The following is a 144,179-nucleotide window of genomic DNA, read 5'->3' on the forward strand; positions in this document are numbered from 1 at the left end:
CTTAAAATAATTTTATCAAATTTAGCTGCCATTCTTAATTTTAAAAAACTGAAATGGAAAGAAACTAACTGAATATAAGAAAGGATGATTTCACAGCAACAAATAATACTCATTCTAAATAGTGAAAATCTATATTCTAAGGTTAGGAACAAGATAGGGATTCCTCCTGTTACCATTATTTTCAGCTCACCAACAACTTTATCTATGATCTTCCATGTTTTATTTTTATCATTAACACTTAAAACTATATAATACCCTGCATATTTTACTTATTTTCCTGCATTATTGTCTATGTCATATTGACCTTCAGAATGTAAATTCTAGGAGTCTGTTTTATTTTCTGCTATACCCTCCAAGCCTTAAAGAATGGCTGGCACAAAAATTAAGTTAGTATAATTAAATAAATTAATAAATAAGTAATTTATTTCATCTTATTTTTGAGATAATAACTAGTGCAATAAGTTAAGAAAATTGGGTTATAAAAGACAAAATTGTTGTGAAGACTGCATATATCAAGAAAACCTAGGGACTCAAAATAAAATTTAAAAAGCTATTAGAACTAATGAGCTATTTGATAGGAGTTGGATTTTTTATTCCAGAAATTTAAATCTGAAGGGATATTAAAATCTCCACAGTAGTATATAAAACTAGAGTTGAGTCACTCTTCTAATAGTAACCTAAAAAATTATCATGGGATCTTGCTTAAAAAATTATCATGGGATCTTGCTTCTAAAATCCCTGGAGCTCCTTTAATTCACATTTCTCAATTTATATAATCCAGTAATAAGTTAAAATTTTTTTTTTTTTGGCTTGAGTTAATCAAAGGCAGTTTTTGTCACTTGAGATCAACATATCCTACCTGGTACAATATTTAAAACTTGATTTTTATGTCTTTTTAAATTTAAAAACCAATAATAGGAACAGTTTTTTGGCAAATCTGACCAAAAAATCACAGAGAAAGCACAGAGAGTAATCAGAGGAAATAAAACAAGAGCATCACAGTAAAAACAGCGTCAATCTCAGTACAATAATTGACTGAACTTCTTAGAGAAGCAGATGTTCTGGCTAATTTAATTTTCTTATTAATTGACAAATTAAAAAGAAGTTCTTAACATTTGAGAAAATTTTCATGAAATGTATTTCTTCATTTTGTTATTTTAATAAGCAACATAAAGCACATAATATACAGTTTCTTTGGGATTCCAGCATTATGTTTCAATTTTACCACATTCTGACCAATATGGAATATTGTCATACCACTATTCTATTTTTTAATCTATGTTTTTATGTATTGTTCTTTCATAATCTTAGTAATTGAGGTATTCGTATTTTAAAAAATCAGTTATTACAAATGCTTTATTAAAATCACTAATACTGGGGTGCATGGTGGCTCAGTCTGTTAAGCAAGCATCTGCCTTGCCTCAGGTCATCATCCCAGGTTCTGGGATCCCTGCTCCTTGGGGACCCTGCTTTCCCCTCTCCCTCTGCCTGCTGCTCTGCCTGCTTGTATTCTCTCTCTCTCTGTCAAATAAATAAATAAAATATTTTTTAAAAAAATGTTTAAACCTTTAGAAAAAAATAAATAAAATAAAATCATTAATACTTATGGCAATCTTCCCATTACTTGTTGTTTATCTTTTTTTTTTTTAAGATTTTATTTATTTATTTGACAGACACAGCACAAGCAGGCAGAGTGGCAGGCAGAGGAAGAGAGAGAAGTGGAGACAGAAGCAGGCTCCCGTGGAGCAAGGAACCAGATGTGGCACTTGATCCCAGGACCCTGGGATCATGACCTGAGTGGAAGGCAGCCACTTAACTGACTGAGCCACCCAGGTGTCCCTATTGTTTGTCTTTTAATACTCTGATTTTTTTTTTAAACAAGAGGTTTTTTTTTTTAAAAAGTATTTTTATATAGTCAAATGTATATTCCCTGATGGTTCCTTCACGTTTATGGTTTGCTATCTGATTATCCAGATATTGTGCTGTATTTTATTCTAGATAGTTGTAATATCTTCTGAGCTTTAACTTTGATACACATGGAATTTATTTTCATTTTTGGGGTAAACTGATTATTTTAAAATAGAAAACACTTTATAGACTAATCCTTCCATTGCTGAAACATAACATTATGTTTATCGCATATTAAGTTAAATCCTCATGACTAAAGAGTTTGTTTATGGACTGTCTGTTCTCTTTCACTGATTTGTCCATATATTTTTGCATCTGTAATGTACTAATTTTCTTAGTTTTTATTGTTCATCACTTTTCTAAATAAAACTAAGAATAATTTTTGCATGTCTATTGCCAAAAGTGAATAAATCACTGTTGTATTTTGGTTGAAATGGAACTAAAATTATAGATTGGGGAAAATGGGCAGACATTTTTATAAGATTTACTTGAACATGTATCATCATACAATATTCCAAGTATAAGAAATTGAATAAGATATAATCCCTAATTTTGAGAAAGTTACAGTCAATAAAATTTGCTGAATGTTTAGAGGGAAGTATCTTTTGGAATAATGAGAATATAAGGAACTGATGCATGGACCAAATGGATCTTGGGAAGATTCTCGGAACAGATGACGTTTGAGATGACCAAATTATTAAGTGTAAATGTTACCTAAGTCAATGTTGGGGATTAAGTAGAACAGAGTCAATCTAAAACAGAATAGTTTTAAATGAGTTAAATCACTGAACTAATTATAATACTTGAAAATAAAATTGACTTCATGGTTTTTAGTGTGAAAGTAAAACATAAAATATACCTAATTAATCTAGTGTCTTTTTTATTTAAATGCCAGAAAAGGTGGCATGGAATTTAAACAGTGTATGTATACAAACATTCATACTTTTCTACCTTCCTCTTTCTTTTTATGAAAATAGAAAGAATATAAAAAGAATATGAGTTCACCTTTGGGATGTCATTATTTTAGAAAATATAAATAAGTAATCACAAAGCTTACTATGGGACAGTCCCTGAATGTAATGACTTCACATCAGGTCCAAGTGTCTTAGAGAACAAAGGCCACCAATAGATGATAGGAGGTTGACTTATTAAGTGCCAGGTTATGCCTATAGATATGCCTGAAATAATATTTAAAACCTGTCAAACTTTAAGCCCAGTTACACTTATGCTTTAACCTGACCATTGTACTTCTATAGAGCAGAACTGTTCAGAGGTTATTAATCTTGCTTATTGTAGTTGACCAGATTTAAAACATTCCCCTATTGAAAATGCAGATGACAGTTGGCTTACTGATGGCAATAGTTTCATAAAAAAGGGAATAAAAAGAGCTGGGTATGCTATAGTATTCACTGCTGCTTTGCAATTGCCAAAGTCTTAAAAATTATTTATACTGACTCCAAATATGTCTTCCTAGTCCTACATGCCATGGAGCAATTTGGAAGGAGAGGGGATTATTATCAAGCCATAACTTCCCAATCAAACGTGGGCCTGAAAGTATGACTCTTCTTGAAACTATACACTTACCTAAGGAGATAGCTGTAATTCACTTCAAAGGACATCTAAGGATATGACCTTAGAATCTAAAGGAAACAATTCAGTAAACCGTGCAGTCAAGCAGGCAGCACAAAATAAACAAATACTAAGTCTTTTACCAGTCTTAACTCCAATAAAGTCCCTAAGTTTAGTCTATTCAGACCAAGAAATTCACATAGCCCAGGATGGGAATGGAATGAGGATATTAGAAAATGCACAGGACTGGCTTGTTATAATGAGGGAGAAATTTTTATAACTAAAAATAACCAGTGGAAGGTAATACAGGGTTTACACCAAGCTACTGATTTGGGTAAAAAGATCGTAGAGGTGACAAAAACTTTGCTAAGAGAAATTTTCCCTAGATTTAGGCTCCCTTGGTCCCTACTAAGTGACAATGGACTGACTTTTATTAAACAAATTCAAAAGGTGGTTCCTCTAAAACTGAATAGTCCTTGCTATCTTTTTTTTTTTTTTTTTAAGATTTATTTATTTATTTATTTGACAGACAGAGACCACAAGTAGGCAGAGAAGCAGACAGAGAGAGGAGAAAGCAGGCTCCCCGCTGAGCAGAGAGCCCTATGCAGGGCTCAATCCCAGGACCCTGGAATCATGACCTGAGCCGAGGGCAGAGGCTTAACCCACTGAGCCACCCAGGCACCCCTAGCCCTTGCTATCTTAACTACAGTTAAAGGAAACCCCAAATTAGATGACTGTCTCCTAATGGGACACAAGGGTTGTGTTGCTCTAACTTGTGTCCATGGCTTCCCCCAGGCTGGATATGCCACTTGACTCGGTTTTGCCTGAATGCACAGACACATTATTACTATTATTTTAAAAGATTTTATATATTCATTTGTCAGAGAGAGAGAGAAAGAGAGAGCGCACAAGCAGGGAGAGCAGAAGGTAGAGGGAGAAACAGGCTCCCCACTGAGCAAGGAGCCCGATACAGGACTCTGGGATCATGACCTGAGCTGAAGGCAGTCACTTAACTGACTAAGCCACCCATAGTGATGTATTACTAAAACCAATTCCAACCTAGCCGACTTTCCAAATTTTAAATGATGGTGGACGCATTCTGTGTCTCATTGGTATGACCACCTGACATCTACCTTTGTTCCATCTTTCATACTGGATGGTGTTGTTTGGCATATGGAAGCTTTAATAAGTACACGGTCAAACCCTAAATGACAGCCAAAATAGCATTTCTCTACTAAATACTGAAGTAACACAAATGCGTACAGCAGTTTTACAAAACAGAATGATATTAAATGTTTTAACTGCTGCACAAGGTGGAAGTTGTGTTGTCATAAAAACAAAATGCTGTGTGTATGTTCCAGATTACCGTAAAGGTATTTCTGGCTTTCTAACTGACATGGGTACTCAAACTGGTACTTCAAAAGATCCTTCTCTCTCCTTTAATGATTAGTTAAACTCCTGGACTAGAAGAGGAATTTTGTCACCTATCAAAGGACTCTTACTTGGGCTCCTGTTTCTTTTTTGTTATACTAATTATGTTTTGCTGTTTTCTTCTCCTCTCTCCACTTGGTGCTGAGACTCCTTCCCTGCCATAACTTCAAGCCAAAAGATGATCCTTTTCACTTGAGGAGCTCCACACATGCAGTGTCCCTTGGATTCAGCTGCCTCTGCTTTCCATAACTCATATATATGTAAGCCCCCAACTGACCAATATTGACCCATAGGTAGGGACATCTATACGCCCCTATTCAGCAAGAAGTTACAGAAGATGAGCGCTTCCACCCTCAGCAACCTTAAAGATTTCAGGGCCAAAATTGTTCAGGGGGGAAATGACATGAATTTCCTTACTATCTACAGCCCACTGATAGTTTGAAACAGGCAGAGTGACATTCTTCTAGGGACGCAACTGCCCGGATGATAATATTTTGCTAAGGGCAAAAGGCAATCTTAGCCTGACCCCCAGGACCCTGTAAGTCTACTTTAACATATAAAAATTCCTTTGGAAGCTTCCTTTATGTCTACCCCCTCCAACATACATGTTGGCAATCATCCCCCAAGCATATGACCCACTGATATATATCTGAAGGGTCACATGGCTAAGGTTTTATTAGACAGTAATAAATGACCCTTTCCCAACAATAGCTAGCCCCTCAAGGTCCTGGAAACCCAGCTTCCAAAACACCTGGGGCTTACACTATCCCTAACTCCCTCCCAACCTGAAAGTGTATAATGGGTCACTCCTCATGACCCCAGTGCAGCTCTTTCTGCCCACGATCCTGTCCCTATGCTTTAATAAAACCACCTTTTTGCACCAAAGACGTCTCAAGAATATTTTTCTTGGCTGTCGGCTTTGAACCCTAACATCTCTCTATATCATTGTATGTTCAAATCACTTAACTAGAACTAGTTTGCTAGGTGTAAGGCCACAGATACCTTTTCAGTAATTCAACATCCCACATAACTCAGATATAGGGAGAAAATTTGCTAGTTAAGCAGAAAAGCATCTGGTGCTCTTAACAATTAAATTGCTACTGCAAATTATTGTGACTATAGAGAATATTGGGCTGTTATTAATTTTGGTAAACTGACAAATCAGTGTTCCTAGCCTGTAAATATGAGAGGTTAGAACCTGGATTATGCTAATGGCCACCTTATGTGGCCTCTTATTGACTATATTCTGGGCATGGAATGTATAATACAGTTTTATAACAACAGTAATGATGGAGAAAACTCTCTCAAGGCCTGATACACAAGAGAAGTTATTTTAGATTTCTTTCTAAGTCAAAATGACTGTATATAAACTTTGTTCAAACTAAAGCCTGATTTATGGCCCTCCATCATGCATTGTATGTCCAACTGTTTTGTGAACGAGTAGCCTAAAAGAAGCCCATTTGTCCTTCAGATAATTGATCAATGCTCCTACTCACTGAATTCCTTTGTGATAAAACTTGCGATTTCTCCCTATATGCTAATCTGTAATCCTTTGAGCTTCTACAAAATGTAAAAAAAATATATAACCCTGTAGAAACTGTTCGTTGTCCAAAACACTTTATTTCCTGGTAAGAGTGTGTTTCCTGGGCAGCTGTCCTAACGTGGGCTTGAATAAAGCTCCCTTTTTTACTTTTAGCTGAAAGGTCTGTTCAATTTCCATCAACAGCAACAACAACAAAAAATAATTTTACTTATATTTTCCTCACTTAACTAACATGTTTTTGGCCAAGTTTGTCAGACTCTTTATGACAACAAGGCCTGGGGAAAACTTAGAGGACTTTAGGATATGTCAGACGTGGACAAACAGTAAGTGCATGAGATTGAATGTTAGCCTTTGGTTTCCCATAGTGAATGGCAACTGAAAATATAGTGAAGACAAATCTCCTTTAATGTCTCTAAATTAAGCTATCTCCCACATTTTTTCTACCAGGAATAAATAGGTTCATGGATTTCATCTACTGAGAGTTCATCTGGGAGTTGTCAGGAAATGAAAAAGAAAAGTGGAAGTATTATATAAGTTTCTAGAACAATAATAGTCATTCAATATCTACCACAGTGGCCGTTGACTTAAAAAAAAAAGAAAACTAAAATGAAATAAATATACAGTAGTATCCGACTTGAGTGTAGGAAAAAAATTAAGACAATGAATTTATTAACCTTTGGACACATGAAGGTGGAGATGAATTGGTCATGGTAATTAGCAGAATAACTAATTTATTCTAAATGGAATTATCTCAGTTAGAGGTAACACAAGAGCATTATGCATATTAGTTGAATATCCTTGCTGTGGTTTCCAGATTTTACAGACTAAATACATAAAATACATACATAGTCAAGAAAACTTTTGGAAAAATAATGAAGAAAATGTAGGGAAAAGACAGAGAAAGTCAAAATGGAAGCTAAGAGAGGTGAGAGAAAAAAATCATTTTTCAACCTACCTAAAAATTATAACTTGGGACTTCATTGAACTGGCACATTATCTTCCAATTTGCAGGAAAAACTATTTGATCTTACGTTTCCATTTAGGTGATTAAGGACAAAGTTGTAAACGTTAAATAAGTAATGATTTATTGCAAAGGAAGTATGTTTAAAAGGTAGGCTAATGTCTATCAACAGAATAAAAGGGAACTAAAGAATTAAATTCCTCTTTTCAATTCTTTAATGAGAATTAGCTTAAGACCCTATACTTAGGTTTTTTTCTTATTCTGATATCTAATATAATGTTAACAACGAACTGAATTCTCCACTTTTCAGATCCCTGCTTAATGTGACCTTTACAAATTCCTTTCTCCCTTTTCTTCATTTGAATCTTTGTCTTCTAAATCCTTGGCTCATTATGTAATGGTAAGATCCTGTCCCCTGTGATGACTTCATTATTTTTACCTCATAGCTCACTGGAACCTTCTCAGTATAAGAAAGTGTTAACTAAATATAGATTTCTTCTGTATAGTACATGTGAAATTCAAATATACATCTCATATTTAAACAACATGATTTGCACAGGGATGCTAATGGACTTGATGAAGATAGGGCAAAGTGGAAATGGAATGCCATGTCATCATTATAGTAATTTTTCAGCCATCTTTTCATTAGTAAAAATAATGCCTCGTGCTTTCTAATTTATAAACACATTTTCATGTACTATTTCAATTTAACTTTCCATTTCTGTGATTTAGACACATTTTTCAGGTGAATGAAACTTGGAGAGGTTGAGTCACTTCAGCTTTACAAAGAGCTGGGCCTGAAAATCCAGCACTGCTGAGCTGATTAACAAACTGTAACTACTCTTGGATGTTTATTTTCAAAACTATTTGAAAGGAGCATGCAAAAACTTAGGTGAGAAAATTAAAAAGAAAAATTCAGTGAACTCTCTGCCCATATTTCGATGTCTGACCAAATGACACCTGTGGCTGAAACAATGTCATTTGTTTATCAAACTCTATTTTTTTTCCACCCTGGGTACACAGAGTATATCTCCAAGCCTCCCCTCTTCTAGAAGGTGGGACCATGTATGACTAAATTCTGGCCAAAACAATATGAAAAATTTGGAAATGACATATACTGCTTCTATGTGTGATACCTAAGAATGCATCCATGTGTTTCTCTCTTTCTCTCTCTCTTTTTTTAATCTGTTTGCCAGATGCAATGGATTTACCCAAGATCTTCAAGACCTGGGGACAGTGGAAACTGTACATGAAAGAAGCCTGATGCTCTGGGTGACTTCATGGAGCAGAGGCCTCACTGCCTTCCTATATCAATTGTGAAGTCAGCAAGAAGTAGACCTTTAATCTGTGAAACCGCTGAAATTTGGCACTTGTTTCTTATAGCAGTTACTCTACTCTGTGCATAAGAACAGTTGCAAAATATTTTGTTTTGACTTGAGTTGAAGTGAAGTTCTCACATCTCCTGTCTGCTTCTGCTTTGGGTCATTACTTCCAGGAAAGCAATCTGAAGAGACTAATAGTGTCTCAGCACATAGAGAGCAACCCGGCTCCTCTCTTTAGTGTAGCACTTACAGAGTAAATAAAAGTAGTTTAGAGTAAATTTAAATTGAAAAACCATATAATTCATACCACGGACTTCCCTATATTTGTAACTTTTTGAACATCATCTTGTATAATTTTTATAGCAACACGGTGAACTGGATATTATTATCTTAATTTTATGGATGAGAACTCTTGAGGCACAGAGACATTAAGTAATTTGCCCAATCTGTCACATATAGATTGAATAGACCTAACATTCAAATTTAATTCTGAAGGGCTCCAAAGCTTCTCAAAATGGATTGCAGCAAGGTCCGTCTTTCTCTTAATACTCCCTTTAGGCACTATCACCGCCCCCCCCACCAAAGAGGAAGAAGAGCCTCATATCACATCATAACTTTATCTTCTGGGCTTATAATGTGACCCTCTTCAGAAAGCATAATAGAGGACAGTTAGCTGTATGGAAAAGAGAATATAATAGTTCTCATTGATATTTGGGGCATCTGAGTTTACAGTAACACTTAAAAGACCAGCGTATCCTTAATTTACCTTACCATTCAGAAATAGAAAAATTATTTCTTTCCGATTTTTGCATCAGTTCTGGTGGCTGTTCTAGCAGGATAAAATTGCCTTGAAAGCAGTCAATCATGATCTTGTCCTTATCATGGACATTTCTCACAACTGAACAACATATGGTTAATTCAGTGAGTGTCAGATTGCTGACGGAATTTTTTCTTGTCCAGTATTCATGTATTCGGCTGGCTGACAAAACACTTTATTGAGTTTGCAGAGTACAATTATAGTTTAACATTCCACAACAAATATATATAAAAATATGATTTCCATTGAAATTCAGAAAATATACACTGCTAAAATTAAAGTGGACCAACTGTCTAGCTTTTCCATTTTTAAGTCTAATTGAATCTCAAAATTATGTTTTCCATAGAAAAATACCCAAGTAAGGTAATATTGCAAATGATGCAATTGTTAATTTAGCAGACTTCAAATAAAAAAATTACCAAAGAGAAGCCAAATTTTCAAAATTAATAGCCTCTTTTACTACCAATTGTTGATTTTAATTATTTCTATTTTGTCTCCACTTATTGATTTTTCTAAGATTCTTGCAAAAATAGAAAATCTTATTTACTTATCTGGATATTATGAAAATGGGGCTTTACTATATGTTCTGTAATATAAAATGAAAGGTATTATTTTCATAAGGAGAAATCATGTGTGTGAGATATGATAAGTTACAGAGTCTAAAATACTATTAATATACTAGGATCAAAATGATACACTAGGTGAATTCTGTATCTTATCCTGTTTCAATTTCTTGGAGTTCATAGTAAAAATATTTTTCAAATATCCATGATTGTACTGGAAAACAAGAAGGATATCCATTTTTGGTCTAGAAACTATGGGAAAATTTAAAAGATCCCAAGGAGATTGCACTCAGTAGAAGAAAGCTCACCTGAAGCAAAGGACACATTATGTTAGGAAGTAAAGGAAGAAATGAAAAACAAATAAACCAGAAACTTGTTAAGAAAAGAAAATAAATAGGAATATTAATATTAGACCAAATAGAATTTAAGGTAAGCAGCATTAAAGAGGGGAAGGGATATGGCATACTAATGAAATCTAATATAGGAATTTTAACAGTATAGAGCAATAAATGTTCTTTACGTACCAATAAGCAAAATTGAGAAATACATAAGGTAAAATTGATCAATACACAAAAAATTTAATGAATCCATAATCATAGGTAGAATCTTTAATACCTACCTTTAGAAACTTTTGATTTGTTGAATCAGGGATATAAAAATTAGTCAGGAAATAGTATGGAGGGTCTTTAAAAGTTAAAAATAGAACAACCCTACAATCCAGAAATTGTACTACTAGATATTTAACCAAAGGATACAAAAATACTGATTCGAAGAGGTACATGGACCCTGATGTTTATAGCACCATCATCAACAATAGCCAAACTATGGAAACAACCCAAGTGTCCATCGACTGATTAAGGGATAAAGAAGATGTGGTATATACAGGTTAGGGTTAGGGTTCGGGTTATACACACACACACACATAACACACACACACACACACACACACACACAGAGGAAGATTCTACTCAGCTATCAAAAAGAATGAAATCTTGCCATTTGCAATGATGTTGATGGGCTAGAATGTATTATGCTAAGTGAAACAAGCCAGTCAAATACAAATACCATATGACTGCACTCATATGTAGAATTTAAGAAACAAAACAGATGAACATAGGGGTAGGAGGGAAAAAGAGAGAGGGAGGCAAACCTTAAGAGACTCCTAACTACAGAGAACAAACTGAGGGTTACTGGAGGGGAGATTGGTGGGGAATGGGCTAGATGGGTGTTGGATATTATGGAGGGCCCTTGTTGTGATGAGCACTGGATATTATATGCAACTAGTGAATCACTAAATTCTATGCCTGAAACCAATATTGCATTATATGTTAACTAACAAGAATTTATTTAAACATTTTTATAAAAGATTTATTTATTTGAGAGACAGAGTACATGCACATATGAGTCAGGGTAGAAGCAGAGGGCCAGAATCTTCAAGCAGACTCCTTGCTGAGTTTGGAACTCAATCTCACAACCCTAATATAACCTGAGCTGAAACCAAGAGGCACTTATCAACCTACCGGGCCACCCAGGTACCCCTAACTAACTTGAATTTAAATGAAAACTTGAAACAGAAAATGAAGAAAAAATTAAGGGTTTAAGTAAAGTATAATATATGTTAATTCTAGATTCACCACAAAGAAAAAGGATACAATATCAATTTAGTAGAAATACATAGAATTTTACAGAAGTTTGTATTCAGTAGATGATTTAAGCACAAAAGGGACACTGAAAGAAAAGAGAAAACAACTATGTACTAAGTTGTAAAACAAATCTCAAAAAAGCCACCAAACACTGATATCACAGAGGCCATATTCATTGAAGATGCAAAATAAGAAATTAACAAAAAAAATCAGCTCTCTTCCAAACCCCCTCCAAATCTACAAACCTATTAATTAAAGAAAATGCTCTTAAACAATTCTTTGTTAAGAAAAAAAAATAAACTGTTTTTTTTTTTTAAAGATTTTATTTATTTATTTGACAGACAGAGATCACAAGTAGGCAGAGAGGCAGACGGGGGTGAGAGGGGAAGCAGGCTCCCTGCTGAGCAGAAAGCCCGATGTGGGGCTCAATCCCAGGACTTTGAGATCATAACCTGAGCCGAAGGCATAGGCTTTAACCCACTGAGCCACCTAGGTGCCCCCAAATAAACTATTTTTAAAGAATGAAATCACTATTTAACAAAATGTATACTGGGTATCCATGACAGAATTCAGAAAAAGATTTATGAGCCTAAATGCATTATTAGAAAACAATAAAGATTAAAAATAAGTAATAAATACAGAACAAAAATAACATAAACTTTAAAAAAAGAAGTCAGGAAATTAAAGTATATATTAATAAAATAACAAGAAGCAAAAAGAAATTCTAAAGTTGATCAACAGAAATAAAAAACAAGATTTTTGGAGAGATAAATATAAAAAATAGCTAGAAGTATGATCATTAAAGAAAAGGGAGAAACCCATTAGGAACTCAAATGGACAAAGTTACTGAATAAAGTTTAAAATATTGTAAGAGACTGTACAAAATTTATGCCATAAATTTTTAAAACTATGAAAAGTGCATATGCTTGTAGGAGAATGTGAATTTCCAAGTGTGTTCAAGAGGAATTGGAACAACTGAATTAAACCTTTAACCTTACAAGAAATTGAAGCAGCAGTAAGCCCAGATAATTTTAGCCAAGATAGTGAGTTCTGGTAAGATTTTAAAAATAAACAATCTCTCATCTTCTGGAAAGAGTTCCAGAACAAAGAAAATAAGGTAGAGCTACCTAACTCACTTAACCTAGTATAGGCAATAGCTACCAAAAGTGAGCAATGCTAGCAAACACCACACACACACACCCCGCCCCCCCCCACAATATGCCATTTATACTTATAAAATAAATAAAAACAATATAAAATATTAACAAGTCAAATTAAGCAGCGTTTTCAAAAGAAGGCATGACTAGGTAGTGTTTCTTCAGGGTGAAGTATATTTCCATATTAGAATATCTATTAACTTAATAATAGTAAAATGTTATTTGTTTATCTCAATGAGAAATGATAAACATTTAATAGAAATAACTATCCATTCATAATAAAAGCATTTAACAAAACAGGTCTAGAATAGAACATTTGTAATTTAATAAAGTACCAGATATGTATGTGAACACCTTATCACAATGGTGAAACTTTAAAAATATTTCAAATTACAGGTTATAGTAAGATGAAGATTCTATTATTGCTTTTCTTCAACATTATGTTGGAGGCCCTAGCTACTGCAATAATGAAAATAAAGTGTTACATACATTGAAAAGGAAGAAACAACTCTGTCATTCATATGTGATCCTCAGTTTCAAAATAATCAGGGAGCACAACTGACAACAGCTAAGAAGCAAGTGGAATGGCTTGATATAAGATCAATATGCAAAAATCAATGGCTTTCCCACAAACCAGTAGTAAGCAATTAGAAAATATAGCAGCATGTAGTGAATACCACTCATAAAACCACAAAAACTATAACATCCCAAAAAAACAAACCTAAAGAAAAATGTGCATGTGAATAGAGATAATTACAAAATTTTGGTTAACAAACTATAAAAAGACATAATATATATGCTCAAGAATGAGAACACAATATTAAAAAGGCATCTAAAAATCAGTAATACCAGTGAAATGCCCACCAAAATGTCAGTAAGACTTTCATGGAATTTGAAAAATTGATTTTAAAATAAATATAGCAGTTGAGAGTTCCATATCCAGTGATACAAGCCTTAAATGCCCAGAATGACCCCTAGAATTCTTCATTGCTTAATTCTTAATGCTGAAAACAGCTAAAAACAATGAAAAATGCTTATATATGTATATATCCAAAGAGTTAGTAAGATTAAAGCATTTCAACCACAAATATAAGAGAAGGTATGGCAAATCTCATTTTCCCAAAATAAGTATAATAATTTATTCCATCCCACAGATCTTCTGCAATGTGACCTCATGCTGTGAGAATCCCAAGCCACACCTCAAGGCTATATATAGGTCCTCCTGTCAACAGCTCCAGCTAAGTGCAATGCAGCTTTCAAAACATCTTGATCCAGGTACCAGACATTTGTGTAGAAGGGCTTAGAGACAATTCCAATTACCAGCCATTTGCATCCTTCCTTAGCAGCTTAGTCTTCCCAGCTGAGACCTCAAAAATCATGGAACAGACAAGCACTTCCTGTTGAGGCCTAATTTGATCGTAATAAAATTATTGTCATTCTGTACCACTGGATTTATGGTGGGGTGTTATGCAGTAACAGTTAACTGCATCATTTGTATTTCAGCAAGTAGCAGGAATATCGAAATAGCTTTTTCTTAGAATCTATATGTCAAAGGTAGAAACTTCAGTGATTTTCACAGCCTTTAGGAGTCAGGGCCCACCCAGGGTGGGAAATCTGATAGGAAACTCTCAAACATTGAGTTGGGAACCTCAGTGTAAGAAGGAAGCAAAGTTAAATAGACTCATGCCTCTATCCTCAAAGAACTATTATTGTTGTTTCTAAGCAGAGAAAAGAAAAAAAAAAATCCCTGAGAAGTTGTAGCCACAAGCTAGACTTTACATGTGTGTGCAGTCAAAAGTTGAGATTTTTATGCTTCAATTAATTTTTTTTTAAAGATTTCGCTTATTTGAGAGAGAGGGAAAGAGAGAGGACAAGTTGGGGGGAGGAGGAGAAGAAAAAGGAGAGGGAGAAGCAGACTTTTTGCTAAGTGAGGAGCCATATGTGGGGCTTGATCCAAGGACCCTGAGATCATGACTGAAGCCCACAGCAGATTCTTAACCAAGTGAGCCACCCAGAAGCCCCTCAATTAAGTTTTAAATGATTCTACATTTTTACTGCCCTAATTTGCTTACTGTGGTGATACAAATCCTCTCTGAAAAGACTGCACCTTTCTCCTACAACCAAAAGGCACTGATTAATTTTGAAATAAAATTGAGAAACTCAAGACTTCTGTTCTTCATTATAATTAAGTAATGGAGATCAGATCTAACTTTTACCTGAAACAAAAAATTCAAGTATATATGTCAAACAATGGTTTCAAACACTGGACATTAGGCAGCACAGGACACTGATCCCTGGGGGGGAGGAAAAAATTTGAAGTCAGGTATCTCAATGCCCCTGTTTATAGCTTGGACATTTCCTAGGCCACAGGGCAGGGAGAGAAGATGCAGGTGGAGGGGATGCTGGTACCCCTCAGATGAGATGATGGAGTTGGGTATCTGGTGAGGCCAAGGCAGCTACAGTTCACAGGAAGAAAACCCAGACCTCAGAAACTGCAGAGTGGGAGTTCTACAGAGACATAAAAGTTACCTCTCCAAATTTCAGCTGAGTACTGATCAGTGAGTGTGGGTGAAGAAACAACCTGAGTTTGAGAAAAAACTACCTGGAAGAGGCAGAGGCGACAACCTATAGGGCTAACACTGAGCAATTAATAGTTCATGTTCTACCAGCCAAAGTGGAAATACATCATAATTCAAAGGGCACTGGTTAGAATGAGCACAAGTGTTTTGGGTCAGTAGTGGGGAAAGATTAATAGACTACAGGCTGCTCTGCTTCTGCCTTGTTAAGCTTAAAAGCAAGCCTGAAAAAGACTAGATTGTTTCTAAGTAACAACTGCATTCCAGAAAACAGCTCAAGAATATTTTAGGAACACAAAAATTTCTAGCATCCAATAAGGTAAAGTTCAAAATGTTTGGCATTCAATTAAAAAATTTGCCAGGTATTCCAATAAATAGGAAAATATGACTCATACAATGAAAAAAAAAATCAGTCAATAGTAACAAATCCAGAAGGGACACAGATGATAAAGTTAGTAGAAAAGAATGATGAAAGTTCTTATAATTATCTTCTAAATAATAAAGAAAGTAGAGGAAAGGAGGAATCTGTGAGGGAAAGGAATGAATGATACAGAAAAAGTTATCAAATTAAACTTCTAGATAGAGTAAGAAATTTCTGATATGAAAAATACATTGGATTGGATTAACAACAAAAAAATAAATGACTTGAATATAATGGAAAGGAGCAATACAAACTATTTAAAGTATATGAGAGAGAGAAAAATACAGAAAAATATAAACAGGTCAAGTAACCTAATGTGTATGTGTTTTGGGTCCTTGAAGGCGACGAAGAGTGGGAGGATAGAAAAAATATTTGAAGCAAAAATGACTGAAAATTTTCCAAATTTAACAAAAATAATTAAAAAAACATATAGGTCCAAGAAACTCAACAAACCACAAACAAAAGAAACACGAAGAAATCTACATTGTAACATAAAATGAAATTGCTTAAAGGGACTGATAAAGGGAAAATCTTAAAAGCAATCAAAGAGAAAAGAATCATAACTTATAGAAGAACAGATATAAAATGATAGCGGATAGCGGACTTCTTACTGTAATAACACAAGGAAGAAGAAAGTGGGGTAGTATCCTTGAAATACTGAAATGAAAACCACCAACCTGGACTTCTATACCCACCAACAATGCCTTAAAATGTGAAGACAAAATAAAGACTTACTCCATCATACAAAAGAAATCATCACTAGAGGCACCATAAGAAATGTTCAAGGAAGTCCTTCAAGCAGAAAGAAAATAATATGCAGTGGAAACATGCATCCACAAAAGGAGTAAACAACACCACAAATTATAAATGTGTAGGTAAAGATAAAAGACCTTTTTTCATGTTTTAAAATTATTTCTAAAGGAAAATTAGTAAAGAAAAATAATAACATAGGGCTGCTCTCATAACATATATAGAAGTAAAGTGCATAAGAGCAAACCACTTGGAGCAATGCATGTTATACAACCAGGTATCCTTGGTCAGTTGCTGATAAGCACCCACTGAAATTATACAATACATATGTCATAGCTCATACATGCATATGCATTTTGTTCTTGCTAAAACAGTAGTAACACAGCACAAAACTAACTCAACTGTTCTTATTTCACTTCTTTTTTTTTTTAAAGATCTTATTTATTTGACAGAGACAGACATAGCGAGAGAGAGGAAACACAAGCTTCCTGCCGAGCAGGGAGCCCTACGTGGGGCTCAATCCCAGGACCCTGGGATCATGACTTGAGCCAAAGGCAGACACTTCACTACTAAACCACCCAGACACACCTGTTTCACTTCTTTATATGTGAACATTCTACCAATGCACTATTAGTATTGCCATTGACTTTCATAACATACTTACCTTGTATTTTGTGTCATGCTGAACTCCCACACATCATAATCCACTAGAATTCTGTGCTCACAGGGCATCCTGAACTCTACATGCAATGGGATGCCAAGATGGTGGCAAACTTGTGTACTGTGTACATCTCCTCTGTTCATGCACATCCTCTGTTATCCAATAAGACTCCCTTTACAAAAGACAAATTCAAAGATAAAATTATTAAGAATCTCGTGATGGCAACAGTATAGCATTAACCAAACACAGGGCCCTTCTGAGCCTGGGGTCCTTTGGACTCATATAGTTCTCACGCCATGAAGCTGACCTTGAGTGATACATTTTAGAGCTCAATAAAAATTAAGGGGAAATACTGGGTTTTGCTAGAGTTTTCGGATTGCTTGGACTACCACTTGTTGGGACAGGCCTTATCCATTCTCTTAGTTCATTTCCTTGTCTCTTTGGCCCAGGTACAGAAGATGGTGGTGTTACTCTCCTGTTTGGGGTCATTATCATGTGGCCTGGTGCCAAAAGATGAAGAAAGTTTTTGGTTCCCAATGACCCACTGAAGCCCTATGCATGGCCAACTGTTTATCTGGGCCAGTAGCCAGGGCTTTGGCTGCACCTGGTAGGATAGTGGGAAAGCCCCTGGGGTTAACGTCAATACTGAAAATTATCTAATTCATTACACCAATAGGAAAAGTTGAAAAACATGATCATTTCAAATATGCAGAAATATATTTGATAAAGCCAATATTTACCTAGGATTTTTTTTTTTTTAATCTTTAAAAGCTAGATGTAAAAGCAACTTCCTTATCCTGGTGAGAATGCCATAAAAAAGTTCACAGCTAAGAAATACTTAATGATAAAATTGATGTAAAAATATTGGGGTTCAGAGTGAATGGTCAAAAAAGAATTCTTGAGGTGTTTTCAGTGCAAAAAGGTGGTTTTATGAAAGCATGGGGACAGGATGCGTAGGCAGAAAGAAATGCACCAGGGTTGTGAGGAGTGGCCTGTGTTGTATACTTTCTAGTTAGGAGGAGGTTAGGGATAGGGTAAGTCTCCAAGGAATCTGGAAACAAAGTTTCCAGGACCTTGAGGGGCTAGCTGTTGTTAGAAAAAGGTCATTTACTACTGTCTAATGAAACCTTAGTCATGAGATCCTTCAGATAAATATCAGCTTGGAGAATGATTGCTAACATATATCTTAGGGGATACAAACAAAGGAAGCTTCCAAAGAAATTTGTATATGTTAAAGGAGACTTAAAGGATCCTGGAGGCTGGCCTAATGTTAAGCTAGAGTATTAGCATTGAGGCAGTTGATTTGCTAGAGCAAGGTCACTCTGCCTGTCTCAAGGATTTGTCAATCGGCTATAAGTCGTAAGGAAATTTATTTTTTTTCTTTTCCCTTTGCTCCCCACATCAAAATGTTTAAAGATTTCCTTAGAATACAGAGAAGATAAGAATGCCAACCATCATCACTTCTATTCAACATTGTAGCATGATAAAGAACTAATAAATACTGAAAAGAAGAAAGTCATTGTGTACCAAATGATTATGTAAAAAATAAAATGATGCAGACAATTTTAAAAAGTTTAGCAAAATTTTAAGACAAAATAAAAATTCAAATATCAATGTGAACTTCTGCTTCCTGCCATGACAGAATAATCAGTGCTAAACTAGTCCTTCTACCTTACAGCTGGACAAAATATAGGAAGCAATATTTTTCAGGCATTGGGCAAGAGTTAGCACATGTCTGTGATTCCTTAAAGAAGGGAAACACTGGACATGAGCCCCAGGTTCACTGCAGTTCTCTGTCTGAAGCCAATTTTCTGATCACAGCATAAGGAGTTGAAGCACAAGCAAAGCACATCAGTTTCACAGATCAGTAGAGGCAGATGTTAGTGTCTGAGGTTGTCAAAACAGCTGGAATCGGCAGGGCAGGATATTGGAGAGCAGAAAGATGCACATTAGGAAGGATCCAAAAGTCTGTTTGGGGGTTTCCTACAAAGTCTTTGGCCAAGGAATAGGCTGGGCTTATGTAACAAAAGACATTGTAAGCCTTACCAAAGACCAGCGGCTATGAGACTGGGAAAAGAATAAAGCTATTACAGATTAATGAGAGCTAAGAGATGAAATTTCAGCCCAAGTAGAATGAAGAAACCTCAGAAATACTTCAGAAATAAAACTGAGACAGCAGAACAACCCCAACTTAGGTACAAGGGCCATATCCTGAAGTAAGAACGATTCTGGATCTATGCAAACAGAGCTTAAAACCAAGCCTAAACAAGAACAGGAGGGTAAATAGAGTTTGGAATTTGAGGATAGCCAATGCAAAGGGTCTTGGGAATCATTTTGGAATTTTCACTATGTGAATTTCCACCTTCACATAGTATAAAACCAAGCTTAGACAAACGCAAGGTGATTGGATATAACTGAACCTGCTGTTAATAAAAAACAAACAAACAAACAAAAAACCACTTTTCAGAGGAATTTAACATCCTATAGACCCCTACATTGTATCATCAACAATGTTCAGTATTCAATAAAAAGTCACCAGATATGCAAAGAAACAGGAAAATATGACCAACAGCAAAGAAAATAGTGGTCAATAAAAACTGATCCTGAGAAGGCCTAGATGTTTTAATTATTAGGTAAAGTGTTTGAAACAAATATTATAAACATGTTCAAGAACTTAAAGGGAAATGCAGCTTTAATGAATGAAGGGTTAAGGAATCTTGGTAGGTAGAAATAGAACAAATAGAAATATAACAAACATTTAAATGGGTATTCTAAAAATTCTGTAGTAACTGATTAAAAAAGTAACTGAATAAGCTTAAGGGCATATTAAAAACAACAGAAGTGGGGGCACCTGGGTGGCTCAGTGGGTTAAGCACATGCCTTCGGCTCAGGTCATGGTCTCTGCTTCAGAGGGAGCCTGCTTCACCTTCTCTCTCTGCCTGCCTCTCTGCCTACTTGTGATCTCTCTCTGTCAAATAAATAAATAAAATCTTAAAAAAAAAAATCACACACATACAACGAGAACAAGGAGTAAAGTTTTAAACATCACCAGAGCCCCAGTGATCTCGATGATACATTATCATTCATGTAACTGGGATTAAAGAATGAAAGAGGAGATGGTAACTACTCTTATCAGGTGAGCACTGCATACTGTATATAATTGTCAAATCGCTATGAGACCAATATAATATTGTCTATCAACTGTACATCAATAAAAGATAAAAATAAGAATGAAAAAAGAATTACAATGGGCCAGAGAAGTTAATTGAAAAATTATAGCCAAAAACTTCCCAAATAATACAAAGCCTTTGCTTATAAATCCCAGTTCAGCAAAATCAAAGTAAGATAAATACAAAGGGAAGCACATGTACACATCTAGACACACAATAGTCACAAGGCTGAAAAACAAGGATAGCATCTTGAAAGCAGTCAGAGGTAGGGGACAAGAGACAGATTGCAAACAGGTACAGTAAGATAAATAATCACCTCACAAAAGGAACCTGGTGGCAAGAGGACAACTGAATGACATATTTAAAGTGCTCAAAGAAAAATTACTTTTAACCTGAATTCTAAGTAATATTCAAAAAGGAGAGAAGAGATAGACATTTTCAGATAAACAAAAACTGAGAAAAAATATCACCAATACACCTGAACTACTAAAAAATACTAATTCTTAATACCATTTATTGAGGAGACTTCTTTCCCCATTGCATATTCTTGACTCCTTTGTTGTAAATTAATTGACCTAATACACATGGTGTTTTTATGTCTGGATCTTTATGCTGTTCCTTTGATCTATGTGTCTGTTTTTATAATAATTGTTTTAATTATTATAGCTTTGTAATATAGTTTGAATTCAGGGAGCATGATGCTTTCAGCTTTGTTTTTCTTTCTCAAGACTGCTTTGGCTAAATGTAAATTGGTGTAGTCACTATGGAAAACACCATGCAACGTTCCTCCAAAACCTAAAAATAGAACTACCATACGATCCAGCAATTCCACTTTTGGGTATTTATCTGAAGAAAATGAAAACACGAATTCAAAAAGATGTATAAACCCCAATATTCAGTGCAGCATTATTTATAATAATCAAGATATAGAAACAACCTAAGTGTCCATTGATGAAGGGATAAAGAAATTGTGGTGTGTATATATATATATATACACACCACAATTATATATATATATAATGTGTATATATATACATATATAATGTGCATATATATACATATATATGTGCATATATAACGGATTATATTATATATAAAATACATAGTGGAATATTACTCAACCTTAAAAAAGAATGAAATGTTGCCATTTGTGAAAGCATGAATGGACCTTAAGGGCATTATGCTAAGTGAAATAAGTCGGAGAAAGACAAATACCATATTATCTCTCTTATATCTGAAATCTAAAAAGAAAAAAGAACAAAGGAAAACAAAACAAACACCCCCTGCTCCCAAAACAAAACAACACAAAATCAAGCTTATAGATACAGAGAACAGATTGGTGGTTGCCAGAGGCAGGGTCGGGGGTAGGAAAAAATGTGCTCTAATTGCATTTTTGATCCAGCATCTATACCTATACCTATATCTCTATCTAAAAATTGGATTTTCTCTTTTATTTATTCATTACCATTTTTGAAGATCTACCTAGGAGCTTCCCAACAGTGAGCTAAGCACTATACAGTATTGAAGAATGGATGAATCTTACAGTGTTAGATTAGGAAAGATGGATGCTAATTAAAAAATAAAAGTATACAATAAGCTTTAATGGCTTTGTAAAGCAATTGTTAAAAATTTAATCTCTCTGAGCCTCAATTTCTTTATTTCTGAAGATGATGCAGGATAGGATAGTAAATGTAACTTCAGATTAATGTTGCAAGAAATAATTGAAATGTGTAGACATGTTTGTTGAGTCCAAAGAAAATGTTCAAAAGTAAAAATGAATATATGCATATGTATGAGTTTATTTGTATTCATTTTTATTTCAAGTATATGCATATATATATGTGTGCAATAACAGAATCATTTATAATCTCATATTTTGTGTGAAAGGAAAATTGAAAGTTGTAGAGGATAGAAAAAACTACTAATTCTATAATACAAAGGGAATTGATATTATTGGTGACATAGGAAAGAAAAGTGCTAGAGATGGTAAATACATGAGTAAATACAAAAGACAATTCTCTTTGTTTTCTTTTAAAAAAACTAACTATTTAGGTCAAAAGCAAATACATTTTAAGTTGAGGTTTTATAACGCATTTAAAAGAAACATATAACAATAATACAAAAGATGAAGTGGGGGCAGATGAATGGAATTATAATGTCATAAGATTCTGGCATCTGTGAAGTGTGATGTATGAATGGGAAGTGTAAAGTAATGTGTATGAAATGTGCAACTGTGAACTCCAGCTCTGGGGTGCTTGGAGGAGAGGAGAAAACTAGGGACAGTCTGAAGGAGAGGGATAGAGGGATCACTCTTAAATATATAATATTGTATGGCTATAATACTGATGAATCTTAGCAATAATTTAAGGATACATATTATTAATTATAGAATTATAGAACACTACATCAAACAATTGCAGAAAACACATTCTGCTCAAGTACACTGGGAACAATCATTGAGATAAACCATATGCCCAGCTATAAAATAAGTTTTTATAGTAATTTTATTCAGTAATTTTCAGAGGTTTGAAATCTTAGAGTATGTTCTTTAACAACAATGGAATTAAATTAAATGTCAATAATAAATAAGATATTTGGAAAACCCCCAAATACTTGGACTCAAACAACACATTCAAAATAAATAACCCGATGATAAAACTCACAGAAATTTAAAAATATTTTCACATGAATGCTAATTAAAAGACAACATGTCAAAATTTATGGGCTATTACTAAAGCAGTCTTTAGAAGTAATTTCCTAGCTTTAAATGCCTACAATTTTAAAGGATAACAATTTAAATCAATGATCTTACTTTCTACTAAGTATATAGAAGAATAAAATTAAGTTGGTAGAAAAAAGAAATAATGAAGAAAAACAGAAATTGTTGAAATAGGAAGCAAATATGAGAAAGTTAACAAAGTTGAAATTTGGTTTTCTGGAAAGGTTAATACATTTGAATCTCACAAATACGTCTGTTAGGAGGGCAAAATAGTACAATATCTTGGGGAAAAAATTTAGTATTATATTTTCATTTAGAATGTGCCATGCTTTACAAATCTGTGATGCTACTCATAGTCATAAACCAAAGAAAAAGTCTTGTAAAATCTACACCAGGAAACTTACATAAGAAGGTTTATAACCACCTTATTTATTATAGAACAAACCCGGAAAGAGTCCCAAAGCCCTAGCAGCTATACGTTTGAAATTATATCCTCAAAATCTTTGTAATATATGATCATCTTTCTTCCATGCACATGAAATAATTCGTGTATCATCTGAAGAATATTTTGAGATATAATTTTATTTCAGATTTCAGAGACAACCTTGCACTGAAGTAATCAAAAATCAAACACAGAATTATGTATTTAATAATGTATGTCAGTTCTTCCCAGGGAGATCATTCTATATATGTGCTATATAGCTATAATTTCAAAATTATACAAATTAATGAAAAAAATTTTTTTGATTATTTTCTGAATTTTGCAATGGAAGTTTTTCCTTAAGAAAAGCATACCCATTTTCAAGGTTTTATTAAGTGGTTTCAATATAGTACTTGGGCTAAAACCAAGATTTTCAGGCACAGACTTTGGGGATCACAGGGATTTTTTTTTTTTAATATATTTTTTAAAGATTTTATTTATTTATTTGACAGACAGAGATCACAAATAGGCAGAGAGGCAGACAGAGGAGGTGGGGGGAAGCAGGCTCCCTGCTGAGCAGAGAGCCCGGTGCAGGGCTCCATCCCAGGACCCTGAGATCATGACCTGAGCTGAAGGCAGAGGCTTTAACCCACTGAGCCACCCAGGCGCCCAATCACAGGGATTTCTTAAAAGAATTCACATGAAAAATAATTTCTTTACATGTTTTAAACAAAATTCACCTTAAATGTCTCCTTATATTCTAAGATGACTGAACAGAAAGAATAATATGCATATTTGACCTATTACACAGCCATTTTCCAGCTACCGAGAGAGCTAATTCGGATATTTAAACTTAAAAATTTAAGGCAAAGAACTGCTGAAAAATATTAAATAATTTGACATTATATTTCTTATTTTAATATACCCAATGAATTTCATATATTTTGACAGAATCATAATTTCTGCAAATGATCCAAATTGGTACCCCCAAGTTTCAAGCTATATGCATATTCATCTAGACCAAAGTGTTAGCACATATAATTATTAGATTCTAATTTATATTTCAACTTATCACAAATTTAAATGTAGCATGTCTGTCATTACGTGGTAAAGAACTCTGAGAAACAAACTGAGGGTTTTGGAGGAGAGGAGCGTAGGGGGTTGGGTGAGCCTGGTGGTGGGTATTAAGGAAGGCACATATTGCATGGAGCACTGAGTGTGGTGCATAAACAATGAATCTTGGAACACTGAAAAAAAATTATAAAATAAAACTAAAAAAAAAAGAATATTCATTCATCTGGATGCTTTAATTTTACATTAGTCACTGACTTCTTGTTCAATATCCCTAAGATACATTTTATTTCATATTAGGTTAGTTTGTACTTCACAATTTCTTCTAATGTATATTGGTGTCTATGGGGAAATTTCAAATTATATATGTTCCAAGTATTGGAGCAGAAGCACAAGTTAAAAAATAAACAACTGAAGCATGGATAACATGAGACTCTCCTACTCCAAAGTGGAGAAGTTAACCAGAAGATTATTTTTTGGAGTTTAACTGTTTGGATAAATACTTGCAAAACTACTTTGCAATAATCTTATTCATATAGGGTAAGTTGGCTAGTGCTCATTTTATAAAATAGTACAGTGCTTGCAGAACAACTCACCAGGACAAGCTATTTCAAAAGAAAGTGTTCAAGATAAGAAATTCAGTGGCAGAGATTCATTATTTATTGTTCTAACCTTATTTCCTCATTGCAGACTGAGTTTTGATATGTATTCTTACGTATATGTAGCACAGTATTTTCTACTGGGTGTTTAACTAGATACCAAGGTGTAGAGTTCCATAAATTTGAATGTATGCTTCAAACATCTGGAGCTATACATATGGGAAATATACAGCTGTGTTTATTTCAATGATTACACATTTACATGCATACAATACATTTATTTAAATGTATAATCTCTTATATATGTGAGAATATTTAAACAAATGCATTTGCTGTACTTACTTGAATATGCAATTGAAAAAGGATTCAAATAAATAATTCACCACTTTTATTTAAATCTTACAGTATTTATTTATATAACACACTTATTAATATACAATCATAGCTCTTTCTTTTTAGTCTAAAACCAAATATTTTTAAAAGATTAAAGAAACATAATGGTGATCATGAGTCATACAAATCAAGAAATTTTGTGGAGAGGTGTTTATAGTTAGTGAGCTTTCAGAAGAATTTGAAAATTCAGCAGGACAAGAGAATAAAATCATTCGCAATTGGAATGTGCCTTTTATCCCAACAATTTTATCATAGTATAGTGGACATTTTTAATTGAATCTCAAAGCACTTGTCCAGAAATACTGTTTTGTTTTTTCTGTTATTATTACTACTGTATTGGACAAGATAAACACTTCTGGGTATTGGTTTAATATAGAAGGGAAAAAGGGTTGCACTATTTTAAAACCACACGCATACAAATCTGGTTAAGAGTATTAAGATAATCTCATTTAACTCTACCTTTATTTCTAGGAGAGGAACTGGAGACCAGCAAATGATTTAGGAGAAAATAAAATAAAATTACATTTTGGATTCAATTCCTGGTCCTGATATCCTGAGAGATTTCAGAGACCTTGTAGTTAGTCTATTTTTACTTGTCTCAGTCCTTCTTTATTCTGTGTGCTATATCCCTTCTCAAGGGCTTTTTTTTTTTTTTGGAAACTACGATGGGCTGGCCTACAGGAAAATGTTTTATACTAGAGCAAGGGAAAAATTGAAAAATTAAATTGGAAATCGCGTAATTTTAAAAAAGAATTTTAAATTGAATTTGCCACAGAAAAAAATAATGACTACGGGCACTTTTTCATTTGTTGAATGATTGAATAAATGTAACCTATCTGAGCCTCAGTTTCATCGTTCATAGGCCTTGGATAATAACAGCTCTGTTGGGTGTTGAGAGGAGTACGGGATTATAAGGTATAAATCATTCAACTGCCAAATGCTTTCCAAAAATAGTATTTTAGTAATTCATTCCTATTTAGTAGACGTGAAAACTGAATACCTGGACATACCTCCAAAGTTTATTGTTGCTCATGATTCAGGAATCACTTTTCCTAGATTAATTAATCTGTGAAAAACTTCCATCATCAAACAACATTGTTTTCAGAGATAGTTCACGCTTCCTCCAAGGTATGCTCCCCGGGGAGTGGGGATGGGGAATGTACACACATTCTCACATTAGTGAGAAGCCTTCAACAATCAAAAGAACGTACTTCTCGTGTTTTATATTTCTCAAACGAATTATAGTCCTTATTTCTAATTTCTGGGGTCACCTCGTAAATCAAGTATTGGAGTTTGGGACTCCACGCTGGAGGAAGAAGAGGCCGCAGGGCCGGCTCCTCGGCGTCCAGGACCCGCGCACAGGCGGGAGAGAGACTGACCAATCGGAGGGCGGGCTGGGGACTGGTCGCGTCCCTTTCCGCCGAGCCCCGCCTCTTTTCGTACCGCCAGTTGGGATTAGGGGTGTGCGGCCGGCTCGTCCCGCCCCTGCCTCTGAGTGACAGGACCGTGGACAGCAACATTTCCAGCTAGACACGAAGTTTGTCGGCCCTTGCCTTGGCTGAGCTGAGGTGTGTGTGTCCGGCGAGGGCGAGGGCGAGGGCGAGGGGGCTGGGGAGGCCCTGCCAGGGAAGCTCGGGGTCAGGGACTGAAAGCGGGCGCACGGCCTTAGCGAGCCCCCAAAGCGTTTAGGAGATGGTCGTTCCGCCCCTGAGAGCGGCACTTGGGCGGGCCGTGTGGAGGGAGGCTCTGGAAGAGGGGGCACCCGAAGCCCGGGAAACCCAGTAGGTACGGTAATAACTTAAGGACCCCTTCTGGAGAACAGGACGCTCGCGGTGGGGGTGGGGATGTCGGGTCTGGTGTTGGGGTGCGGGGTGGGCGTGGCCGCCGTTGTTGCTAAGGAACGCGCAGTTCCCGCCCTGCCAGCGTGTCAGGCTGGGGCGCTGGGCCCTGGAAATTTTAGTCCCGCCCACCTCCCGAGACCGACCTCTCACTTGGCTAGGGATTGGCTCCCTTGTGCTGTCAGTTAATTCGCGTTCGTTTATTTTACTGTCCCCCTCTCCGGGTCTGTAGTTCTCTGGCGTCCCTCCCCAGTATTACCCTTTGCAGTACTTTCCCCCGCCTTTCCTTCTTAATAAGCATCTGCAGACCAAAACAGGCAGCGTGAGGTGGCTTTATTTGCACGGAGGAGGGGGGCGCTGGAGTGGGATGGGGAGAGGATCTTTGCTTGGTTCTTGGTGAATCCCTGAACCCACGAAGTGTTGGTGTCCATGTGGATGGCTAGGGAAAGGTGGATAGGAGATCTGGTCTCTTCTACCTAGAATTCTTTTTCTCACTGGTGCCCGTTTGAGCATAATGAGCCGCTCAGGAAGTTGAGGCTATTCATTTTTGGACAGGCCTCAATACATGATCTCTGTCTCTTCTGTGGAGAGTGGGTAATATTAAGCGTGTAAAGCCCCTTAGCTTCACTGACCCACCTCCAATGATTAACTGTAAGATGGTAACCACAGAAAACCACTTCAGATCTCTTTGGTCGTACCAGTTGGCCCCAAATGATTCAGCAGAACAAACATTCCAGAGAGAAAACACAAAAGGAGCTAAAAATCTGCTTTTACTTCCTTCTGCTAGGTTTACTGTATAAATTCCCAAGAAGGAAGCTTGTACTGCTTGATAACAGTGGGGAGAACCTTGACCTATAGTCAGAAAACAGGCAGGGTTAGGAAATTCTGTCCTTGGGCAATAACTTTCATAACTTTTCTCATCTATAAAGTGGGGCTTCTGTGCCCTTTGTTCCTAAAGAGTAAGAAGGGATAATTGATTATGAAAGTATTATTAATGATCTACACAGATATAAAATGTTATTGATTACATTTTATCTTTTTGTCTCTATAATCTTAATTTGTAAACACAGAAATATGATTATTCAGCTTAAAGTATTTTCAGACTTCCTTTGTGACTTCTTTTATCATTGGAACTACTCTGGGTCTGTAGTTCCTTCCTTTATGTTAATGATTCTGTGATAGTTCTGGTTACATAGCACCTTAAATGTTTTGTGTGACATCCCTCTACCCCCTTACTTGACATCATTGGTTTTTCAAAGTATACACATAGCCTGAAAGGATTGGGAAAGATTACCTTCTAATCCAAAGAGGAATGACTTCTTTGGCGCCATATACCACTTTGAGAAGCCTAGGAAAGCTATTGACTCTCCCCTTAGAGAAAGACACAGTTGGAAGCCTAAGTGGTCCTGGATTAAGATCCTATTTTGGATCAACTTCTTGAGGGATAAGGAAATTACTCTCCCCTTGCCTCATCTCAAAGAGAGACTGAGTATATAGTTGGGAAAAGAATTGGGTCTTTTTCTTTTCTTCCACAATACATTTACCATAGTTTATTTTAATTCAGAATCTTAAGCCAATCCTTTTTTTTTTTTAAATATTTAATAAACAGGAACTACCAATAGATTGTTGCTGTCATTTCAAAACCATGTAAGCTGTAATTTTTTCAAATACCTTTTGATCATTCTCTTAAAGGATATTCTTATACTTACACCAGTGGAAAGAGAAATTATTGTCAAATATTTTGAGAAAATGTGAAATGGTATTTTTGAGATTAACATTAAATACATAAACTTTCTCTTCTATCAAAGTCCATTTTGGACAAAGAAAAAGTGATTATGTTTAGCATATGTCACTTGAATACCATAACCTGACTCCTAGACTCTTTTCTACAACTTAAGTGAGTCATCTTTTATACTATTTTAATTTCTTGTGGCTAAAAAATATTGTGGTTGGTTCCACTGTGGCTCTTTTCTTGATTTGTATATTTAAATAAAGGGCTATAAATGAGGTTATTTTGTTTGCTGAATTTTCTTATCGAGGTTTATCAATAAAGTGGACATCTGTAGTAGATATTATCATTAGGGAAAACACTGAAAAAAGAAAATATATATTGCTTTTGTAATAAACATAAGAGTATGTAGGAGCACTTGTTTTCTTTATTAGCATTTATAATTTCATTTGAATTGTTTAGTATTTGATTATCCTTTCTTAACTCCATTTCTGGTAGAGAAGCTGGTGTAAAGACAAATGGATTCGAGAAAGCATTCTAATGAAATTAAAGTTTTTAGGGCCTCAATAAATAATAGCTTTTTTTCTCTCTTTAGTTTGTAAACAGGTGGAGTTTACAATATCAGCTTCATTACTAAATAGCTGATTGGGCATAATAATTTCGGTAGGAAAACAGAAATGAATACTAGTACTTCCTGTCCCTTTCTACCTCCGCTTCTTTTCTCTGAACCTAGACTTCAGTGAGAGAAAACTTCAGTTTGCAGAAAAGATGCACTTACCCAGAATTACTGATAGGCATGATCCAGGGAGGAGAGTGAAGTAAAAGAAGGAAAACCTCTAGTATTTACAGATTTGCAGTAGTTACTATCTACCCATTGGAGTAATATGGACCAGTGGATTTCAGCCATCAATCAGGTAACTCTCCTTTTGGGAAGCCGCAAGTAAGGAGTGGGATCTGAGGCCAGGACTGTTAACCTAGTGTTCTGATTTTCTACCCTGGGTGATCCCTTCAGGTCATTTGAAATACGCAGAGGTGTTTTTAAATTATTACTATGTGTTTAAAAGCTACTGGCTTTTGGGACCCTGTGTAATATAGAGGTACAGCTCAATGAAGAATTTTCCTCCCCTCCTCCAATGCCAGAAACACCTCCTTTGAGAACCACTGTTCCAGTGAAGTTCCGCCGCATGGAAACATGAGGCAAGGCCAGATTTCTCCCTAGTCTTTGTTCCTCTGTATTCATATTTTTCATATCAATAGATTTGGCTCTAAGTGTGAAGGTTTTAATAAAAATATTGCTTAGAAATTGTCCTTTTTTGATACTCTCCCAGAATGTCTAAAACAATATTAATGGAAAATAGTGATGCATATTTTATAGTATTTTATATCCTCAAGACATATCTAACTGAACAAATAAGGATCATAGATTCCTAGAGCTAAATCTTTCCACACCTCTTACATCCATACCTGTTAAGTATCTTTGCAACAACAGAGTGAAATAGGTATATAGTTTCATGAAGAAGAAAAAATGATTTCTTAGCTTCTTAATTTGGGAATGTTAAACAATAGAAAGATAAATACTCTGTACTCAGAGGTTTAACAAATTCTGTTTCGTTGAATCAGAAGGTGGAGACAGTTGCATAAGTGAGAGGAGCTTATCAGTTTCATGGTTTTCAAGCCACTGAACATGGAGAATGACAACAGGATTAAAAAGATGCTTAGTTCTTCTATAGAAGTATTAGGTAGTGGGTGCCTGGGTGGCTCAGTTGGTTAAGCGACTGCCTTCAGCTCAGGTCATGATCCCAGAGTCCTGGAATCAAGTCCTGTGTCGGGCTTCCACCTCCATGCGCAGTCTGCTTCTCTGTCTGACCTTCTCCCTTCTCGTGCTCTCTCTCATTCTCTCTCAAATAAATAAAGAAAATGTTTTTTAAAAAAAGGAGTATTATGTAGTGATATAGTTGCAAAATTAGCAGACTAATTAGACTGATCAACTTAAAATTTTGGCAAAGAAAAAAGGAAGATGGTTAAACCCAAAAAACATTTTATCATAGATACTAAAAATACTCGAATATTCTAGGATATAGAATAATAAATTATATGGATACCTGTGACAAAATCCTACTTGTGGATTATAGTTTATAACTACACTAGGTAGAAGGTACACTGGACTGAAAGGTTTTGGCTTAGCTCCAGCAGTAGATACATTATTTTGGGTGGAGTGGAGGGTGGTTTATAATGTTTCAGGCATCAAGTTCCTTATAACTTAATATATACAGTTGAAGATTTATGATGTTCTTCCATTTTTATGAAGAATGTGCTTGAACATTATAATACATTCTCATTATTCACAGTGGTTCAGTATAGCACTGAATCTCTCTGGGCAGGGGCATATCAGATTTTTTAAGGATGGAAAGGTATAATTTAAAAAAGAACCAGTTTCTGATTCCATTTTGTCCTTTCCTAGGTGTCCATTCTCTGCCTCCTCTTCTTTCCTCAGCATCTCCACCCCACCCCCCCATACATACATACATACATTTGGAAAAGACTTGACTAGGTAGAAATGATCTGTATAGTCTCATTCAATGCCAAAATATTCTGGATAGGTTTAGCATTTGAAATGAATAGAGTAGAATCAAAAAACCCCACAAATCCAAGGAAAAGTTAATCATAAGATTCAGTGAAATACCTGTGAAAATCAAGAATTTTAAGCTACAGAAGAACATTTGAGGAAATTCTTTGACATCTAATACAAGAATTCATGGCCTTCATGGATAGGAGAACTCCATATAAAAAGGACAGACAATGATTAAGCGACAGTAGAAAGGTAAAAAGGTAAAACGAAAAGATGAGGAAGAAACTAAAAATAAGAAGTGTATTAATTTATATTCTTGCTTTAACAAGCTGCCACAAACGTAGTGACTTTAAAAACCACAAATTCATTATCTTATAGATCTCTGTAGTTCAGAAGTCTGACATAGTTCTCAATGGGCTGAAATCAAGGTATCACTAGGGCTGCATTCCTTTCTGGAGGCTCTGGGAGGGGATCTATTTACTCGGAAAAAATATATACTTAAACCATTCATCAGCTGACTATGATCCATGGGCTACACAAATCTGGCTCACTGCTTGTTTTTTATGACCCGTGAACTAAGAATAGTTTTTGCTTTTAAATGGTTGGAAAAAACAAACAATATTTTGTGGTGTAAACATGAATTTTAAATTTGTTTACAAATAAAGTTTTATTGGGACACACCTACACATATGTTTACATAGTGTATGTGGTGCTTAAACAGCAGTGTTGAGTAGTTGCAGCAGATAAGCAAATGTGTGGGTTGCTTTGCATTGCTCAGAGCACTACAAATTGCTGCGACACAGTTATAATTTGATTTTCCCTCAACCTTCAAAGCCTAAAAATTTATGATCTGGCGTTTTATAGGAAAAGCTTGCAACTCTTGCCCTAAACTATAAACTTTTAGTGTATAAGATTAGAATTTTCTTTTTATTTCAAGGTACCCAAATTTACTCAGTAATTGCCTTGCAGTGTTCTACTCGCCCCCCCCACCCCACTTTTCTTGGTCTTATAGGGACTGGAGTTAAAAATAAGTCTATTATTTTTTTTTTAAGTTTTTATTTACTTATTTGACAGAGAGAGAGAGCACAAGTAGGCAGAGAGGCAGGCAGAGTGAGAGGAAGAAACAGGCTCCCTGCCGAGCAGAGAGCCCAATGCGGGGCTTGATCCCAGGACCCTGAGATCATGACCTGAGCCGAAAGCAGAGGCTTAATCCACTGAGCCACCCGGGTGCCCCAAGTCTATTATTCTTTATATTTAATCATACAAAATATTTTTTTTTCATCTCTGTGCCATAAATGAAACATACTCATGTAAAGATTTTAGAATTTCATTTCCAAAGACATTCAGTTAATTATTGCAGTATTGTAAGAAATAGTAATACTTTATGTATACCAAAAATCTGTGTACTTATAGAGATAAGCATGTACTGTATTAAGTTACGTATCAATTAGTTAATCAGCAAAGATCTGTTTGGCAGACATAGGTGAATTATATAGGGGGAGTGGCTTTGAAAGAGGTTTTGAAGGATGCCTGTGAATTTAAGGTAGGTAAGGCTGGGGCTAAAGTAACATCAAGGCAAAGAGAACAAGATTTGTAAAGCTACTAAGCTGTCAATAGGATCACATAGATGGGAAATGAAAGAAATTCTGTGGCTTGAACACAGAAAAGTGGCTGGAGTAGAGGCAATAAAGACCTGCTGGCCCAGGCGGAGATGGCTGTTTTATATGCCATACAAAGCAATTTTCATCTTATAGGCAGTGAGGATCCATTTTAGATTTTTATACTGTAAAGCCCATGTGATTGGATCAGTATTTTGGAATAATGGTTCTTAAATTTTCAAATATAGCACTCCCTAAATTTTTTTAATGCTATAAATATACCGTCATGGAAGTTGCATTGGGTTATACCCTCGCATGTCCTATTTGTAACAACATTTTCCTTGAGGGAGGATATATAGATAATCCTCTAATTATCGTAGGAACTTAAATGGTACATAAACTTTTGTGAGCAGGCTGTTAAATAAACTGAAATAATTTTAGGATTTCAAAAGATTAAGAAGTTACCTATAATGTAAAAAAAATAATCTGTCTGGCCTCTCCTGGGTACACAGAACTACTTAGAGACCAAACACAATATATATGTTTGCACACTGCACCAGTTTTATATATGGCTTATAAAAACTTTATAAAAACTTGAGATAGACATTTAGTTATGGACCCCTTTAACACATCTGGATTTTCTTTTCTTAGATATTTAAAAAAACAATGTTTAATGCTTAGTGTTTCTTCAAATAAAATTAGTGCATTTTGAATGCCTGTAAAGAATTGGACTAAAACTGTATCTCACTTTAAACATTGATTTAGATATAGAATAAAAATAGTATTCCAGGTAATATTTTCTCACATTTATATATGGACTTTTATATTTGCCACATTATTTTCATAAAAATGATCTCATTTCATTCTTACAATAATCTCTGTTATATATGAGTTCTTTACTCCATTTTATATATTTGAAGTCTATATCTCAGAGGCATGATCTGAACATACTCTTCATTGTAGAGGAAAGTGAGTATGCTCTATGATTAGATAGATTTGCATTCAAATCTGTGCCCTATTCTTTGTTAACTGTGTGTGCTTAGAAAAGTCACTTAATCATTAGGAAACTCAGCTTTCCCAGTTGGAGTTAATTGTACTTTTCCCACAGCAATGTTATGAGAATTTCTTTCTGATAATACATGTGACATGTAAAGCACAGTAAATGGAAACTGCTGATATGATTAATGTTGTTAATATTAATCATCATCATTAATAAGGGTCCAACACCCATTATTCACATTTTCAAAACCCAAAACTTCTTAAAAAAAAAGGTTTTGCAAAATAAATTTTCCCCCAAGTATTACATAAACTCAGTTGAGACAAAAGTGTATTTAAAATGACATGGAACTATTTATGTAGTGTTTACTTTTCTAGTCATTGTCAATAGTGATGAGATTTTGCTATGAAGTATTAATATGCTGTTCCTACATTCCTCTAAGATTGTTTTGTAATTACAGTAAATGAGACATATTACCTCTCTGTAATCTAAAAACCTTTAAGACACAACTGGCCCAAACATTTTAGATAAGGACTACAGATATATATTATTATGATTCATTTATTTTAATAAACTTATTGAGATGTAGTTCACAACCATTAAATTTATTATTTTAAAATGTACAATTCAGAAGTTTTGTAGCATATTTACAAAGCTGGACAACCATCACCAACTATGTAATTTTAGAATATTTTCATAACCTCAAGAAAGAAGCCCTGTACCCATTATCAGTCATGTCCCATCTCTTCTGCTCTCACTCCCAGCCTTACCTAACTGTTAATCTGTTTTCTGTCTCTATAGATTTTCTCATTCTGGACATTTCATATAAAGAGAACAACAGGAATGATGAATTAACTGAACTTTTGTGACTGGCTTCTTTCATTTAGAATAATGTTTTCAAGGTTCACCCATGGTGTCACACGTATCAATATTTCATTCCTTTTTTGATGGAATAATACTCTATTGAATGGTTATATCACATTTTATTTATCTGTTTTTTGGCTAGAAGAATATGCTGCTATGAACATTCATGTGCAAATTTTTATGTGGACATGTGTTTTCATTTCTCTTGGGTAAATACCTAGGAGTGGAAATGCTGGGTCATATGGTTACTCTATGGTTTTGGGGGGAACTGCCAAACTATTTTGAAGATGGCTGTGCACCATTTTACTTTTCCACCAACAGGGTATGAAGATTCTAGTTTCTCTACATCCTCACTAACACGTCTTATTGTTTGACTAGTGAAGTGGTATCTCATTGTGGTTTTGATTTGAATTTCCCTAGTGACGAATGAAATCTACTGTCTTTTCATGTGCTTATTGGCAATTTGTTTTTATTCTTTGGAGAAATCTCTATTTAAGTCCTTTGCCTTCTAAAATTTGGATTATTTGCATTTTTACTGTTGAATTGTAAGAGTTCTTCATTCTGGGTATAAAACCCATATCAGATATGTGATTTGCAAATATTTTCTCCTATTCTCTGGGTTGTCTTTTCACTTCCTTGGTCATGTACTTTGGAGCACAAAGGTTTTTCTTAATTCTGATGAAGTCCAATATACCTATTTTTTCTTTTGTTGCTTGTATGTTTGGTGTTATATCTAAGAAACTATTGCCTCACCCAAGGTTATGAAGTTTTACTCCTCTATTTTCTTCTAAGCCTTTTATAATTTCAGTATTTACCTCTAGGTCTGTGATTCATTTAAGTTAAATTTTGTGTATGGTAAAACAGGACTTTGATGTAGGAAAGATGGGTTCAGAGCCAACGGCCAAGAAAGAATTCTTGAGACGTCTTTGGTCTAAAAAGGTGGTTTCATTAAAGCACAGGGAGAAGGAACTGTGTTTTCAGAAATAGCTGCACTGAGGTCATGAAGAGTGGCTGATTATATACCAACTTTCAAGTTGGGAGGGGTTAGGGATAATGTTAAGTCTCTAAGGAATTTTGGATTTCCAGGACCTTGAGGGGACTAGCTGTTGTTGGGAAGAGGTCATTTATTATTGTCTGTCAGTGGGTCATAAGCTTGGGGGATGATTGCCAACATGCATCTTGGAGGGGGAGACAGTGATAGAGAGAAAAGATGTTTCCAAAGGGATTTTTATATGTTAAAGTAGCCTTACAGGATCCTGAGGGTCAGATTAAGATTGCCTTTAGCCCTTAGCAAAGTATGAACATCGAGGCAGTTGAGTCCCTAGAGGAATGTCATTCTGCCTGTTTCAAGGACTTGGCAGTGGGCTGTAGGTAGTAAGGAAATTTAGTTTTTCTTTTTGCCTTTGTTTCCCATGTCAGACTTCAATTTTATTCTTTTGCAGCACCATTTTTAAAAGACTATGCTTTTTGTATTATCATGCTTGAGCTGGATTATTATCACTATTTAAAAACAGCCTGAAGGTTGCAAGCTATTTTTAATGATATGATTAGAATTCGTGAAGCTTGTGTTCTCAAATGCTGGGGGTTAAATTTTGAGTTGGTGTTATTATTATGAGACAATGGTTTGGAACCATTTAAACTTGATACTCTTATCTATGTAAGAGCAATTGCAATATAAAACTAGAGATAAGTTCAGTGCCTGGCACATAATAGGTATTCAGTAAATATTTGTCGAACAAAAATAATAAATCATCTATTATTTGATTGCTTCCTTTCTTGCTTTTTAATGGGCATTTAGTTTAGAAAGTAACATATTTAAGCAATTATGGTTAAATAAATAAAATTATTTTTATAGGTTGACCCCGTACAAATTACTAGCAGAGAACAAATTCAAATTGATCTCTTTATATTCCTATTCAATTCTAAAATATAGTGAATACATCTCTAACTACTTTTTAGATAATTACTATACAATGAACCATTCTTAAAGTATGATCTGCAGAAATAATGTTACTATTTATTACAGTGGAAAGGGGGTCTTTAATTAAATAAATTTTAGACACATTGGGTCAAGTAAATTTAAATAGGCTTCTCTATTACAGGATTTCTCAGAGCTTTGTTTTTGAAGGTATGCTTTGTGAAAAAAGAGCATGATATGCAACATTTTCCGAGTATATTTGACCAGAGAAACTTAATTCAAGTGAATGTGTAACAGACTTAGCAAACCAAGAAACACCTCTTAGAAAATGCTACCACAGTGATTTTATTTTGTAGGTATTAGGGCACTAGAGGTCATCCATTTATAATGTTTCCATATACTCTACTTTGAATTCCAGTAAGAAAAAGCAACCAAGAGCATTGTTATTGGTATCTGGAATTGAATTTGCCAGGAATGCAAGCGCAGCTTCCTCAGTAAAGATCTTGCCTTTGGAAACATCTTACCCCTTGGCAGCTCTCCAGAGTTCAGACTTGGCAGCATCAAGGACACAACACAAGGTGTGTTTATTTGATTTAACATTTGGCAAAAGGTGTTTTGACTTGTGGTTTGTTTTCTTTCACTTTTTTTTTTTTGTTTGTTTTGTTTTGTTTTGGTTTGTTTGCTTCTGGCAATGAACTTGAGTTTGGAATGTAGTTTTTATAGAAGGCAGTATTACAATGGGAGAATGATTTTATTTTTATTTGTTTTGTATTTGGGCAAATCCAAATAAAGAGAGCAAGATCCCTAGAGCTATAAATCTATATCTGATTTTTTAAATCATTTAGTTTTATTGTCTACTAGGATTTGTTTCTACTTTAAACACTTGATCTCTCTCTCTCTCTTTTTGTACTCAATCTCTCTTATGTTTGATACACTATGATACTTTGGTACATTACTATATTTTGGTAGTTATATATGGATTATAATCAATGTCTCTGTATAGTAAGTAATAAGCAGATTGAGATCATCATAAAATGTCATTCAGTGTCATTTTTAACCTTTCTTGATTAATTGGTATATCTGTGTTTCACCTGTTTTGTGGGAAGAGGAAATATGTTATACAATCAAAGAAAATGGGCCCCCATTATATCTCTGACCTTATCCTCTGCTATCCTCTTCCATTTCTTCCTCCACGCAGAACTTTTCAATGGCTCTCTGTTTCATTCAAGATAAAAGTTAAAAGCTCTTAAACTGGCCTCTGCAAGAGATGGTTCCTTGTTACTGCTCTAATTTCATCTCTAATCACTCACTTGCCCAACCATACTGGCTCCTTTGTTGTTCTTTGAACATGCCAGGCATGTTCCCCTTCAGGATTTTTATACAATTCTCTCTACTGAATGCTCTTCCCTAGATATCTGTATAGCACATTGTTTACTCTCCTTTGGGTCTTTATTACAAGATCATCTGGTCACCATCCACATATCTCTGCTCTGTATTTTCTACTTAGCATTTATCGCTATATAATAAACTACATATTTTATACTTACTTGTCTTGCTTATTGTCCTTATCCTTCACAGGAAAATCAGTTCCTATGAGGGCAGATGGCTTTTTTTTTTTTTTTTTTTTTGCTTTGGTATTACTCTATCTCTAGCAACTAGAGTAGTTCTTGGTTCTTGATAAGTGAATGAACGAATTACCAGTTAACTTAACAAACGTGGTCAGTGTTTCACTTACCATGAGTGAGACACTGTGCTAATTGGTGACCCTACATGTGGTGTCCAAATGGAGCATCTCTTCATTGGATGGTGGGGCGATGATCAGATAGAAGCTGTGGTGCAGGGGGTGAAAGAGTTCACCTGAGGCAGAACAAAGGAGACAGAAGTTTATTGAATATACCGCAAGGGAGAGAGGTGGGCAGAATGGCAGAGGAGAGGCTGTCTGCAATAAGGTGGTGGGTGGAGGCTGTTTATTTAAAGGGGGAAGGTGATGCGGTATAACCACCTATGGAATTCTCCTTTTTGGTTATCTGTGCCTAATTGTAAGTAGCCTATTGGTCAGTTAGGGCCTATGAATATTTTGAGGTGGGCTCCTGATGGGCCTTTTTCTATATTCCATTGCTCAAACCTGTTTGCCTAAAAGCTGCCTCTGCAGTACAGAGATGAAATACACAGTTCCTGCCCTTATAAGGACTGTTTGAAGGGAGGTGGATGGTCATAGCAGCCATCTTACTACAGTGTTGTGTTGTAATGAGGTATGAATACAAAGCTATCATCATTTGGAGAAACAGCATCTGAGTCAGACTGTGTTGGGCTCTTAGAAGGCTTCCTGAGAAAGTTAACCTATTTTTTTTTTTTTTTTATCAGCCAGAATAGCCTAGGTTATGCTGTAGGAACAAACAAGCCCAATTCACAGTGTCCTAACACAACAAATGTTTATTTCTCACAGAGACTACATGTCTAAAATCTGTTGGTAGGAAAGCTCATATGCTTCCATGATCCAGATGCAGCAAGGGGAAGAGAGTGGCTAATTATGCACTGGCATTTAGAGTTTTATTGGTCAAAAAAAATTTCAAAAGGGGCACTGTGAAGTGCAATATCGTCTCTACCCACAGGGAGAGGAAAACTGGAAGATATGTGAGTAGAATTAATGACTGCTGTTATACTTTTCTACTGTTTTAAAGGAGTATAAGATATCCAGGTAAAGAGAAAGTATTTCAGAGAAAGGAAGAGCCTGGGCAAAGACAGTAAGCTGTTATGTAGTGTGTTAATTTCAGGGAACTGTATGTAATTCAAAGTAGTTAGAGCACAGTGTTGGTGTGGGATAAAGATAGGTTAAAGAGATTGGGGGGAGAATGAGGGTTTGATTACACCAAACTATGGAATTAGAACTCCATCCTGAAGGACATAAGGAAACACTGAAAGATATACTATACTTCAGGGGAATTTTCTTGTTTAAACTTAACTGATGAAAGATTATTCTGGAAGCAGTATGGGGGGTGGTTTGAGGGGAGCAAGAGGAGAGACAGTAAGACCAATTATGATACTAACGCAATAATGCTGTTGAGACTGCAGATGAGTGCAATGACAGAGAAAATGGTAAAGGAGCGGAACAAAAGGTAAAAGGGCAGGAAAAGTATATCCATGGGGGTGGACTCCAGGGCAGAGGGGGAGCCTTGGTGGAAGACAGGACACTTCATCCACTGAGATTATAGTAGAGGTAATGGCATGAACCGTGTTTGTACCTTAGCGTATGTGTGGTTTTATGTGTGTTTAATGTGTGTGAGAGAGTAAGTTAGAATAAGCTAGCAAGTGAGCAGTTCTTACCTAGTGATCTATATATTCTTTGTGACTTGGGAAACCAGCTCATGTGCCTAGAATAGAATGAAGGTGGGTGGAAGACTTCAGGAGAGCCCTACAAATTGTAATGGCTACTGAGTCAAATGGGACATACAGCCAACTTGGGGCAGAGACGTTGCTGGGAAGTGTTATGCACTTGTTAAAAATCAGATTATACACTTTACTATAGAAATTGCTTTGGGAAGCTCGGTTGCTTTTTCTTTAAATTGTTTAGAATTCAGTAATAATTTAAAAATATACACTTGAAAAGGCTTTTGTGTATGCTGCTTCCATTAGAGGGACTCAAGAGATACAATCTAGTTTCAGCCCCTAAATTTTGGTTAATGTGATAACGAGGACCCAATTATTTCATAACAGAAAGAATACAAATTTCTAAAACTAGTGAGGTAGTTATCCAGTGCTTTTATAAAATCATTCTTTTATGATATGCTTTCAAATAAAGTAGTAAATATGACAGTGAAGTTTAATTTTTTAAAGAAGACCGAGAAATGATTGGAATACTTGTGATATTTTTGTTAAAGGTTTTAGAAGACATTGCTTGGAATGTTCTATGATTTAAAGGATATTCTAAAATCATGTTTCTTGTTTCCCATGTATATTAGGACCATGGTTAAAATACTTGGGATGCTGGGATGCCTGGGTGACTCACAGTCAGTTGAGCATCTGACTTTGGCTTGGGTCATGATCTTGGGGTCCTGGTATTGAGCCCCAGAGTGGGCTCCCTGCTTGGCTGGGAGCCTGCTTCTCCTTCTCCCTGTGCCTCTACTCCTGCTTGTGCTCTCTCTCTCTCTCTCTCTCTCTCCCTGTGTCAAATGAATAGGTAGGTAAATCTTCAAAAAAAAAAAAGAAAATATTTAGGATGCTACATTTATTATTACAAATTGAAGTTTTGAGACCTTGATGAAAGAATCAGTTTTATCTAATATCACACTATTTCCCTAGAGAACCATACTGATCTGCTCAATGCATGTGGTGGGAATATAGATACATATGGATATAGATATATAAAATTTTTTTTAGATATATAAATTTTATATATGTAAACTTATACAACTTAGTACAACTCCTGAGGAGAGAATAACAAAGAATTGATGGGAATATTGACCTGAGAAGATTTTTTTCTTAGATTGGAGGGTAATTTGGAACTCTTGACAAAGATTAGAGATAACAGTTATTAGTTTTAAAACTGGGGACTAGTGTTTAAGCCTATTTGTTTGTTTGTTTGTTTGTTTAGAAGCCTGCCATATTCTAAAGTATTTTTGAGTACTTATACTGTAAGCATGAAAGTGGTACTCTCTTACTCTAGAATTTCCAATACTTGCTAACAGTAAGGGGCACCTGGGTGGCTCAGTGGGTTAAAGCCTCTGCCTTCCGCTCAGGTCATGATCTCAGGGTCCTGGGATCAAGCTCCACATCGGGCTCTCTGCTCAGCGGGAAGCCTGCTTCCTCCTCTCTCTCTGCCTGCCTCTCTGCCTACTTGTGATCTCTCTCTGCCAAATAAATAAATAAAATCTTTAAAAAAAAAAAAAAGCACAGGGAGGAGTCAAGATGGCGGAGAAGTAGCAGGCTGAGACGACATCGGGTAGCAGGAGATCAGCTAGATAGCTTATCTAACCATTGTGAACACCTATAAATCCAACGGGAAATCGAAGAGAAGAAGAGCAACAATCCCAGAAACAGAAAATCGATCACTTTCTGAAAGGTAGGACCTGCGGAGAAGTGAATCCAAAGCGACGGGAAGATAGACCCCGGGGGGAGGGGCCGACACCCGGCAAGCGGCGGAGCGACGGAGCACAAAATCGGGACTTTTAAAAGTCGGCTCCACTGGGAGACATCGCTCCAGAGGCTAAACTGGGGGGAAACCCAGGCGGGGTCAGCATAACCCCAGGACCCGCGGGGTCACAGAAGGACTGGGGGTGTCTGAGTGCCGCAGAGCTCGCAGGTATTAGAGCGGGGAAGCCGGCTATAGCGACAGAGCCGAGGAGTGAGCTCTAAGCCCGGGGTTACCTTGTGCCGGTCGCAGGCTGGGTGGGCTCGGAGCGCGGCCGGAGGCCACGGAGACAAAAGCGACCCGGCGCTTTTCTCCACCTCCAACAATTGACTGCTTTCCTCGAGGCGCGACCGCAAGCCAGGGAGGCGGGGCTATTGGGCGCTTTGCTCTGAGAGCGCACTGAGGAGCGGAACCCCAAGCTCTCGGCTCCTCTGGGCCGAGACATTGGGAGGCCGCCATCTTCATTCCCGTCCTCCGGAACTCTACGGAAAGCGCTCAGGGAACAAAAGCTCCCGAAAGCGAACCCAAGCGGATTACTTAGCCCGGCCCCTGGCAAGGGTGGTGCAATTCCGCCTGCGGCAAAGACACTTGAGAATCACTACAACAGGCCCCTCCCCCAGAAGATCAACAAGAAACCATCCAAAACCAACTTCAGTCACCAAGAACAGCGGAATTCCACAGCAGGAGAAAGCAAATCCTACCTGGACAAAATGACAAGGCGGAAAAACTCACCTCAAAAAAAAGAACAAGAGGCCGTACCGAAGGCTGGAGACCTAATCAATACAGACATAGGTAGCATGACAGATCTAGAGTTCAGAATGACAATTCTCAAGGTTCTAGCCGGGCTCGAAAAAGGCATAGAAGATATTAGAGAAACCCTCTCCGGAGAGATAAAAGCCCTTTCTGGAGAAATAAAAGAACTAAAATCTAACCAAGTTGAAATAAAAAAAGCTATTCATGAGGTGCAATCAAAAATGGAAGCTCTCACTGCCAGGATAAATGAGGCAGAAGAAAGAATTAGTGACATAGAAGACCAAATGACAGAGAATAAAGAAGCTGAGCAAAAGAGAGACAAACAACTACTGGAACACGAGGAGAGGATTCGAGAGATAAGTGACACCATAAGACGACACAACATTAGAATAATTGGGATTCCAGAAGAAGAAGAAAGAGAGAGGGGAGCAGAAGGTATATTGGAGACAATTATTGGAGAGAATTTCCCTAATATGGCAAAGGGAACAAACATCAAAATCCAGGAGATGCTAAGAACGCCCCTCAAAATCAATAAAAATAGGTCCACACCTCGTCACCTGATAGTAAAATTTACAAGTCTTAGCGACAAAGAGAAAATCCTGAAAGCAGCCCGGGAAAAGAAGTCTGTAACATACAAGGGTAAAAACATTAGATTGGCAGCGGACCTATCCACAGAGACCTGGCAGGCCAGAAAGAACTGGCATGATATATTCAGAGCACTAAACGAGAAAAACATGCAGCCAAGAATACTATATCCGGCTAGGCTATCATTGAAAATAGAAGGAGAGATAAAGAGCTTCCAGGACAAACAAAAGCTGAAAGAATTTGCAAACACCAAACCAGCTCTACAGGAAATATTGAAAGGGGTCCTCTAAGCAAAGAGAGACCCTAAAAGTAGTAGATCAGAAAGAAACAGAAACAATATACAGTAACAATCACCTTACAGGCAATACAATGGCACTAAATTCATATCTCTCAATAGTTACCCTGAATGTTAATGGGCTAAATGCCCCAATCAAAAGACACAGGGTATCAGAATGGATAAAAAAACAAAACCCATCCATATGCTGCCTACAAGAAACTCATTTTAGACCCGAAGACACCTCCAGATTTAAAGTGAGGGGGTGGAAAACAATGTACCATGCTAATGGACATCAGAAGAAAGCTGGGGTGGCAATCCTTATATCAGATCAATTAGATTTTAAGCCAAAGACTATAATAAGAGATGAGGAAGGACACTATATCATACTCAAAGGGTCTGTCCAACAAGAAGATCTAACAATCTTAAATATCTATGCCCCTAACATGGGAGCAGCCAACTATATAAACCAATTAATAACAAAATCAAAGAAATACATCGACAGTAATACAATAATAGCAGGGGACTTTAACACTCCCCTCACTGAAATGGACAGATCATCTAAGCAAAAGATCAACAAGGAAATAAAGGCCTTAAATGACACACTGGACCAGATGGACATCACAGATATATTCAGAACATTCCATCCCAAAGCAACAGAATATACATTCTTCTCTAGTGCACATGGAACATTCTCCAGAATAGACCACATCCTGGGTCATAAATCAGGTCTCAATCGGTACCAAAAGATCGAGATCATTCCCTGCATATTTTCAGACCACAATGCTCTGAAGCTCGAACTCAATCACAAGAGGAAATTTGGAAAGAACGCAAATACATGGAGACTAAACAGCATCCTTCTAAAAAATGAATGGGTCAACCAGGAAATTAAAGAAGAATTGAAAAAATTCATGGAAACAAATGATAATGAAAACACAACAGTTCAAAATCTGTGGGACACAACAAAGGCAGTCCTGAGAGGAAAATATATAGCAGTGCAAGCCTTTCTCAAGAAACAAGAAAGGTCTCAAATACACAACCTAACCCTACACCTAAAGGAGCTGGAGAGAGAACAACAAAGAAAGCCTAAACCCAGCAGGAGAAGAGAAATCATAAAGATCAGAGCAGAAATCAATGAAATAGAAACTAAAAAAACAATAGAACAAATCAACAAAACTAGGAGCTGGTTCTTTGAAAGAATTAATAAGATTGATAAGCCCCTGGCCAGACTTCTCAAAAAGAAAAGAGAAAGGACGCAAATAAATAAAATCATGAATGAAAGAGGAGAGATCACAACCAACACCAAAGAAATACAAACAATTATAAGAACATACTACGAGCAACTCTATGGCAACAAATTTGACAACCTGGAAGAAATGGATACATTTCTAGAGATGTATAAACTACCACAACTGAACCAGGAAGAAATAGATAACCTGAACAGACCCATAACCAGTAAGGAGATTGAAACAGTCATCAAAAATCTCCAAACAAACAAAAGTCCAGGACCAGACGGCTTCCCAGGGGAATTCTACCAAACATTTAAAGAAGAATTAATTCCTATTCTCCTGAAACTGTTCCAAAAAATAGAAATGGAAGGAAAACTTCCAAACTCATTCTATGAGGCCAGCATCACCTTGATCCCAAAACCAGACAAGGATCCCACCAAAAAAGAGAATTACAGACCAATATCCTTGATGAACACAGATGCGAAAATTCTCACCAAAATACTGGCCAATAGGATCCAACAGTACATTAAAAGGATTATTCACCACGACCAAGTGGGATTTATTCCAGGGCTGCAAGGTTGGTTCAACATCCGCAAATCCATCAATGTGATACAATACATTAATAAAAGAAAGAGTAAGAACCATATGATACTCTCAATAGATGCTGAAAAAGCGTTTGACAAAGTGCAGCATCCCTTCCTGATTAAAACTCTTCAAAGTGTAGGGATAGAAGGCACATACCTCAACATTATCAAAGCCATCTATGAAAAACCCACTGCAAATATCATTCTCAATGGAGAAAAACTGAAAGCTTTTCCGCTAAGGTCAGGAACACGGCAGGGATGTCCGTTATCACCACTGCTGTTCAATATAGTACTAGAAGTCCTAGCCTCAGCAATCAGACAACAAAAAGAAATTAAAGGCATCCAAATCGGCAAAGAAGAAGTCAAACTATCACTCTTTGCAGATGATATGATACTATATGTGGAAAACCCAAAAGGCTCCACTCCAAAACTGCTAGAACTTATACAGGAATTCAGTAAAGTGTCAGGATATAAAGTCAATGCACAGAAATCAGTCGCATTTCTTTACACTAACAACAAGACAGAAGAAAGAGAAATTGAGGAGTCAGTCCCATTTACAATCGTACCCAAAACCATAAGATACCTAGGAATAAATCTAACCAAAGAGGTAAAGAATCTATACTCAGAAAACTATAAAGTACTCATGAAAGAAATTGAGGAAGACACAAAGAAATGGAAAAATATTCCATGCTCATGGATTGGAAGAACAAATATTGTGAAAATGTCTATTTTACCTAAAGCAATCTACACATTTAATGCAATCCCTATCAAAATCCCATCCATTTTTTTTAAAGAAATAGAACAAATAATCCTAAAATTTATATGGAACCAGAAAAGACCTCGAATAGCCAAAGGAATATTGAAAAAGAAAGCCAAAGTCGGTGGTATCACAATTCCAGACTTCAAGCTCTATTACAAAACTGTCATCATCAAGACAGTATGGTACTGGCACAAAAACAGACATATAGACCAATGGAACAGAATAGAGAGCCCAGAAATAGACCCTCAACTCTATGGTCAACTAATCTTCGACAAAGCAGGAAAGAACGTCCAATGGAAAAAAGACAGCCTCTTCAACAAATGGTGCTGGGAAAATTGGACAGCCACATGCAGAAAAATGAAATTGGACTATTTCCTTACACCACACACGAAAATAGACTCAAAGTGGATGAAGGACCTCAATGTGCGAAAGGAATCTATCAAAATCCTTGAGGACAATGCAGGCAGCAACCTCTTTGACCTCCACCGCAGCAACTTCTTCCTAGGAACATCGCCAAAGGCAACAGAAGCAAGGGCAAAAATGAACTATTGGGATTTCATCAAGATCAAAAGCTTTTGCACAGCAAAGGAAACAGTTAACAAAACCAAAAGACAACTGACAGAATGGGAGAAGATATTTGCAAACGACATATCAGATAAAGGGCTCGTATCCAAAATCTATAAAGAGCTTATCAAACTCAGTACCCAAAGAACAAATAATCCAGTCAAGAAATGGGCAGAGGACATGAACAGACATTTCTGCAAGGAAGACATCCAGATGGCCAACAGACACATGAAAAAATGCTCCACATCACTCGGCATCAGGGAAATACAAATCAAAACCACAATGAGATACCACCTCACACCAGTCAGAATGGCTAAAATTAACAAGTCAAGAAATGACAGATGCTGGCGAGGATGCGGAGAGAGGGGAACCCTCCTACACTGTTGGTGGGAATGCAAGCTGGTGCAACCACTCTGGAAAACAGTGTGGAGGTTCCTCAAAAAACTGAAAATAGAGCTACCCTACGACCCAGCAATTGCACTCCTGGGTATATATCCTAAAGATACAAACGTGGTGCTCCGAAGGGGCACGTGCACCCGAATGTTTATAGCAGCAATGTCCACAATAGCCAAACTGTGGAAAGCGCCTAGATGTCCATCAACAGATGAATGGATAAAGAAGATGTGGTATATATACACAATGGAATACTATGCAGCCATCAAAAGACATGAAATCTTGCCATTTGCGACGACGTGGATGGAACTAGAGGGTATCATGCTTAGCGAAATAAGTCAATCGGAGAAATATAACTATCATATGATCTCTTTGATATGAGGAAGTGGAGATGCAAGGTGGGGGGGTTTGGGGGGAGGTAGGAAAAGAAAAAATGAAAAGATGGGATTGGGAGGGAGACAAACCATAAAAGACTCAATCTCAAGAAACAGACTGAGGGTTGCGGGGGGGAAGGGGGATGGGAGAGGGTGGTGGGGAAATGGACATTGGGGAGGGTATGTGCTATGATGAGTGCTGTGAAATGTGTAAACCAGACGATTCACAGACCTGTACCCCTGGGGATAAAAATACATTATATGTTTATTAAAATTAAAAAAAAAAAAAAAAAAAAAAAAGCACATATGTAATTTGGTATCTTAAAAGTAAATCCAAAGATACTTTTGTTGAAGTCACTTAGCTGATAGTAGAAGATAGTTAGGAGACCAAATAGTAGCAAAGAAGTATACAATTTATATGTAATTAAGTTAATACAGAAAGGTATACAATTTATATGTAATTAAGTTAATAGTATATTCTGAGATCATTCTTATACTCTAAGAACCTTAACTATAAAGGAGCTCATTTACTTTTTAAATGAATGTGAAGTCATCAAGTTCAGATTGTTTTTCTTTGTTTGTTTGTTTGTTTGTTTATAAAAGCCATTTGGACTGTGTGGCCCCTCAGCAATGAGTAACTGATTAAACCAGCATGATGTACTGATACTAATAATATTTAATGAACACTTACTATGTGAGAAGCACGATGTTAAGTACTTAATATATTTAGCTATTTAATTTAGTGCTCACAATAGCAGTATGGGATAGGTATTCTTACTGTGCCCATTTAAAAAATGGTGAATGAGCTTAGCTTGGTAAACAACTAAAAAATGATAGAACCAGAACGGAAATGAATTAAAATAGAGAAGAGTTAACCCACCTTTTATCGGTCTCATATTCCTTTAAGAGTTAGAGAATTTGTAGTAATATTTTAAAACTCAAAACATTTTTAACTGTTTATGATAATGAACCATAAAATATGGATGATTTAACTTAATGTAACTGTCTTCTGAAAAATGTTTGCTCAAAAACATGTGTGCCACCGTTTTCTAATTGTTTTGGATTCTTAGTATATAAAAACAAAGATCCCTACTCTTGTGGTACTATGTTCTAGTGGATGGAATTCAGAAAATAAATAATAGACTACATTTAATATGAAAAAGCCTTTTTAATATTTTTAAATAGTTGGTAGATCTAAGGTAAAACAACTTTTCTGTTGCAACACTGATAATCTAATTGTTCACATCATTTGTAGTGCCTACATCAAATCATGAAAAGGATGAAATATTGATATAAAATGGTCATTTATTTTAAATAATTAATTTGAGATTAAATATTACTGACCTTTATTTTGAAGACACCTCTTCCTCTCCTCTCTTCTTATACACTGAAGGTGCAGCATTCCAAGAAAGCAATTAATTGTCATTTGTCATTTGTAAAAGAACTTTGTTTTGTGTAATTAAAGATCTGGGTGGTCTATGGCTAAAATGGAATGAAAGTGAATTAAAAAAAGTCTTTGGACATATTTTTCCTATGAAGGACACAGTTAAGTGTAGTCTTAGTACCTTAAAATAACAGGAAATGCTCATGATTGAAGATTCAATTTTGCTCTTTTTGTTCAGCTATATCAGTGTGTCTTTATATGTGTATGAGAAAAAGAGGGAGGGAGAGAATAAATATGGGAATGAATCATGTCAGGGCTTCCTAGGTGCCTTTGTTACAGAAGCTTTTCAGAATCCTACCACTGTAATTCCAGAAATTGACTAAACGTTTACATATATTGTTAAAATAGAGGACGCTATTTCTCTCTGTTTTGGGTTTCTTCTACTTTCTCTTAAGTGATCTTAGTATTGCTATACAGGATCTTCCTTTATGTATGCATCTCCAGTAGACCACTCGGCACTGCTTTATTTGGTAGGCCATCTTTCATTAATTCTCTTATGAATGGTTTAAGGAGTTAAATAATGGATACGGTTTATGGACTTCATTATTGGAGTAGTAATGATGTGGTACAGTGAAAAATTAAAATGTTCAATCACAAGGTCATTAACAAAGAATGAAAAATAATTAAGGGCAAAAGAAGAAAGACGGTTTTAAGATAAAATCCAAACTCGCATATAAGAACACTGTGTTGAGAAAGACATTGGAAAGATTTTTGCAGAGGATAGAATCTGTATTAAAAGAAAAGTCCAGTTCTGTTAGTAACTAGATTTTTGTATAGAAGAGATAACGAAAGTCTTTGGTACAGGCTGTAAAAAGGTTTTGGAAAAAAGTTGAGGTAACAAAAGTGACAAATGTAGTTAAAAAATGAACAGTAAGGAGTATGATGCATTAAGGAGAAATATGGTCCTATCAGAAATTATGATTATGGCCAATAAATGTGAAAAAGTTTGAGAAGATTTGTTTCTTTATTAATTGCTTTAGATACTTTATTCATAGATTAAGTGTTGCTTACTTTCATGAAATCCCGTTTTCTGATCTGAGCTAACCAGGGCAAGTTAAAAGGCAGGGGCTCAGAGGAGTTCATAGCCTTTTTACTACATTCATTTTTAAGTGCCTTATTTGAAAGAGGATGTCCTAGTTTATGATTTTCATATTTTTTTTCCCTTTTAGAAAGAGGCAGATGGTATGAAAACTGGACTCCCTTATTTAAAGGGAATGTTGATATTTATAACCAAGCTTATCTCCAGCAAGATTTGTTTTTTGCAGCTGTTCCAGGTTGGAAAAAAATATTATATTAAAGCCCTGGCTTGTTTTTCTTTCCATATTTGGGGGGGGGGGTGGAAATCTTCAGAATGTGAAAAAGTGATGTTTGATTTTAAACATGAATGCAATGTAAACTGTGATTTTTTCCTTCTATATGTGAATTTTCTGTTTGTATGCTGTGATGATATTACTCTTTTTGTTTCACTGATCCTTTTCCTAGATACATCACACTTGAAAAATAATTTACTCATAGTTTTCATATCATCAAAGTATTCTAGGAAGTATAGTAGATTTTTATTAAGAGTTAGCTTATTTTATTAAACAAACCATTTTCTAACTTTGTATTTTGGTATTTTAGTCATTTTCTTTCTGCCCAGAGCGTCTTTTTCACTGGGAAATTAAGGGTTTTTTGTTTTGTTTTGTTTTGTTTTAATAGTTATGTTATTTAATATCAGATATATATTTTTCTTTCTAATTTTCTGTTCTTTGCTTCTGTTTTTAATAGAAGCTGCTGGACATTTCTGTGGACGTAGTTTAGTAAGGTTTTTAAAAATAATTTAATTGAAAATTAATTTTATTTTATACTTAAACTTAATACATGAAGCTGTCTATTTGGGCGCATGATAACACTAGAATGAATATCTATGCTTGTACACACATAAAGTCTTTGTACATATTTGTTCTGTATATGCACCCACACATACACGTTTTTTCATAAAGAAGGGTGTTGATTTATTGTGAATATATTGATTTATTGTGAATAAATGTGATTACTGATTTATGTAGAGATAATTTATACATCCTGCTTGTCAAATTAAAGTAAGCCCCACTATTTATCTTTTTGAATATGAAATTTTGTGCAAATTATGATTGTCAGACTTGTATATTTTTTCTTTTTAATAATTGAAACCAACACTTTTATTTAAAAGTTTTTATTGCTTGGGGCACCTGGGTGGCTCAGTTGGTTAAGCATTGGACTCTTGATCTGGGCTCAGCTCATGATCTCAGGATGGTAGGATAGAGCCCTGTACCAGGCTTTGTGCTCAGCATGGAGTCTGCTTGTCCCTTTCCCTCTTCTCCTCTACCCACCACCCCTTGGTCGTTCTCTCTCTCTCAAATAAATAAATAAAGTAAATCTTTAAAAAAAAATTTTATTTCCTGTCTTTCAGCACTTACAATTAAACTATTAACATCATGAAGACTAGCATATTGCTAAATCTTTGAAATAAATCATTATTAGTATAGTTTATTTCCAGAGATTATCTGACTGTTTTTCTGAGTAAAGCCTTTAAACTTCAATCTTTAATTCACAAAATTATCACTCTCTCTCTCTTTAATTACATAGAACATGAATACCTTTAATTGATTTTATCTGTTCAGTTTATTACACATCTTTTATTATTCCCTTAGTCTTTATAATGATACTCAGAGTTAAAAGTGTAAAGTGAAGGATAAGGGAATTCTTTGTTGGTTATCACTTCTCTCTATCTTTTTATAAGAAATGCTTTTCATGTTCATTGCACAAATGTCATTCTTTCCTTGCTTGAGTGTTTGCCTAAGGTAGGTTTAGTAAAAATTTAAATGCAGTTCTCAAAATTAAGAAACAAATCAATATGAAGCACTTAGTGAAAGGTGCTAGCATTCTGTTGCTCTGTCTTCTCACCATGTAACAAAGCAAGTGATTCTATAGAAGGTATGAAACTGTGCAAGTAAGAATCATGCACATTACTGTTCCCTGTTTTCTTGTGATTGCTACATGTTCCCAATGGATAGCTATATGAGTGAGCATTTAAGGACCTGTGACTGGGGTCATCTATATTCATTTTTTACTTCTTTAGCCAAGAGATCCAAAGTATGTTTTTCAAATTATTTAAAAATAATAAAGATGAAAAGATATTTTTTCAATCAGTACCTTACATATCTGAAGACATATAAGTTCAGATACAAAGATCTGGGGCAGAAATAAAATGAACTTTTTTGTTATATGACATAGCTGAAGGAGATGCTGTGTTTAGTAATTTAAATGTAGATGTAATGGAGTATAAAAGAAAATGAAATAAAATATATTTATAAACTATATTAAAATAATTGAATTTTTAATCAGAAAACATTTATATATTTCCTGTACTTGTGGCCTTTTCTTATGAACATCAGTGATCATTATTCTATTTGTTCACAGGGGCAAATAGCAAATTACTGACAATAATCATTCTCTTTTGGAAATATCTTCTAGAGGACCTGATTCAGAGGTAAAATGTTAACTTATCTGAAGGAGGATTTTATCAACACTTTTTGAAAATTAGCCAGTGGGAAAGAGAGAAAACTTGCAGACTACTGATGCCATTTTATAGGAGAATAAAAATTGATTCTAAAATAGAAGCCACTAAGACATATGTTAAAATAGTGACATTTTAACTTATTAATAAGAATATAGTTTAAGAAAGGATTTAACATTCTTTTGTCTTTAAAAATAATTGCTAATAATAGCCTGCATAGCTATGTTTAACTGATTCAATAATTAGATATCAGATGACCCATTTCCAGGTATATATTAATTAATTTTCTATTGCTGCATAGCCAATTACCATGAACTTGGTGACTTAAAGCAACAACAATTTATTAGCTCCCAGTTTTGTAGGTCAGAAGTCCAGTGTGGCCTGGCTGGGTTCTCTGCTCAGGGTCTTACAAACCTGAAATCATACCAGGGTGTTCAAGGCTCTGTGGAAGAATCTACGTCTAAAATCAGATATGTTGTTGGCTGAATCTAGTTTCTTGTGGTTGTAGGACTGAAATCCTCCTTTCCTCTTAGCTTCTTTAAGCCACTCATATGTCTTGCCACATGGCCCTCTCCAGCAGTGGAGAATTTCTCAGGCATCAAATCCCTTTCAGTTTGAATCTCTCTAACTTCTCTGACCTCTAAGCCAAGATTTAAAGTGCTCTTATTATTAGATGAGTCCCAGTTTGAAAATATCCCTATTTTAAGGTCAGCTGATATAGACATTAATTAAATCTGTGAAACTTCTTTTGGTATTTAATTTAACATAATCATAGAAGTTATATTTCATCATATTCACAGATTCTGCCCATACTCAAACTTTGATTTACTCTGTTCTCAAGATCACCTCATTATTTTTGTAGCTAATAGGAGGTCTTTCTTGCTATACGCACTTAACATTTTTGTATTTACATTTGACATACCGCTTCCTACATCTCTGCAACTATTATCATAGCTTTGTTTTTTTTTTTAAAGATTTTATTTATTTATTTGACAGACAGAGATCATAAGTAGGTAGAGAGGCAGACAGAGAGAGAGGAAGGGAAGCAGGCCCCCTGTTGAGCGGAGAGCCCAATGTGGGACTCGATCCCAGGACCCTGGGATCATGACCTGATCCAAAGGCAGAGGCTTTAACCCACTGAGCCACCCAGGCGCCCCATCATAGTTTTTTCTTATCTGCATTTAGAACAGGATAGACATAGGGAATCCACACACTGAGATTCCTATTTTTGAAAAGCAACTGGTGAATTTCTAGGCACAGTTACTCTGGGCCTCTGTTTGATATTCACAACTGTTTTTAAGAAATCACACAGTATCCCAGTTAATCGCAAAAAGCTGTAATATATTTAGGAATTGATGTGACAGAAATATAATAATGAATTATAAGGTCATCAGATTTCAATGTACAGGTTAAGCTTGGGTACAATACTAGGGGGATATAACAAAAAACAAAACAAAACAAACAAACAAACCAAAAAAACCAGTATAAAGAAAGACAAATACAAGGTGGTTACTGGGCTGGCCACAGCTGCATCAGAAACATAGACTTTTGTTTAGTCAAGTGGGAAATCTCCAGACATGCTGTACAGAACCAATTACTGCTGGCTCTTGAACAACATGGGTTTGAACTGTGTATTTAAAATATGTGGATTTTTTTCAATAAATACAGTATTTTTTGTAGCTTTATGATAAGAATACAGTATATAACACATATAACAGAAAATATGTGTTAATTGACTGTTTATACTGTTTATATTATTGGCAAGGCTTCCATTCAACTGTTAACTTTTAGTAGTTAAGTTTGGGGGGAATTAAAAGTTATACATGGATTTTTGACTGTGGGTTGGCATCCCTAACCCCTGTGTTGTTCAAAGGTCAATGTATCTGAACTGAGAAAGAAAGAAATTTCTCTACCTGCATCTTCCTATCTTTTGTTTCCCATTGGTCAAAGCTCATCTCATGGTATGTTATTGTCCTTGTACTTTTCAGATTGTTGTTGGGGAAGTCAAATCTCACAATGTGTACTCTGTGGCTTCATTAGACTCTTGGAAGTGGTGGGAGGAGCCAGGTTTCCTGTGGGTGTAGGATTATGTATGTCTGTGACCATGCAGGTAGTAGTGGAAGCTGTAATTTACCCTTACACCTCGAGGAACTCAAGACAGACAGTGGCATTAGAAGATGAGTTGAAGGTAATGGCTGGTGTTGACCATTGAGCAAGGACTGAGGCTATAGTACACGGTGAATATGGAGAAGTATGTAAGTTGGGTCTAAGGATGATTTATAGCAATTGCATCTGGATAACATCTTTAACAATTCTTTATCATGTAAAGGTGCCTTTGATAGTACCTGAGCCACAGTTTGAACTCATCGAATGTTTGTAAAGTTTCATCTTTAGGTAATGTATTCTCCTCGGTTCTTAGAGTCTCTTCAAAATTTGGATTTTTTTTTTTTCACTGACAGGGAAATAATTCAATCAAAATTAACATAAGAAACAATAGATATCATTCCTTTGGATACTTTTGTTAATTGAGTCTTAGAGTTGTACTGAAGAGCATTGATCGTATGGATGTGTTGCTTTTCAAATGTGAGTATTCAACCAGGTCAGTATTCTTTACTAGTGTAGACAAAAGCCAGTTGTCTGTATTTCACAGTTACAGCAGAATTCAGATTAGAATTATATTACAAATATTACAAAAATATTCTCTTATTGTCATTTATTTTGTTGTCATTGTTAGCAAGATCAGGGTGGGGTGGAGCCCAGGTTCTCTGATAAGCCTAGTTGAACTGTCCAAAGAACCCCAACTAGGATAAAACATAAACAGACACCTAAGCACATCAAAATTAAATTGTTGAAACAGGGATAAAAGAAATCTAAAATAGTCACAGCAGGGGATTTATATGAAGTAAAGAAAAAAAATTAATTTGAAGAATGTTCTTCAATACTATGCCAACTAGAAGACAAAGGAGTGACATCTTTCAAGTACCCACCCCCAAAATAGAATTCTATACCCAGCAAAAATATTCTTCAAACATGAAAGACAAAACAAATACTTCGTATCTAAAAAACAGCTGAGAGAATTTGTTGCCAAAAACTTACACTGCAAGAAATGTTAAAGGAAGTTCTTCAGAAAAAAGGAAAATTAAACATCAATCTATAAATGAATAAAGAGAACTGGAAATAGGAAATATGTTGATAAATATGAAAAACATTTTTCTCATTTTTAAAAATTTAAAAAATATATTTGTTTGTTTAAAGCAAATATATTGGCTATGGCTTATTTATTATACATGTAGATGTAACATGTAACATAATAATGTCCCAAAGGATTGGGGAAGGGAAATGGAAGTTTACTGTAGTAGTAGCAGATTATTTGAAGATAGACTGTGACAAGCAATATATGGACATTATAAATTCTAGAGTGACCACTAAAAATACAAAACAAAAAGGAATAACTACAAATTAAAAGGGAAGATAGAATAGAATACTAAAATATGTTCAATTAATTGCAAAACAGAAAGTAAAGCACAAGGAAAAGAATAGAACAAATAGAAAATAAATTACATGATAGTAGATATAAACACAAACACAATTCCATTAAATAAAGTGATCCTCACACTCCATTTAGATATATATTTATTTATTTATGAATAAATAAAATAACTTATTTATTTATTTGAGAGGGGAAAGGGAGAGAGAAACTCAGACTCTGTGCCAAGTGAGGAGCTTGATGCGGGACTCAAGTTCATGACCCTGAGATAATAAGCTGAGTCAAACCACTCAGTTGCTTAACCAACTGTGCCACCCAGGTCCCCCCTTTACACTCTGTTTAAGCCAAATATTTTCTGACTGGGTAAAAAAGCAAGACCCAACTGTATGCTATGTACAGATTGATCCAATTAAATACCTCTGTGCAAGCAATCTCAGTTGTATGTCTTCCTTGTTTCCACCAGATAACCAAAGAATTTGATATTTTGATGTTTATTATTAAGAAGCATGAAAATATATATTATATATATTGTATATTTTCCCTAAGTAGTATCAGTTATTAATTTGTATGTTTTATTTTTTTATCTATTTGAGAGAGAGAGAGAGAGAGCGGGAGCAGGGAGGTGGGGCAGTGGGAGAGGGAGAAGTAGACTCCCCACTGAGCAGGGAGCCCTACTTGGGGTTCTATCCAAGGACCCTGAGATCATGACTTGAGTCGAAGCGGATCCTTAACTGATTGAGCCACCCAGGCGCCCCTTGAATGTTTTAAAGCCTTATGTAAAAGTATCAACAGGTATATCATTGTCCACAGATTTTTTAAAAAGATTTTATCTATTTATTTATTTTAGAGAGAAAGAGAGAGTGAATGGGAAGTCGGGGGAGCAGAGAGGGAAGGAGAGGTAGGGAGAAAGAATCCCAAGCAGACCCTGTACTGAATGCAGAGCCCCAAGTGGGATAGATCCCACAACCTGAGCCAAAACCAAGAAGGGGGAGCTCAACACACTGAACCATTCAGCCATCCAAGTGCCCTTCATTGCCTACACATTTTAACCTCATTATATTTCACTGATGAATGAATTGTGATGTACATACAGGACTTTGGATTTTTTTTGCCAAGTTTTAAAAATTTTTGCTATCATTAAATAGCTTTTTGAATGTTTTGTTTACATAGAGGATGTTTCACTAGTTCATATAACCAGCAGTAAAATTGTTTCTGACACATACATATTTTAGATTTTATTGGATATTCTGTAGCTCTCCCCAAAATGCTCATTAACTACTGCTCTTATTTTATTGTAATAATCTATTCTCTTAAAAAAGTTCTGTAAGAAGTTGCATATATTTTATATGTATTTATGGTATTTATAGAAGTTTAAAAATTTTTATTGCTATAGTAATTTATGATTTTTGTATATAGACTTTATAAATTGTAACTTTGCTGAGCTCTTATGAAAAAATCTTATACTGATTCTATTAATTTATTTGTGTCATATTATTTGTGAATCATAGTCATAACTTTTTTTTTCTTTCCATTCCTATGTCCTGTCTCCCCTTGTCTCACTATATTACCTGGATTTCTGATTATAGTGATTGTCTTGTTCATGATTTTTCACAATTAAGGATGATCTTTTCTTTTTCTGTTTGCTACCATCAACAACGTAAGAAGGTTCTTTTCTATTGCTATTTCCCTCCTTCTGCTTTGTCTCTGTTTTTCCTCCTTCCCTTCTTTTCTTCTTTGTCTCACTCTTTAAGAATCAATGGATATTGAATATAACTTTTTTCATGTATCTGTTGAGGACTTCCAATTTTTTTCAGCTTAAATCAGTTAACATGGAGAATATTACTAATGTCTTATCTAGTGTTAAACTATCTTTCCATTTTTGCTATTAGCCCAGCTCTATTGTGGTAAACTTTGTTATATGATTATATACACATATTGTATTTATTTTCCAATATTATACTTAGGATTTTTATCTCTCTCTTTATAAGTGAGTTTAACCTATGATTTCTCGTTCTCATAATCTCCTTACCTTGGTGTCATTGTAAGGGTTTGTTAGCCTCATGAAATGAGTTGAGCAGTGTTGTACCTATTTGTATTTTTTGAAATAGCTTATCATTCTATGGGTCTGATATAGCTTGTTTATATGGATTATCTGTCTCTTGAATGGTTAATAGAATTTACCTTTAAAACTATCTAGGGGCACCTGGGTGGCTCAGTGGGTTAATTAAACTTCTGCCTTTGGTTTAGGTCATGATCTCAGATCTCATGATCTCAGGTCCTGGGATCGAGACCGAATCCAGCTCTCCGCTGGGCGGGGAGCCTGCTTCCCCCTTTCTCTCTGCCTGCCTCCTGCCTACTTGTGATCTCTGTCTGTCAAATAAATAAATAAAATCTTTAAATAAAAACAAAAAAAAAAAAACAAAAAAAACCTATCTAGTCTTGTTGCTTTTGTTTTATGTGTATATCTTTTAATTTTTAAGGGTAGATTTTAAACACTGATTGATTCCTTTAAATGAGTTTTATTCTATTCAATTTTATGCTACCTTTACCTTCTTGAACTGGTATTAGTGATATTTTATCTTAATTTTTAAATTTATTTACAAAAAAATTTTTTACAGTATCCTCTTCTTAATAAATAGTAATAGTTGCTGAATGTTTAGCCATGTTCCCTTATATATTTCTAATACTTTTGTATCTTTTTTCCTGTTCTATCACAAGAGTTTGTTCCATGTTTTTATTTTTCAAAAGCTTTTGTCTATGTGGATCATCTCATCTCTCTTGTGTCTTTGTTTCATTGTTTATTGCTTTTAGCTTATTTTATCACTTGTTGTAATTTGGGAGACTTTTTTACTCTCTTTTTTCCCTAGTGTTTTCTTTTTAGTTCTCTTTTTTCAGTCTCTTGTCTATTTAAATTTCTTTCTTCATAAGTATTATGTTAGCTGAATCCTATATGTTTTGTAACCTTTCATTGATGTATAATACATAAATTATAAATACATAATACATAAAGCAACATAGCACAAGAGTGTTAGATGTTCAGTTTTCACAAAGTGAAGACTCATGTAAACAAAACCCTATGAATGTTTTTATTTTATTTTATTTTTTCTTTTCAGTGTTCCAGAATTCATTCTTTATGCACCACACCCAGTGCTCCATGCAATGCATGCTCTCCATAATACCTACCACCAGTCTCACCCACCCTCCCAGCCCCGGTCCCCTCCAAAACCCTCAGTTTGTTTCTCAGAGTCCACAGTCTCTCATGGTTTGTCTCCCCCTCCAATTTCCCCCAACTCACTTCTCTCTATCTCCCAGTGTCTTCCATGTTATTCCTTATGCACCACAAGTAAGTGAAACCATGTGATAATTGACTCTCAGAACCCTATAAATGTTTTAATCTCAATAATCTATAACATTGCTGGAATGTAAAGTCTTTTATTGCTTTTTAACCATTCCAAATCTATATCTTCCATATTTTCACTTTGATAGCTTTTCTTTAATTATTTCTTTTTTGTGAAACTGAATGCTCTTAGGTCAACTATCAAGCAATACTTTAACATCTTTTTAAATGACATGCTTTATAAAAGGCAATACAGGGACACCTGGGATAGCTCAGTCAGTTAAGCCTTGAGCTCTTGGTTTGGGTTCAGGTCATGATCTCATGGGTCATGGGCTAGAGCTCTGTGGTGTGGCTCCACACTCAGCAGGGAGTCTGCCCTGGGGGTTCTTTCCTTCTGCTCCCACACTCATTCTCTCTCTCTCTGGAATAAATAAGTTAATCTTAAAAGAAAAAAAAAAGTATTATGTACTTGATAGAATAGGAATTAAGGAATAAGCAATGGAAGATAGATCCCAGTACAAAGTAGAATTTATGGTTTTCTCATTTGTGTTTTGATTCATATCTGGGGTATTTTTTCTCTATCAGTTGATTGCTATAAAAATATATAAATGTACTTCTAGGGGTATCTGGGTGGCACAGTTGGTAAAGCATCCAGCTCTTGGTTTTGGCTCAGGTCATGATCTCACTGTCATGAGATTGAGCCCCACATCGTTCTCTGCGCTCAGAATGGAGTCTGCTTAAGACTCTCCCTCCCTTTGTCTCCCTCCCCCATCTCTCTCTCTCTAAATCTCTCAAGATTTAAAATAAATCTTTTAAAAAGAATAAATTTACTTTTGCATTTTTGCAAAATGCATACTTGTTTCTATGTAGCAGAATTATATTAGTTAATAACCCAGTGCTTCTCCCCATTAACCTGTTTCCTCAGTTTTTAAACTCAATACTTTTTATTGTATTTCTCTGGCAGTATAATTTGGTGGTTTTAAAAATGAGCAATTTGCATCATTGTTTATAAATACAAGTTTTAATAATACAATCTGTTTGGAAACTACCAGGCTGAGAAATCCTTATATTAGTAAAATGGTAATGATATAATCACATGAGACATCAATATAATGAATGCATTTAATGCAACTTCTATGAAATTGGATGTGTATTAGTTATTTTTATACTTTTGACACTTATTTACTAATAAAGCTTTTTTTTAGTAAGTCATACAGAATTATGAAACTATTAGAAACAAAATAACCATAAAGAGCATTCTGATGGTTGCCTTGAGATGTTTATTTCCTCTTATATACTCAGATAAACTTTACCTCAGTGAACATATCTTTCATTGGTTTTAAAAGATATGTTTAAAAATATGTAGTATTATTATTGGTCCTCTCTAATTTGTTTGTTTCTAAGATTTGTTTCTAGGCATGAAAATGATTATCCTTAACCTGATACATATGATCATGTACACTAGTTTGTCTTAATTTGAAGGAAATTTAGGAATCATTTAAGAAGGGAAATAGCATGGTTTTGTCAAGGCCATGCAATTTTTTTTTTTTTTTTTAAAGAATGGGCTCAACTCAAGTTTTGTATGTTCTGGTCTGGTATATTAACATTGATGTTTCTTAGAAACTATCCATGTTCCAAACTAGAATTTTCTTTTCCAGTTTGCTTTCCCTAAAGTAGTTAGCCAAAGAGAAGGAGAGAGAAAGAAAAATCTAGGTGATTTTTTTTGAAGTTTTTAAAACCTTTCTATTATTGAAATATAGTTGACATACAATGTTATATTAGTTTTACTTGTAAATAGTGATTTGGCAGTTCTATGTAATATACAGTACTCACTATGATAAGTGTAGGTACTGTCTGTCACCATATACTGTTATTATAATGCTACGGGCTATATTCCCTATGCTGTATTTTCCTCCCCATGACTTAATTATTTTATAATCGGATATTTGTATCTCTCAATTTCCTTTATCTATTTTGCCCGTGCTCCCTTTTCTTTGCAAATAACTGATTGTTCTCTTTATCTATGAGTTGGTTTCTGTTTTTTTTTTCTTTCAGTTTTTTGGTTCATTTGTTTTGTTTTTTTTTAGATTCTACATATTAGTGAAGTCATATTTTTGCTCTTAAGTGACTTTTCCCAGGATGGGCTTAAGTGACTTTTCCCAGGATGTTTTTCTTGAATTTGAAAACCTAATTACTTGAAATAGGTAATATACATCGAAATGACTAATAATTAGCATAAGTGATAATTGCCAAAAATAATTGCCACAAACTAAAAGAAAACTTAATAAATGGGAGAAGATATTTGCCAATGACATATCCAATAAAGTGTTAGTATCCAAAATATATAAAGAACTTATACAACTCAACACCCAAAAAACAAGTAAGACGTAAAGAGACATTTCTCCAAAGAAGACATATAGATGGCCAACGGACGTATGAAAAGATGCTTAACATCACTCATAATCAGAGAAATGCCAATCAATACTACAGTGAGATATCACCTCACACCTGTCAGAGTGGCTAAAATAAAAAACACAAGAAACAAGTGTTGGTAAGGATGGGGAGAAATAGGAACCCTCTTGCACTGTTGGTGGGAATGTAAAGTGGTATAGCCACTGTGGAAAACAGTATGGAGATTCCTCAAAAAATTAAAAATAGAACTACCCTATGATTCAGTGATTGTACTACTGGATATTTACCAAAAAAAGTATAAAAACGCTAATTCAAAGGATGGTATGCACCCCTATGTTTATAGCAGCTTTATTTACAATAGCCAAATTATGGAAGCAGCCCAGATGTCCATGAATAGATGAATCAATAAAGAAGAAGTGGTGTGTATATACAAATGGGACATTATTCAGCCATAAAAAAAGAAAGAAATCTTGCCATTTGCAACAATATGGATGGAACTACAGATTATAATGCTAAGAAAAATAAGTCATTCAGGGAAAGAAATACCATATGATTTCACCCATATGTGGAATTTAAGCAACTAAACAAGTGAGCAAAGAAAAAAAAAAGAGAGAGAGAGAAACCAAAAATCAGACTCTGAATTATAAAGCACAAACTGATGATTACCGGAGGAGAAGTAGTTAGGGGCCTGGGTAAAATAGGTGATGGGGATTAAAGAGTACATTTTTGATGAGCACTGACTATTGTAGGGAATTGTTGAATCACTATATTATACACCTAAAATAATATAACACTGTATATTAACTATACTGAAATTAAAAGGCTTAATGAAAAGAAGTGTGAAAACTATCATTTTCCAATTTTAGAATAAGTGATGAAACTATATACATACAAGTAATTGCACAATGTAGATCTTTATAGATCTTGAATATTAGCAATTCAATATATGCAATCTATTTCTTTTTTATGTGTGAATCTTATAGGTACATTGAAACAACACTTTTAGTTGTCTGTTTAGAATTCCATTAATCCTTATCTTCAAAGAACCTTGATTTTATTACACTAGCTAATTCTCCCATATGCACACGTATGCTTATGAGAAGTAGACCCTATGGCCAACTTTAGAGATAAGCCTAGTTGTTTTAAGAGCAGTCTCATTTTTCTTGCCATGGAGTGGAGCACTTGTCTGTAAGGCATAAAGTAATGTGATTGACATCTGTGGGGTATTTGATATTTAAGATTACTATTACTCTCAAGTTGGTCTACATTAGCATAGGTTAGTTACTTATTAGATTTAGTTCAAATGGGCTTTTGTATATTGTTTCTTAGGTGATCTACAAGTTAAAAATCTTAGGTGTTGGGACACCTGGGTGGCTCAGTTGGTTAAGCAGCTGCCTTCGGCTCAGGTCATGATCCCAGCGTCCTGGGATCGAGTCCCGCATCGGGCTCCTTGCCCCGCAGGGAGCCTGCTTCTCCCTCTGCCACTCTGTCTGCCTATGCTCGCTTGCGCTCTCTCTCTCTCTGACAAATAAATAAATAAAATCTTTAAAAAAAAAAAAAAAAAAATCTTAGGTGTTAACTTTTTATTACAAAATTTTAAACAAAAAATTAAACATGACAAATTTCCTTCATAATAATGCTGATAGGTTTGTCACTGTTAGAAAAGAAAGTTACAAATATAAATGTAGAAAGGGAAAAACTACAATGAATTGTGTGCCATTGGGTTGGAAGTTGGAAGCACTGACTTCATGCCAATACGTATGTTCCCTAGCTCTGTGCACTGACAAGCTTAGAAACGGTATCACTTGTTAGCAAGGAACATATCCTGTCCCCAGATCTTGATGTCTAAATACTATTCTTTACTGAAAGGTAACTGGGCTCATGGGAGAAATGGCAGATTCCAGGGCAGGATCAAGAAGAGTGTAAGATGAACCTTGAATATTTTCTTGTGCCAGAAAATAGCAGGTGTTCAAAAAATGATGGCAATATGTCAAAAAGATATAAACCACTTGAAGGACCTTTCATTGGCTAAACCCAGGACAACCTGAGCATCAAAATAAACAAGTGATACAAATGAATTTTGACCTGTTGAACAAAATAGCAATTTACAAGTGAGTATATACTGCTATAAACACAGAAATGAATAAATAAATAGGGAGAAGGAAATACTTTTTAATACCATAGAATATGAGCTAATAAATGTAGAAGGAATGATGAAATTAGAAAATCATCATTTGACAACTCTATGAGTATAATTAATTCAGCATGAAGCATCAATAAATCCTAAACTAGTAGTTGCAAATTTGAGGAAGAACAGGATATTTATATAATTTCAAAGTACTCCCAACCAAATAGTTACTAATTACAAAAAGGAAAAAACTAAATTCACAGTGGGGAAATCAGGCAGATTATCACCTTAATCAAGTGATCAAAGTTAACACTACCAACTGAGGAAAACATGCAACGAGAAGAAAACAACACTGCTTCTGTGACATTCCTTGAGTTTAGTTAAAAAATAAATGAGGTAGAACATAGAAAAAAACAAGTCAGTCATTGGGACAAATGAGAAATTCACATTGGTCATACTCAGAAGAATGCTGGATGTATGATCAAAGAAGCCAGGGCTAGGGATGTAGGTCCTTGATACATATATTCAAAGGCTTGAGGTACCCAAGGAGAGCACATGTGGAATGGATGAACTATGGGAAGCACCATTGTTTAACAGGCAGACTGAGGAAGAGTGCATATGAAGATGGTCAAGAGGAAATCAAGATGGAAAGGGGGAGAATTGGGACAGTGCTAGCTGGGAAACCAACAACTTAGTTTTAAGACCAAATACTCAGTAGAGCCACATGTCACAGAGAGATTCATAAATGAGGACAGTTTGTCTCACAGTACAATCCGATATTGTGGTATTGCCATATCTGCAGCAAGTATTGTCTAAAATAATAATTTGTTTCCTTAAATGGAAGTTTTCCAGAAGATGTCCCCTTCCTTCTTTCTACTGCAACACCTAATGAATGACAAAACTAGTTGAGGTATAGTGTGTTGTGAACTGTACTTGTGTTCTTTATAGTTAGGGCAAGAGTGTATTGGGGCAGGAGTTGGCCGAGAGCAGTCCTGGTTTATACTTGCTGTCCTGGTGTCACAGAGTACCCTTTCACTCTCAAAATGTTTTGGCTTGGATGGTGAATTATATGGTCATCCTATTCTAGGTCTCTGTTGCCAGAATATTCCTTTCCTATCTGAAGCTGGGGAGCTGATAAGCATGTCTCTTAGCCAGTTCTTAACATCTTTTATTCATCAACCAGATGCTTACTTATTCACTTCCCTTATAATTCTTCTAAATCAGCTTTCTAATAATCCCTCTCTTTCACCAAACTTCACATGAAATGGAGGCTTCATGAGATGATAATATGCAAAATGTGAAAAGTTGGTCAAGTAACACTAGAAATGACATATTCAAGTTCTATTTAAGAGATCGACAAGGCACATGTAGAGACTCAGAAAAGCTTTTCAGTATACTAAAGTTGTTATGTATTGTCCTAAAATGACCATATTTGGGGAACTTGGTTCATGTTTGCTTCAATGTAAAATACATGCAAACTAAGAAAAATAAAAACTTTTAACTTCAAATAAGTCAGACTTGGTTATTGTGATTTTGTTAGAGTTAGAGTGTATCAGAACGTTTCATCTACACTGAACACAGATATATTATTTGGATGTTTCCAGTGAAATGTGTTTAAACATTTGGGCTAAATAGAAAAAAATATATACTTTTTGTCAGTAAACCTTTGTTTCTGGTAACTTACTGAAAGTTCTGAATCATAAGAATTCACTAATATCACTTGAGAACCAAGAAAAGGGAGTTTGTATTGAGAAATTATGATAAAATAGATATATATCTGTTTACTTAGGAATTACAGAGATAAGAATAGATGCCATCTGAGATGTTTGCATCTAGAAATTATTGTTTTCCTTCATCCTGTAGCCACCAGTTTTTGGTACCATCTGGACAGAATAAAACTTTTTATTATCTGTATGATAATTGAAACAATCTTGGGTTTCATATAATTCTCTTAAAATAACCAGTTTAAAGGGATTATAAGTATTGAAATATCAAGGCTTGTGACCTTTAGATCTATAATCCTATTTTCAATTACTCTTTGTCTCATCAGAAGAAACAGTCTGAAGGTGTATTAGTTAGCCGCCAAAGTAGACACGAAACTGCTTTTTCTCTACCTCAGGATCATTGAAGCCAAACATACACTTTCTGCTTCTCATTCCTCGTGACTCATTAAGCTCTTAGCGTGCAGTAGTACATGCTGCTGGCCTTACTGGTTTTATACTAGAATTGTAGATGACTTGGCTTTTTCAGTATGGTTGGATATGTGTCTCTTCTTCTGTCGTCACTTTGTAATTAGTAAAACAGGGTTTGCTGTTCTATTTATTTGATACCATATTATTGTAACCTTAGAAATTTTTGAAAGTACAGTTGACATAATAAAATCCTTTATTTCACTTGATCTTAGCTGAAAGGCTGAGAAATGATTATATAAAATCTTTTATTTGAAAGATAGTATAATTTATGTTACTAATGACCCTTTATTGACCATTCAAATTATATTGTGGATCAATCCTTGTTTAACTAACCTATCTCCTTTTGCAAATATAATGCAAAAAATTAACTGAAGTACGTTTCCCATTTTGCTGAATTTAAACTCTGTAAAAGTAATGATCATTTTCCAATTAGGAACATGGTCACTTACTTGGTAGAAATTCTCTCCTTCTCACATTTGAAGTGTTTATTCCTTTGATATTCATGCAAAGTTTAGAATTTAAAAAATAATAATTCCATGGGACCCTGCTACTGTAGCACCCCTTCCCCCAGTGATGAGCATTGTTGATGGTACACACAAGGCAGCTTTTTGTCTATTCTGGGCTGTATAAATTTAATGTGTTGTTTTCAAGTATGTCATGTGTCCAGATGCCACAACAATCTGTGCATTAAAAATGCATTAAAATAAAAGTAAGTAAAATATTTGTGGGTATTTTTTGATGGAGGCCAGGGAATTAGTGATACAACCATGTTTAGATAAACCAATTCTATGAGATTTCAGGAAAAACGAGGGCCTTGTTTTCTTTTTCTTTCTTTCTTTTTTTTTTTTTGTAAAGATTTTATTTATTTATTTGACAGATAGAGATCACAAGCAGGCAGAGAGGCAGGCAGAGAGAGTGAGAAGCAGGCTTCCCGCTGAGCAGAGAGCCCGATGCGGGGCTCGATCCCAGGACCCTGAGATCATGACCTGAGCCGAAGGCAGAGGCTTAACCCACCGAGCCACCCAGGTGCCCCAAGAGCCTTGTTTTCTTATAGCAGTTATAAACATTTTATAATGTATATTTATAATACTCCCCTACCCTCACCACTTACCCCTTATTTATTTCTCCCTATTACTCCTTATATTACCTGTTTCTGCTAATGACATACCATCTTTCTAGTTGGATATTTTGCCAAGTGTGGTCCATGTACCACCTGAGATTGAAAATGTTGGCAGGGAGTTAGTGCTTGTTAAAAATTCAGTTTCCTCGGTCTTTCCCCAACCTTACCAACTGAGTATCTTTGAATAATGAGTCCTGGGACTTTGTATCATAATTATCATTCAAGTTTAAAAGCACTGTTATCTTCAGCTTTTCCTCTGCCTCATACCCCCTTTCTGCTCTTCCCAAATTCTGAAACATCAATCACCAAATGTCTCTTCCTTTCTACTAAGTATTGCTCTCTTAGTAGATTGCCTTTGGAAATAGATACTAAATCTAATAGATACTAAAAAGTATCTGATTTGATTACCTCATTGCCCAATACCCTCTATGGTTTCCTGTTGAATTTAGAAAAAGTCTGCAGTTTCAGCTGATTTTTTAAAAGCTTCTTCAGCTTTGTCATGCTGCCTTATTCATCTTCCACCAAAGAGGCTGGAGGATCTCACAGTCCCTGCTGAGGCCTTCCATCTACTTCCAGCAGCGTTTCTCAAATGCTAGTGCACAGAATTACCTATAAGCTGATTTTTAAAAAAGTGGTGATTCTTAAACATTAAAGGCCAAAAACCAAAAACAAGAACAAATTAAAAAAAAACAAAAAACCCACCAAAAACCCCTGGAGATTCATGGACCTGAGTCCTTGAGCTTTTGATTCAGTAGGACTATGATGGAAGAATCTGCATTTTGATCCCACACAACTCCTTATGTTGGTGTTGGATGGACAGCATTTTTGACAAGTGCTGACCTGGAGCCTCTAGTTGCTCCTGATGAGTTGGTACCTAAGTAGACTCTATAGACCTGGGTCTTTCTTCTAAAGTGTTCAGATCCAGCCTGCTGACCCTTCCCAGAGGGAGTAGGATTTCCTCATTTTACCCAGGCCACAGCTGACTCCTGAAGAGGCCTGAGTACTCAATGCAGTTTTGAGATAACCTAACTCAAGATACTGCACATTTCTGTTATCTTTATTTGCTGTCCAAGATGACACATTTAACTCTTTGTTCTCCCCTGAACACATATGCCCATGTTTTTCTGTGGTTTATTTTTATTCTTTTACCAGACCAGTCTATTGCTCTTCTCTTTCTTCTGTTTTTCTTTGTATCCCTCTTAAACCCTATCCATCCTCAAGCACTTCATTGATTATCACTTTTACCTCTTGACATTAATACACCATTTCCATAAAGCCTTCTTAAGTCTCCACTTAAGTCTCTTCTTTCTTTAATTCTCCACATACCTGTGGGTTAAAAGTCTGGTATCTTTTTATTTTCTTATTGTCACTCCTAGTGCATTTACTTTTCCAAGCATATAGAAACAAACAAGACAAATGAAACAAGAAACCCAGCTCCTTTGTAGTTGATTCCATTTGACTGTAGTCACCTCAATCTCCTTATTGTTGTTAAGTGTGGATATCCAGGTCACTCCTCCATCTTCCTAACTTAGAGTCTTTCTGCCTTAGCCCAAACCCTTCAACCATCCTGGGTGCCTTCACTATCCACATGTGTGATGTTTGTATTATCCTGGCCCTCGTTTCCTTGTCTGCCATGCTGTTTTCCTATTACTTTAGTCACTCTGGATCATAACCTGCTCCATTGCAATAATAGCATCAATCACACGATACTCTTAATAACCTTTAGTTCCCCAGTCAAAGAAAGTCTGGTTCTTTTCTTCCCCAAACTGGTTATTTGATCTCATCCAAATTTTTAAGCCCCCAAATTGGCTCACTTTCTGCTTAACTCTACACCTTCTGCTGTCTTCACTTCCTTCTCTGGCTTTAGATACAATGGCATATCACTTTATCCACTTTATAGTGTACCCTAAACTTTTTTCCCCTACTGCCCTTCTGTCGTGCCTCTCCGGGAAAACCTAAACTTTACTTAATCTAGCTATCTATCCCTTCCCAAAGCCAGAAGTGAGCAGCCGGACACTCAGGAAATCCAAACCAAACGAAACCAAAGCATGCTATTTTCAATCATGTAGTTTAATGCTACCATGGATTCATAGTTACCAAACTAATTCGGTCTCATAGTGTTTCTCATTAATCCTGTTTTCCCTGGACAGCCCTTTCTATTTTGCTCCTGCATAAATTTTCCCCAGCGTAAATTCGAGCCTCTGCACTCAAATTTCCAAAGTCTCTACCTTTCATATCACTCTTAGAAGATAATCATGCCTCCTACTTCATAGTGAACGTGGAGCTGCCAGGTGGAACTTCTTCTTCTTTGGACTACCAAACCTCAAAACTTAATTAATCTTACCCATCCTTTTTTCCTCTCTACTGTTAAAGTGAAAGAGGTAGTTTGCTGTGATTACTACCTTTAGTGTGCACAGAATTCTATCCCTTCTTACTGACTTGAAAATCATTTTTTAATTTTTTTTTCTGTCTTTCCACCCCCTCACTTTCTATTGGCTCCCACTTATTTAGACTGACTCCAGTTTCCATCTGCATTCAAAAACAAGCCCTCAAGAGTAAAACCAAAGTATAACAAAAAGGTCTTCCTTAACCTCTCCCTTCCTCTGAGTAATATCCTCTCTCCCCTTCCCTTTACTTATTTTGTAATAGATTTGTCTATGCTTTCCAGCTCTGCTTTCTTACCTCTTATATATTCCTTCACCCATGGGAAGTAAGTGTTTTAATGAGTGTTTCAACAAAGAGACAGGTATCACTGTTGTTAAATGATGTTACAAGGGCACATAAAACTGATAAATACTCGACTTAGTTCTAAAGGAGCCATTGCTTCTTTCCCTCAGCACACTGTTTTTGAGATTTATCTCCATTGTTGCATATTATCAGTATTATTAGTAGTAGTATTTTGCTGAGTAATATTACACTGTATGAATAAACCAGTTTATCAGTTCTTCTGTTGATCAACATGAGGGTTATTTCCAATTTTTGGCTATTATGAATAAAAATACTATGAACATACTTGTACAAAGCATTTTTGTGGGTGTGTGTACTTATCTCTCTTAGATAAATACCTAGGAGTGGAATTGCTAGCAGTTAACTTTGTAAGAAATTGCCAATTTTCCAAAGTGGTTGTGATTTAACACTCCCATCAGCAATGTACTAGAAGTTCAGTTGCTCCGCATCCTCCCAGTATTTTGTACAGGAAAGCTTTATTTGAACCATTCTAGTGGGTGTAGTGATATTTTAATTCTTATTTTAATTTGCATTTTGCTGACTAATAATGGTATTGAGCTTTTTCATGTGCTTATTTGTCATCTGTGTATTTTCTTTGATGAAGTTGCTGTTCAGGTCTTTCATCCTGTTTTTTGAAATTGGGTTGTATGTTGTGTATTACTTAGTAGTTCTTTATACATCCTGGATGCAATTTCTTTTTTCAGATACAGCTATTATGAATATTTACAAACTGTCTATAAATTACATATTTATTTTCTTTTTTCTTCCTTGTATCTTTGGTGAATAAAAACTAATTTTGATGAAGTTCAGTACATCCTCTTTTTTTTTTTCCTTTAGAGTCTATACTGTTTTCTGAGAAATATTTGCCTACACGAAGGTCATAAAGATAATCTCTTTTTTCCTAGTAACTTTATTGTTTTAGCTCTTTTGTTTAGGTCTATGATCTATCCTCAATTGATTTTTATTTATTTATTTGAGGGAGAGAGAGTGAGAGTGAGCAGTGGAGAGGGAGAAACAGGCTCCGCACTGAGTAGGGAGCCAGACATGGGATTTGATCCCAGGACCCTGAGATCATGACCTGAGCCAAAGGTAGATGGTTAACCACCTAAGCCACTCAGGCACCCCTATCCTCAATTGATTTTTATATGTGGTGTGAGGTAGGGGTCTAATTTTGGCTTTGTTTTCCCATAAGGATACACAATTATTCCAGCACTGTTTGTTAATACTGTATTCATTTTAGTTCCCTCATATGGCTGAAGGATGAGTCCCAACAACTAAGATTCCTTTCCTGGTATATGACTTTTGGTGGTTACACAGCTAACTATTTTGTAGTTTCTTTTCTTATGAGTTTTTATATCAGTGTTGGGTTATCAGGATCTTAGGAATCACTTTTTCACATATTCAAGTTTTGACATATTTTTTTCTGCAGCTATAAAGGAAATTAATAAAGTGAAGATGAGGTAGTCACTTTGATCCCTGAAAACATTAAGAAGACCACTGGTTAGCTCTCCAGTTTTACACAACAGGAATTTGTTCTTGCTTGTAATAATTTATTTCTATATTATATTTATATCAAAGTGTACATTGTCTACTGTGTCACACTTAGATTGTCTCCTAAACTACTTATTTTTTTCATTTCCTTAAGTGTGGAGAATTATCTCTGGAGATCTGAATCATGTGCTTTTGCTTGAAATATTAAAATACAGATTCCACAAGTGGGAGAATATGGAAATGACACTTAAAGTACATAATAGAGCATGAGTAAATTCATAAAAATGTGAATGAACTTGTCAAAATCATGGAACTAAAAGCTGAATTTGATAGTGCACCAGAACATGAGTAAGTAACACATGACAAAGTTGTGTTATTAATGGTCCTGTATATTAAGAGTTTTATCTGGGAAATGGGCCATTATTTGGATGACTTGCTTTCGTGATCAGCTTTGAGTTTTTAAACCATTAGTCTGGGAATAATGAATGCATCAGATCAGGGACAAGTGTCTTCTTTATTTATTCTTCATCCCAACATCAGCATAATATTTTATTTTCATGATTGGTTCTCAATTCTCATCCAGTCATAAACAAATAGGCAGATCTTCTGCCTATTTATAACTTCATACTAAAGTAAGAATTTTTTTAAGGAAGGGTCTTTTAGCCTTAAAAACTGAGATGATTATGTTTTCTGTGGTCATGCGTTGAATTTTTTAATAACCTGTGTTTTGATCTGTATTTAAATGTCACGGTCTGGATTGAATGCTTTTTCTGGAAGCAGAGACATATGTGGAGGCTTCAGGTTTCTTATTTCTTTACTTGTTCTTTCTGGATTTCATAAAAAAGGTATAAATGAGCAATAAAGTAACTTGGTCAGAATGTGATAGGATATCGCATTACCTTTGTTTTTAAAGGTCACATATTGTATTTAAAAATACGTGTGGCAAATTGCTGTGTAAAATTCAGGTTAAGAAAGGATATTAAAAACAAAAACACTCTCTTTAATCTGAAAAGTCCTGAAGAGTGTAAAGTTTTAATTAAATAAAAATTAATTATGAAATATTTTAATATGCAATTTAGGCATTAAATAAAATTAGCATTTTTTTCTTCCTTAAGTATGTGTTATCAAGTTTCAAGAATGTTAAAAACTTCTCTGATGATTTAATCTGAAATCATTTCTACAGCGAAATTCATAAATAATAAATATTATCTTATTAATCCATATTTTAGTTTAGCTGGGTCTCAGAGCAACTTAGTTCCTCAGGGAATGCGGTGTTCTTTATAAAAGAAGGTGATGAGATGTAATCTCCAAGGAATTAAATTGTGAAAACAATCTTGGTATTGTACATGCTAATATAAATCTGTTATTCCCTTTCCGCATCTATCACAACACATTTTAAATTGTGGCTGATCTTGTATGCAAATAGCTGCCTTATTAGAAATTGCGCTCTACGTGCTAATGTCTCCCTGGATTTCTTGGGAGTTTGCTATCTCACCATCAAAGCAATAGAAATGAATGATGATTACTGCAAGGCTTTGAAGAACAAAGAGAAGTCAGAACATTTTAGAGGTTCTAGATGTCTGAGGCACTGACAGTTTGCAACATACAAATGAATGGGAATCTCTTTAGATAATTTAAAATAGCCTCAATGTGTTTATTAGGAAAGTAAAATATTTTCTACCTTTTGTATTTGTTACAGCTAATAAAATGTAAGTCATTTGTGCATGGGTGTGTTCTTTAGACTTTTTTTTGTTTCATCATTTGGTAAAAGTTGTATTTTGCTTAAAAAATAGAATAGACTGAATAAAGAATAGAATAGAATAATTTCAGAGAACAAAGTTTAAATTTTTGAAATTTTGGTTAAGAATTATCAGTCACCAAAATCATTGGGAACAAAAATTCAAGGCTAGTTCCTCCTTAGTGTATCTCTTAGGTTGAAATTCTTTAAAATTCTTTTAAAGATTTTAGGTTGAAATTCTTTTAAAGGTTATATACATATAAAATGTATCAATTCATCGAGTATAAGCCTTTATAAAAATATAGGTTCTTTAGCTTTTTTTGGTATCACTTTGTTTATTTAAAGTACATTTTAAAATAAGTAAAATCTAATTCCTTTTGTTGAAAAAATATTCCCTATGGAGCTCTTCCTTTTTTATTTACTACAGGTAAGGAATGAATAAAATACTGGCCTTTGAAGTATTATCTCTGTTAGGATTTTGGTTTAAATGACCAAGCAGGAATTGAGGGAATAATAATAAGTGGCCATTTTGGTAGGTGGCCTTAGTATTTTCTTTTTAAAAAATTTTCCATAAAGGCAACAGACAAAACTAAATTGAAGAGGGAATAATGTCTTTGTATTTATTTATTTAAACTAACTTCTCTCCTAAAATGGAGTGATATTTTTTCTAGCCACACATAATCAAGATTAAAATAACTTGACTCCCTTTTACAATTAGTAGATGCAAAACACTATGCAAATGGTTGCTACATGAATAAATTATATCTATTGATATTTTTTGTGATGCTTATATTAATGTTCTAAATAATAACAAGTGAGAATATAGGATTAGGTGATGTCTTCGTTTCATTTCTGAGATTTTAAAGTTGTATTATCTTAGATGTGATAGCTACATGGTTTATGAGGTGAAGATTTAATTTATTTGATTTTTTGTCTTACTTTGCACATTCTTAAATATTACCATAATGTTAAATATGAAGATTATTATGAATAGGAAAATAGATTTTTAGCAGAATTCTTACACATAAGTAGTAATTGTTAATTTGGGGATGCCTTTTACTGTGTTAGGTGGTATCGTTGTTAGGATTGCTCTGTGTGACCATATATATGAATAAACAATACGTTTGAACTGAACAGATTTCAAAGACATTTGGCATTTGAGAACCTTAATAATGCTCTTTAGGAAAATTACAGTTTAATAATTTATATGGAGACATCTATACATATTTAAGTTAGAGTGATACTACCTACTGTAACATAAATATAAAGTGTATAAAGGCTCAAATGCTACAAGTTATTTCTTGTTCTCACAGCGGTGTGAAAGAGAAAAAACAAGTTGGTTGAGTGGGTTTCATTTGGGTAGCCATTCAGAATCCAGGATGTCACAGGTTCTGCCATCCTCATCAGATTATTTCCAACGTCACTCGGGGGGTCATCTCCATTTTATCCAGATGAATGGGTACATATGGAAAGTTTTTATAGGTTAATTCTAGAAGTAGCAAACACAATTTATTCATATTCTGTTGGCTGAAACTCAGTCACATGCCCACAGCTAACATCAAAGGAGGCTGGAAAAGTTGTCAGGTGAGCTCAGGAACAAAACAAAACAAAAAACCCTAAAAAATGAAGGAGAACATGTATTCTAGTAAATAGCTAGGAATTTTTCCTGTAGTCTACCTTTCTGGTCATGAAATAGCCATGCACATCCTTTTCCCTGACTCTTTGGTAGGAAGATCCTAAAGTTCCCCACTTATTGTGGCTAGGACAAGCCAAAGATCCCTCTTAGGTTGGACTGTGCTTCCTTGAAGTTTACAGACTGTTAAATTTTGCTAATGGTGAAGCAGAAGATAACTGCTTCATATATCCCATTTAAAGAAGGAAGAATGGGAAGAATGGGAAACATACAGGAAGCACTGATGCAGCATGATAAACCTGCTGTGCACGAGGCCACTGATAAGGCCCATTGCACGGACAGAAGTTTCTTCCTTGGACCCTCAATTATGGTTTTTTAGAGAAGTTTTCTTGTCCATTGTTCTTTATGGCCTTCACCTTCTGGATGGTTCTCCTTTCTGGTCACATATGAAGTGGATATTCCAAATCTAGAGAGTTTGCCTTCCTTGGGGGCTGCAATCTGCTGGTTTAAGTTTAGAAGTCCAAGGATTCGTTTTAATTAACTTATTTTTTTAGATAAAGTTGTAAATAAAGTTCCCTCAGATTTTAGTATCCTTCTTAACTATTTCTGATTAGTTCCATGTGACAGTGTGTTTCTGCCACATATAATTTTTTAAAGTTTTTATTTCAATTCCAGTTAGTTGGCAGTGTAATATTAGTTTCAGATGAATAATACAGTAATTCAGCTCTTCCGTACAATACCTGTGCCCATCACAAGTGTCCTCCTTAATCCCTACCACCTACCTCACCCATCCCCTCACCCACTTCCCCTCTGGTAGCCATCAGTGTGGTCTCTATAGTTAAGAGTCTTTTTCTTGGTTTGCCTCTCTCTCCTGTCCTTCCCCCTCTCCCCCCTTGCCCATTTGTTTTGTTTCTTAAATTCCACACATCTGCCACATATTTAAATTCAATAAAAATAGTAAGATTTGAAAGATGTGTTGTGGATTAAATCAAACAGTGCATATAATGAGTAAGCATGAGAATATTAGTAAATGGTAGTCATTTATACTGTTTACAGAAGGAGAGACAGAACTAGAACTCATATTTATGCACTTTTCTTACCTGTCATGCTTTTTAAAACAAGATTCAAAGTATTTGAGATTCAAACTTTAGCCTTTTTGTGTAACAGAATGGGTAATTAGAAAGAAACATACTGCCAAGAGCATGCACCCTAACTCATCTGAATCAATGGTACGTGGTTTTCACATTTACAGATAATACTTTTAACAGTTTGGTTTAATTGAGTATTTATAGTACTTGATAAAATGAATGTTACCAAGAACAAATAACTGGGAAATTTAATTACCAGCAATTGTATCCTTGATAATTTATTTGAAAGAATTTGTGTTCTTTACTGATATCTAATGGGAATAGTCAAAGACATTTTTACCCGTTGCTTTAAAAATGAATTTTATGGAATAAATTATTCCTGAAGTTTGTAGATAGTTCTTTTGATTTTTTAGGACTTCATCATAATTATTTTCTTTTTTTGCAGCAGGCATTTTGGAGATCAAAGATGGGTAGAAGAGATGCCTCTACTATAAAACTTCCTGTTGATCAGTACAGAAAGCAAATTGGTAAGCAATGAATTCCCTTTGATACATTCCTGTGAATTAATATAAAGAAAAAAGAATGATGTGTGATATTAAGAAAATAACTTTTCCTTAATACATATGATACACAGAGTATGAATAACGAAGGACTATATATTTTTAAAGAGCAAAAAATAAGTGTAGCCTGCTTACTAGTAGAGAAATACACTTTGTGTACTTGTGATTTTCAAATCTCTTATAATTTTTATTAATTTAAAAAAGCAAAAATGCATTTTATCATTTTTCTTAAGGCCAGATGTTTTTATATAGTATTTTTAGTGTTATCATCTATTAAATCATTTATTTTTATCCATGTAAAAACTTTTAACTTCGTTGACTCAATGACAATAATTTGATAAGCCTGAAATTCTTCTTCAAAGTTTTAATTTAGTAAGATAGTGGGCTAGAGAAAAGTACACTAGTCAACATAAAAAAATAAGAGGAAGCTTATCTATTTTAGACTATGCTCTAAGTACAAGATTTTCTACCCATTCTTTTCAAGAGCTCATGAAGTATTTATAAAAAATTACCCACATACAAAGTCACAAACCAAGTTCCCCCAATTTTAAAGAATCTGTATCCTACAGATTTAAATTTACTACAGGGTAGTAAATCAGAAATCGTTTAGAAGCGAAAAAGGTAACCTACCCTTTCCCATCCTGCACCCTCTCTTTTTACATATTCCTACTCACTTCCATCCATTCCTACTTTGGAAATAAAAAAATAGCAGTTAGTAAAAAACCTCTTCTAAAAAACTGAAGGATAAACAGAGAAGTTACAATAGAAGTCAGAAAATAAGTAGAAATTATTGATACCAAAAGAGTATACACCTATTTTATAAATGTGATATATAAGGTGCACACCATAAAGATATTTCTGTAAAACAAAAGAGGTGCAAAATGAAAGGAATATTAAAGAATATTTAGAATATATATAACCAATTAAAGATTTATATGTAGAAAAATAAAATCCTACTATAAATAAATGAACAAAGTAGTCTGGAAATCCAATAGTAAAATGGGTACAAAACATGAAGAAGCAATTCATGAAATAAGAAATCTGAATAAACAAAAATAAAAACAAAACAAACAACTATTACAATAAAAAAATGAAATTGGAAGAGTCTTACAAAGTGACCTAACTCATCTAACTGGTAGTCAGATAAATGCAAATTTAAAAAAGTATTTCTAACTGGATTAAATTTCTTGAGGGATGGTTTATGATGTTTGATTTTTTTGGGGGGGTATATTCCTCCTTCCTTCACTTAGAGGATGTCTGATGAATAAATAGTGTGGGTTGCTATGTTACTTTTGTGTTTAAACAGGACTGATTTATCAGATTAAAGTCTCTGATCAAATGAGATATGCTAACCACATAAATAATAGCCATATTGTGGATCGATTCACAATCCAACTCTTAAATATACAATTTTTAGAATTTTGACAAGTGTACATACCCATGTAACCAGAAATGCCAATCAAAATAGAAACATTTCCATTTTCTCAGGCAGTTCTTCATATCTGCTTCTAGTCAGTCTCTACCCACCTTCAAATGCAACTACTGTTCAGATTTCTATCACCACAGATGAATTTTTTCTAAAATAAAAAAATAAACAGCCTGCAAAGTTTTTATTGAAGTTGACTTTTATCTATCAATTTTGGAGGTTAGATATTAAAATCTAAATTCTTCTCTTTTATAAACATGGCATATCTTTTATTTACTTCTATTCATATTTGTTAGAGCCAAGACAGGATGAGACAAAGTAATATAATTATGAGGCCTCCACCCTTTTCTTATACTAAACTGGTCAGAGAGTGCTGTGATATGCATTATATTCCCATACAAAGTTCTCTTTCCTGTTTTACTTCCTCTTGAAAATATTAGCTGCACAAGATCCACCTGTCTCACAAGGTTCTTTGGAGATCCATGAGAAGTGTCAGACCAGTTTGTAAACTAGAGTGCTGCATGGATATGAGTTATCCTGTGTGTATTTTACAAATAGAGTAATCGTAATCAAACACAGTATATTAAAAGTAAAAGAGTGATGGTGTTTTTGTTCACTACTTTTAAGGATAATGGACTGAGTTAAGATTCTTAAGCATATACCGTAGAATATTATGATATATATAAGTTTTTTGTAAAGATAGAGAAATGGAATAGAAAAGATACTGACTAGTTAATTAATACAAACTAATTAAGATATTAAATAATTCAAGGATTTTCTCAAGGAAGGATTATCTGATTTTCTGTATCACGGTTAGAAAGTACCACAAGCCTGAGCTCATACTAATGATGATAGATTCATCTCCAGCACTGTCTCCCTTAAATGGAGTCCTATGCAGATGTTTCCCAGATCTGATAAAAAATGTGAGGAGGGAATAAATCAGCCATAATTATCTTGAAGAGATATTTCAGTATTTGTGGTAAGAAAAAATATATAAATATATATAAAAATATATATAATAAATAAAACATGTATTTATTATATATTATATAAAATATATAAAATAAATATATATAAATATATATATAAATATAAATAAAATAATATCATAGTGGGTTTTTTACTATTAAAGTTATTGGTAAGCTAATTCAATTGCTACTTAATAAACATTCACAAAGAATAGTGGTATTACATATGTGCAATGTCTTCTTGTTATGAAATCTCACTTATTTATATAATTTTTGTATGGCCAGTCAATAACTATATTTGGTAATACCAATACCAGTGCCATTTTCTGAATGATGATTTTAATATCACTGTTTAATTTATCTTTTGCTAAAAGTTTTGCCTTTTCAATTATGTACTAAATGACAATGATTAATGGCTTTCATAAAAGCTTTCTTTACAATATTCTTCACTCAGGTAAGAACCAAATGGGCTAATGCTGTGACTGGAAACACCTTGTAGATACAGAATCCTCATATTAAATGGACACTGTTTTAATTACTCTAGCATGATCTTGAAATGTGTAGTGAAGATGAAGTACCTTCTCTATTTCAAGGCAATGCACCTAAGAAAGACAATATTCTGAAATATTTCTGGCTTAAAGGAGAAATAAATTGGTTTGGGTCTTTTCTTCAGATACAATATCATATGAATAGAGAGTAAGATTGCCCAATATTGCATGTATTATTCTAGTGATAAATTATTTCAAGATTGGAAGAGAATTTTAAAAACTGCTTTAACATAATTAAGATATATTCTAAGTATATGTCATTAAGTATATCAGGCTAAACAATATTTATATGTATGAGGTAAATCATTATAAAACACAACTAATTTACCTGTAAATCTCTATTTTCTTACATAATATAAGTTGCTAACAGTATTAAGCACCTTGTGCCAGGCACATCTTATTTTATCTTCATAGTAGTCAGGTAAAAAAGCAACTACTATTATATAACTCCATTATACATATCAGGAAGACTTGGCACAGATGGGTTAAAGAAGTTTCCCAAGGTTCTACAATTGGTAGAAAGTACAGCCAGGACTCAATTCCAAGCAATGACCACATAATCCCTTTACTATACTACTTTTCTAGGGTTGTAGACTATATTAGATACTGGCAGATGCAAAGATAATTGAGTCACAAGATTTGAGTTCATGGAATTGACAGAATAATAGCACTTTGGCTGTCAGGAGAGTTTGAGGGACCTCTCTCTGCCCCTAATTTAGAAATACCAAAATATGAAGCTTCCATTTCTTAATTCTATTTTTAAAACTCCTGAGACATTTTTACTATAGTTCATTCAGTGAAAGCTCATACAATTATATACATATTTACCACCACCCTGCTTTTAATTCTCATTTACATCCTAGACCTTAAATCTGAAATCATGTTCTTTGTGCCTGGTGAACATTTTTTGGAATTTCTTAGAGTATATGTCTACTTGTGGCAAATTCTGTTTCTTTCTTTCATGATATTAACATAGCATTTTTAAAAGTTTTTATTGAAATTCTAGTTAGTTAACATACACTGTAGTATTAGTTTTGGGTGTACAGTTTAGTGATTTAACACTTCCATGCAACACCTAGTGCTCATCACAGCAAGTATACCTATTAACTCCCATCACCTATTTAAACTATCCCCCACCCACCTCTCGCTGGTAACCATGTTTGTTCTCTATAGTTAAGAGTCTGTTTCTTGGTACCCCCCCACACATTTTGTTTCTTAAATTAATTCCACACGTCAGTAAAATCATATAATATTTGTCTTTCTCTGACTGACTTATTTCATTTAGCATAATACCCTCTAGCTCTATCCACATCATTGCAAATGGCAAGATTTCATTCTTTTTGATGCCTGAGTAATTAAATACTGTTATGCTGAAAAGAAATAAAAAATTAAAAAAAAATGCAAAAAAAATAATATACCATTGTATGTGTGTGTGTATACATAATAGAAATGGAATTTTCTTTGGAAAAATGTCTATTCATGTCTTCTGCCCATTTCTTAACTGGATTATTTATTTTTTGCATGTTGAGTTTAATAAGTTCTTTATAGATTTTGGATACTAACCCTTTATCTGATATGTCATTTGCATATCAAATTCTCCCATTCCATGGGTTGCCTTTTAGTTTTGTTGATCGTTTCCTTCTCTGTGCAGAAGCTTTTTATCCAGATGGATTCCCAATAGTTCATTTTTGCTTTTCTTTTCCTTGTCTAGTAAGTAGTTGCTACAGCCAGTGTCAACATTTCAACAATATTTGTTCTTCCAATCTGTGAGGATGGAATGTTTTTTCATTTCTTTGTATCCTCCTCAATTTCTTTCATAAGTGTTCTATAATTTTCAGAGTATGGATCTTTTACATTTTTGGTTAGGTTTATTTCTAGATATCTTCTGGGTTTTGGTGCAGTCATAAAGGGGCTCAATTCCTTGTTTTGTATTTCTTTCTTCATTATTGGTGTATAGAAATGCAACAGATGATTTTGTATTCTGTGATGTTCTTGAATTTGTGTATCAGTTATAGCAATTTTTTTGGTGGAGTCTTTCAGGTTTTCTCCACAGAGTGTCATGTCTGCAAATAGTGAGTTTGACTTCTCCCTTGGCAATTGGATGCCTTTTATTTCTTTTTCTTGTCTGATTGATAAGGCTAAGACTTCCAGTACTATGGTAAATAACAGTGGTGAGAGTGGACATCCTGTTCTTGTTCCTGATCATAGAGGAAAAGCTCTCAGTTTTTCCCCTTTAAGGATGATATTAGCTGTGGGTCTTTTGTATATGGCCTTTATGTTTTTGAGGTATGTTCCCTCTATCTTTATTTTATGGAGGTTTTTTAAAAATTAACGTATAATGTATTATTTGCCCCTGGGGTACAGGTCTGTGAATCATCAGGCTTACACATTTCACAGCACTCACCATAGCACATACCCTCCCCAATGTCCATAACACAACCACCTTCTACATACCCCCCTTCCCCTGGCAACCCTCAGTTTGTTTTGTGAGATTAAGAGTCTCTTACTGTTTGTCTCCCTCCCGATCCTATCTTGTTTCATTTTTTCCTTCCCTACCCCCAGCAACCCCCTGCCCTGCCTCTCAAATTCTTCATGTCAGAGAGATCATATGGTAATTGTCTTTCTCTGATTGACTTATTTTGCTCAGCATAATACCCTCTAGTTCCATCTATGTCATTGCAAATGGCAAGATTTTGTTTCTTTTGATGAATGCATGGTATTCCATTGTGTATGTGTGCATATATATATACATCACATCTTCTTTATCCATTCATCTGTTGATGGACATCTAGGTTCTTTCCATAGTTTGGCTATTGTGGACATTGCTGCTATAAACATTTGGGTGCATGTGCCCCTTCTGATCACTACATTTGTATCTTTGGGGTAAATACCCAGTAGTGTGATTAATTGGTCATAAGGTAGCTCTATTTTCCACTTTTTGAGGAAGCTCCATGCGGTTTTCCAGAGTGGCTGCACCAGCTTGCATTCCCACCAGTGGTGTAGGAGGGGAACCTCCAGAAGGAGGAGGATTTCTCTGCATCCTCACCAACATCTGTCATTTCCTGACTTGTTAATTTTAGCCATTCTGACTGGTGTGAAGTGGTATCTCATTGTGGTTTTGATTCGTATTTGCCTGATGCCGAGTGATGTTGAGCACTTTTTCATGTGTCTGTTGGCCATTTGGATGTCTTCTTTGCAGAAATGTCTGTTCATGTCTTCTACCCATTTCTTGATTGGATTATTTGTTATTTGGGTGTGGAGTTTGATAAGTTCTTTATAGATTTTGGATACTAGCCCTTTATCTGATATGTCATTTGTGAATATCTTCTCCCATTCTGTCAGTTGTCTTTTGGTTTGGTTGACTGTTTCCTTTGCTGTGCAAAAGCTTTTGATCTTGATGAAGTCCCAATAGTTCATTTTTTCCCTTGCTTCCCTTGGCTTTGGCAATGTTTCTAGGAAATAGTTGGTGCAGCTGAGATAGAAGAGGTTGCTGCCTGTGTTCTCCTCAAGGATTTTGTTGGATTCCTGTCTCACAGTGAGGTCTTTCATCCATTTTGAGTCTATTTTTGTGTGTGGTGTAAGGAAATGGTCCAGTTTCATTTTTCTGCATCTGGCTGTCTGTGTTTCCCAGCACCATTTGTTGAAGAGACTGTCTTTTTTCCACTGGACATTCTTTCCTGCTTTGTCGAAGGTTAGTTGACCTTAGAGTTGAGGGTCTGTTTCTGGACTCTCTAATCTGTTCCATTGATCTATGTATCTGTTTCTATGCCAGTACCATACTGTCTTGATGATCACAGTTTTGTAATAGAGCTTGAAGTCTGGAATTGTGATGTCACCAACTTTGGCTTTCTTTTTCAACATTCCTCTGGCTATTTGGAGTCTTTTCAGGTTCCATATAAATTTTAGGATTATTTGTTCCATTTCTTGAAAAACATTGATGGTATTTTGATAAGGATTGCATTAAATGTGTAGATTGCTTTAGGTAGCATAAACATTTTGCAGTATTTGTTCTTCCAATCCATGAGCATGGAATGTTTTTCCAGTTCTTTGTGTCTTCCTCAATTTCTTTCATGAGTACTTTATAGTTTTCTGTGTGTAGATTCTTTGCCTCTTTGGTTAGGTTTATTCCTAAGTATTTTATGGTTTTGAGTATAATTGTAAATGAGTTCGACACTTTAATTTCTCTTTCTTCTGTGTTGTTGGTGTATAGAAATGCAACTGATTTCTATGCATTGATTTTATATCCTGACACTTTGCTGAATTCCTTTATGATTTCTAACAGTTTTGGAGTGGATTCTTTTGGATTTTCCACATAAAGTATCATGTCATCTTCAAAGACTGAGAGTTTTACTTCTTCTGTGCTGATTTGGATGCTTTTTATTTCTTTTTGTTGTCTGATTGCTGAGGCTAAGACTTCTAGTACTATGTTGAATAGCAGTGGTGATAGTGGACAGCCTTGCTGTGTTCCTGATCTTGGGGGAAAAGCTTTCAGTTTTTCCCCATTGAGAATGGTATTTGCTGTTGGCTTTCATAGATGGCTTTGATGGTATTGAGGTAATGTACCCTCTATCCCTGCACTTTGAAGAGTTTTGATCAAGAAAGGATGCTGTACTGTGTCAAATGCTTTTTCAGCATCTATTGAGAGTATCATATGGTTCTTGTGCTTTCTTTTATTAATATATTGTATAACATTGATTGATTTGTAGATGTTGAACCATCCTTGCAGCCCAGGAATCAATTCCATTTGGTCATGATGAATAATCCTTTTAATGTACTGTTGGATCCTATTGGCTAGTATTTTGGTGAGAATTTTTGTATTCATGTTTGTCAAGGATATTGGTCTGTAATTCTCCTTTTTGAGAGGGTCTTTGGTTTAGGAATTAAGGTAATTCTGGCCTCATGAAATGAGTTTGGAAGTTTTCCTTCCATTTCTATGTTTTGGAACAGTTTCAGGGGAACAGGTATTAATTCTTCTTTAAGTGTTTGGTAGAATTCCCCCAGGAAGCCATCAGGCCCTGGGCTCTTGTTTTTGGGAGGTTTTTGATGACTGCTTCAATCTCCTTACTTGTTATTGGCCTGTTCAGGTTTTCTATTTCTTCCTGGTTCAGTTTTGGTAGTTTATATGTCTCTAAGAATGCATCCATTTCTTCCAGATTGTCAAATTCGCTGGTGTATAGCTGCTTATAATATGTTCTTATAATTGCTTGTATTTCTTTGGTGTTGGTTGTGATCTCTCCTCTTTCATTCATGATTTTATTAATTTGGGTCCTTTCTCTTTTCTTTTTGATTAGTCTGGCCAGGGGCTTATCAATCTTATCAATTCTTTCAAAGAACCAGCTCCTAGTTTTGTTGATTTTTTTCTACTGTTTCTTTTGGTTTCTATTTCATTGGTTTCTGCTCTGATCTTTATGATTTCTCTTCTCTTGCTGGGTTTAGGTTTTCTTTGCTGTTCTTTCTCCAGCTGCTTTAGGTGCAGGGTTGGGTTGTATACTTGAGACCTTTCTTGTTTCTTGAGAAAGGCTTGTATCGCTATATACTTTCCTCTCAGGGTCACCTTTGCTGTGTCCTAAAGATTTTGAAAAGTTGTGTTTTCATCTTCGTTTGTTTCCATGAATTTTTTCAATTCTTCTTTAATTTCCTGGTTGACCCATTCATTCTTTAGTAGGATGCTCTTTAGCCTCCATGTATTTGAGTTCTTTCCAACTTTCCTCTGCTGATTGAGTTCTAGCTTCAAAACATTGTGGTCTGAAAATATGCAGGGAATGATCCCAATCTTTTGGTACCAGTTGAGACCTGATTTGTGACTCAGGATGTAATCTATTCTGGAGAATGTTCCATGTGCACTAGAGAGGAACGTGTATTCTGTTGCTTTGGGATGGAATGTTTTGAATATATCTGTGATGTCCATCTGGTCCACTTTGTCATTTAAAGCCTTTATTTCCTTGTTGATCTTTTGCTTAACTGATCTGTTTCATGAGGGGGTGTTAAAATCCCTTACTATTATTTTATTACTACTACTGTGTTTCTTTGATTTTGTTATTGCTTTATGTAGTTGGCTACTCCTGTATTAGGGACATAGATACTTCAAATTGTTAGATCTTCTTGTTGAACAGACCCTTTAAGTATGATATAGTGTCCTTCCTCATCTCTTATTACAGTCTTTGGCTTAAAATCTATTTTATTTGATACAAGTATTGCCACCCCAACTTTCTTTTGATGTCCATTAGGATGGTAAATTGTTTTCCACCCCCTCTCTTTAAATTTGGGGCTGTCTTTGGGTCTAAAATGAGTTTCTTGTAGACAGCATATTGGTGGGTCTTATTTTTTTATCCATTCTGATACCCTGTATCTTTTGATTGGGGCATTTAGCCCATTTACATTCAGGGTAGCTATTGGAAGATGTGAATTTAGTGTCATTGTATTGCCCGTAAGGTAACTATTACTGTATATTGTCTCTGTTCCTTTCTGGTCTATTACTTTTAGGCTCTCTCTTTGCTTAGAAGACTCCTTTCAATATTTTCTGTAGGATTGTTTTGGTGTTTGCAAATTCTTTTAATTTTTGTTTGTCCTGGAAGCTTTTTATCTCTCCTTCTATTTTCAATGACAACTAGCTCGATATAGTATTCTTGGCTGCATATTTTTAATGTTTAGTGCTCTGAATATATCATGCCAGTCCTTTCTGGCCTGCCAAGTCTCTGTGGATAAGTCTGCTGTTAATCTAATATTTCTACCATTGTATGTTACAGACCTTTTGTCCCATGCTGCTTTCAGGATTTTCTCTTTGTCACTAAGACTTATAAGTTTTACTATTAGATGACGTGGTGTGGACCTATTTTTATTGATTTTGAGGGGGATTCTCTGTGCCTCCTGGATTTTGATGCTTGTTCCCTTTGCTGTATTAGGGAAATTCTCTATTCTAATTTGCTCCAACATACCTTCTCCCCCTCTCTCTGTTTCTTCTTCTTCTGGAATCCCAATAATTCTAATATTGTTTCATCCTGTGGTATCACTTCTCTCTCATATTCTTCCCTCATGGTCCAGTAGTTGTTTGTCTCTCTTTTGCTTAGCTTCTTTATTCTCTGTCATTTGGTCTTCTATATCACTAATTCTCTCTTCTGCCCCATTTATCCTTGCATTAAGAGCCTTCATTTTTTTATTATAATTCATTAATAGCTTTTTAAATTTCAACTTGGTTAGATTTTAGTTCTTTTATTTCTCCAGAAAGGGATTCTCTAATATCTTCCATGTCTTTTTCAAGCCCAGCTAGCACCTTGATAATCATCCTTCTGAACTCTAGTTCTGATATATTACCAATGTCCTTATTGATGAGGTCCCTAGCCATTGGTACTGCCTCTTGGTCTTTTTTTTTTTTTTTTTTTTTTGTGGTGAGTTTTTCTGCTTTGTCATTTTATCCAGATAAGAATATATGAACGATTGAGTACCTTTTTTTGTTAGTTGTAATAATTTGTAATTTCTCTTTGATTTTCTATATAGATAGTTTTCTAATAGGTATAATTTTAAAAATTTTAATTCTTGCATTTAATCTTTTGTATTTTGTTATGTTGTGTTTTTCAGTTAGAAATAGAGATATTTATATTCTATTCCTAACTTTAAAGGATATGTTTCAGTCATTTTGCCATTATATGTAATGTTATTTCTAGGTTTTTGGTACATATTTGCTGTTGAGCTAAGGAAATTCCCCTTTGTTCTTAGTTTATCAAGAGTTTTTCTTTTTTCATTTTTTAAAGTAATGAAGTAAGTTGAATTTTATTGAAGATTTTTTTCTACCAGAAGAATATTATTTATTTTATCAAATTTTATTAATAGATTTTCTAAACTCTCTTTTCATTGCTGATATAAATCTTACTTTGTTTTGATTTCTTAAAAATACATAGTTGATTTCAATTTACTGGTATTTTATGACTTTTTACACATTGTTTTTTATTTATGAAATTGACATATGTCTCTCCATTCTCTTACCATCTTTGTTCAGTTTTAGTTTGAATGTCATACAAGATTTATATAATGAATTGGAAATATACCCTTCTTTTTTATGCTCTAAGTTATACAAATATGTAAATATAACCTTCTAGAATGTTTCTAAAAGTCCCTAAAAAAACTTCTGTATTGCTTTATATTTAAGTGGATCTTTAATGATTTTCTCTCTTTTTTTTAATCGATTAATAGATCTATATTTTTGAGCAACTCTAGGTAACATATTCAGTGATAAAGCTGAATGAAAAAATTTCAAATGTATTCATAAAGTTGTGTGTAAATTTTTTTAGTATTTTTTAAATATCCATTATGTCTCTATTTTTAGTTGATGTTATTTAACTATGTCTTTATCAGTATCAACTGAGATGTCTAATTTTTTACATATTTTAAAGCACTAGCTTTTGGTACTATATATTCTACTGTTTCTTTTTCCATAATTTTACTCTTTATTATTTCCTTCATTGACATTCCTTAGCTTTTTCCTTGGTAATTATTTGAGATGAGTGCTTTGCTATTTGTTTTTTAAACTTTTAAAAAATAATGTGTTCATTTAATGGATCTTTTTTTTTTTTTCATTTAATTATTGGCAACATTACATTATTTAGAGCTTTTTCGAACTTTTATATATACTCTTTTCATGTATAGGTACTTCATATATATTTATACATTTACGTAATTTGAATTGATTCTTAAACATATTGTTTTGTTTTGTTTTTAAAGATTTTATTTATTTGAAGAGAGAGAGGGAGAGAGAGAGCATGAGTGGGAGGAGGGGGCATGGAGAGGGAGAAGCAGGCTGAGCAGGGAGCCCCATGTGGGACTCAGCCCCTGGACTTAGGGTCATGACCTGAGTTGAAGGCAGAGGCTTAACCAGCTGAACCCCAACTTACTGTTTTTTGTTCAGAGACTTTCAAGAGTCAGTTTCTGATACTAAGCTTTTCTCTATTGCTTAGTATGTGGTCAATTTCATTTATTTTCTTATGTCCATGCTTGAAAGGAATAAGTATTCTCTAACATTAGGATACTGTACTGCTTATATTGTGGTGTTCAAATCTATTTTGTACTTTATATGAATGTTTAAGCTGTCGTTCTGTGAGAAAGGAGAATTAAAATACTCTCACTAAGATGATGGAGATGTTAATTTTTGTAATTCTATTGGTTTTTGCTTTGTATATTTTAAGGCTATGTTTTTGTTGTGTAGCATTTCTAAATTTGTATATATTTCTGATTTTTTTCTTTTTTCCATTAAATAATGGTCTTTTTATTTCTAAAAATTAATTTAAGTTTTTCCTTAGAGCTTTATTTTGATCTTACATTAATATTGGTGAATACCTTTCTCTTGTTTAGTATTCTGATTTTCTTTTCTGTTGCTTTACTTTTGTCTCAACTTTAGCATTATGTTTTATGTTTTTGATATAGCCTATGAATCCTTATTTTTGAGCAAGGAAATTTAATTCTATATCATTTCTTGTGAATGAAAAATCTAGATATATTTCCATGATTTTATTTTGTAATTTTTAATTGTGGTGGTTTTTGCTAATCTCTACCCTAATCTTACCTGAGAAATTTGGAGTTTTTTTATTGTTCAAATTTTGAAATGTTTTTTGAAATGTTTTCATTTCATTTCATTTCTTCTCTCCTTCCTCCTTCCCTCCCTGTCTCTCTCCTTTCTTTTTCTATTTTTACCTTCCTGCCTTCCCTTCTCCTCCTCCCCCACTTACCTCCTTCCCCTCCTCCTCCTTTTTGTTTCTCCTCTTCTTCCTCTTCCTTTTTTTCCTCTTCTTGGATTCCTCAAACTTTATTCGTGATGTATTTGACTTAATGAAATTTAAAGCCTATTAATATCTTTATTTATCCGAAACAATATAAAGATTTTTAACTCTTTATATGATTACTCCTTCCTGTTGCTCATGTTATTGTGTGTATTACTTTATTTCTTTCTTGTTTTTAACAGCACAAACTCAATTATTACAGCTCTTTTTTAGTTTTAGTCATCAGTAATTACTTAGATCTACCTTCATATTTGCTTTTTTTGCTTTTTGTATTTCACATCTGCCTTCTGGTGAAGTTTCCTTGTTATTTTGCCTTCATGCAAGTATCTATCAGTGGCAAAATTTCTTGGTCTTTGTTTATAAGACAGTATTATATTGCACTTATTTTTGAATTATAGTTTAGCTGGATACATAATTTTAGGTTGATATTATTTGTACTTGCTCAGAACTTTGATGGCATTGTTTTATTCATTTCCTGTTTCTGGTATTTCTGATGAGACATTTTTCAATAATATTATTATAACTTCTTTTAATTTTCATTCCTGTTTTTAAGGTTTTTCTTTTTATCTTAAATGTTTTTCAGCTTTAATTTAATGCAAATGCTGATTTTTATTTAATAAAAAAAAACTTGAAATCTGGTTTTCTCCTTCATATTAAATATTCTTGTCTTTCTAAGTCCTGGAAGTACTTAATATCTGATTTTTTTTCTGTCTTTTGAATAATGGCTTTCCCCCTTCTCTATAATTTCTCTTTCTAGCATTACTATTATATATAAATTGAGACTTCCTATTACAACATTTGTAATTCTTAAAATCATAATTATATATTTTCTCTCTTAAAACTAATATTGCAGGGATGCCTCGGTGGCTTAGTTGGTCATTATCCCAGAGTCTTGGAATTGAGTCCCACATTGGGCTCCTTGCTCAGTGGGGAGCTTGCTTCTCCCTCTGCAGGCAGTTCCCCCTGCTTGTATGTGTTTTCTCTCTCTCTCTCTCTCTGATAAATAAATAAATAAATAAATAAATAAAATCTTTAAAAAATTTTTCTATCATATTTGGGTTTGTTATTTCTCTGACTTATCTTTCCTTAGATTAAATTTACAAATTCTTTTTCTTTCTCAGTCATTTATTTACTATGTCTAAGTTGGATCCACGGATATATAATCTCAGTGACCTTTTTTGTCATGTGTAAAAGGTCAATTTGATCACTTTAAAAATCATTCATTTTTGTTCTGTTTCTTTCCTCTTTATTTTAAATACCAATTTTATATATTCTTTGAGATTCTTCCACTATTCCTTCTTATGGTGCCAATTTTCCCATTTGTTATATTGGTTTATTGTATCTCATGCTATTTTCTTTTTCTTTCTTTCTTTTTTTCAGTCCTTTTATGGTTTATTCTCCCGCACACCTGCCCCGTGTGTGTGTATGTGTGTGTGTGTATTCATCTTCAACAGAGGGTCATTTGTTTTTGTTTCTGTTTTCTCCCTCTGTAGGGGGGTTCAAGCAGTCTGAATTGTGAAATATACTTGCAGAGCAATGTTTAATTTATTTATTGACAGTAAGGATTTTTGGACCATTAATCTAGACTTATTTCTTGGCCGAAGATTTCTGCAATTTGGACCTCACACCTTCTTTTTGGGTCTGACAGGCTTAAGATTGTATTTTCCATAGGTGACACAACTTTTCTACACACTCAGAATTTAGAGGCAGTAGAAACATTCCTTGCTATTTCTCCAAATAAGTACAGTGTCTTTTGTATGGTTGGGTCAATCCTTTGAGGATCTCAATTTTATCCATATATTTAATTTCAGCTCCTTTTTCATAGCAGCGCTGCTCATGCCTGGGCCTTAAAAGCCAATGTACAATCCTCTTGATATCTACAACCAGGCACTGGTTTTAGATGTACCACCTCCCAACTCTCCACCCAAGGGCACCCACGGATATCTAGGATGTCAGCTAGAACTAGCTGTTTTGCTTTGAGTTTTATCTTTGCTTCTGCCATTTGAACATTTCTGTTTTTCCTTTTATTATCATGTATGTATGTTTATTTAAAAATATATACATTCAATACTTATAGGTTTATAGGATGAGCTTTTCACTACTGTTTCTATGTGTTTATATAAAAAAAGAGTCCACCTCAGCTCTGTCTACCATATTTTCAGAACTGGAAGTCTTTTGAGCATTTTATTGGCTGATAGCACATATCACTTTCTTTCTTCCTTGTTTTAAGTATTTATATATGTATTTTATTTGTACCTACTGGGATTTAAACATTCTTGAAGACAGAAGCTCAATCTAATTTTATTTTTCATCCCTGATGATCACCTCTAATGATAGAAAGTACTTATAAATATTCAATAAAAAATCTCCCTAATTCTAAGGTAATTAAATTCTATACAGTCTTTGTTTAATCTACTCTGTTCATATTAGTCTTGAGTGTTCTATTATATCTCTTGAAATAATGAGTATCTTTAATATGCTGTTATTTAATTTTTCTGCAAGTTTTTGTTTTATCTTCCCTGTGATACTTTTTTAATGTTTTCTATTGATTTTTATCTCTGTATCCCCAAGGATACATTACACATAGCAGTTACTTAAAAAATTTTTCATTTACTTGTTTGTTTTGGCTAGGTGCAAACTAAAGTTTGATATGCTTTATCATATCTTCTATTCAGCCACATTTCTCTTCATATCTAAGTTGTTACTTGGTCAGCATTTTTAATGCGATTTTCTGAGAAATTAATTTATATCTCATGAATAAGTTGTTGGTTTATCTTTCTAACAACCCAAAGCATAGTACTTGTTTCTTAGTACTTAATGTTATTAAAGGATGGTGGAGCCTCTGCAATATATGATTAATATCAAGCTGTTTTGTCCAAGTATTTAAAAAAACTGGCTTGAGTTGCCTTTATAACATAATTTTTAAAGTTTGAATGAGTTCTTATTTTTAATGATTAATTTACTTATTTCCTCTCCTTAGTTCAAATATCCCTAAATAATTTTTTTAAAGATTTTATTTATTTATTTGATGGTGAGAAAGAAAGAGAGCACAAGCAGGGGGAACAGCAGGAAGAAGGAGAGGAAGAAGCAGGTTTGCTGCTGAGCAGGGAACCTGATGCTGGGCTTGATTCCAGGACCCTGGGATCATGACCTGAGCTGAAGGCAGACACTTAACTGACTGAGCCACCCAGGTGCCCCAAATATCCCTAAATAATTTTGAGAAAAATACTTTTTGCAAATTTTACATCATTTTATATGACTGGCTAAATATAAAAGTATACTATACCAGTGATAATCCACTCGATCTGTATTGTTTATTCTTTATCTGTATTTTATTGTGTTTCTGGTTTTGTAATAAGTTTTTAATCAATTTGATTAACATTTAAATTATTTTTTTTTGCCTGTGATCATGCCATTTCTGATTTTGTTCATCTTGTAGCTATCAAAACGCTGATCATTTGTTTATTGACATAGTTACTGGAGTTTGCTATAGGATTCTATAGGAAAGACTATAGGCCCTTGCTTTTATAATGAGTTTTCCACAGTTATTTGTAGTTTACAATATAGTAACTAAAATCTGTGTTCATATGGCAGGGAGATTACTTTATATGCCAAATTACATTGCTCTTTTATATGTAATACAAGTAATATGATATGGTAATACCATATGGTAATCATATGGTAAGATGAGAAAAGTAAGATTTCAAATAGTGTTTTGCTTTTCGAGGAAGAGGGGAGGGATTTAAAGCAGTTGATAAGAAATTATTCTAAAAATGTTGAAGGAAATCTAAGTCTTTGATTAACAAATATTATTTGTCAGTATTTTTGGCATGCTGTAAATAACTCATCTTCCAATAATTCATTTGAGTAATTAAATTTAGATTGCAAATTTTTCTTTTCAAATATTTTGACTCTTATCTCTTTGCTTTTCTATTGTATCTTAATTGGTGTGGTCTCTATAAATGGACAATAAATTATATATCTTTGTTATAGAGATCAGACAGTGAATAGAACTTGGTATTCATCCCAGACAGAATTATGATTGAATGTATTTGCAAGATTAAAGCACTGAATTTACTTTTTTCTAATTAAAGGCAATTAAAGATTTCCAGACACAAATAAAAGACAATGAATTGAGGAATAAGTGTAGGAGCAAGTCCATTTGCAGGTGAAAAGATGTGCCTTTGAAGCAGAACCAGCTGTATTTTCATTGAAAGAATAACAGTTTAGGAAGCTTTTCTGCATGTGCTTGCTTGATAGCATAATGTACTCATAAGCAGCTTATGCAGTATTCAGAAAATAACAGTGCATTAATTTTTAAAGCAGCAAAGGCAGAGGAAGAGCAGTACTGCCACATGATGATAATGAGTGTGGCTAGTGTAATGTCGACTGTTGAGAAAGAAAAAAACAGCGAGCTTCTGAAAAATGAACATTTATAAAACAATAACCAGATATTCACATGATAATGAGCTTAGAGAGCAATATCAACAAAGGGCAAAGATGCAGTCTTGTTTCTGCACAAAGTAAAGGAAGGGAAAAGCAAAAAGCCAAAAGCAGTTAAGTAACCTGTTTTTTCATTAAACTAAGAAAACTCTGAAACTACAGCAGAGTTAATGCCATGTCTTTAAATATGAAATAATTTATGACATAAATATGTTTTTATGTTGAATTAAATAAAGCATAAAAATGATTCTATTCTTTTCTAAATTAATGTAATATGAGGAATAGTATAGGACAATATTAAGGTACCAAAATATTTATGATTTTTGTTAAATATGTTTTTGTATCTACTTGTAATTTTTTATAGAAATGATGCCCATGCTAGAGTTAAATGTATTTTAACATACTGAATAAGAAAGGAAACTTTACATAGACAATATCTGCTGATTAGAAATTATAACTGAAAATGACTTTTTAAATTATTCTGTTTTAAAAAGAGATACTACACAGATTGTCTGCAAAGTATATATAAATAAAAATTATGAATATGTGGAATAAACTTTGCTATTAAAAAATCCAGGTGTAATTCAAAAATTATTTTGCTTCAATGTTTACTTTTTAGTTATGATTTTGCTCTTACTTCATACTCAGAAGCCCTGTTTAAGACTTGGAACAGGAAATTCTGTTGATTATGTACTATTAGTTTTCAAGTATGTATTTTCTGCCCATATTTAACAGGAGAAATCAGGGACAGGCTAGTTTGATTTGTTAAAGCTGATGGAATTGGGAACTAGACCCATATTATTAGGTGAATCTTAACTCTTTTGTAATTGGAAGAAATGAGATAGTTTTTTTGAGTTTAAGAATGATTAAAATGATCCCAAGTTAAAGTATTCATCCCACTTTGCTTTTCATTTTGTGAGACTGTGAACCAGAGCAGGAAATAGCCATGATTCTAGAGTGAAGCAAGAAATACAAACTGGTAGTGTAAGGTCCTTCAGAGTCAAGACTGGAGTTCAAGTCAATCCCAGCTGAACTCATTCTTCTCCTGGAAGAACTCCTCCTCATTCTCCTGGAATAACTAAAAAATCCATTAATCTCTTGCTCTCCCCTCTCCCTCCATCTATCCTATTTTCACATTATTTCAGGTTGGATTTCTGCCCTTTATCACTAAAATAATCTTGAAAGGATCTAGAAAGATCTTCAGCAACTACCCATATATTTTCCAACCAAGACTGGGACTACTGTTCTCTAAGTATAGGATCTTCAATGATAGATAGATAGATAGACAGATAGAGAGATAAATAGGCGTATATCTATCTAACAATATATTGTGACTCAGCCTAAAGGGAGAGGAAGAAATATTTTTAAAATTTTGATAATGCCAATCTTACAGAGAAACTGGCTATGTAGAGAGGATGAGCAAAGAAATAAAAGTTCAGGTTACCATTCTCATTTCTCTTGCTGGTTGTAGTTGTTGTAATTTATGACCTACCTCCTCCAAAATTCATTCTGGATCTTGTCCCTAGCAAGCATCTTAGTTTGGTGAACCTTTTTCTTTAGTGCATAACCCACATGTTTATTCCTGAAAGTTCTAGGTGATTCTTCTATTTATAAAGTTATGTAAAAATTTCATGAAATTTTATTATTGGTCATAATAGCACATGAGATAACCCCAGGAGTTCCCTAACATCTTTCCATAATTCTTTTGATCTTCACTATGTGTTAACAAATAATTTTATTCTTGATAATGAGCATCAGTTACCCTAGCAATACTGTGATTCTCCATGTTGCCTGTTTACCTAGAGGCATGAATAACCCAAACTGACCAGATGGCAGACTTGGTATCCACTTCAGGAAAACTAATATTGTGCCTTTCTTAGGTTACCTCTTTTCCTAACTAAAATGCGTAACCTAATGTACTACTCAAACTTTGGCCACTGGGAGGATCTCCTTTGTAGGTTGTGTTTTAGGGCTATCTCCAAGGATAGAAGTCTACTTCCAGCTGGTGTCAGCATTATAAAGAGCCATCTATAAACATTTTTTTAACTGCTAAAATGGTACACCCAATTTTGTGCTTTGTTGAATTAGATAACCTCCAATTCATAACTGGTAGCTCTGGCCAGATGGTCCCTGAGTATTATGACCAGGTAGTCAGTCTCCATCAGAGCTTGGTAGCAATCCAGGAGTTGTTTCTTAGCAGCTGTTACCTGCTGAAGGATGTATGGCACTATTCCAAAACCCTAGAGACTGCCACTTCTTTTTGGGGGGGACCTGCTAAAGGCTTATTTCTATGTCACAGCTAAAAGCATTTCGAGCTTCATTCATTCTGCCATGCCATAGGCTTGAAGAGGTAGAGTAGCTTGCACAGCAATCTACTGGAGAACTTTTTATTGTCCCATGTCCCACACAACACTAGCAGCTTTTCAGGTTCTCTACATATATAAAATATGTATGCAGAATTTAAAAACACAATTATAGCATGGGCAACCATGCATCCCTCATCCAGGTTAAAAACTAGACATATACCAGTATCTTAGAATGCTCTTTATGCCCCTTCCCAGTTGTAACACTCTCTAAGCCTCTGAAAGATAAATCACTATCTTGATTTTGCAATAATTCTGTTTATGAATTTCCATCTAGATTCATGTTTTATGCTTTATAGCATTTCATTGTATGTGTGTACCAGTATTGTTTTTTGTCTGTTCTCCTGGTTTTGACATTGGATCATTCACAGTTTCTTTTTTCCTTGAAAGTTTTTTCTATGAATGTTGTTATAAGCATTCATTGCACATTTCTGGACATGTCTGTTCTTTGGTCATATGTATGAGAGTTTCTCTATAATATATACCTAGCAGAAAAATGTTGGATCATAGGTCATAGAACAATGTTATCAAATAGTGCTGTTAAGTTAGACCTATGTTCCTTTCTTTATGGTAGATATAGTGTGAAGTAGAAAAAGTTGGACCTTTCTTCTTGGAAACAATCCTGACATGCTCTAAATCAGTGGATTCCCATGAATCAGATTTAGATGCCAAGTTTCTGTATTTAAAAGAATGTTTTCTCTTCTCTCTCTTATACATGTATTTGAATGAGGCATATCAGGCAGTTGCCATGCCGTCTCCAAGGCTTACAACAAATCATTGTTATTGTGATGTATCATGTAGTAGTGAGGCAGTTAAATTCTCTTAGAATGAGACCATAGCACTGAGACAGTTGTTCTGGTTCTTGAGCAGGACTATAAGTATATTGCTGTTCCTTTCCAGTAAAGGCAGATAGCACTTGTGATTGGAACCTAGAAAAAAACATTGGCTAGAATAATTAGCTACTTGTGACCATGTGTGAAGGACTTTTATATTCTGCTACTGTAAGAATAATAAGAAAATTCTACCATAAGTTTGAATTTAATAGTGCTCAGTTGGCCTCTCAAGACCAACCATACACAGTGAGAAAATAAATAAGTCTCTGGAAATAAACAGTGTGACTGTATGTTTAGTTTTGATGATATAATGAATCTATGAATCTTCTCCAGGAATGTACATTCCCTTTGATTTACCATTTTAGTAAGGTAGGGGAGTAATATTTCTCCCTCACTTTTACTTTCAAAATAGCTCTCATAGCACATATCAGGGAACCAAGCTGAAGGTTCTGCTTATCATTTTAACCCATATGCTCAGAAACTGTGAATATTCATAGGGTCTGTTCTGGACCTCTGAGCTTACCATCAGGAACTGAACTTTTTAATTTTAAATTTACTTAATTTTAAAAATTGAATAACTGGCATGTAACATTGTATAAGTTTAAGGTATACAACGTATCATTTTGATACAGTTATGTATTGTAATTATTGATATAGCAAAGTTTATCACATAATTAAAGTATAACATTTTGTCTATATTATACTGTGCATTTGATCTCTATGGCTTATTTATTATTTGTTACAAGTTTATACCCTTAAACATCATCACTCTTCTCCCTCTCCTCCTTTTTACTGTTAACTACCATTTTATTGTTGTTTTTTTTTAAACAGGTTTAACTTTTTAGTGATATCATATAGTATTTGTCTCCTCTGTATAACTTATTTGGTTCAGCGTAATGTTCTCAAGACCCATCCATGTTATAGCAGATGGGAAGATATCCTTCTTTCTCCTAGCTGAATGATTTTCCATTGTGTTTATTTGCCACATCTTTTAAAATTCATTTATCCATTGGTGGGCATTCAGGTTGTTTTCACATCTTGGCTGTTGTGACTAATGCTCTGATAAAAGTGGGAATGCAAAAATCTCATTGCAATCATGATTTCATTTTCTTTGGGTATATAAACAAAAAAGGAATTGTTGGATCATGTGGTATACATATATAATATATATATGTTTAATTTTTGAGAGCCCTCCATATTGTTTTTCATCATGGTTGGACCAATTTATGTTCCCACCAAAAATATATATGGGTTCTCTTTTCACCACATTCTTTTTTAAAATTTTTACTCCAGTGTAGTTAACATACAGTATTATATTATTTTCTGGTGTATAGTGTAGTGATTCAACAATTCCATATATTACTTCCATATATAGTGCTCATCAAAATGAGAGCACTCTTAATTCCCTTCACCACATTCTTGCCAGCTCCTGTTGTCTCTCATCTTTCTGGTGATAGCCATTCCAATAAGCATGAGATGATATCTCATAGTTGTTTTGATTTGCATTTCACTGATTAGTGATGTTGAACATCTTTTCATGTGTATGTTGGCCAATTTGATGTTCTCTTTGGAAAAATTTTATTTAGTTCTGTCCATTTTTTATTGGATTGTTTGAGTTTTTTGTTATTAAGTTAGCTGAGTTCTTTATATGCTTTGGTATTAACCCATTATCCAATATATGGTCTGCAAAAATTTTCTCCCATTCTGTAGCTTGTCATTTCATTTTGTTTCTTTTGCTGTGCAGAAGCTTCCCCCCCACTTGGATGTTATTTATTTCTTTGACAGAGAGAGAGAGAGGGAGAAAAAGTAGGGGGAGCAGGTGGAGGAAGAGGGAGAAGCAGGCTCCTTGCTGAGTGGGGAGCCCAATGTGGGGCTCAGTCCCAGGACCCTGGGATCATGACCTGATGCTTAACAACTGAGCCACCGAGGCACTCCTGTGCAGAAGCTCTAGAGTTTAATGTAGATTTGTTGATTTTTACTTTTGTTGTTTGTGTTTTGGTATATGTTAAAAATATCATTGTCAAGACCAATATTGACCAATATCTTCCTTATGTTTTCTTCTAGAGTTTTATAGTGTCAAAGTCTTATGTTTAAGTCTTTGATCTATTTTGAGTTAATTTTTGTGAGTGGTATAAGATAGGGGCCCAATTATATTGTTCTGCATATCTTTCTCCAGTTTTCTCAGCACCATTTGTTAAAGAAACTATCCTTTCTCTATTGGGTATTCTTGGCTCCCTTGTCAAATACTAGTTGGCCAAATATATCAAGATTTAATTCTGGGCTCTCTATTCTATTCCACTGGTTGGTGGGTCTGTTTTTGTGCCAGTATCATACTGTTTTTTATTATTATGGCTTTATACTACAATTTGAAATTGGGAAGAATGATACCTCTGGCTTTGTTGTTTTTTCTCAGGACTGATTTAGCTGTTCAGGGTCTTTTGTGATTCCATACAAATTTTAGGACTTTTTGCTTCTATTTCTGTGAAGAATGCCTTTGGTATTTTGATGAGGATTGCATTAAATCTGTAGATGCCTTTCGATAGTATGGCCATTTTAACTATTAATTCTTCTGATCCATGCATGGGATGTCTTTCAATTTGTTTGTGTCTTCTTCAGTTTCTTTCAGCCAAGTCTTATAATTTTCATTGTATAGATATTTTACTTCTTTGTGTGAATGTGTTCTTAAATATTTTATTATTTTGATGCTATTGTGAGTGGGATAGTTTTTTTTTTTCAGAGGCATCGTAATTAGTGTAAAGAAATGCAATTGGTTTCTGTACATTGATTTTTTATCCTGCCACTTTACTAAAATTGTTGATTCTACATATATGATCAGCAAATAGAGAGTTTACTTTTTCCCTTCCTGATTTGGATGTCTTTAGTTTCTCTGTTGTGCCTAATTGCACTAGCTAGGATGTCCAATACCGTATTGAATAGGAGTGGTGAGAACAAGCATCCTTGTCTTATTCCTAATATTAGAAGAAATGTTTTCAGTTTTTCTCCATTAATTATAATATTAACTGTAGGTTTGTCACATCTGTCTCTTATTATGTTGAAGTATGTTCCTTCTATACCCAATCTGTTAAGGATTTTTTATCATCAAATGGTGTTATATTTTGTCAAATTTTTTTTTTTGCATTTATTGAGATGATCATATGATTTTTATCTTTAATTTTATGGGTGCGATGTATTACATTGATTGATTTGCGTATGTTGAACCATCCTTGTATCCCAGGGATAAGTTCCACTTGGCCATAGTGTATAATTCTTTTAATGAATTTTTGAAATCAGTTTGCCAATATGTTGTTAAGAATTTTTGCATCTATATTCATCAGGGTGTATAATTTTCTTTTACTGTGGTATCCTTATCTGGCTTTGCTATCTAAGTAATGCTGGCTTCATAGAATGAGTTGGGAAGAGTGTGAAAGAGTTTGAGGAGGATTGGTGTTGATTCTTTAAATATTCTGTAGAATTTTCCAGTGAACCTGTCTGGTCTTTGAGTTTTCTGTGTTGGGATTTTTTGATTACAGATTCAGTCTCTTTACTCATTAATTTGTCCATATTTTCTACTTCTTCCTGAGTTAGTCTTGGTAGGTTGTGTATTTGTAGAAATGTATCCATTTCTTCTAGGTTATGTAACTTGTTGGCAAATCATTGTGCATAGAGGTCTTCATAGTTCTGTAGTATCAGTTTAATGTCTCCTCTTCCATTTCTTATGGATTTGTGGATCTTCTCACTTTCTTTTTGTTGTTGATTTCTAGTTTCATTCCACTGTGATCAGTGAAGATAGGTATTATTTCAATCTTTTTAAATTTGCTAAGATTTGTTTTGTGATTTATCATATGATCTATGCTGGAGAATGTTCTACGTGCACTTGAGAAGAATGTTTATTTTGATGCTATTGGATGGAATGTTCTGTATATGCCTATTAAGTCCACTTGTTGTAAAGTGTGCTTCATTGCAAAGTTTCTTTGTTGATTTTCTGTCAGAGTGATTTACCCATTGCCATATAATGGGGTATTGAAGTCCCCTGCAATTGTTATATTATCATCTATTTCTCCTTTAAGATCTGTTATTATTTACTTAATATTATATCTTGGTGCTCAGATGTTGGGAGCATATACATTTAGTTGTTACATCTTCTTGAGGTGCTGATCTCTTTATCATCATATAATGATCTTCTTTGTGTCTTACTACATTTGTTTTTCTTTTTTTTCAAAGATTTTATTTATTTATTTGACAGACAAGGATCACAGGTAGACAGAGAGGCAAGCAGAGAGAGAGGAGGAAGCAGGTTCTCTCCTGAGCAGAGAGGCTGATGCGGGGCTCAATCCCAGGACCCTGGGATCATGACCTGAGCTGAAGGCAGAGGCTTTAACCCACTGAGCCACCCAGGTGCCCCTACATTTCTTTTTCTTGAAGTGTACTTTGTCTGATATAAGTATGGTCATACCTACTTTCTTTAGGTTTCTATTTGCTTGGAATATCATCTTCCACCCTTTCACTTTGAACCTATGTGTGTTTTTAGAGCTGAGATGAGTATTCTGTAGGTAACATATAGTTGGGACTTATATGTGTGTGTGTGTGTGTGTGTGTGTGTGTGTGTGTGTTTGTGTGTGTGGTTTTTTTAAACCTCTTCAGCCACCCTGCTTTTAATAGGTGAGTTCAATCCCTTTACATTTAGAGTGATTATTTCTAGGTAAGGATTTGCTACTGTCATTTTATTTTTTGCTTTCTGGTTATTTTGTCTTTCCATTGTTTATCTTCTTTTTCTATTTTTTTAAGTTAGTTTTCTGTGCTGATTTGCTTTGTCTCCCCTGTCTTTGTTTCCTGTCTCTCTAAATTTTTGCTTTGTGGTTACCACAAGGTTTAAAATAATAAAATGATTAAAAAATGATGAAATAAAAAGTGATGATATAAATAAATGATGAATAAAATAGCCTTTTTTTCTGCTGATAACAACTTATCTTCATTTGCTGTAAGGGTTCTGTCATTTTATTCTTCCCCTTTTATATTTCTTTTTTTTTTTTTTTTTTTTTTTTTAAAGATTTTATTTATTTGACAGACAGAGATCACAAGTAGGCAGAGAGGCAGGCAGACAGAGGAGGAAGCAGGCTCCCTGCTGAACAGAGAGCCCGATGTGGGGCTCGATCCCAGGACCTTGGGATCATGACCTGAGCCGAAGGCAGAGGCTTTAACCCACTGAGCCACCCAGGCGCCCCACCCCTTTTATATTTCTGATGACACAAAGGATCTTTTTTACACTGTGACTTTCTTACCAAGTTGTAGTAGCTACATTTTTAATGTTCTCTTCCTTTTACCTTTATGTTATAATTAGGAGTTTAACATGCTATTCTAAAAGAGATTCTTTTTTTAAAAAAAGACATATATTTGACAGAGATTGAGAGAGAGAAAACTTGAGCAGGGGGAGGAGCAGAGGAAGAGAGAAAGAGAATCCTCAGGTAGACTCCCTGCTGAGTATGGAGCCCCAATGCAAAACTGATCCCAGGACCCTGAGATCATGATGTGAGCTGAAATCAAGAGTCGGCACACGCAACGAACTGAGTCACCCAGGTGCATCTATTCTAAAAAAGATTATAATTTTAATTTTGACTGACTTCTTATCACCTTAATCAGAGTTTTGTGTACTTTTGTCCTTTCTTTTCAGCTTGAAGTGATTATTTCAACATTTCTTGTACGGCAGGTCTAATGGCAAAGAACTTCCTTAGCTTTAATTGTCTGGAAAAGCCTTTATTTCTCCTTTATATATGAAGGATTACTTTGTCAGAGAGGATATTCTTAGGTGGCAGATTTTATCTTTCAGTATTTTAGTATTCCCCTCTCTCCAGACCTGTAGAGTTTTTGCTGAGAAATCCACTCATAGTCTAATAGGCATTCCTTTATGGATTACTGTCTTTTTTTCCCCTGATTGTCATTAAAATTCTTTATCATTGATTTTTAACAGTTTTAATAAAATGTGTCTTAGAGTTTTTTTGTTTTTGTTTGTTTTGTTTCATTTTGTTTTGTTTTTGCATTGAGTAATAAGGTGTTCAGTAAGCTTCCCTGGATTTGGGAAGTTGTCAGCTATTACTTATTTAATTAAACTCTCCGTCCTCTTTCCTCCCTCCTCTCCTTCTGGAATATCCATTATTTTTACTTTGGCTTTTTTTTTTTTAAGATTTTATTTATTTATTTATTTGTCAGAGAGAGAGAGAGAGATCGAGCACACACGCAGGCAGAGGCAGGGAGAGAAGCAGGCTCCCTGCTGAGCAAGGAGCCGGATGTGGGACTTGATCCCAGAATCCCTGGATCATGACCCAAGCCAAAGGCAGTGGCTTAACGAACTGAGCCATCCAGGCATCCCTTACATTGGCTTTTCTTTTCTTTTTTTAAAAATTTTTTTATTTGACAGACAGAGATCACAAGTAGGCAGAGAGGCAGGCAGAGAGATGGGGAAGCAGGCTCCCTGCTGAGCAGAGAACCCGATGCGGGGCTCGATCCCAGGACCCTAAGATCATGACCTGAGCTGAAGGCAGAAGCTTAACCCACTGAGCCACCCAGGTGCCCCTGCATTGGCTTTTCTAATGGAGTCTGATAACTCTTGTAGAATTTCATCATTTTTAAAAAGTCTTTGTTCTTTTTCATCTTCCACCTGAATTATTTCTAGATGCCTATCTTCTAGCTTGTGAATTCTCTCTTTCATCTGATCTGCTCTACTTCCAATGCATTTTAATGCATTGTTTATGTCATTTATTGAGTTCTTTACCTGCAGAATTTCTGTTTGGTTCTTACTTAGAATTTCAATCCTTTTGGTAAAGTACTCATTTTGTTTGTTAATTTGATTCCTGAGATCTTTTTATGGTCTTTCTGAGTTTTCTTACAGCTCATTGAATGTCTTCATAACAACTATTTTGAATTCTTTTATCCATTAGATTGCAATATTTCATGTCTTTGGGTTCAGTTGCTGGGAAATTGTCATTTTCTTTTAGTAATTTAAGTATGTTATCATGATTTCTCTCTCTCTCTCTCTTTTTTTTTTTTTTTTTTGATTTCTCATTTTTGGTGAAAAGTGTTTCTGCCACCACATTGAAAGTAATGCACACCTTTCTTATTTAGTTAAGATTTTGTTTAATGTGATTCTAATAGATCAACAAGTTGTTAATTAGGAGTCTTCCTTTTGCCTTCCAGAAGGTGATGATATAGCATAATCTTTTGGTTTTTCTTCTTCTTCTTTTTTTTTTTTTAAGATTTTATTTATTTATTTGACAGACAGAGATCACAAGTAGGCAGAGAGGCAGGCAGAGAGAGAGGAGGAAGCAGGCCCCCTGCCGAGCAGAGAGCCCGATGCGGGGCTTGATCCCAGCACCTTGGGATCATGACCTGAGCCAAAGGCAGAGGCTTAATCCACTGAGCCACCCAGGCGCCCCTCTTTTGGTTTTTCTTATCAGAGCTGATTTGCGCTAAGTTTGGGAGTCCAGGCATTAAAAAAAAAAAATTTTTTTTGGTGGCATACTGGGCGTAGGTGTGTATTTAGCTCTTGGGTCTGTGGATGTGCCTACAGCTCTATTGAGGGTTCCATGATTGTGGGGGAAGTAGTCCCAGAGGAATATGGGTGATTCTATTGCCAGAACCCTGAGGCAGACAGCAGGAAACACTTCCCTTCAGTTCTCTTTGTCTGCTACTTCCCTCCTAAGAGAAAGCAGTGCATTCCCCAGCTGCAGAACACAAAACTGGGCAGACCTCACTTACTACCTTCACCCTCCATCTCCTTTGCCAGAAAGATTGTGCTGTTCCATAACCATACCTGCAACAGTCTTCTCTGTAGCTGCCACCTCTGGTGCAACTCCCCTTGTTCCACTGCCCCCTCTGCTATCCAATCCACCCACTTTTGGGTGCATGAATAAATGGGTCTCTTGAGTGCCTTGGTATGTGCTGCAGAGGGGTTTTTCTTTGGTTATGGATGTCTGATTAGTTACAAATGAAAGGGCAGGGGGAAAAGGAGCAACTCATGCTGCTGTGATGCTAACCTCACTCTCAGACTTTTATTTTATTACCGATAAAGCTCTTTTTCTGACTTAAGAGACTTCAGTGACATTTTGACCCTCTATGGGTTCCTGTTTCCTGAGTCTTTGAACTTTGATATTCCCAGTATTTGGAATTGCTTCTACAAGATATCCACATGACTTCCTCCCTAAACTCATTTAAGTATTTGGTCAAGTGCAATCAAGTAATAATGTTGAGTGGCATTATCAAGGAGGCCTCCCTGGACGACTCTATCTGAAATAGTACTTCTCTCCCTTTTATTTTCTGCCCCTCACCAGCTCTATTTTTCTTTTTAGTGCTTTTTGTCACCTAGAAAACTGAATATTTTTTCCTTATTATTTATCTTTTAACAAGGATAATAAGCAATTGGTCTGTTTTGCTCACACTGCTATATATTTAGTACCTTGAACATTGTTTGTTACATGGTAAGTGCTCAATAAATAATTTTTTAAAAAGATTTAAAGTAATCTCCACACCCAGTGTAGGACTTGAACTTAGAACCCTGATATCAGGAGTCATGTACTCTACTAACTGAGCCAGCCAGGCATCCCACAGTAAAAAATTTTTAATGAATGAATGAATGAATGAGTGAGTTGTTTAGAAAACAGACTATAAAAATACTTATGACCTAAGGGAACATTTTTAGTTATGCTTAATTAGGTACAAAGTTAACTAGGAAAACTAATAGTCAGTGATATGTTCTAATGTCACACTGTTCTCAGAGGTTCCGGCAATTCTATCTACTAACCTTAAAAAATAATGACTCATGTAATTAAAATTTTGGATGCAGGTGAAAATAGTAAACTGTTATATATTTTTTTCATATATTTTTCTTTTTTTTCCTGATGGACAATAGTTAATATTTTTTTACTTGCTAGCCAAAATAACTTTACTTCAGAGATCTCACCATCTACTCAATAACTATATGCATATACTAATAATTTGAGAATCAGTGCTGATAATAGTTCAAAGAGCAATCTTATGACAAATTTTCCTATGTGAAAATGCAAGCTTTAATATTTCTTAATTATGAAATGTCCATTTTTCAGCATTAAATCTTGATTCATTTTGGGAAATAAAAAAGAAAGCTAGAATCTGTTATGGAATAAATACTAAGGGTCACACATCCTAAGTGTATTTTTGCCTTATATATAAGTTCATGTAAATCCAGGCATTCATATAAAAACAAATTTATTTTATTGTTCTAAGTGTATTATTTAACTGTATCATTATTATATTTGGGGAGGACTTTTTCACTTTCTAAGAATGATCTAGAATTTTACATGCAAAAGGAGTTTTGTAATGAAAAATTCACATTGACACTATCTTTTTTTTAAGAATTCAGGTTGATTTGAAGGAATTTCAACTCAATGTCATGATTTTTAGAGAAATATTCTGTTTGGATTGGTAATCTTAAAAATGCAATTATTTAAATGTATTTTACTTATTAAGAATTATAAATAATGGATAATAGAATCTGTATTCATGCTAGGCCATAAAAGCAGTTCTTGATATTATAGAATTTTCTACTAGAATATTAGTTTTACAACTTTAAACATGTAAAAATGGCATTTTGCTAGTATAAATATATCTCACAAGTTTAAATTATAATATGTAGTTATTTTAGAGAGAATTAAAGAGAATATTATGACTGTTTTGATGATGGTCATTGAGATTGGGGATTAAGAATGGCATTTGTCACCATGTATCATCCTGAACATTACATGTATTTCTGTACTTTATTTTGGTTTCACAATATCAAGAAAATTCTATTAACATGAATAGTTAAAAATAATAATGTAACTTTGTAATAGCACAGATCTAGCAACTTCAGGATACTATTCAATTTAAACTAGTCACAAAACTGGAGAGAAGAGTAGTAGGAAATTTTATTTCATGACTAAATCACAGATATTATTTAAGGATAAATTGTAGTTTTATCATGGATCTAAAGTTTCAGTAACAAGAGTATAATAATCCTTCTAACTATGCATGTGTCTTTCACATTTTATTGCAAAACTGTTAAGCTATAATAAGAACATACATCCAATATGGACAACAATGTCTTGCCTGGCATTTTTAAGGAAACCAAGCATGTGCTACAACACTCTATTCACTTTTTTTTTTTTTAAAGATTTTATTTATTTATTTGACAGACAGAGATCACAAGTATGCAAAGAGGCAAGCAGAGAGAGAGGGAGAAGCAGGCTTTCTGCTGAGCGGAGAGCTGATGCGGGGCTTGATCCCAGGACCCTGGGATCATGACCTGAGCTGAAGACAGAGGCTTAACCCACTGAGCCACCCAGGTGCCCCTCTATTCACTTTTATAAATCTTCCCTTGCAGACATTTAAAGGCTTGAATTAGTAGAAGTCCACTGTATACATCAACTTTTTAAACCTATGACACATGTCCAAGAAGTTCAAATATAAGCACAGAAAAGTCAAAAGATAGAAACTACAGCTAGTGGAACTAGCTCTATAAAGCACTATACTGCTTATTTCCATCAACTGGAATATGAAATTTATTGAAGTGTGTATTTTAAAATTTTGAAAGTAATGTAGATTATGTTTAAAAATAGGGAATTGAACAAAATATTGATTTAAATTAGAATCTGAAGAGTTAAATATACATTTTATAATCTCTAGGACAATTTTTAAAACATACTAAAAATATATCAAAATCATAACTTAAATACTAAGAATTGTTTAAACAATTCAAAAAATGACAGGAAAAGTGAAACAGGAACAAATCAAAGGGAGCAAAAAGAGAGCAATAATAAAATAATAGACCTAAATAAAAAATGTATTAATAGTTTCATTAAATGTTAATAGTCTAAACATACCAGTTAAAAGACAATAGATTTTCAGGTTGAAATTTTATAAAATAACCCAAATATATGTTGTATAAAAGAAATAAACTTCAAATATAATGACATTAAAAGTAAAGGGATGGAGATGTACTTCTTGAATCAAAAGGAAGGATCTCAAAATCTGCTCCTCTATAAAAGCAATAAGAACAATGACAAAAAAAATGTCAAAATCAACTTTTTCAGAAATTTGGAAATTAACGGACCTCTTAACAACAATCCAAGGACTGTTTACTTCAGAAAAACTGAATTTCAATTAGAACATTAGACTTTTTTGGGTTTTAACTGGTCTTACTTCCATCTTTCTCTGCTCATCCTTGCAACTATAGTAGTTGTGAAAAGCATCATCCTGCAATTAATGGAGAAGGCAGAATGAGTTTGAAACTATGCCACACTCTATCCTCAGAGAATTGTCCTTATCTGACCTGTCTGGTAACTCCCTGAAAAGCCTTATTCTCAAAACTTGTCCTTATTTGACTAGACTTAGAGCTCACTCTGTGTGAAGGGCCCTCTCCCAGAATTTGACCCAGTCAATGGCAAGTTTTTAACATCACAACTACTTGAAGTAGCATTACTAGTTGGGACTAGTAGGAGGTTCTCCTAAAAATATTAAAAGACTGGGCAATGAGATTTCCATAGGGTCTTTAAAAATCTCCAACATAGATCTGGGAATCTAGAAAGTCACAAGCTTATGGAGAGCTATGCCATGTCCAATGAAGACCTGAAAAGGCTATAAAATTTCTCATCTCTTGCTGACCTTGAAGAAGCTAGCAGGAAGTGAAGGCTAAGGCAGGACTATAAACTACTGTCAGAGTATGGAAAATATATACCAACACACACACACACACGCACACACACACACACATATACACACACACCTGCCCCACCACACACAGCTCCTCAGCAAAGCTGGAAGATATTGGATCAGAGCATTTAAGAAAATATTTGTCCAGTCTTTAGGTGAACATTAAGCTAAGTGGCTGCACATGACAAGAATACAGACTTAACAGAATTAGACCACAAAAGTCATTAAAAAAACAAACAAACAATAAAACCAACAAAAGAAAAACAAATAGTCACAACAACATCATAGGGGAGATGTGATTTGTGGGGTTGCCACATTACATTACTTGATATGTCCAGTTTTTACAAGAATCATAAAATGCACAAAGAATCAGGAAAGTGTGTTGCATACACAGAAAAAGAAGAGTGAAACTTGTCTCTAAGAAAGATAATATCTTGGACTTATTGAACAGAGACTTTAAGTCAGCCTTTTAAAATATGTTCAAAAATGAAAACCATATCTAAGGAATTGAAATTAAGAATGATGCCTCATCAAATAAATCACCTTATTATAGAAATGTAAATTATGTATATTTAAAAAAGCAAATAGAAATTCTGGAGTTGAAAAATAAAATAATTATAAAAATTTCACTAGAGGGACCGCACAGCAGATGTGAACTGACAGAAGAATCAGAGAACATGAAGAGAAGTTAATTGAGATTATACTCTCGGAGGAACATGAAGAAAAAAGAATAAACAAAGAATGACAAAAAAATGAGCAGAGACACAAAGACCTGTAAGATACCATCCATCATACCAACTATGTACAATGATAGTTCCAGAATAAGAAGAGGAAGAGAGTGGGTCAGAAAGGGTATTTGAAAAAATCGTATCCGAAAACTTCCCTAATTTGATGAAACACTTTGATTTTTTTAATCCAAGAACCTCGATAAATTTCAAGCAGGATAAACTCAAAGAGATACACACTGGTCTACATTATAGTCAAACTGTTGAAAGTCAAACATAAAAAACGATTGTTGAAAGCAGCAAGAGAAAAGTAATAGGTTACATATGATATGCTAAAAGCAATAGACAGTAGCCAAGAGATCTATATCCAGCACAATTGTCCTTTTAAAAAAGGAGAAATTAAGATGCTTTTGGATAGACAAAACCAGGTAATTTGTAATAGCACACCTGCCCTGCAAGACAACAAGGAAGTCCTTGAAGCTGGAATGAAAACACACAAGACTCAAATCCATATAAAGAAAAAACAAACAAACAACAACAACAACAAAAACTCAAAAAATTAACACTAGTAAAGGTAACTGCATAGATAAATATAATAGAAGTCTACATGTATGTTTTATGTCTAACTTTTTTCCTCTTCATGCTAATGTATGAGGTGCTGCTAAAGCAGTACTTAGATGGCAATTTACACCTGTTAAACAGTACATTTATAAAGAAGAAATATTTCAAATCAATAACCTAACTTTCTGTCTAGACAAGTTAGAATATGAGAAGAGTTGGGGCGCCTGGGTGGCTCAGTGGGTTAAAGCCTCTGCCTTCAGCTCAGGTGGTGATCCCAGGGTCCTGTGATTGAGCCCCACATCGGGCTCTCCGCTCAGCAGGGAGCCTGCTTCCTCCTCTCTCTCTCTGCCTCTCTGCCTACTTGTGATCTGTCTGTCAAATAAATAAATAAAATCTTAAAAAAAAAAAAAAGAATATGAGAAGAGCAAACTAAATCCAAAGCTGAAGAAAAGGAAGTAATAAGGATTAAAGTGGAAAAAACATAGAGAAGAGAAAAATAATAAAAAAAATAACAAAACCAATGGTTTATTTAGAAAGATTAACACAATTGAAAAACTTAGTTAACGCTGTTAAAAACAAAACAAAACAAAGATATCATTAATGAAACAGGGCACCTTACTGTTGACCTTATGGATATAAAATGGATTATAAAGGAATAGTATAAACAATTGTATGTTAAAAATTAGATAATGTAGATGAAACTAATACACGTCTGATGCAAAATTACCAGAACTCTGATCCATTGCTGGTGGGAATATGAAATGATACAGCCACTCTGGAAAATGGTTTGGCAGTTTCTTACAAAGTTAAATACGTACTTACCATATGACTCAGCAGTCCTACTCTAGTAAATTGAAAACTTGTGTTCATATAAAAACCCATACACCTGTGTTTATAGGTAGCTCTTGTAGTACTTGCAAAGTAGTAGACATAACCCAAATGCACTTTAGTGAGTGAATGGATAAACAGACTCTGATACCTTTGTACAATGGAATACTGATCAGCAATAGAGAAGAATGAACTGGTGAGTCATACAACTTGGGTGAAACTTAAAGGCCTTATGCTGATTCAGAGAAGCCGTTGTCACATTACTGCCATATTACTGAAAAGACACAGCTATAGCAATGGACAGTAGCTCAGTGGTTGCCAGGAATTATGGGTGGGGAGGAGGCATGGATATAAAAGGATAGCATGGGGAGTTTTTGAGATAGAACTATTCTGTGCCCTGATTATGGCAGTAGTTACATGAATCTATACAAGAACATTAAAATTCATAGAACTGTATACCAAAAGGAAAAAAAATTCAATTTCATTGTGATAATTTAAGAATAAAATATAAAAAAGTAGTATTATACGATTATGTTGGAAAGAGGAAGCATAAATCACTCAATCAGGAAGCTTAGGGAAGGAGAAAAAAAGCTTTTGTTACTCAAACTATGCCATAGGAAATGAAAATACAGAAATATGATGCATGGTGTCATTAAATAGAGAAACTAAATAATTGAGGCCCCAGATTAGTTTCATAGGCTTGAGTTCTCCAGGTTTCTTCTCATATAAAAGGTAATGAGTAATTGTCAAACAGCTACTTTGGTTATTGCGTTATCGATATAACCAAAATCAGACCCAACTATGTCTAGAAATCCACCTACATATAAAATCTAGATTATTATATATGTATTTATATACATATATAAGTGTATTTATATGTGTATATATATAATGTATATAAATGTACATATATATAATGTATATAAATGTACATATATATGTGTGTGTTTTTCTAAGTTAAGTACTCAGAATGTAGGGGCTTCTGTATTTAACATTTTTTACAATTGTGTAGGCACAGATACCCTTCTTGAAGCCATACAAAATTTAAATGTTGAAAACCCCTTTGGTATAATAGAAATATCTAGTTTTAGTTGTAAAGAACTTAACAGATGCCCCTGTAAACGTTTTCACTTAGTAGACTGAAACCTCGTTTTTCAGTATATACTTTTGGATATCATAGTTAGCAAGCAGAATGCTAAACTACTGACAGATGCACTATTTGGAGAAGTACCAGGTGTAAATAATTTTTTAAAACCATCTATTTGTTATAAATACAGTTTCAAATGTTCATATCAATTTTAATATAAATCTAGATGTATTATTCTCTAAGAGATACAGAAGTTGAGTTGAAATGGAACACATTATTTAACTAATAAGTTATATGGCAATTGAAGTAGAATGATAAATTCTCACTTTAACCTTGACTCTTTGAGGTATATTTGAATCTGTTTTATGACAGACACATCATCCAGAATAATACATATGTGTATGTAAAACATTTGGGTTAAGACAATCCTTTTTCTATTTATTTTCCCCCTTGCACCCAGAGGTTATTATAGGGCATATATAAGATAAAACAAGAAATGACTTTTTGGCCTCAGATCTATAATCTTCAAATTTCTCTTTAGATTCTCCTTAGAAATTTGCTTTGTAACCCTGAGTGAGGTATTTGATGTGTCACCATTTTCATTGTTCTGACCTGTTTATATCTCAGCAGGAATAATAACATGAATAGTTTGACTGTTGAGATGTGAAATCAGAGTGAACACTTGTCAAGGCTTTTGCAGCAAAATTAAATGTTGCTAATTTAAACTGGGTCAGAGTAATATTTTTCTGTAGTTTATTCATTCCATAATTTAAATTTAGATCATTTGATGTACATTTTTACAATTGGTTCATTTCTGGATCATTAAACCTTATGATCAAATAATATTTATTAAGCTTCCACATGTTCATAGATCCAGAATGACTGCTATATGATAGCAGGTAAGGAAATAGCATACACTGGCTCTTTAAAAAAAGCAACAACAACAACAAAAAATCACATAGCTCTTCAGCCAAACAAGCACTTTTATGTGTCTAATGAACACAAATAGAGCATTTCTTCATTACTCCCATCCATTTGACTCACTTCTCCCTGCCATTTCTAATTCTAAAAATCTATATGGAATCTTAAAGGCACTTTTGAATCATTAGCAAAGAATTATTTTATTGCACATTAACTTTTTATGATACACTACAGTGTAGATCAGCTGCGTTCATATTTATTTCAATGCAAGGAAGATGTGGAAATTAAAGTTAGAAGTTGTATTATTTACATAAAGGAGATATAGGGGTAAGTCTGGAAAGGAACCGATCATGAAGGAAAGGGAATAAGACAGAAACAAGGCAAACTATAAGAATATAAAAGAGAGATTATGTGGATTTATGCTAACTCCCACACAGAGTGACATACTGTATTTGAGACCCATTGACCCAGTTCTTATTTAAAGGTTCTTTTGGTTAACAAAAGAATATATTATTCTAGTCAATGTTTTTATTACTCTTGTTTTGTTTTGTTTTTGTATCATTAAATCTATTTTCTTCACAGATTATGTAATTCATTAGTTACATACAAACTCAGGTTTGTTATTCATTAGTTGTCACATTGTACACAAAAAAGGAAATTTGGTGATGTTAACTAACTTAGTTTTGTTCATCTTTGGCTGTGAAATGTCGTAGAGAAGACTGGAACTAATATTTAAATACAGCTTTCCTACATCTTTCATTTAGCTGTATTTATTCTGTCCTCTATTAAGAGCAAAGTTAAATATGTATTTTTCTAATGAATTCAGTGACTGAAAGTTTTTACAGATCTTCTTTAGTTTCTTATAGAAAACTTGAGGATATTCCTCAAATTGGTTATTTGGTTATTTTATATATCCCTAATAAAATAAATTTATAATGAGCCCTTATTCTTCATATAGGAAGATGAAGTTAACTTACCTATTAATGGGATCTTAGGTATACTCACTTACACATTTGTTTCTAAATGTTTCCAAAAGGTTTACTACCTTTACTCTGAATATTCTCTAAAATAACTTTTTAGCTTTTTAGCTTTTCACTGCACACCAAATTGAAGATGTCTGTCAGATTTTCTTCCTGCAAAAAATTAAGAGAGGAGAAGTTGACCTTAGGGTGATAACGTTTATGGTTTCCAAAACTGCGAGCTCCTCTGCTTTGCAACTCTGTGTCCCTGGCTTACTGTATTTAAACATTCTTTGACATTTCAGTTGGCTGTTAAACTTGAATTATATATTAAGCGTAGCTCATTGCCTGAAATTATTTCTTTCTAGGTAAACAAGATTATAAAAAAACCAAACCTATTTTACGAGCAACCAAATTAAAAGCAGAAGCAAAGAAAACAGCAATAGGGATAAAGGTACCTGTATTTGGTAACTTTAAAATTTGATATATGCATGCCATTTCATTTTCTAAAACTGGATTGCATAAATGTTGAATGCTAAATGTTTTATGACATTTCAAAATCAAAGTCAATGCCAGAATTGAAGGTTCTTATAAAGAATTTACTTAATGGGAAGCATCATTCTGATCCTGAGATTTTACCAGTTCTTAAAATAAAACACAATGTCACATAAGAAAACCAGTTATACTTAAAGTTGCAACTTATTTTTTCCTCTAGCTACTGTATATATTGCTCAAACATTTCAGTGATTTATGTGGCCGAAATAAAAAACTTCTTTTATTTTCAATAAATTTTATTTTATGGTTATTGAAATTTTAGTTATAATTACATATACTTAGATCATTAATACATATAATTTTATTCTGTGTTTTATTATTGTTGTCAGTACTCTCTATGATGAAATTCTAGTGATGTCCCTAAACTTGTTCTTTTAGAAAACCAGTGTTTTAACTGCTTAAGAGGGATAAGCGCATCTGAGAATGATGTTAGCAGATAATAATCCAATATGCTAACACAATGAAGTTCAACAAAATTACATTTATATTACTACTCATGTCAATTTTTTGCCAAGTATTTAGAGGTGACTCAAAGTATAAATAAAAAAAAATTAACTTGATGGTTCTGCTGTCAAATGTATAAAATTAAAGTGAATAGTATATATACTTTATTTAAATATTAAAATATTAAAAGGAGATTTTGGTTTTTATCTGGCAGATGAAAAATCAATTTTTCTAAGTTATAGCTTATAGCAAATGCCAAGGTATTACTACCAGGCTGTAACAGCTGTTGAACTGCCAGATGATATATTTGGTTGTCTTCCAGAATTTGCTATTATGATCACCAAATACTGCCTTCGTTTTACTCTTGATTGCTGATTTTGATCAAGTATTGCCGTGTGATGTGGTATGTTTTCACAACACAATCCCCTCAGTTAGTGCTGTGTGTCAGTTTTTAATAAAAAAAAAAAAAAAGGTTAATTGTCTTTTTGTTTAAAAGAGAAATGATTAATCTTTTGAAATTTTCTTCTAATTTCACATGAAATTTTATTCATCTTTTAAATTATCTCCATGACATGATATTTCTAAAAGCATTAGTTAGGGGTTATTTTCTTTCTTTATTTTACAGTTAGTTACCTGATGATTGTCTCTTATAGTAAGAGCATTTTCTGTAATTTTCCACCAAGGCATTATGTCACTCACTTTTATCTCTTCCAAAGTGGTGTTTTGGTTTTGGGTTTTTTAAAGAAAGATATTGGGTAGCAAAATCCTTTTGTGGCACAATATAATGAGCAACTATAAGTTAGAATTTGAGAAATGTGCAGCCATTCATTTATTAATATATACACATTCTCTTTATTTGCCCTTATAATTTTTATTATTTTAATTTGAGGAAATGACTGTCTTAGTATCAAATAAATCTACCTTATAACACAATTACTTAGTATCTTTTTATAAACAATGCAGAACTTGCTTATCTTTTTTTGAGAAAAAAGTTTTTTTTAGATTTCATTTATGATTCAATGTATGTACAGAAGAGTTTCTGACATCTGAACATAGCTCCTTTTGAATAAGCTAGCATATCATTTTGATTTGTATACCTGTGAAAAACAAAAACCTTAACTTTAAACATTGGTTATTTCGCTTGAAAAATTATATGAAGAGCCCATTAAAATGATATGAAACTTTTTAGAATCAGAACCATAGATGTGTTTTACATTTCAAATCTGGCATACTAATTAGTTTGCCCTGTCAAACTTTGATTGCCTTGTCATTTTAGCATAGGATTTTAAATAACGAAGTTTCTTTCAGCAATTGCCATTTAATGCTGTTTAATTTCCCCAGTGAGTGATTTTATCCATATTGATAATGTCAGAGAAGCAACTAAGGACTAATGAACATCAAACATGTTTGACTCTTATCTAGTTGATTCAGGATGACCATAATATTATAGTATTTTATCACTTTATTGCTTATTTTTAGAATGAATCATAGTTATGCTCTTAAAATAATTTAAATCTATAGAAAATATGAACAGCTGGATGGAATAGAAAAATACCAGCCATGACAACATTGAACAGAGAAGAAAGAGGTCTGGGATCACATTCCTCTTTACTCTTCCTGTTGCCATGATCTAGCAAAGTCTAAGCTGACATATTTGCAAAAGCAATTATAACATTACCTCACAGGGTTTTCAGAAGAGTTAAATAATACCACAAAAACAGTTAACATTGTACCCAGGACATTGAAGTCACTTATTAATTGTCAGCTGATTGAGAAAACACTTCTTTGAATTAGCCATTACTGATTTGTACAAATAAGACTCCCCTTGGTTGTTTGTCATTGGCCTTAAGATCCCCCACTTCAACTTAGTCAGCATTGTGTTATTATATTGCATATTATAAAATGTTCTCAGTTTTGCTGTGGAGATACTGATATTGCTCTTGTAAAGTTTTCAAAGTATTATCTAATTTATTTATTTATTTATTTGATGGACAGAGATCATAAGTAGGCAGGGAGGCAGGCATTGAGAGAGGAGGAAGCAGGCTGTCCTCAGAGCAGAGAGCCCGATGTGGGGCTCGATCCCAGGAGCCTGGGATCATGACCTGAGCCAAAGGCAGAGGTTTTAACCCACTGAGCCACCCGGGTGCCCCCAAAGTATTATCTAATTTTAATACACTTCTTATATAGGTTATCTAAATCTTAATCCTTCATTATCTGTTTAGAAATGCCTTAAATATTACAATGTTGTGGAACCTATAGAAAGAATATTACAATGTTGTAGAACCTATAGAAAGAAAGATGACCAAGGCATGATCACCTGGGAGCAATTTATACAAGAAATAACTTCCAGATTTCAATACCATAAAAATCAACAATATTGACTGGGATATCTACGACTGGAGAGGTAAAGAATACACAATATAGTCTTTATGCTCAAAGACCTTTAGTGCCTTTTTGTAAACATATGTTTAGTAATTAAAAATGTTTTGGGAGAACAGTACTGATTCAGAATAAGATGTGAATATCAGGGGCGCCTGGGTGGCTCAGTGGATTAAAGCCTCTGCCTTTGGCTTAGGTCATGATCTCAGAGTCCTGGGATTGAGCCCCGCATTGGGCTCTTTGCTCAGTGGGGAGCCTGCTTTCTCCTCTCCCTCTCTCTCTGCCTACTTGTGATCTCTGTCTGTCAAACAAACAAATCTTAAAAAAAAAAAAAAAAAAGATGTGAGTATCATTGTTCCAAAATCTAGAACTAATTTCTGGTTATTGAAGGTATTTTATTTGCTATGTCTCACTAATGTAAATAAAATCTTGTATTTTAAGACCCAGTAATGAGAGCTACCTAAAAAATATTTGCACAACCAATATTTCCTATTTGGTTGCTGTTCAGTTAGATTATTTTTTAAGAATTATGACTTCATTAAATATTTTTTAGAATGTAAATACCCATGTTTCCTAGTATTTAGAAGAAAAAAGATAATTCATATTTGTTAATTAATTAGTTATTTGAAAGGTATACTCTAATAAAAGAATAAATATCAAAAATTTAATTTATCTGTTACATAAGTAAAATATTCAAGTGTCAAACAGATCCTGCTAACAACCTCTTGGGATGAGCCATCTGGAAATGTTATTTTTCTTCTTTTTTGTGATTTTGGATGTAAAACTAAAAATGGCCAGGGAGTGGGGGGTCATAAATGCCTAGAGCTCTCTAAGTTATGATTAGTGTCACCAGCATCCTGAAAGCAGTATTTTCAAATTTTATCATTGTTTTAGCCCTCTATACATCCAGTCCCCACAATGTTCATCTCCTCAACAGAACAGGGATTTTTTTTTAATGATGCTGTTCTTCCCCATTCAGTACTCTTTAGCCCTACCTCCTCCACCATATAGCCAGTAGATCTAATTGAATTAATGGATCCTCTGAAGTTGTATTCTATGAGTGTTCTCTGCTTTCTACCCTTAAAACCCATTTTCATGCCTCTGGATATCCTGAAAATGTACATTGAAGATGATAGAGAGTTTTTTGAAGGGACAAGGAGCAGTTGAAAACCAGCAGTTAGAGGTGATTATCAAATGAGATGTGGACGATGGCCTCCAATCAAGAGTAAAAACTTTATTCCTGCTTTAAGCTTGTATGAATGGTGACTGCTGTTGAACAGTTTTGTTGTCCACTATACAGAACAGATGGAGTTTGCAGTTGTGTGTCACTTGTTTATTACATCCTCTTAAAATTAGTAGCTGTGTAACCAGATGGGTCTGGGAGCACAGCTGTGGATATAAGAATATAAATGAAACCTGTCTGATGCTGCCATGCCCTTTTGAGATGCCAAAGTGTTCCAACTGCAACAAAGAAAAACTCACTTTCATTGACATTATATTGATGTATTAGATTTTTTAAAAAATCTTATAAAAATTGATGACACTGAGTCTATCAGCCCCCTGATTTTTATCAATATTTACTTCTGTAGTTTGAAAATCTAAATAAATGTACATTTGATGCTAAATATATAAATTGCCCATTTGTAATTTCAACATCCAGGTAAAAATTTCCTGTTGCTTATAAACCAAATTCATTTTAATGTTTTTTAAAGTTTATTAGATGGCATATGTTGAATTAGTAACTTTACATTCTGATGAAATGTAAAATATATTCATATAAATGCAAATAAATTGCTTCTCCATAAAACAATGCCAGGAATGAGTGTGATACACAATTGAAAATTAGAAAGATATATTAGCCTCTTTAGGTTATGGAACTGGCACTAGTTGCTCTTTTTTTTTTTTTTAATCTCTTTAGCCAAATGATATGTTAATATTGAGAATACTCCTGTTGGTGTGTGTGTATACTACATACTATATACTATATACTTCATTTATATATGAAGTTTATGGACTTCTTAGGCGATAATAGGATTTTTGCCATAATATATGTAGTAAATTTTTTGGCTACTAGTTTAACATAATTAATATAACCTATATCAAATAACCAAATGAAATATTCAGAATAACCCTTCACAATTCTGATAAATTATACTATGTCTTGCTTCATGAACTGAGAGTCCTCAGTTTTGTTCCCCCACATTATAAACTATAGAATTTAGAGTTTAAATTTAGTTTTAACAAAATAATATTTAATAAAGACTTACAGAGACATAATTTAGAAACTGGCTATAATAGCAGTTTCTTCCTATTAGAAAAAGAAAGATAAATGTTTTAAAATCTGTGTCCTAAAGCTATAACTAATAACAAATGAATTGAAGCAACAAATAAAGTTAAACATACTCAAATAGAGAACAGAGGAACTGTGTAGGCACAAACTACACTGCTTGCACCCAACATCTTGATATCCAAACTGTGTAAATATATCAAAATTATATAGTTAAATTTTATTATTAGAAATTTTACTATTACAAATTATATAGAAATAATAATAGAAATGAGTCATCCACTGATGTCCTTATCATTGCAGTCGGTATTGTCAAGTACAAAATAAATTGCTTTACTAAATGACAAGAAGGGTTAAACAAAAAAATGTGATTAATTAGGTTCAATTATTCCAGATGATGGAATTATATCGCTATTTTCTCTGATGAAACTTATAACATTAACCAATCTCTTTTCATCAATTTCAAACATACTTTTTTTTTCCCCCTTCCTTAGGAAGTTGGCCTCGTACTAGCAGCTATATTGGCCCTCCTACTGGCTTTCTATGCTTTCTTTTATCTCAGACTGTCCACAGATGTTGACCCTGATCTGGAACGAGATGAAGATTAGCTGAACAGCAATCAATGCATTAAAGGGAAATAATTTTATAAAAGCATTTCTTGGGACCAACACTTTCTAAAATACTGAAACTGGAACATCTTGAATTTTTTCTGCTGGTATTTTCAGTTTTCAGAAATATCTTTTTAAATAGTTACATAGGATATCAAAAAAAGAAACTTACCTAGCAATGTAGTATAATGTATGCTACCGGATACTTTTATAAATCTTTCTACTTTGACAGGCAACCTATTCATGGTGCGCTTAGATTAAATGGAAAACAGATCCTAAATTCTTCGGATGTCTTAGCCAATTTATGTGTATAACTCCGTCACTTCAGATTACTAAATCTATTTTTGTTCCGTATACATCGTAAGTAAAAGTATATATCCTCATTTACAGAAACATTCTCAAATCACATTCCGAGCCTAAGAAGGAATGAAAAGTCATGGGAAATTTTTCATTTTACAAAGAAGCCCTGCTTTCTTTCCAGACATATTTTATATCATTAGAGAGACTATCTGCCATACATCTACAGTAATCTTTTTCCTTCTTTGCCAACTGTTCAGCGCACATGTGCTCCATCAGAAATGGCACCTGGATGACAGAAGCTCAAAGAGTCACATATGTCTGTAAAATAGAGTTCCTTTCCTCTTGGGCTGTCTGAACTGGTGTAAATAGAAAGTTCAGTTGGTCTTGATTTTAATTAACATATTATTGTATTAATATAAATTTGGAATTCTATTTTAATTATGTTGTTCTGGCTGCTTGCAATATCAGTTTGCCCTTCTTGTTAGGGAGGTATGTAACAATCTGTCATTTAGTTGTGCAGTTGTTGTTATTGTTGTTGTTGTTTTCACACAACAGTAACGGAAGTCCTACTACTCAGAATAATTTTCTTGGGTTGCCTCCTAAACCTAAACAATACAAAGTTGGTTTACAAAATTACATTTTGTCTCTTGAGAGTTAATCAATTACAACTGTTTTGTGAAAAATAAATAATAGATGAAAATACATGTCTCATATTACTTGCATTTCTAATTTTTTTGTTTACATAAGTTTTTAAGATATTTTGCATTTGTTGGAGTATAACAATCAATATATTCAATATTTTTACCAGTAATGGATTTTTTAAAAATATTTTTAGAACACATGAATACATAAAGCTTAGAAAATGGGAAAATATGTGTCCACATCAGAGTTGTTAGCTACTATCTTATATAAAGAAGTATAAAAAATTAGTAGTTAGAAACAAATGCACAAAGTGCTTTATATCATATACATTGTATTTATGAAGAGCAAATAAAATGTAAAGATTGTTTCCATATTTTTCCAGAGAAGAAAGCTTTGATGAATACACTCAATGTTCTGTGAGACTTTTGCAAATAGTTGAATATGACTGTGTAGCTTTATGTTCTGTAGAATTTTTCCAAGTAGCATAATTTATTTCATCAATGTGAAAACAGCTCAAAGTTCCCATATCCTCACAGATCATTTATGCCAAACATCTGAGGGCAAAATTTAGCCAGTGTTATTTACTGGATTCTACCCCTTGAAATCACAAACTCATGAGACAGACCAAGAGTTCTTACACACTCACCACAGCAGACCAATCCAAGTGGCATTTTTAGGAAAGGTTGCAGCATTTAATGCCATGTGGTATGTCTGTTCGTGAAGTGGGTGGCAAGGGAATATCCAAGCTGGCATTTTGGATATGATGGGCCTTTTTCTTTCCTGAGTGACATGCCACATGTCAAGAAATACTGCTTTTCCCCCACTCCTATCACATTTACGTGAACAATTTTCATTTAGTTATTTTACCTCCCATATGGTGTTAAAAACAGTCATATTAAATAAAGATTATTTCTAATTTCAGTAGTAATTTAAATGAGAAGATATGTAATAATTGTTTATTAGATACCTATCCAAGTGAAATATAACAGAATTTATAGTATTTAAAATAGATGAATATACTCTTGGAAATGTCTGAAAATTCATTACCCTGAGAAAAAAATGTTACTGTTCCCTTCTGTTCTTGAGGTGTTCTCTTGAGGAAAAAGGTTGTTTCTGATAGTAGTAAGTATTAATCTATACATGGCATAATTATAAGCTAGTATGATTACCTCATTTTATCGATACCTTCAATATCTGGCCAGTCCATTTGTGTAATTGACTTATGGTGGCTCCAGAAAATCATAAGTCCCAAAGGTCCAACTCTGATTTTAATAAATAGTGGGTAAACTGAGACAATATATGTTTATACAACACTGTTTTCATGAAATGCACATTTTTCAAATTCACATTAACTGGGAAGTGGCCTGTAGAGAAATCCCAGATTGAAATCTGGTTTGAATCTTTGAAGCTAGAGAGGTGATATCTGGCCTACATTTTCAGGGGACCACACTTCTAAATAGTGAGTGGTGTTTGGCATAAATCTAAGACTAGCACCAGACACAAATTTTAGGCACGGGTTTTTCTCCTCCAGTAATTCACTGCTCAGAGTAATTCAGAAGATGAAAACAGAAAAATTATAATGACTTTTCAGAATGTTAGAATTTATTTGCTAACTATACTCTGCAGGATAAATTTCAGCTAATGCAGCAGACTTTACATACAACCTATGGAATACTGTGAATGAAGCTTGAAGAGTTGCTGGTTCTTATTTTGAATGCAAAATAAACATATAGAGATTTATTGAGAGGAGATATTGTAAAACTATAACCTCACGCAGGATTTCTTTTAAAACAAATGAACAAAAAGCCTATCATTGTGCCAGTATAGAGTTTGTTGTTTTAAGGTGACAAGTACTTGAAGATTTTCTGTCTTTTTAATTTTTCCAAAATACTTCTACCCCAACCAATGATTGCAAGATCATGAAAGTATGTTCTTATTCATTTCTGTAATTCCAGTAGTGTAGTGATCTGCACATATTTAATAAATGCATGTCAAAATTTAAGTTAATTTCTTTTAGTATTCTCAGAGTCTGGTACAGTTGCTGCATGTAACAGATGATCAAAAATTATTTGCATTTAATAAATAAAACTTAGAAATCACTATATTGATCAACTCAACATTTAGCATTTATGACCATTGAATGTCCTGGGACAAATATATGTTTCATCCTGTTCCTTTTTAAGATCAAGACAACTAGTGTTAAATTTGCTGTAGAACAGAAACATTGCTGTTTTCTGGGTAATCAAATATGCTATTTTTATCTTAGTATTGTTGAAAACCACACTCAGTGTTTTTAATTTAACTTATTATACATCCTCACTCCCAACAAAAATAAAACTAAATTTTCATTATAATGCTTACATTTATGTGAATACTAAAGCACTGTATTTTCCAGATTCTAAAATGATATAGTCGGTGATAATTCAGTAGAGTAAGTTTTGATTTATTTAGATGGGCTTCAGAAATTAAACTTAGAGAATTTTCATGTATTTCATCCCTAATGTAAGGTTGTTGAGCCAGAGACTAGACTATCTAAGCTATGTACACTTACCTTGGGCTTCTCTGGGGAGATTCCTACCATTTCTCCCTTAGCGGCACTGCCTGCCTTTATTAGAATTGCTCCAATGCAGCCTGGATAGAATGTATGTTTGCTAGATTTTGTTCCACTGACATCATATCAAGAATCAGTGCAACCCACAGTAAAACAAAACAAAACAAAACAAAACAAAAAAACCCACAAAAAACCTAGCAGAAGAATTCAGTGCCAACAGAAATATTCTTAGTATTTTATTTTGTATTTTAGCAATGCAACTAGGTATAAAGGGGACCGGGAGAGTCACTCAAAGAACTATAACAGTGTGGAAATATCCATAGTGGGCCAGTAAATTCATTTAAAACAATTGAACTGCTGCCCTATTCAGCAGAGTGCCTCATTCTTAAATAATTTTTTTTTATCCTTAGCAACAGACATGAAATCCTTATTTCAAGAAAAATAAGATACTTTACATGCCAAAAGATTTTTTGATGACAGTACTCCCTCCTATTCTTCATTTTTTAAAACAACAACCAAATTGGTGGGGAGGCAGCCAAAATTTGAGGTACCAATGCCTCTCGAACAGATGTCGCACCATTATTTTTTAGCTCGTTTAGATGAATAAACATGTTAAACTGTGAAGTATTACATTTTAGATTTTTTCATTAAAAAAAGAGACAATCTGTTTACTGTCCTAATTGAGACAACAATCCTTGTGGTTGCCAGTTTTGGCAGTCATAACAATGAACTATAAATATTTGAACCAACCAAGTAAATGGTGACTATAAAGGCTATAGCATGTGTAAAGTTCTGTTTTCATGGGCACCCATCTTAGTATGCCTTTTTTTTTTTTTCTGACTTCTTCAAATACAATTGTGTAAATCTGAAGTTTCATGGTAAGCCTAAAAGAAATTGATTTCAATATCTAATTTCGTTCTAGTTTATTATCCTTTTTAGCGTTCAACTACCCATCTGCTTGTAACAAATTGCTTCTGCAGTTGCTCTACTGAATGTGACAAGGCAGGTCTTTATTGCATTGCCTTCTCTGTACATCCTAGGATAACACAAAAAATCAGGGCTTTTTTTTTCTGTTTTTTTTTTTCTTTATTTATAAAGTGAGATTAAAGACATTGTAAGTCTCCTAAATTGCAGCAACTAGTTTTTTAAGAGTAGGTTTTATAAATAAACCATGTCGAGATAGAATTCTGGCTGTAATGTCCATGAGACGCAGGTCACAGTCTTAGCTGCAATAGGATGTTTTGCATGAAGCACTGGCATGTGAGAAGTTGATAGATCAAAGAGAAGTAATCTAGACACAAACAATCATTTATTATGCTAGTTCCCAAATATTGGTGATCCAGATAGCGAACGCCCTTGTAGGCATTTTCGAGTACCATTGCTTCCTTTTCTACCCTTCACATTCTCCTTTATCTGCCCCAATTCTAAACTCTAGGCAATCTCTAACATTTCCTTTTTCAGTTTGTATGAACCTCACTTGTATGTTAAGTCGCACTTAACTATGTACTTACCATATTAACTGCCTCCACTCTTTTTACTTAGAATCAAGACTATTTTCCCACTCTCATTCCTCACCCCTTTCTTTTTCTTAATCACTGGCCACATGCATTACACAAAACTAGAGATAAGAGTGTAATGAACCTCAGTGTACCCATCACCTAGAGTCAACAATTACCAATATTTTCCCACTCTTTTGTTTCCCCATTTGTTTGTTTGGTTTTTTTTTTTGTAACCTGAGATATTTTAAAACAAACCTCAAATAAGGTGACATTTTACCTATAAATATCTCAGTATACATCTCTGACAAGAACTTTCATTTTTTGTTTGTTATTTGTTGTTTTTTTCTTGCATTACCAAGAAGCTATTATTACAGCTAATAGGACTAGTTATTTCTTCAAATCATTTAATACCAAGTCCATATTAGAATGTCCCAAATTTCTTCAAGATACCTATTTATAATAGGCTTTGAATCAAGATCTGTACTACATTTTATTGTAAGCCTCTTAAATTTCTTTTATTCTATAGCAAACCTCTTTTTCTTTAATGCCACTGATTTGTTGAAGAAACCACAATATTTGTCTTCTTGGATTTCTAATATTTTAAACTTGACTATTTTCATTTTGTTATGTATTTTATACCTCTATTTTTCATATTTTTTGTAAAGTAGGAGTTAGATCTTAGGCTAGATTAGATCCAGGTAATTCCGTTATTGTTATTTGCTTATTTTTACGGCAACAGTATGTCATAGTACTTAATGAGATACATCACTTCTGGTTGTCTCATTTATAATGATGGTGAAATTTGCCAATGGGTTCATGTGCTAGTAACCCCTTTCCCTCCAAAATCAACATTTTGCCTAGGACTTTTAGCATCTGTTTATAATTATTCCCTAGATCTATTATCTCATTTGACAATTTTTGACATTACAAAATGACAATTTTTAAAAATTTTACTTATTTTTTTTTTCAAGAGTAAGAGAGTGTGTGCACAAGTGAGATGGAGGGGTGGGATAGGAGAGGGAGAGAGAGAATCGTAAGCAGACTCCATGCCCGGCACAGAGCTTGCCCTAGGACTTTGTCTCAGGACCCCCATATCATGACCTGACTTGAAATCAAGAGGCAGATGCTTAACTGACTGAACCACCCAGGAGCCCCAGAATGACAATTTTCTATCAGTCCTTCAGCATTTAAGTGAAATTATTAAAACAAAACAAAACAAAAAACCGAGAAATGTAATCAGCTATTCGGTTGATTAAAATATGGCTCATAAGAGGAAAGGAAGGATGAATACTTGAATACTTGAATCTTTGCCTTTACCAAATTTCAGAGTAATAGGTTAGCACTCTTTAATAATGACCAATGGAGATTTGCCATTGTTGTTCCTGTTGTAGCTTTTATTACCACTATAAAGCCATAGATTTTATATATGTAATGTGTGTTTCAACCCATTGCAATCATCATTCTTTTTAGTACTGAAATACAAATTCCAGTACCATGTTCTACATTAAAGATATTATCATTAAAATCATGAAAGTTTTAGGGGCACCTGGGTGGCTCAGTGGGTTAAGCCTCTGCCTTCAGCTTGGGTCATGATCTCAGGGTCCTGGGATGGAGCCCCACATCAGGCTCTCTGCTCAGCAGGGATCCTGCTTCCTCCTCTCTCTCTGCCTGCCTCTCTGCCAACTTGTGAACTCTCTCTGTGACAAATAAATAAATAAAATCTTAAAAAAAAATCATGAAAGTTTTATGCTTTTATATGATTTCACGTTTTTCCAAAAATAATGGCCAATGCAATCATACTTTTTAAAACAGTTAGAATAAGTAGGAAATGTGGGAAAAGACTATAGATTGCAGATTATATGATTAACTGGAAAACTAATAAGATATTGAGTAAGATTTATATAACATGGCCCATTAGAAAACTATGTGAAAATTAATAGCTCTATCTAATAATTGCAATAGTTAACTAAATATCATAATATACAAAATATATCTTATAATCACAATCAAAACTATGAATTGTCTAGAAAAAAACGAGCAAGAACTATCAAGAGTCTTCATTGGAAAAAAGACCTTACAGAGTAAGATAATCAAACTTTAATAAAAAAGAGACCAACTGTCTCCCTGGATGAGACGATTCGATATTGTACAAATTTAAACTTTTTTCTAAATTGGAAACAGAAAAGAGAACTTTAATCCACTAGATATTAAAGTGTATTATAAAGTTATAATAATTAAAATAATCTTACAGTCAGGGAAAGTAGACAAAGCAATAAAATGTGCAGTCTGGAAATAGATCCAAATATAAATATTCACTTAATGTAGCCTGTAAGTCATGAAGGTGGAAAGATAGATTACTTATTAAATATATTAAAACAATTGAGTATCCATTTGGAAATTAAAAGATGCCTATACCATGACTTAAAACAAGATTAATTTCTGATGGAATTTATTATTTCTAAATGAAAAAAACCCATAAAAATTATTAGAAGAAACTACAGCATTTTTAAAATCTCTTAGTATAGAAATTATTTCTAGGCATTGATTCATGAGTCAGAAATCATAAAGGAAATACTGTTGGATTATAACACATTAAATTAAAATCTAACACACAACCCAGCACTCGGTGTTAATTAAAGATGTGAGGAAACAGTCTCTTTCATACACTGCTTGGGGGAATGGTAATCTCACACGCTTCTGGAAGGCACTATTGCAGTGTACTTTAAAAGTCTAAAATTTCATATATCCTTTAGTTGCTTCCATATCTCTTTAGAAATTCTTTCAAGATAATAATGCCTGTCATGTGAAGAAATGCACAAAGTATTTTAACCACAGCTTTGTTCATAACCTCAAAAAACCTGAAAGTGATGAGAGTGTCCAACATAAGGGTCTTTTTAAACAAGTTGTGTTACATCTATTAAATAAAGTGTGATGGAATCATTAAAATAATATATAGTTATGCCTATTGATATGGAGAAAGGTGAAGAAGCACTTAAAAATAGGATACACATGATAGGATTCTGTTTGGCTTGAATGTATGTTTGTGTGTGTTTATGTGCATGTGGACACGTGAGTGCACATGTGTATAATTGAAGAATATTTAGGAAGAAGTAAAAACTATTTCTGGATATTAGATTATAAGTGATTTTTACTTCTTTCTATTGAGTGAATCAACCTCCACTCTATAGAGAGGACTGGAAAGACAAGTGTTTTAGTGAGCTATATCATGAGCTCAGACAACTGGTAAATTTGTCCATTTTTTTCCATTATGTTCTTCTATTTTTCATTCACTTAATAACTGTTAAGCACCTTTATCAGGTATTGATAAGTCGTCTATCAAATTCCTCATCTATACACAATGTAAGCAGTATAGAAAAAGGCAGTTCAGATTTTTTCACAGTGAGAAATTCAAAATGTTTCAGAAAGGAACTGGTATTTAAGTTTATTCATTTTCATTCAAAAAGTATTTATTGAGCATTTGCCACATGGCAGAACTGTACTTGACCCTTGCAAAAAAATCCATGAACATTTCGAACAAGAAAGAAAAAATAGTACTCTTGCCCTCATGACATATGACATGAGAGATGGTGATAGTTTCATCAAAGAAAAAAAGAGGGTGAAAAAGGTATTCCAAGTGAGAGAAAAGCCAATGAAAGTGTACAAAGACAACATACTAGTTCTTGGCCCGTATGTGGTATAGTGGTATAGGAAGGTTGTTAGGTCCCTTTGTGCTCATTGTTAACATTCTTTCCTTCCTCTGCCTAAAACCATTTTCTTTTATTTAATCTGGAAAATGCCTACATATCTATCCTTCAAGTTTTATTTATTCCCAGATAAATCCCCAGACTTTCCCCACAGAAGCCCCCAACCCTGCCCACCCAGTGCTAAGTCAGGTGCTTCTTCTCTTCCATGGAATCTATTCCATGATTATCCATTTATGTGTCTCTTAACTGGAACCTGAGGTCTTTAAGGAAGGAACTCTGGGTTTTATTGCTTTATCTCAAATGCCAAGCGCTGCACTAGACTCATGGTTTATTCCACAGTAAATGTGTTTGAATAAGTACTAGACCTCATTCCCATAGAACAGGCTTTCTCAACTTCAGCATTATTGACATTTGGGGCCAGCTAATTCTTTGTGTGGCAATCTTGCATGTTGCAGGATATTTAGATGCTGATATGCAACTAGACGCTGGTAGCACCTCCTCCTGTCCTTGTTATAGTTGGAGGAGGTCATCAAGGGGATGTGACCCCTGGTTGACCCTTGAGCTGGCTGGCGGGGGGGGGGGGGGGGATGATAATAGGTGGAGGCCCCTCAGGCCAGCCCCTGTCTTTGGAATGTACTTCTGCCCCCAGCAAGTTTTCACCACTGGAAGCCTTCATTTTCAAGGTGGCAACTTCGACAGAGCCATGTGGGCAGTATACTGACTGAATCCAGGTAAGGCCTCTTTAGCAATTTTGTAGATTTCATACCACTGTCCAGATAAGCCTTGTGTTTATTCCCTTGCTTATTAGACCGGCCTTTTTCCTTCAGCTCCCCTTGCCAGCTGTGTCTGGGGGCCTGTTTCAGATTTCACTGGAGAAGCTGCCGAGTTATGACAACCAAAAATGTCTCCAGACATAGCAAAGTGTTCCCTGGGGTCCGAAGGATTCCCAGCTGTACCCCTGAGAACCACCACTGCCTTAGAACTATGAAAAACACAGTTGCATCGAGAACAGGGTGGAAATGGGGAGGTATGGGACCGGACTTCTGAGTTACTTTAAGTCTTTTTCCAGAGGCATTTATTTTTTAACTCCAAACACTCCCAGCTGTATACAAATTGTTGACTCAAATCTTATAGTCATTCTGGTGGGTGACTGGCAGGGGGAGTGCACAAGAGATGTCTGAACTTGAGCCACCCATCTGCTGCCCAAATCCCTGGTGCGTTTGTTTTCTCAAAGGAAAGGGAGAAGGACTTTAAGATATCTATGTTATCAAACAATCTAGAATTCCTTAAAAGATTTTATTTATTTATTTGACAGAGAGAGACACAGCGAGAGAGGGAACACAAGCAGGGGGAGTGGGAGAGAGAGAAACAGGCTTCCCACAGAGCTGGGAGCCCAATATGGGGCTCCATCCCAGGACCTGGGATCATGACCTGAGCTGAAGGCACACGCTCAATGACTGAGCCACCCAGGCGCCCCACAATCTAGAATTTCTTTTTTTCAAGACATTTTAAACACATTGTAAGACAAAACTCCTAAAGCAGAAAAGGATGGGTCTTCCACCTCCTATTATTTATTTATTTATTCATTTACTGCTAACAACACACATTTGGTGCAGCCAGACGTTTTATATGTAGGTAATAGCTCAATAATGAGCCTTAGAAACAGATACATAATTCTTGGAGTAATCAGAAACTTTCAATGTATAAATTCTTTTTCATGGAAGTAGGGTTTGATCCCCATTTTCTCTATTTTTGAATGTGAAATGACTCCTAATTTAAAAAAGCACTTATATGCACATGTATATTTTGAGAGAGATGAATGGAATAAATGCCCATGTAACTAGTACCCAGGTTACTGACATTTCATATTGTCTGGCTGTTTTACATTTGCCTTTTTGAAGAGTGTATAAAGATGTTTCACTTTAAAATTTTCGTTTTCCTGATCATTTTTATTGTTTCACCATTAGTTTTACTGTTGATTCTCTTAAACTATCTAAGGATTCTCTGCTGTCGTCTGTAAGTGGATACTTCATGCTGTTCTTATCCAATCCTTATTGTTGGGGTTTTCCCTCTAAACCAATAATTATTTAATAGAAATTTTAAAAGTATATGTGTCTACAGGTAGAATAGCCTGTTATTTAAATTTTAATTTTTAAGTTCAAATTTTACTGCACAGTAATCAGTGTTGCTTGCATTATTCCTTTTATGGAACTTGCTCCTGTTTTCTATTTGACCTAATATATACTTACTTTTTGTGAGGGATTCATGTACACTTTAAAAAGTGGTATATTCTATTATAGTATTATGTTCAATATTAGTACACAAAATTTACCTTATGCTGTACATATCTTCAACTTACTTGTTTTCCATCCATTTGACTTGCTTTATGCTGAGACTGGTACATAAAAGGTTTTTTTTTTTAATTAGGTATTTATTTGTTCTTGCATCTGTTGTAGTATTTGCTTTTGAACACGGTTGCTCTGTTATTTAGCATATTGATATTCATAGCTACTATATCTTTATTGTGAGTTTTGACTTTCAGCATTATAGAGTATTTTTGGTACTTTTTGGCTTGAATTCTACTTTTTTTTTTTTTTTAAATATCCATACTGATATGGGAAACAAAGGCAGAAGGAAATGTAGATAAAATTAAATGTCCTTATAACCTGCTGCCTATTGACAAATACTTGAGGCAGGCAGAATATAATCTTCCTCCAGGAAGCTCCCAATTTGTCTTAATGTTAATGCCTTGCTAGAGGGAAAAACAACTTGGTTTGACAATAGCAAGGCCTCTAGTATCTGGTGAGTCTTCTTTACACATGAAAATCCCTTTGGAACTTCCCTTATCTTTATGTTCCCCCCCCACCCCAAAATATGTAATCAGTTGCCCCTCCTAACCCTAGTGCAGCAGGGAACAGCAGCTCCTGCCCAGCTCTTTCTGCCCTCGGATCCTGTCCCTATGCTTTAATAAAACCTCCATTTTGCACTGAAGATGTCTCAAGAATTCTTTCTTGGCCTTTGGCTCCGGACCTCACCATCAGACCTCATATATATTCAAAAACTACATCAAATATCACACTTCCTGCCTTGTCATAGTTTTGTTTTCCTGATTTGTCTTTTCCCACACCTCTGATTTCAACCCTTTGAATCTCTGTCTGTGAGGTGGGACCCGTGCATAGAACCATAGAGGTGATATTTGCTTCATGAGCCAATTAGGAATTTTTTTCTTGTAATGAATGAGTCAAGCCCATTCACAGTTTTTGATGTGGCTAATATATTGGTGCCAATCCTGTATATAATTTTCTATAATAGTAACCCTATTAATTCTGTTATATATGCTGTGTTTCTCTGATATAGCTCTGCTTTAAAAAAATTATTTTGGTATTTTTGAACATTGGTATTTTTATTTAGAGGTTTCTCTTATACTTATTTTTGCACTTGAAAACATTTTTATAAAAAACTCATTTAATCTGTGGATTAAAATGTCCATCTTACATGATATCCTTGATTTTCATTCACTGCCTATAAAACAATCCATAATCTTACTTTATTTTCTTCTTTGTCTTTTCCTTCAACTTCAAGGTGTTTTTTTTTTAATTTGTCAGAGTATATCATAGGTAACACATAATACGTACACTGCTCTTCCTTCCAGTCTTGCCACTGATGAAGTTCTAGAACCTAAGTGAGGTTCGGTGGGCTAAGGTCCGGAGCCGATGACCAAGAAAGAATTCTTGAGACATCTTTGGTGCAAAATGGTGGTTTATTAAAGCACGGGGACAGGACCCGTGGGCAGAAAGAGCTGCTGCCCCGGGGATGTGAGGAGTGGCTGGTTGTATACACAGGAGTTGGGTAGGTGAGAACAAAGCGGGTGATGTTAGCCTCTAAGGAAGTTTGGAAGCAAGGTCTCCAGGACTTTGAGGGGCTAGCTATTGTTGGGAGAAAGGTTATTTATTACTAGTAGTAAAAATCTTCTTGTGAGACCCTTTAGATGTATATCAGTGGGCCATATGCTTGGGAATGATTCTTGACACTATCTTGGAGATCCAGAGATAAAGTTTCACATCTCTCCTATCAAGTGTCCTTGTTAGATTTGGGTTTAGAAGAAATTTAACTTTATTTAGGGCTTGAGGAACTGAGTTATTTGCCTCTGAAAATTGTGCTATTGATAAGGTAACTTCTTTGTTTGTAGATCTCTAGGACATTGGTAAACCAAGGGAGACTCCTGTCTTACAGGATTGTGATCTCTGCAAGTTAACTATTTGTTTCTTGTTTATGGCAGTCAGGGGTGCCTGAGGAATGTCACACACATTTCCCAGGGGAGTGGGTGGAGAGGGGGTGCAAGGTGCCAGCTTTTGCTTTGTCCTCAGCCAGCCTCCTGCTCCCTTATCACCACTACCTTCCTTTTAGGCATTTAATTCTTACATTTAATTCTAAAATTCAATCTATGAAATGCTTATCATCTGTTCTTTTGCCAGAATTCTTCAGGTTATGTCCTAGTTTAATGAAGCTCATCCAAACAAGGAAAGGTTCATGTGTAAACTGTTTTGTGGATTCATAAACCTTTAAAAGTGTTCTTCTGTTGCCTTGACACTTGAAGGGAAGTTGCCTGTTTCTAAAATACTTGGCTTGCAGGTTCTTTCCTTGAATTCCTTTAAAATGTTGTTTTCCACTGTTGCTTTGTTTTGTATGTTGCACCCGAGAACTTTGATGCCTATTTTTTTTAAATAGTGATTGCAAGTAATTTGATCTTACTGTCTGTATACCCTGAATGTTTTTCTTTGTCTTTAAATTCATACTGTTTCTCTAGGATATGTCTCAGAGTTTGTTTTTGAGTTTTTAAAGACACACAGTGGTCCCTTTGAATGTGTAAAAATGATTACTTTGTCCTGAGAAGTTTTCTTTTATTTTAGTTTTACTTATCAGTTATAGTATGTTTTGTTTACCTCCTTCAAAGACTTCAATTCTATGTATGTTGAACACTCTTTGCATATCTTCTCTTTCAGCCATTTTCTCTTTGACCATTATACTTGTTACCTTATCTCATTTTTATCCTCTTGGTTTTCTTGCTTTTCTTCAAAGTACCTTATTCAGTTTTACTAGAATCTATTATACCTTAGATTCCTTTTAATTTATTCTTTATTTCTGAGGTGGACTTTTTTTTTTTTTTTTTTTTTAGTTTCTTTACTGATCTCAATTTAACTCTTAATGATTTACTTTCTTTTTCTCCCACTTATGTGCTTAGTTTAAAATTTCTGATTCTTATTTATATCTATATCTACACCTATGCATATCTTCATATCTGCATCTACTCTCCAAATGCTTATTTGAGGATTTCTAAATCAGTGAAAAATTTTGTTAGAGTGCTCTTCTGTTTTGTAGATTTTTCTTTATTCTTTTCTTTCTTTTCTTCTTCGGTAGGGAACATTTCAACAGCTGAAGTATTTCAATTGAATTTTCTGTTTCCTTCCCTTCTTCCATTAACTTTGTGTGGAGTTGGCTTTTTTTTTTTTTTCTTCACCTATTCCTAGTCATTTTGGGGGTAGAGTCTATAGTCAAGGAGTGCTCTCTTCTGTTACTATGGTAAGGCTAGTTTTTTATATGAATGCCCTAGTGGTGGGGGAGATGGAGAATTGACATCTTTGTGTCTCTTTTATTTCTGAATTCCCCTCTTACTTTCATCTTTCTCTCTTCTGCTACATCCTCAAGAGTATTATCTTTTCTCTACTTTTAGGATTGTCTCCAGAAAGCAATGATTTTTGAAGCTTCTGACTTTTTTGATATAACTCATTTTCTAAACTCTTTCCTATAACTGATACTATGGACTGACCACCAAATAACAGATGCCAAATTTTGCCACTTAGCATTGTACTCTTTTTATGGGGCCTTTGCTTTGTCTATGTATTATACTTTTTAATAGTATCTCTTAAGCTCCCTTTTCCCTGTGTTTGTCATCTACAGGCTCAAGAGGTCATTTGGATGTGGTATTTATATCTCTTTATAGGTAACTTGATATTCATGATATTTTCTACTTCTTAGTAAAGCAAGAGGCTTGAGTCATTTGGGATTTTATTTGTACTGGTTTTTGATATTATCATTTTGGGGGAAGACTTGAGGAGAGATTTGATTTCAGGAGGACACCATTATTTCCAGTCCCAGAATTTCCTTGGAAATAGTTTGAAATTGACTATTTTCTAGGATAAATGTATAAGATCACCTTGGATTTGTTCTTAACAGGTTTAATTATATTTTGAATTTAAATTTTTCTGTGTATTTTACATATCCCTAACTAGACTCCATAATTTGAGGGGAGGGGTCTTGTAGTTTTGATTTTTACCGCAGTACCTAGTATATTAATGTATACATAATGGTTTCTCAATAAATATTAATTATTAAGACTATCATTTATTGATATAAGAAAATGTTATTATATATGATATTTAAAGCAAAACATTTGGGTTATTTAAAGATTTTTTAAAAAATGTTTTCTTACCTCGGAGTAAATGTTGAGAAATATCTTCTGAAACAACTAAAATATAGTTGTTTCTTTTTTTTTTTTTAAAGATTATTTATTTATTTATTTGACAGACAGAGATCACAAGTAGCCAGAGAGGCAGGCAGAGAGAGAGGAAGGGAAGCAGGCTCCCTGCTGAGCAGAGAGCCTGATGTGGGGCTAGATCCCAGGACCCTGGGATCATGACCTGAGCAGAGGCAGAGGCAGAGGCTTTAACCCACTGAGCCACCCAGGCACCCCTATAGTTCAGTTTCTTAAAAAGAATCCATGTTTTAAGGGAAACACCCATCTGAAGACACATTCTCATGAAATAATAGAGACTGAATAATTTCTCCAATTCATATTTTTCTCAATACTTTCTCTGCAAAAACACAAAAGAAAATTTATACATTTTGTTTCTTTATTTTAGCATGTGTAAAAATTAAAGCAGCAAACAATAAGGAAATATAACACATTATTGTAATCTCTGCTATTTATTAATTCATTTAATTTATATGCAAATTATATGTTTTAATAATCATAAATTGCTTGGCATCAGGTTGTTCCTAGTAATGAGCAGTTCGAGAGATGACACTTTTTTGAAATTCTAATAAAGCATTCCACGGAGCCCTCTTCCTTTGTGAACATTGCTGCCCCTTGAAATATCCTGAAATACAGAGCTGAAATGATTTAAAACCTCAGAAGAAGGTTTTTAAGGTTGGAATAGGAAACCACTCTTGGCTTCATGGCTAGATCTAAACATGAAGTTAAGAAGCAATTTCAAATCAATCTGTAGAAAGATTTTACCTCTGATCATGAGCAAACAGAGGCCCTCTCTCCAGTAGGTGTCAGGAGTCATGTGATGGACACTAATGATGTCTGCTGCCTTTTATCATCTGTCAGGGACAAGTCACATTTATTTCCACACAGACGGTGAGAACATTTAATGAAACAAAACAGCATTATCGAGCTCCAGGTTTCCCAATCCTCTTTGGTCCTAGAAATGAGGCCTCAGGTTCATTAAATTGTGGCTTGTGGAGGGATACCACAATTATAGTCTACTGAACCAAAAATTATAATAAGATCCCAAAGCAAAGCTTTAAGATACACTAACCTCCTCTCTCTATTTCAAAAGTTCAAATCAATACAGGAAATATCACAAGTTTAGGAGATATATATATATATATGTATATACATATACATATATATATGTAATCGTTCTCTAATACATATGTTTATTAGAGAAAAAATATGAAAACTAATTTAAAAACTCAATCCAAATCATATTATTCAGAAATATTCCTTAATAATATTTCTATATTTGTGCTTTTCCTTTTAGCCTTCTAGGTCTTACGACACATTCATATTTTTACAAAAATATGTAACTTATCTTTCCCAGACCTCAAAAGCCTGTGACCAAAGCAATACTCAGATTTTTGCTGTCTTTAATCAAAAGATACATAAATGTAAGCAGATACAGGTCTACCATATTGCCATATTCTTTCTAATTTATTCATTCACTCAAACACTGCATTTGTACTACATGCAAGGCATTTTAGCAACTGGGAATATAGTAGTGAACTAAAAGGAGTTAAGTCCCTGTATACACAGAGCTCACATTCTGGAAGAGTAGGTAAGCAGAAATATGAAATAGACACACGAAAAAATAGATAAAAATGTATAAACACAGGATGCCAGGAGATGAGAAGTGTTTTGGAGAAGAGAAGGTAGAGAGGTGGAGAATGAGTGTCCCCATTCTCACACTTCCTCTGGCACAGCCACAGCTCACACCTGTCTTGATTTCACCACACATACTTTCACCTGATGGCCTTTGCACTCACTGTTCTTTCTTTGTGATTCATTCTTCCTCCTCTTTCTCATCTTCATTCAAATGTCACCTTCTCATTTAGGCCTACCCTAACTACCCTTTATTAAATTGCAACCTGATCACCTCTCCTGCCTCCAGCATCCCCCAGCCACTTAGCATAGTCCTTTTTCTTCACATTGAACACTTTCTACTTTTGAACATTATGCATCTTTTACATGATTATTCTGCGTAGTATCTATTTCTCCATCTTCACTGGAACATAAGGTCTTTAAGGGTGGAGGGTTTTTGTTTTTGTTTTTGTTTTTGTTTTGTCTGGTCAATCATGTATTTCAAGTGCTGAAACTAGTGCCTGGCATACAGTAGGTGTTCAAAAATATATGTGAGATAGTTAAAGTGGAGATGTTGAATAAGTGTTTGAATATCCAAAACTTGAGTTTTGAAGGCAAAGTCTAGGGCAGAAATACAAACATGGAAGTCATGTAGGCAGATATGTTAAGTCATAAAATTCGAAGAGATCTCCTAGGGAATGAATTCAAATGGAGAAGAAGAGATGTTGTTGGAATGCCAATATTAAGAAATCAGCAAGATGAGGAAGCTCCAGGGAGAAAAGTGGAAACTAAAGTAGGAACACCAGTTGAGCATGACCTTCTGTGATCTGAGCAAAGAACATGTTTTAATAAAGAAAAGGCCAGCAAATTTGGAGTATCTTTTTGCAAAAGGTAAATATACAACATCTCTTAAGTTTTACTGCTCTTATAAGTACTATACTACGAGAAGCTCTGTAATTCTGTGTAGTGAAACAATTTTTATCGTCACTCCAATCTCCAAATGTTATAGAGATTCTAATTTTTGTAAAATTAAGCACATGTAATACATGCGTAAACTGCAGTGTGGCCCCTAAAATGAATAGCGAATGTCTTAAGATGCACCTACTCTGGGCGCCTGGGTGGCTCAGTGGGTTAAGCCGCTGCCTTCGGCTAGGGTCATGATCTCAGGGTCCTGGGATCTAGTCCCTCGTAGGGCTCTCTGCTCAGCAGGGAGCCTGCTTCCCTCTCTCTCTCTCTGCCTGCCTCTCTGTCGACTTGTGATCTCTCTCTCTGTCAAATAAATAAATAAAATCTTTGAAAAACACACATTTAAAAAAGAAAAAAAAGATGCACCTACTCTACTTTAGAGATTGTTGATCTACAAAACAAGACTCAAAAGGACCTCAGATTGAGATTATCCCAAGGAGGATTCATCACCTTCTTTCTCAGTTATCTTGATCTTCTATTTCTACATGGCACATCTTTTCCATAGAAGCTTAGCTGTCCCACTTGATTCCTCTTCCCTTTTCCAGCCAAGGGTCTAGCTCTGCTGGCTTCACATCTGCCAAATTCACCCCATGCTCATTCCCAACTCCCGTCCTCTCTTTCTCTACAGTGGCATCTTCTTTCATGCCATTAATACTGTGCTTTCAGTTTTCTCTTCATAACCAAGTGTCATAAAAGCAATCTCTCTCAAGGCTCATTGGTGTTCACTACCTCTCCCTTTCATTTTCCACCTATTGCTCTTTGACTTAGGTCCTCATATCTCCATATCTGTTCTAGCTGAGATTACTGATAATGGCCTAACTTTCCAGTTCATTGGACACTCTTCGGTTCTTACTTTGCCTGTCTGGAGATTTGACCTTGTTGGAACCTCTCTTCTGCTTGACATCTTTTTTTCTCCTAGTTCTGTTACACTATATTATCCTTCTTTTCCAATTTTCCTTATGATTCTTCGTAGCCTCCTCTGTGACTTCTCTTTTCTCTCTCTGGCCTTTAATTTCAGTATCCCTTGGGGTTCTGTCTATGGTCCTTAAGCATTCCTCAGGCTTTATCTACATGGACCCCTTGTTCCAATCCAATTAAATCTAAATAAACTTATTCACTCCCCAATGCTCACCTATGTTTCCCTTCTCTGCTTTTTGCTGGTGCTCTATCTACTTTCCAGGTTCTTTCCCTGTCACTGCCTGCTCCCTTACAGGTCTATATAGTACTGGTGCTTCAGGATTCAACTAAAATGGCATTTTCTCTTTATCCCTAGAGCACTTCAGCTGTCTCTTTCATAAGGCACTTACCACAGCTCATCAAGCAGTAGAATTATTTATGTAGCCCATTATCCCCCTGCAGGCTGGCCCCATGGAGAATGCTTCCTTTCCTACCCTGGCCTTGGATTGCTGAAACTCAATAAATGGACTGAAAACAGAATAAATAAATGGGAATGTCCTAATGTTAGAATGACACAGTAGAATCATAGGAAAAGGTCATTTGGTTAGCAACTAGTAGAATTGCCTACCACACTCCCAAATTAAGGACTGAGCAAACTCAGTCCTGTTGGATTCCTGTCCTGTTGAAAATACTATGGTTGCAAAGCATCTCAGTGAGTGATGGTTATGGTAACGATTTAGTAGGAATCTTTCTCACAGTTCTGAATAACTGGACACTAAAATATAGAAACACATTTACAAATATTGCAAATTACAGTGGTTATCTTCAGTTATTTTCAATGAGCCATTTATATGTACATCAATACTGTTATTTCACAAGTTTTTATAATGTTTTAGACATTTATTATGTATGACTTCACAGTTCTCTGAGTACCTTGGCAGAGTTCACTCTGAAATACAATTAACATTAATGATTATTAATAACATTTTAATGGAGCATTATATTAACATGTGAGGAGATTAGGGCTTATTACACTTATTACTAATATCCCTCATACAATAATTTCTTTAAGAGTTCTGAAATTTATTATGCCATTATATGGGCCCCTTTTCCTTGAGCATTGCTTGGGCTTATAACTACCAAAACTAGTACATTTAATTAGCTAGGAATAAAAATAGCAACAGAAGTTACCACTTATTGAGCATTATGCTGGCCTAGGCCCACTGGTAAGCACTTCATGTGTATCATTTTCTTTGATCCTACCTACCCTGGGAGGTATATAACGTTGTTACTCCCATTTTATATTGAAACTGAAGCTTCGAAAAGTGAAGTGACTTTTTCAAGGTCATAATCTAGAAATAATGGTTCTAGGTCTCCAAAATAAAAATGTCTGATTCCAGGGCCAGTCTTTTAACCATGCTTATTCAGCTTCTATGTCTCTTTGCTTTCAGTAAGATGGATATTTGAATAGGTGACACCACTTCCATCTAGTCAGCCACTTCCCATATTTAGCATTGGTAAGGTCATGTTTCACTTGGCTCTAGGAAAAAAAAAAATGTTCCAAATAGGGAATTTATTAAATATCCTATGGGGAATGCAGTATGTTTACTGCATTTTCATCTCCATAATCTTTCATTTGAGAAACACTAGCTTAAAAGAAAATGAGCCTGGCTTCATTGTACGTGCCACAAAAATACATTTTAAACAATCCGTTTTCTGCCCTTGACTGCAGTCAAGTTGTCTGACCTGTTTTAGAACATCAGAGTGAAGTTTGCCCACCTCCAGTCTTCCAAAATTTTGAATTTTAATGATTCCATAAGGATATCTAACTTAGATGGATGAACTGATATTGTTTCCTTGAAGTTCTAAACAAGGAATATTTGAAAGCTAAGAGACCAGTGCAATTGAGACATAGAAATTCTTACAGTCTTCATATGGATTGCAGACTTCGATTTTCTCTTACCAGCATTTGCCCTACTTTTCCTATCTGAAGATCACTATCCTTGACAACCAAGGCAGAAAAGTCATCAGACCTTATCAGATCTGTTCTCTACTTGTCATCTGTCAGCATTGTACAATCGGACCTGAGCCACAGGCAAACCTAGACCTTCCCTGCTCTTATTTGGAATATAGGTGAGACTTTTTGTATGTTTGTCCTTAATAATTTTCACTCACTTCAGTTCATTTAGGGGCTAAGACTTCCTGATGCTATTCCTTAGACATGTCTGATATGTCTACGGCCATACCACCCTGAATGCGCCCGATCTCATCTGATCTCGGAAGCTAAGCAGGGTCGGGCCTGGTTAGTACTTGGATGGGAGAAAGGTCTGATACTATGTGTTCTTTAATACACCCTTGTACAGTGAAATCTATTGGAAAGCCCCCATTGGGGATATATGTAACTCCTGAAGTGATGATTCTAGACCATTTTGAATGAACAGACTTTTAGGAATCTGATGAAAGCTCTGGACACCCCTCCCTCAAATAGTGGGCCTAGACATTCAAATTTCCTATAATTTCAGGGAATTTATAAACCAAAGTTTTTCATCCATGAACCCTTGTAGACAAAATCCTGATTACAACCACCAGTACTGAAGATTTTCTCATTTTCATTTTCATTAAGATTATCACAATTGTATCAAAACAATTGTAATTTTAAAAATATTTGTTGTAGGGTCTCACATCACAAGTTTATAACTATCTTTACTCTGAATATTTTGAAGACTGCTTTCATAAGATTTGGTTACTGCCTGCATTTTCTAACACAGCTGTTTTGTATTACTAGTTCATTTAAGGCAGTGTGTATAATAGCAAAAGTCAAGGCTTTGAGAAATAATGTTAATCAAGGTATTTAATATCTCTAAGTGACACTATTCCCATCTGCTAAGTGTGATTAGGATCTACTTCATTGCTTGTTTGCTTGTTTGTTTTTTAATGGGTGAGAGTTAAATGGGAACATAAGCTCCCCAACCCTGGAAATGTCACTTGTTTTGTTAATTGCTTCCTGAGTTCTTGTCCAGAACAGTGCCTGCCCCATAGTAGGTGCATCATGAATATTTATTGAATGGATCAATAAAGCATACTTTATTCTTAGAAGATGGTGTGTCCTTAGTAATGGCTTTTTAACCACAATGATGAAAATAATGTTTTGAAATTGAAATAATCCCCAGACAGGTCAAGAAGTCTTTGGAACGTGCCATTTAACTGTATGCCACGTGCAGCAGTTGTTCGGCTGGTTGTAAGTTCCCATTGCTACTTTATATTTATTGCTGCTTCCTCAGAGAGGCCTTCCCAGCAAACCTGGTTAAGACTCCCAACTCCTGTCCTAAACCAGGAATTCTCTACTAATTTTGATTCTCAAATTCTTCACAATCTGTAACTTTATGTGTTTAACTTGGTCATCATCTCTTTCGTCCGCTAGAGCATCATTTTAGGAGAATAAGGACTTTATCTTGTTCACTTGTCATGACCAAAATCGTCTGAATGCCCAGATACATAATTAGCACTTAACAAATATCCATTCAATGCAAGCAAATGATACCTAACTCTTATTCGTCCTAGGATTAGTTAAGGTTTTCTTCACACCTGCTAGTGTGGGGAGGTCCTAGTCTCACAGAATGTGGAACTTTACTTCCTCTCCAGAGGGCCCAGCTTTGGTCATCTTATTCTTGCAGAAACAATCCTGAGAGCTATTATTCAGTTCTTGTTCTCTCTCTGTTTGCCATGCTTTAAATTTCACTTGTGATCCTCAGAGCAACCATGATTGGTTGCTGACCCAGCAGCCATTTTCTCTTTTATCCTTCCTTCAGAACCCCAGTTCTGTTCAGGTATCCACACGTCTGTGCAGGTGTGTGCACCTGCTCCAAGGCAGGTAAGGCCAGCCCCAGCCCCAGGAAATGTGTCCTGATTAATCAGATCCAATAGTATGGTCTAGTTCTCTTTTCTGGTGATTGATTTAAGTATGGACTTGTGACTTGGTGTTGGCCAATGAGATGTGAGGGGGCTTTCTTTCTTTTTTTTTTAATTTTTAATTTTTTTATTAACAAATAATGTATTATTAGCCCCAGGGGTACAGGTCTGTGAATCGCTAGGTTTACACACTTCACAGCACTCACCATAGCACCCCAATGTCCATAACCCCACCTCCCTCTCTCTACCCCCCTCCCCCAGCAACTCTCAGTTTGTTTTGTGAGATTAAGAGGTGAGGGGACTTTCTTAAAGTTTCCCTGGACTGGTAACAAAGGAGACATAAAGCCATACTCTAAGTTTTAGAGCGCTCTAGAGAGTGCTAGAATGTAAGAGTATAAGAGAGCAAGAGTGAGAGAAAGAGACGCAATAAGCAGATACAAGAGACTGAGAGAATGGGAAATGACTACAAGAAAGAGAGACAGGAACTACAAGCAAGACCATGAGGGAGAGAAAATGAGTCCAAGAATAAGAGAGAAATAATACACATAAAGACCAGCTAACTGAAAAGCCCTAACTCTATACTATTTTCTAAGAGGATGAGCAAATAAAAAATGACTCTTCTATTGAGTGGGCAGCAAGCAGCTTGCTGTAGAAGCAGAAAATTCAAAGTGGATTTTTCTACCTGCCGCTTGCCATTGAATGACTAGGTAATAAGTTTTTATTCTATTTCTTAGATTATGTTGGAGACCTTACTCATGTCTTTTAATTACTTATGGATAGAATTGAACAAATAAGTTACATCTTAACTATCCAGAATTCTGGATGTTATTATTTTTTTTTTCACAATTCTCAGCCTCTATTTGCATGACATCATTATACGCTCCCTGTGAAGAATGCCAAGGAACAGCCACAGGTGTCTGGCACACTCTGAATGTGGCCAGGAGACCCATATCATTAGGATAATGGCCACGAGTCATCCTGCTTGGCTATGTGTTTGAAATCAAAATACGAGACAAAACCAACATAAGCGCAGTTAATTTAAGGCACTTTATATTTATTAAAGCTAACTGCAAGTCTGGCTTACAATTAACAATTGCCCAAAGGATTAAAATGCCATGTCACTTAGCATAACCGAGTGTCCATGGCACTGCCCCCCTGGATTTAATATTTCCAGGAAGGGATCTCATTGCCTGTGCTGTTGTGGCTGGAAAGAGTCCTGCTGTAAAATGAGGATCAACAATATCTTGGCAATGCTGAAACAATTTATGATCTTTATGACCATCTATACTGGTGTATTAAAGCAATACAGCTGGAGGCTAATTAATGGATGCAGGTAGGATGTTCCCTCTTGTAAGAAGGAGGTTGCCGGTTCCCTCCCCGGCTGCTGGCTGCAGCTCTCAT

General features: G+C 34.6%; 1 protein-coding gene across 2 annotated transcripts; it reads left to right on the forward strand.

Moving 5' to 3' along the window:
• The first annotated feature begins 27,180 nt into the window (after positions 1 to 27,180).
• TRIQK (triple QxxK/R motif containing) lies at positions 27,181 to 121,174 on the forward strand. 2 transcript variants are annotated; one of them, XM_080802245.1, is made up of 5 exons: positions 27,181 to 27,263; positions 37,627 to 37,786; positions 76,636 to 76,714; positions 114,260 to 114,345; positions 120,051 to 121,142. In XM_080802245.1, the coding sequence occupies exons 3-5, from the start codon at positions 76,654 to 76,656 to the stop codon at positions 120,162 to 120,164; spliced, it is 261 nt and encodes an 86-aa protein (XP_080658371.1). In that variant the 5' UTR covers positions 27,181 to 27,263; positions 37,627 to 37,786; positions 76,636 to 76,653; the 3' UTR covers positions 120,165 to 121,142. The 2 variants fall into 2 exon arrangements, with proteins under 2 accessions (XP_080658371.1, XP_080658370.1); XM_080802244.1 differs by having other exon boundaries at positions 27,196 to 27,263; positions 76,633 to 76,714; positions 120,051 to 121,174.
• Positions 121,175 to 144,179: the final 23,005 nt, after the last annotated feature.

This window comes from Martes martes (assembly GCF_963455335.1).
Source record: "Martes martes genome assembly, chromosome: 4".
In the NCBI taxonomy this organism is placed as follows: domain Eukaryota; kingdom Metazoa; phylum Chordata; class Mammalia; order Carnivora; family Mustelidae; genus Martes; species Martes martes.

Coding starts and splice junctions, on each gene's coding strand:
- TRIQK (XM_080802245.1), top strand. CDS start 76,654: ATGGGTAGAAGAGATGCCTCTACTATAAAACTTCCTGTTGATCAGTAC. Junction 76,715..114,259: donor TCAGTACAGAAAGCAAATTG/GTAAGCAATGAA, acceptor ATTTCTTTCTAG/GTAAACAAGATTATAAAAAA. Junction 114,346..120,050: donor AAACAGCAATAGGGATAAAG/GTACCTGTATTT, acceptor CCCCTTCCTTAG/GAAGTTGGCCTCGTACTAGC.